This window comes from Neoarius graeffei, chromosome 14, assembly GCF_027579695.1.
Source record: "Neoarius graeffei isolate fNeoGra1 chromosome 14, fNeoGra1.pri, whole genome shotgun sequence".
NCBI classification, from domain to species: domain Eukaryota; kingdom Metazoa; phylum Chordata; class Actinopteri; order Siluriformes; family Ariidae; genus Neoarius; species Neoarius graeffei.
This window is the reverse complement of record NC_083582.1, coordinates 11,270,878-11,410,034: the sequence shown is the minus strand read 5'-3', so window position 1 is coordinate 11,410,034 and position 139,157 is coordinate 11,270,878. Positions and strand designations below refer to the sequence as shown.

At 44.8% G+C, this 139,157-nt stretch overlaps 3 protein-coding genes across 5 annotated transcripts; all 3 read right to left on the bottom strand.

Moving 5' to 3' along the window:
* Positions 1-6,977: 6,977 nt before the first annotated feature.
* Positions 6,978-56,667, bottom strand: htra1b (HtrA serine peptidase 1b). Its single transcript, XM_060939264.1, has 9 exons — positions 56,127-56,667; positions 43,551-43,653; positions 41,093-41,297; positions 16,070-16,264; positions 15,790-15,822; positions 13,219-13,333; positions 12,963-13,020; positions 12,030-12,125; positions 6,978-8,506 (listed from the first exon to the last, which is right to left on the bottom strand). The coding sequence occupies exons 1-9, from the start codon at positions 56,572-56,574 to the stop codon at positions 8,338-8,340; spliced, it is 1,422 nt and encodes a 473-aa protein (XP_060795247.1). The 5' UTR covers positions 56,575-56,667; the 3' UTR covers positions 6,978-8,337.
* A 13,728-nt stretch (positions 56,668-70,395) lies between these two features.
* Positions 70,396-72,039, bottom strand: LOC132898669 (uncharacterized). The gene has a single exon (XM_060940384.1). It carries the CDS (start codon positions 72,037-72,039, stop codon positions 70,396-70,398), a length of 1,644 nt encoding a protein of 547 aa, XP_060796367.1.
* Positions 72,040-72,195: 156 nt separating this feature from the next.
* Positions 72,196-137,210, bottom strand: plekha1b (pleckstrin homology domain containing, family A (phosphoinositide binding specific) member 1b). Of its 3 annotated transcripts, none has more exons than XM_060939262.1 (13): positions 137,067-137,210; positions 124,537-124,697; positions 123,242-123,298; positions 120,859-120,904; positions 118,712-118,809; positions 106,753-106,881; positions 106,215-106,352; positions 102,721-102,789; positions 92,215-92,279; positions 92,061-92,124; positions 89,342-89,431; positions 85,439-85,509; positions 74,202-74,501 (listed from the first exon to the last, which is right to left on the bottom strand). In XM_060939262.1, exons 2-13 carry the CDS (start codon positions 124,675-124,677, stop codon positions 74,285-74,287), a joined length of 1,185 nt encoding a protein of 394 aa, XP_060795245.1. In that variant the 5' UTR covers positions 124,678-124,697; positions 137,067-137,210; the 3' UTR covers positions 74,202-74,284. The 3 variants fall into 3 exon arrangements, with proteins under 3 accessions (XP_060795244.1, XP_060795245.1, XP_060795246.1); XM_060939263.1 differs by having other exon boundaries at positions 85,469-85,509; XM_060939261.1 differs by lacking the exon at positions 85,439-85,509 and having other exon boundaries at positions 72,196-74,501.
* Positions 137,211-139,157: the final 1,947 nt, after the last annotated feature.

The following is a 139,157-nucleotide window of genomic DNA, read 5'->3' as shown; positions in this document are numbered from 1 at the left end:
CCAGAGCCACCTTCATCAGAAATGTCAACTAAAGTGTTCACATGGCGTAATAGGTGTTCGAGCAACGTTCCTGCTGCATCACTGCTGCGTAGCTTTCGTTTTTACGGCGTACACATGACATAAACGTGACATATTAAAGGTGCTACAGATTTTTAAGTGCGGACTTAAAAATACGCCGCACCCTGGCATACAAGGAGATCGTGTTAGGCACCCTAGAGTATTAGCTATGGAAGCTGGCGATGCTGTGACGTTCCTTTCTTCCTGCCACGTATCCTGATAAGCAAGGCTGAAACGCCAATGTGTGACACAAGCATTAGTCAGCATTCACGCTATCATCAGGAGATCGTGAGTTCAAATCCTGACGACACCATGGCAGAGACGGCAAAATTGCCTGTAATATGTGGATGGGAGGGGCATTCTCTTCCTCTCCCCGTCAATCAGAGAAACACTAGCCAATCAGGGCCATCTGTGAGCTTGTGTGTGGAAGAGGGTAGATAGCGCTTTTCTCTGACTGTGTTCTGCAGCAGTTTGACTTCACGTGTCTCGGAGGAAGCACACCCTCTCCAGTTGGTAGCCATGATATGATGGGCGGGACTTGGCAACTAATAGCTTGGTCAAAGAGTGGAGGTCAAACACTAAGCTATTTCTGGGCGTTTGCTTCAAGGTCAAAGCTTTTTAAGTTATGTGGGTAAAGGGTGGAGATGTACAGAACTCTGCAGCAGAAGGTTTTTCTTATTGAAACACCCACACATCTCTAAGGACCAGCCAGAACGCAGCAGAGGAAGTCCAACTGTGTTAACAATAACTGAAGACCTGGCTGCCCTCTTTACACAATATACAAGTTTCTTTATGGAGCGGGAAAAGCCATAACCATACATGTAGGACTTTAGGGATGTGTAAGTCAAGGTAAAACTGAAGGAGTAGTCCAAAAAGTCAAAAACAGTGAATTGAGTCACATTTATCTAGTAATCCCAATGATAAGATTACAATAAACCTGTTTCTAAACATATATCGACACGTTTCAAGCTTTGAAATCCTATTGGATGATTTTGGGTCGTTTTAGAAATAAATGCTAAGAATTAGCAGAATGATCTGTGAATAGAACAACTGAAAAATATTTGTACTTGTCCATTTTTTTTTTTTTGCAGTGAAACACTAGGATAAAGCTTATTACAGTGGTGCTTGAAAGTTTGTGAGCCCTTTAGAATTTTCTATATTTCTGCATAAATATGACCCAAAACATCAGATTTTCACATTCATTTTAAAATATTATACTTGGTCATTTATTTATTGAGGAAAATGATCCAATGTTACATATCTGTGAGTGGCAAAAGTATGTGAACCTCTAGGATTATCAGTTAATTTGAAGGTGAAATTAGAGTCAGGTGTTTTCAATCAATGGGATGACAATCAGGTGTGAGTGGGCACCCTGTTTTATTTAAAGAACAGGGATCTATCAAAGTCTGATCTTCACAACACATGTTTGTGGAAGTGTATCATGGCACGAACAAAGGAGATTTCTGAGGACCTCAGAAAAAGCGTTGTTGATGCTCATCAGGCTGGAAAAGGTTACAAAACCATCTCTAAAGAGTTTGGACTCCACCAATCCACAGTCAGACAGATTGTGTACAAATGGAGGAAATTCAAGACCATTGTTACCCTCCCCAGGAGTGGTCGACCAACAAAGATCACTCCAAGAGCAAGGCGTGTAATAGTCGGTGAGGTCACAAAGGACCCCAGGGTAACTTCTAAGCAACTGAAGGCTTCTCTCACATTAGCCAATGCTAATGTTCATGAGTCCACCATCAGGAGAACACTGAACAACAATGGTGTGCATGGCAGGGTTGCAAGAAGAAAAGAACAAAAAGAACATTGCTGCTCATCTGCAGTTTGCTAAAGATCATGTGGACAAGCCAGAAGGCTATTGGAAAAATGTTTTGTGGACAGATGAGACCAAAATAGAACTTTTTGGTTTAAATGAGGAGTGTTATGTTTGGAGAAAAGAAAGCACTGCATTCCAGCATAAGAACCTTATCCCATCTGTGAAACATGGTGGTGGTAGTATCATGGTTTGGGCCTGTTTTATTGCATCTGGACCAGGACGGCTTGCCATCATTGATGGAACAATGAATTCTGAATTATACCAGCGAATTCCAAAGGAAAATGTCGGGACATCTGTCCATGAACTGAATCTCAAGAGAAGGTGGGTCATGCAGCAAGACAATGACCCTAAACACACAAGTCGTTCTACCAAAGAATGGTTAAAGAAGAATAAAGTTAATGTTTTGGAATGGCCAAGTCAAAGTCCTGACCTTAATCCAATCGAAATGTTGTGGAAGGACCTGAAGCGAGCAGTTCATATGAGGAAACCCACCAACATCCCAGAGTCGAAGCTGTTCTGTACGGAAGAATGGGCTAAAATTCCTCCAAGCCGGTGTGCAGGACTGATCAACAGTTACCGGAAATGTTTAGTTGCAGTTATTGCTGCACAAGGGCATCACACCAGATATTGAAAGCAAAGGTTCACATACTTTTGCCACTCACAGATATGTAATATTGGATCATTTTCCTCAATAAATAAATGACCAAGTATAATATTTTTGTCTGATTTGTTTAACTGGGTTCTCTTTATCTACTTTTAGGACTTGTGTGAAAATCTGATGATGTTTTAGGTCATATTTATGCAGAAATATAGAACATTCTAAAGGTTTCACAAACTTTCAAGCACCACTGAAAATAAAAACCCAGAGCAGTATGTAAGAAATGAAGTATAACATCAGGACTATTAGCCGTTGGTGTCGTTGGTGTTGTACACATTGTGGAACGTTAACTGTAACGTGAAGCTCAGTGAAATGTTGATCCTGGTTATGGGCCTGATCGTTCTGAAAACCCACTAAATTATACTAATGCTTTGCGACTTCTATAATCACATCATTGCCCATAAAAATAATCATTTGCAAAAAAAAATTAGCTTGAGAGAAAATTCTCGGTTCTGACAGTTGGAGAAGTGCAGATGTTCAGTGCAGTTAAGGGTCACCATGTGTGTGTTAAGGTTGGAGTGTGTGAGAAGAAAACCAGGCGAGTCTCAGGGGCAGAGAAAGAGTTTAACTCCCGCTGTGCTGAACACACACAACACCATAACACACTCAAATACACTGGAATCTTTGCTGCGAAGCTCATCATCTCGGAGCAAATAAAAATATCTTGAATAAAGGCAAATTCAACTAATTCACTGTCCTCCATGATTACTGTCAGGAAGTCATGGATTACAGCATGAAAGTTCCTTCACACTCCAGTCAGCTCACACATGTACAGTACAATTTAAATGGGAAACATGCTTCACGTACATTGAGTTCATGATCACTTCCAGGGGGGCCAATAATAGTGGCACATGTGTTTTTGTTGAAAATCATTATTTATTGATGAGGGATTTGTTTTTCTCTGCATAATTGTTTGCAATTAAAAGTTGGATTTTTCTCATTTTTTCAGTGTGAGATGACGCTTCATAATGCACAACACATTTTCAATGGGAGGCAGGCAGGCCAGTTTAGCACCTGCACTCTTTTACTCTGAAGCCACGCTGTTGCAACACATGTAGAATATAGCTTGGCGTTGTCTTATTGGAATAAACAGGGACGTCCCTGAGAAAAATGTCCAGAAAGTTCTACAACTTTTCCAGTCTTTTGTTGCCCCTGGACAACCTTTATTGGAACGTGCTGTAGGCATCAAATTCAGAATGAGTGTACGTTTAGACAACAACAACAACAAAGTTGATCAGTTTGAACATTAAATATGTCTCATCTTTGTATTGTATTTAATTGATGATCGGTTGAAAAGGATTTGCATTCTGTTTTTATTTACGTTTTACACAGCGTCCCGACTTTTTTGGAATCGGGGTTGTAGTTTTTAAACAAATATCAGATTTCAAAACTTATTTCTAGATATTTTGTTTCACTCATTTTAAGCTCAAAGTCGTCATTTTTTGTGTTTCTTTTTCAGAAAGAACTGAAAGGATCTGCCAAGAGAATTTAAGCTTGAAGTCAGGAAATATGTCTAGAAATACTGCAGCCTTCACAATCTTATATTTTTATGTAATCATCTCACAGCGAGAAATATTAGAAAGTTTTTTTCCTTAATTCAAGATATCTTCATGTGCAAAGAATAATGCAGTACTTGTAATAATGATTTTCACGTAATAACGATGCTTTTCAATCGCTTTTTTCATAATACAGTGATACTTGCGTTAACAAGATGTTTTCTGGTTATAACATGATGCTTAAAATCTGTGAACACTTTCCCATGTGAGTGCATGAGACATCTGGACTAGGATTCCTCTTACCCCTGATTTTTTGGAGGTTAAAAAAAAAAAAAAAGACAAAAACACTGAGCACTGAGGAGTGGGAAAAAAACAACCCACAGGCAAGAGGCAAAACCAGAAGAAAGCCACATGCATTCAAGTAAATTAAAGACAATGCACTGGAGAACTTCGCTACAGCAGGATAAAGTGGATAGAGGGGTGATGAGTAAGAGAGTAGAGTAATTACATTTCCTGAGGACTTCATGATGAGCACGAACAGCACGGCCTACACAGCCTCAGCATCCTACAGCACAGCCAAACTGGAAATCGGTTCAGAAATGACATCATACTGCACGTTCAGCTCTGCATCTGTGATTCTTCCATCATGAGGAAATGAAGCTGAAAACATTTGTTAGGATCAAACTGGACAATCATACACAGAGAAAATGGCATTTGACGTTGTGTTGAACTCCTCGTCCTATACACACACACGTACACCAAGGCTGGGCCGAGCCAAAAGAACATTTGATTTGAAGGAGTGAAGTCCTTTCCTGTCAGGACAAATGAAAGAGAAAGCTCTTTACATCCTTCCCTGTGAAACGACCAAACAGGTGAGGGACATGCAGAGTTTCTGGATATTGTCCTTTTGCTGCAATTACAGCTGCAAGTCTCTTGGGGTATGTCTTTATTAGCTTAGCACATCTAGCCACTGGGATTTTTGCCCATTCCTCAAGGCAAAACTGCTCCAACTCCTTCAATTTAGATGGGTGGCGCTGGTGGACAGCAATCTTCAAGTTATGCCACAGATTCTCAATTGGATTGAGATCTGGGCTTTGACTAGGCCATTCCAATACATTTAAATGTCTCCCTTTAAACCACTCCAGTGTAGCTTTACCAGTATGTTTTGGGTCATTGTCCTGCTGGACCGTGAACCTTCATCCCGGTCTCAAACCTCTGGCCGACTCAAACAGGTTTTCCTTCAGAATTGCCCTGTATTTAGTGCCATCCATCTTTTTTCAGTCCTGACCAGCTTTCCTGTCCCTGCAGATGAAAAACATCCCCACAGCATGATGCTGCCACCACCATGCTTCACTATAGGAATGGTGTTCTCAGGTTGTTGGGGTTTGTGCCACACAGGGTATTTCCCATGATGACCAAAAAGATCAATTTTAGTCTCATTTGACCACAGAATCTTCTTCCATGTGGTTGGGGAGTCTGCCACATGCTGTTGGGCAAACTCATCTCATCTCATTATCTCTAGCCGCTTTATCCTGTTCTACAGGGTCGCAGGCAAGCTGGAGCCTATCCCAGCTGACTACGGGGAAAGGCGGGGTACACCCTGGACAAGTCGCCAGGTCATCACAGGGCTGACACATAGACACAGACAACCATTCACACTCACATTCACACCTACGCTCAATTTAGAGTCACCAGTTAACCTAACCTGCATGTCTTTGGACTGTGGGGGAAACCGGAGCACCCGGAGGAAACCCACGCGGACACGGGGAGAACATGCAAACTCCACACAGAAAGGCCCTCGCCGGCCACGGGGCTCGAACCCGGACCTTCTTGCTGTGAGGCGACAGCGCTAACCACTACACCACCGTGCCGTTGGGCAAACTCCAAACGTGTTTTCTTAAGTAATGGCTTTTTTTCTGGCCACTCTTCCATAAAGCCCCACTCGGTGGAGTGTACAGCTTAAAGTGGTCCTGTGGACAGATACCGTACTCCCATCTCCACTGTGGATCTTTGCAGCTCCTTCAGTGTTATCTTTGGTGTCTTTGTTCCATCTCTGATTAATGCCCTCCTTTCCCGGTCTGAGAGTTTTGGTGGGCGGGGCCTTCTCTTGTCAGGTTTGTAGTGGTGCCATATTCTTTCCATTTTGCTATAACGGATTTAATGGTGCTCTGTGGGATATTCAATGTTTGGGATATTTTTTATAACCCGACCCTGATCTATACTTCTCCACAACTTTGTCTCTGACCTGTTTGGAGGCTCCTTGGTTTTCATGTTGCTTGTTTAGTAGTGTTGCAGAGTCAGGGTCCTTCCAGAACGGGGTGATTTATACAGACATCATGTGACAGATCATGTGACACTTTGATTGCACACAGGTGGATCTTAATCAACTAATTATGTGACTTGTGAAGTGAATTGTTTGGAGCAGCTCTTATGAAAGTGGTGAATACTTATGCACACTCCAGATTTCTGTTTTCTCATCTTAATTATTGTTTGTGTCACAATAAAAAAAATAATAATTCACCTTTAAATTTGTAGACATGTTGTGTCAATCAAATGGTGCTAACCCTCCCAAAATCCATTTTAATTCCAGCTTGTAATGCGACGAAACAGGACAAACACCAACGGGGATGAATACTGTATGTGCTTATTGATTGTTCTCGGTGTAACTGCTGCTTTCAGGTCGTCCTGCAAGTCTTTTCAAGTGACCACTGACTTCTCTCTTACTTTCATTATTATTCGCCTGAGACTGTGGTGTAAAATCTTGGTTCGGAGCCGAGGAGTTGTGGCTCCATGAACTTTCCACCTGCATTTTATGAAACCAGTTTGAACTGACGGCGATGTTGAAGGTCTTTTCTATGGATTTGTACCTTTCTTCACCATGCGTTCTACTTGTGTGAAATCTTACCAACCAATGTGCAGTGAGAATATGAATAACAACAAGTCCAAGACCCAGACAGTTTTATTGTTCATATTTCCTGTTAGTCTGCTGAGAGATCAACTCTGCAGCTTTGTACAAGTTCACACATACATTAACACCCTGTTGTCACCCTGATGAATTCTGTTTATAAAGCCTGAATTAACATGAATATCGAATCAATAACATCACGAGTGTGCGTTTCTGATGGATCGACACCAAACTCCACCAACAGTTTGTGCTGGCTTACTCGGAGACGCTCCGTGTGAGAGTTCGGTTAATTCGTTGAATGTTTAAATACTCAGAAATGAAGCAGCTTTACATATTGTGATACAAGTGCGATATACACTACCGTTCAAAAGTTTGGGGTCACTTTGAAATGTCCTTATTTTTGAAAGAAAAGCACTGTTCTTTTCAATGAAGATCGCTTTAAACTAATCAGAAATCCACTCTATACATTGCTAATGTGGTAAATGACTATTCTAGCTGCAAATGTGTGGTTTTTGGTGCAATATCTCCATAGGTGTATAGAGGCCCATTTCCAGCAACTCTCACTCCAGTGTTCTAATGGTACAATGTGTTTGCTCATTGCCTCAGAAGGCTAATGGATGATTAGAAAACCCTTGTACAAGCATGTTAGCACAGCTGAAAACAGTTGAGCTCTTTAGAGAAGCTATAAAACTGACCTTCCTTTGAGCAGATTGAGTTTCTGGAGCATCACATTTGTGGGGTCGATTAAATGCTCAAAATGGCCAGAAAAATGTCTCGACTATATTTTCTATTCATTTTACAACTTATGGTGGTAAATAAAAGTGTGACTTTTCATGGAAAACACAAAATTGTCTGGGTGACCCCAAACTTTTGAACGGTAGTGTAAGACTCCCAGCATCATCCTGTTATTATTATTATTACTATTATTCTGTTTCTCACATGTGAAAATGTAATACAGGAGTATGAACACACACAAAAATAATAATAATAATAATAATAATAATAATAATAAATGAAACAATTCCGCTGATGTACACAAAAATAACCCACAGCCAAGAGTTTATCGCTTTAAAAAACAGACTTTCTTTAAATTGATACGATTTTTTTTTTATAATCATAAGAAAAACTGAGAAATAGCAGACTGCAGATTTGATGATTTTGAAGCAAGACACACACACAAAAAAAAGAGTAAACATGTCAGCGTACTGATGTCAGAAGTTTAAATACCGTGGGATTTACACAGAAAAAAAGATTTTAAAAAAATGACTAAAACAAAATGAGCATGGCTCCAGATACACACTCCATGAAATGTCTGTGTTCTTTCGTTTTATAGCTAAGAACCAGCTCAAAGTAGAGCGGGGAGTCGTGACGTGACGTGACGTGACGTGAGGAGAGGTCAAGGTACAATCTCTTCAGGCACGATGGTGAGGATGACATCCTCGTTTCCTCGCCGAACCACCAAGCGGAGGGTGTTGTCTTTTTTGATGGTGGCGCTGACGTCACTGGCTGACGTGATTCGCTGGCCGTTAATGCTGATGATGACGTCGTTTTCCTTCAGACCTCCGCTACAAGATGACAAATGAACATGTTAGCAATATTCCTTAGGTTTAGCTAAATTACACCAGTTTAGCTAGCGTCATTTATACAGGAGATGTAATTTATTACAATTGAGCTAAGCTAGTGGGCGGCACGGTGGTGTAGTGGTTAGCGCTGTCGCCTCACAGCAAGAAGGTCCGGGTTCAAGCCCCGGGGCCGGCGAGGGCCTTTCTGTGCGGAGTTTGCATGTTCTCCCCGTGTCCGCGTGGGTTTCCTCCGGGTGCTCCGGTTTCCCCCACAGTCCAAAGACATGCAGGTTAGGTTAACTGGTGACTCTAAATTGACCGTAGGTGTGAATGTGAGTGTGAATGGTTGTCTGTGTCTATGTGTCAGCCCTGCGATGACCTGGCGACTTGTCCAGGGTGTACCCCGCCTCTCGCCCATAGTCAGCTGGGATAGGCTCCAGCTTGCCTGCGACCCTGTAGAAGGATAAAGCGGCTAGAGATAATGAGATGAGATGAGATGAGCTAAGCTAGCAAACGTTACGCAGGCTATAGAAGTTTAGCTAATAGCATTATTTAGCCGTGATCAGTTCATTTTTTTCTTTCAAATGCACATTTGTTCGTCGGATCACAAACTTTGTACGTTTTAGAGAAAAATGACAACGAGACATTTAGGCCAAGTTTACATTAGACCGTATCTGTCTCGTTTTCTTCGCGGATGCACTGTCCGTTCACATTAAAACGCCGGGAAACGGGAATCCGCCAGAGCCCACGTATTCAATCCAGTTCGTGTCTGGTCCGGTGCTGTGTAAACATTGAGGATACGCGGATACGCTGTGCTGAGCTCTAGCTGGCGTCGTCATTGGACAACGTCACTGTGACATCCACCTTCCTGATTCGCTGGCGTTGGGATCTCACACACAGCGGCTCAGTCCCGAATCACTGCTCGTGCGCTTCACTCGCGCGCTCTGTGAGCTGCGCAGGGCCGGAGTGCGCACCCTCCAGAGGGCACTCGCCGTTCAGGGCGGAGTGATTTGGAGCGCAGGAGGAAGCGCTGAGCTGCACTGAGGTTTATTTACACATTTCAACCACCTTCAGGCGCTTAAACTCAGTGAGAACATGAACATCACAGCCAGGTGTGTTTATCTGCTGGAGAAGGTGTTCGCTTGCCATCCTTCCACTTGCAAGTGGTGAGTGACTTGCGCATGCCCGATATGCACTGGGATCATGTGACGTGCCGTCTAATTAGTCATGTGATTAGCGTATCCGTGTATTGGCGTTGCTGTGTGTACGCGAATCGTTTTAAAAACGTTAATCTGATGATCCGCTGATTCGAAATAATGTAAACAGGGCCTTAGGAGTCTGAATCGGAGCTGAAATGATCCGAGTCACTGAGGAGAGCCGGAATTCCCATCACTAAGGCACGCCTGCTGCGATCTGCACACAGCTAACATCCCACATCACCCTCCCTCGCTTTCTTACTTCCTTTTGTCCGAAAACATCAAATTTCTGGTTTTTTGGGCCTCAAAACATTTTCATTCACACAGTCATGCCACTAACCACGAGAGGAGACGCTTTCCTTCAGTATGTGGTAACCTCAGTTTTAAACAGGAAGTGGCATTCAGGCTCGCTCACACACACCCTGCTGTTTCCACTCCAATGTGTCATTACCACGTACCGTAGGACTTCATTACGGAGATGAGCCAATCCTGCACACAATGATGTGACTGAACGGCGCTTAGCTTTAATCCTGGGAACTCTACGTTCGCACTCGCAGGCAGCAAAGCAACCGATGATCATGGAGCCCTGATTTCAGGAACAAGCATCACTCAAGTTCAGACTGAAGTGACGAATCCAAGCTCGAACGATTCCTCATAATAATTCTGTAGCGCGTGCGGTCCGACATTTCCTCAGTTCCCCACTCACAACTTTAGTCCCGATGTGCAGTTAGTTCCCATTTACTGCTTACTACAAAAATAAAGAAAGAAAACCTCACAGTCGGGTCCATAAGTACGGAAGCCGAGAGAGGCCCTTCATATAATCCTTTTTTATTCACCTTGTTATCCCGAGATAACGACATAATTAATTCAGGATCTCGAGAAAACAACACAACTAATTCGAGATCTTGAGAAAACAAAACAATTATTTCATGATCTCAGCTGGATCACTGTATCTCCGTCGGTAGAGACGAAGCCGGGCCAGTCTTCTGCGGAGGTGCCGCGGACTAATTTTGAAATTATCCTTTATTAAAAGACTTAATGCAATCTCTCCCTGTGTCAACCCCTGATCAAAATATTGCCTTATTAGGTGATCGATTATTCCAGACATTCTAATGACCAAAGTTGCGTCTGTACAGAATGAGAAATAGCCCCAAAGTCAGTATCACAAGTCTCTTGGCGCACCTGAATGAACCATTTCTCAGCTGTTTACTCGAGATCATGAAATAACGGTTTTGTTTTCTCGAGATCTCGAATTAGTTGTGTTGTTTTCTCGAGATCCTGAATTAATTATGTCGTTATCTCGGGATAACAAGGTGAATAAAAAAAAGGTTTATATGAAGGGCCTCTCTCGGCTTCCGTACATAAGTATTTGGACACAGTTTTCGCAATTCTGCTTCCGTACTCCGAAACGGTGGATATGAAACAAAGCCATCAAGACGACACTGAAGTGTTGAATTTCAGCTTTAACTCAAGGCGTTTAAAAAAATATATCGCATCGTGGTGGTGTACAGAGGCAGAATGTATGAAAATGTGCATCGCTGTCCAAATACTTATGGGCTGGACTGTGTGTGTGTGTGTGTGTGTATACATATGACATCTGATTAAATGTATATAGAAACATCTCATCTCATCTCTCATCTCATTATCTGTAGCCGCTTTATCCTGTTCTACAGGGTCGCAGGCAAGCTGGAGCCTATCCCAGCTGACTACGGGCGAAAGGCGGGGTACACCCTGGACAAGTCGCCAGGTCATCACAGGCCTGACACATAGACACAGACAACCATTCACACTCACATTCACACCTACGGTCAATTTAGAGTCACCAGTTAACCTAACCTGCATGTCTTTGGACTGTGGGGGAAACCGGAGCACCCGGAGGAAACCCACGCGGACACGGGGAGAACATGCAAACTCCGCACAGAAAGGCCCTCGCCGGCCACGGGGCTCGAACCCAGGACCTTCTTGCTGTGAGGCGACAGCGCTAACCACTACACCACCATGCCGCCCTGAATCCAAGCATGTACCGTGTAAATCACACAACTGATTTTCAAAATCAGTAAATTAGGGTTTAACTAGTTTTAGCTACGACTGTTTCTCAGTATAATATAAAAAACAAACAAAAAAACCCATGCTGGACAGGCCACACCGACAGGCGACATGACAGACTTGACACATGGCAGTAATAGCTGTCCCACTGACATCTTTTCTGAGCAATACAGCAATAATATTCACTTTAAATTATCCCATATATCGAATATTTCATTTCAACAGTGTCTGTGGAAATACTGTCCACTGTCCCGTCTGCTTTTATTTGGTAAAATGCTACTCACGCTTCTGCTGGGGTTCTGGGAATGACCTCAATGACGTAGGCTCCAGAGGTGATGTCTGGGAAATCGGCTATCCTTCCTTTCAGCTCCTTAGCAAGACTACGAGACAATCACGACATCCATACTTGAATAATAATCATGTCTACGTGTTAGTTTTGGAAGAATACAGAATACTGTATGAAAAGTTCAGAGTTAGAGGTTTGAAGACGTTAGTTCCTGATTTTCTCCCTCAACAACAGGAGCAGAATCTCACACAGCTTAACGATCACAGCAACAACGAGGGATGAGTTTATTTATGAACAAAGAAAATCAATATGTATGGAATAAAATGCTTCGGGGCAGACTGCTACGAGAAAATAAATCAACGATAGGGTTGGTGTGGTTGATCATTTTCCTCTAACTGCACATCTGAAAAGTGTTCATTCCTTTTATACCACAGCAATTTGCAAACATTCTTTTTTTTTTAAATTATTTCTTAAAGAACGCCATACTTTACAGCATTATAGCAGCTATAAACAGTCTTTCCCTCACCAGACACTTTTGCTCTCTTGTGATGTTAATAAGACAAAAACACACACAAAACAAAAACCCCCACAGCTTGTCATGTTACCAAGAAACCCCAGAGTGTAAACGCCTCGGTCCTGAAGATGTCGGAAATCTTACAGCTTTACCTCCGACACTGGAGACTCCTTCCATAAAAGTTAGAGAAAAATTCACCATATTAACATTTATCCGTTTATCAGAGCTGCTGTTACAGCAAACTTAATCAACACCTTCTGACCAATCAGAGTCCAGAACTCAACAGCGCCGTGGGATAAACAGCCTATAGGACTCGTAATTATTTTTCTAGGCAATCAGGATGTCATGCTGTACAAGTGTTAGCACGTTAAACTCAGTACTGCCGCTCAGGACAGGAGTTACAGAGGGTCCACTCACGTTGGGGTGAGGCTCATCATTCTCACGCCAATATACTTCTTTTTCGTGTTGGTTTTTCCTGTTGAAAGAAATGAACACATCAGGAGGGTGTGTTTCAGCGAAACTAGAAATTGTTCATTTGAAATGGCGATGTGTAGCTAATCCATGACTAGCACTTCCACTGTTGGAAAGAGGGAAGCGATGTATAGATAGCAATAATGGAAAAAAAGATCCCAGATTTGCATGTGATCTCTCGGATCTCGTCCTCGTCACTAACCTTTGGCCTGTCGAGTATGAGATTCGGTAAGGAACTGGCGGATCTTGTCAGAAGGAATGGCGAAGGAGATCCCGGCAGTCACCTTCAGAGTATTAATCCCTATGACCTCTCCATCCTAGACAGGCACACACAAAATCATAAACACATACAACAACAACAAACACGACACCAACCATCCGGCTGAAAAGTGTCCATTTGTCTGTTGGTAAAAGCCATGTGTGATGAAAATCACCTTTCAACCGAGTGATATATGATCAGTGTTGGTAACTAATACCTCTGTCATACTGCCATCTTTCCCGTTCTTCCTGCCTTGTACACATGGCAGACTTTATGTTCGCCATACAGGCTTATCTACCTGAACAGCAAGCGATAGCTACTTCCCATCGGTTCTCCCACCGTGAGCGTACTGTATTTGTTCCGTATTAGCACTTTTCTAGTGAGAAGCTACAGCACTCTGAGATACCTGCTAGCTTTGCGTTGGCTTTCTCTCATTAGCATTACTCTACCAATGTGCTGCTTATTTACCATTCTCCCCATTGGGCCAGGTTCTCCTCGGATTATTTCATATCCCCCTGCCTTTAGATGACCATATGACCTGTAACCACATGCTGGTTGTGAGACTTTTCATTGCTGTTCTACAGGCAACTCGCACCGTGAGTTGGCATAGTGGTTAGTGTGTCCGCCTCTCAATCGGGAGATCACGAGTTCTACTCGCGGTCGGGTCATACCAAAGACCATCATAAAAACGGTACCTACTGCTGTCTGGCAAGGCACGCTGCAATACAGAAGTGAGTGGGGAGTCAAACTCTTGTGGTTACCAGAGGACCAGCCCCCCACTGTAACCCTGGCTATGTAAGGCGAGAGGCCGAGGGCTACGGAAACGGAGATCGAAGGACTTTAGACTACAAGCTATGTTTACTCCTGGGTATGACTTTAAACTGCAACCGGTGGTGAGTCTCAGGTCCGGGAGGACTTGAGTATTGGGGAAAGTGGAGTTACCCCTTAATCACTGCTCCCAGGTCTGCTCTGACCTGCCTGGGTTCCAGCTATGGGTTAAATAGCTGGAAAAAAATCACCAATAAGGCACTGGCAGCAGGGCGCTTTTCGGTGCAATGTGGCAAATGAACTCAACAGGGTCAATGGCACACCGCTAGATGGCATGTGGAAGAGCCACTCAAATGGCCAATGGATGGCATCACTCGGCAAGTCAGTTGTCACTGTGGGGCAACTTCCATACCCGTCAGGTCTGTGGCAGTTTTGTGCACCACTTGGAATTAGAGAGGCAACGCGATGGGGGCACAACATCGTTTGTCTTACCTTACTGTGAAAGGCGCTTTATTAAGAGAGGAGAATAGTATGCAAGAGCTCACAAGGCCAGATATCCCGTGGCGGCTTGGCCAAGCTATTCATGCCGCCACTGCAGGCGACTCTGTCGCTCTGGTGTGGGCCTCGTGGCCCAGCTGCGTTTCTGTGCATTCTAACGAAGCAGTCATCATCGCTAGCGATGGACAGCTGCCACCGCCGCCGACAGGCTATGTTAACTGGAGTTGGACGTCCCCTCACTCTCCCCTGCTAGGAGCAAGTCTACATCTGTGCTATCCACGCTGAGAACTCCACATCCACCCCACCTCACCAACCAGCAGGCCTGTGGCTACATACCACTTGCATGGCTTGGTGGTTTTCTATCACCATACCACAGTGTTCTCACACTAGCATGCTAAAATAACCGGATAGCCTGTAATATATAGTTCTGAGACTGGAGTTGGTTTTCTGTCCACATAACAACCCTCTCAATCCTTCATGATACATCAGGTGGTTAACCAAGTGTGTCTTAATCTTTAATTTGCTTGCTGGAGACAGAAGGCTTTTCTAACAAAAAGTTGGCAGCTTGGGAGTGGTGCCTCATCAGAGAAAGATGGTCACCTTCCATTACTGGCTGGGAAGCAATATCACTGGCCACATGTTGGTCCACTTAAACAAAGTCTTGGCACTCAGATATATCAATCATCAGGGTTCCCGCCACCTCAAGTGAGGGATCTTGCATTCATGGTTGGCCTCACTGAGAGTAACTCATCTACTGGTACAGTGAAAAAATAACATTACCCAGAAGTTATTATTGTACTGTGTTATGGCCAACAAGTGAGCTGGACATCCAGTTTCTTTTTTAAAACATGCAGAACATCCATGAGGAACATCTCCTCTCGCTGGAGCTGCAGGAAGTTAGTGGTGCATCTTCTACAGGTTCTACAAAATGAATATCGCCACTGGCATGAGTGAGGAGGCCATCTCCAAAAATCTCAGCAAGACGGCTCCAGGGAAAGATGGTTTCATAACAGAGTTATTCATTACTGTTTCATACATGCTATCACTTCGGGGCTTTGTTGGAAGCTCTTGGCATTCATGTACACACATACACACAAGAAATACTATATATCCAGGTGATTTGCACTGACCTTAGCAGTTATCTGGGGTTCACTGAACAACAGTTACACAAGTAGCATTTACCCCACCCACTTCCTGTCTATTATAATCCTGACAGGGAAATCAAGAAAGGATGAAATACTGACTTACCAGGTTCACAAGCGGTCCTCCTGAATTTCCATACTGGTGGGGGGGAAAAAAAAAAAGTATTTTAGTACAGTAACATGTCTAAACAATAAGAAAACAGAATCAGTCCTGTTATTTGGGGGAACAGATGCGTCTGGAAAAAGAGGAAGAAAAGGGACGTTTGGAACAAATCATCCCAGTGTGCAGTATAATATTGGTTTGAAACATATCATCCTTTGATATGTGGTCTAACACAAGTAGCTCAGTGAGTAACTGTTTTATGAAGAGTAAAATTGGAGCTTACATTAATGATAGCATCAGTCTGGATGTAGTCCATGTCTGAGTCGCGAAGGCCAAGCTCCTTGCCGCCGCGCTGGGCGGTGCTCACGATTCCCGTTGTCACAGTGTTCTGGAGGGAGAAGGGGCTGCCGATGGCGACCACAAACTCGCCAGGCCTCAGATCAGCCGAGCTGCCCAGCAACAGTACTGGAAGCTTCACCTGTAATGCAAAATGTTTTAAACCTACACTAGACTCAAGCTTAATAATAAAAACGCAAGTTAAAGTGTAAGGTGTGACATGCAAGCAGGCTTTAACGCTGCGACCGTGTTATCCTTGACTTGCAAGCGACGTCAAAACAAAATAGAAACCCGGATGTCGGCCATGTTGGCGGATATACAAATGCGGGGTCAAGCGTCATTCCATACAAAACATAGTCACGCGTGCACGACTCTCTTTGTTTTTCCACCGCCTTAAGCATTCGTTTAGCTCTGCCATATCTTTGTGCTGTATATGGTTGTGGTCATAACAATGCTCGTGATCGTGGCATGTTCCAATTTTTTTAGAATTCCGTCCGTGATTCGGAAAGAGAGCGAGGAAACTCTGAGGCTTAGTACGGAGAGGAGAAGAGACGAGCACGGCTGAACAACATCGCTGATCTAACAGAGGCGAAAACCAAAACAGCTCGTGTTTGCGGTAATCATTTTACCTCAAGTCAGATTCAAAAGCTCGCTCAATAATATCATGGAAGAATTTTATTTCATGTTGCTAGAATTTTGCTATAAAATGAGCGTTCTCTTGTCATGGTTCACTCGGTCGTTGTTATAATTTTAACACGTGTATTATGGTACCATTTCGCTTCTAGGAACGACAGCGAAGTTATACGATAGAAACAATCCAGCCTGGGCACTCGCTCAGAAAATGGGCTATATTTCGTCCAAGGTCGACTTGATTCTTCGGTAGCCGAACCAGATAGAACGTGATATCTGGGTACTCGATGGTAGGTAGAAGCGTCTTATCTTCAGAAAAGTCTGACTTTTTAAAATAATATGGGTCAAAACCACACATATCTATCTTCTCTTTGTATCGAATCTTCACTCGATCGCTCAGATCGTGGTAATCGTGAGAAAATTCAGCATTGTTTACAGACACGCTTTCAGCGGCTGCCAGCCTAGTTGCTTTGTATATCCACCATCGTGGCGGACGCTCATGACGTAGCACATTTTGATCACGTGATTGCAAGTCATCTATAGATGACTTTAGATCTATAGAAAAGAATGCTCAAAATTCTAGCAACAAGAAAAAAAATTCTTCCATGATATTATTGAGAAAGCTTTTGAGTCTCACCTGAGATAAAATGATTACTGCAAATACGATATATATATATATATATATATATATATATATATATCTTGAGATGACTTGCAACCACACAATCAAAATGTGCTACGTCATGATCGTCTGCCATGATGGCGGATATACAAAGCAACCAGGACGGCAGCCGCTGAAAGCGTGTCTGTAAACAATGCGAAGATTGATGTGTGGTTTTGACCCATATTATTTTAAAAAGTCAGATTTTTCTGAAGATAAGACGTTTCTATCGCCCATCAAGTACCCGGATATCGTGTTCTATCTGGTTCGGCTGCCGAAGAATCAAGTCCGACCTTGGATGAAACATAGCCCATTTTCTGAGCGAGTGCCCAGTCTGGATTGTTTCTATTGTATAATTTCGCTGGCGCTCCTAGAAGCGAAATGGTAATACACGTGTTAAAATTATAACAACGACCGAGTGAACCACGACAAGAGAACGCTAATTCATCTCATCTCATTCTCTCTAGCCGCTTTATCCTGTTCTACAGGGTCGCAGGCAAGCTAGAGCCTATCCCAGCTGACTACGGGCGAAAGGCGGGGTACACCCTGGACAAGTCGCCAGGTCATCACAGGGCTGACACATAGACACAGACAACCATTCACACTCACATTCACACCTACCGTCAATTTAGAGTCACCAGTTAACCTAACCTGCATGTCTTTGGACTGTGGGGGAAACCGGAGCACCCGGAGGAAACCCACGCGGACACGGGGAGAACATGCAAACTCTGCACAGAAAGGCCCTCGCCGGCCACGGGGCTCGAACCCGGACCTTCTTGCTGTGAGGCGACAGCGCTAACCACTACACCACCGTGCCGCCCAGAACGCTAATTTTATAGCAAAATTCTAGCAAGATGAAATAAAATTCTTCCATATTATCGAGAAAGCTTTTAAATCTCACCTGAGATAAAATGATCACTGCAAACACGAGCTGTTTTGGTTTTAGCCTCTGTTAGATGCTGTTCAGCCGTGCTCGTCTCCTCTCTGTACTAAGCCTCAGAGTTTCCTCACCCTCTTTCCGAATCACGGACGGAATTTTAAAAAAATCGGAACGTGCCACTGTTGTGATCGCAACCATATACAGCACAAAGATATGGCAGAGCTAAAAGAATGCTTAAAGCAGTGGAGAAACAAAGAGAGTTGCGCACGCGTGACTATGTTTTGTATGGAATGTCGCTTGACCCCGCATTTATATTTATATCCACCAACATGGCCGACATCCGGGTTTCTATTTCGCTTTGACGTCAATTGCAAGTCAAGGATACCACTGTATGGCATTTTTTAGTTCCAAAACAGTAGCTATGTCTAGCTTCTAAAGGTAAATTTTTTCCGAGTTGAAATGTTTAAATATCTAATATAATGTGAATTTACATACTCATAACTGGTAATATAATGCTGGAGTTGACAAAACAGATTCAAATCCAAGTAGGCGTTGTTCTTTCTCTTTCGAGTAGCTTGTATGGAAATGTGGCCGAGATGCATCCAGTGTGAATTTGGTGTAATGTTTAATGCATTACCAGATGTAGCTATGGCAAAAAAAACAAACAAACAAAAAAAACCTTGTATGGAAATCCTTTAGTTAGTGACCGAACTGCTCCAATGACAAAAACATGTCCCTATAGAGATCTTGCAGTCGCGTGACCGGAAAGTACACAACCGCCATCTTGTCGGTCAAAAACACCGCTGAATACTGCTGCACTCGTGTACAGAATGGATCAATTTCAACCGACGGACTACACGGCTCATTTTTCTAATGAACAGATAACTAGATATATGTCTAAAATAAACGATCTACAGATTAGTGACCCTTATGGCTTACCGGACGGAGTTTTCACGACCGGATTTTGAACTGCCAGCGGAATACCCGGACGTGTATAATTACCTCATTAACTTTCCCTCGCTGTTCAGTGGTGAAGCACTGCGTGCTTATAAATCTCTGGACAGTTATCTCTACAGAAATTCAGGATTTGTCAGCGACTCAGATGTGGCATCTTGTAAACAAGAATCCTCATTGGACGGGTAAGTCACTTAAGTATTGAGTATAGCACTGACCAGCCGATTATAGAATGGAATAAGGTAATTCCAGCTGTAATTCCAAATCGTCCGTCTTGTTTACATGGATCTGGCGTTGGAGAGGTAGAGGCTTAGCAGTGGAGATTTGAGTGGCTGTTTTCTGAGCTTAGTCAACAGGCCGGCTCTGCAGCCTCGCTTTTGCTTCCGCTCCCGACACCGCCTCCTTCGCTTTGCTTCCGATAACAATCCACGGAGACCCCGCTGGTCTCGCTATCTCGTCCGGAATGTTTTTTTTTTTTTCTCGTCCGGGATGTTGTGCATGCGATGGAAATTGCTACAAACCGTCATTTTCTGCTGGAAACCAATGTCCAGTAAGTCCATACGGTTGTAGTGGATATTGAAGTCCAGTACAGACGAACAACACATAAAAAACGTGCACAGGTAGGGAGAGCTTGTAGCCGCAGCCGTTGTAGTAGAATTGTATATAGTAGGGTTTTCCAGAAGAAAAGGTAGAAGTAAAAGCAGAAGTAGAACCAGAAGTAGAAGGCGGAATATGGCGTTTGACGACAAGATGGCGTCTGTCACAATCTGGATCGGCTGTGACGTCACATGCAAGTGCTCCATTGGCTTACATGAGCATAGCAGATGGCCAATCAAACACTAACGCTTTAAAAGACATTTTGTTATCAATCCATTTCAAACATGTTTTTGTGATCAATGTTTTTATGTGGGGCGGCGGTGGTGTAGTGGTTAGCCCAGTCTCCTCACAGCAAGAAGGTCCGGGTTCGAGCCCCGTGGCCGGCGAGGGCCTTTCTGTGCGGAGTTTGCATGTTCTCCCCGTGTCCGCGTGGGTTTCCTCCGGGTGCTCCGGTTTCCCTCACAGTCCAAAGACATGCAGGTTAGGTTAACTGGTGACTCTAAATTGACCGTAGGTGTGAATGTGAGTGTGAATGGTTGTCTGTGTCTATGTGTCAGCCCTGTGATGACCTGGCGACTTGTCCAGGGTGTACCCCGCCTTTCGCCCGTAGTCAGCTGGGATAGGCTCCAGCTTGCCTGCGACCCTGTAGAACAGGATAAAGCAGCTAGAGATGATGAGATGAGATTTTTTTATGTCTCTATTTTTAAGAGACAGTCTTTTTTTTAAAAGACCAACCCATCTTACCCCATACTGTCGACTGATCTACACAATAAAAGATGTTCAACACAGTAAAAACCCCAGAAAAGCTGCATGTCCTCCTCCTCCTGAAAATACACTAAAAGGTAGCGACTCTTTCCAAAAATACCATTCAATATCGCCTCTGAATCTTCTACCCCCAGCAACCTACAATCATGTTCCTTCACTCCCAAGGGCATTTGGACTACCAAATTGGGACTTTTCTAAATGTAGCCACCAAATTACATGCCATTTTCAATGCAGTACAACACACCATCTTATCCAGATGCTGTACTTGAGGCCACATCTGTGTGTTCAACAGCGTGATGACAATGAGACTGCAATTTTATTCTCACATGTAACCTTTTGCTGTATTTTGTGGGAGAGCTAATTTAAGGACATGCTGAGCTTGTGCTGGTGTCGAATGACTGTCTGTTTGCAACGAAGCATAACTATACACCAGTCTGAACTCCAAATCAATTAAAAAAGTGTGAGCACAGCATCAGAGCCCTACTTTAACCTTATTATCTAACAAAATTCTTTGGAGGGTTTGCTTATTTGCCTCCTGTGACATTGGGTACAGTGGTAAGGGAACCTTACTTAGCATTGTTCAGCAGAGGTTCTTTATTGGTCATCAAGTTCCCCTGTCTCTCTTGAACCTTTTGTAGATCATTTTATTGGATTCATTTTCCTTCTTCTTGTCCTGGTGGCAACAGGCTGAGAAGGTCACCAAGGGCTTCTCCATGTCCAGCCAGGGATTCCAGCTGGGGCATTCCCAGATGTTGCCAAGTGAAATGTAAGATATAATCTGTCCAGTGGGCCGTCAGTCTGCTCCAGGGTCTCCGTCCAGTGGGATTTGCCTGATACGGCTCTACCATCCAGCAGGCATCCTTGTGAGGTACCTCCAGACCACCTCTCAATTTGGAAGATTTCTAATCTGAGGCTCTCCTGGATTTCCAGACTCCTCTTCCTATCACATAAGCCAAAGCCATGGACAGTGGTGCTTGAAAGTTTGTGAACCCTTTAGAATTTTCTATATTTCTGCATAAATATGACCTAAAACACCATCAGATTTTCACACAAGTCCTAAAAGTAGATAAAGAGAACCCAGTTAAACAAATGAGACAAAAATATTATACTTGGTCATTTATTTATTGAGGGAAATGATCCAACGTTACATATCTGTGAGTGGCAAAAGTATGTGAACCTTTGCTTTCAGTATCTGGTGTGACCCCCTTGTGCAGCAATAACTGCAGCTAAACATTTCCGGTAACTGTTGATCAGTCCTGCACACCGGCTTGGAGGAATTTTAGCCCATTGGTCTGTACAGAACAGCTTCAACTCTGGGATGTTGGTGGGTTTCCTCACATGAACTGCTCGCTTCAGGTCCTTCCACAACATTTCCATTGGATTAAGGTCAGGACTTTGACTTGGCCATTCCAAAACATTAACTTTATTCTTCTTTAACCATTCTTTGGTAGAATGACTTGTGTGCTTAGGGTCGTTGTCTTGCTGCATGACCCACCTTCTCTTGAGATTCAGTTCATGGACAGATGTCCTGACATTTTCCTTTTGAATTCACTGGTATAATTCAGAATTCATTGTTCCATCAATGATGGCAAGCTGTCCTGGCCCAGATGCAGCAAAACAGGCCCAAACCATGATACTACCACCACCATGTTTCACAGATGGGATAAGGTTCTTATGTTGGAATGCAGTGTTTTCCTTTCTCCAAACATAACGCTTCTAATTTAAACCAAAAAGTTCTATTTTGGTCTCATCCGTCCACAAAACATTTTTCCAATAGCCTTCTGGCTTGTCCACATGATCTTTAGCAAACTGCAGACGAGCAGCAATCTTCTTTTTGGAGAGCAGTGGCTTTCTCCTTGCAATCCTGCCATGCACACCATTGTTGTTCGGTGTTCTCCTGATGGTGGACTCATGAACATTAACATTAGCCAATGTGAGAGAGGCCTTCAGCTGCTTAGAAGTTACCCTGGGCTCTTTTGTGACCTCACCGACTATTACACGCCTTGCTCTTGGAGTGATCTTTGTTGGTCGATCACTCCTGGGGAGGGTAACAATAGTCTTGAATTTCCTCCATTTGTACACAATCTGTCTGACTGTGGATTGGTGGAGTCCAAACTCTTTAGAGATGGTTTTGTAACCTTTTCCAGCCTGATGAGCATCAACAACACTTTTTCTGGGGTCCTCAGAAATCTCCTTTGTTCGTGCCATGATCCACTTCCACAAACATGTGTTGTGAAGATCAGACTTCGATAGATCCCTGTTCTTTAAATAAAACAGGGTGCCCACTCACACCTGATTGTCATCCCATTGATTGAAAACACCTGACTCTAATTTCACCTTTAAATTAACTGCTAATCCTAGAGGTTCACATACTTTTGCCACTCACAGATATGTAATATTGGATCATTTTCTGCAATAAATAAATGACCAAGTATAATATTTTTGTCTCATTTGTTTAACTGGGTTCTCTTTATCTACTTTTAGGACTTGCGTGAAAATCTGATGATGTTTTAGGTCATATTTCTGCAGAAATATAGAAAATTCTAAAGGGTTCACAAACTTTCAAGCACCACTGTAAACCAAGAAACCCTGTTGAGGAATCTTGTTCCTCCAACTTAACTTTTTTATTCAGTCAGTATCCTCTGTGAGGGAAGGCAAACCAGTAACCTTGAGCCAGTGGGTAGGTAGCTGTAGTGAGTAAGACCCTTGTATTTTCAGATTTGTTCTTGTTATTTGGACCAAGAATGTCTGCACATGTTCACACTCTTTCAGGGAGGTCAGAGGACGGTTTGGTTTGGCTGTACGAGATCCCATTTAGCTACAGTCAGATCAGCGGCACATGCTGTCATAAAGAGACCGACCCAGACTCGATTTTGGACGCTATACACAATGCATCGTCCATCCATCATTAAGCTGTAAGGAGATTCTGAGCCACGCTCTGCACTGTCAGGATCAAAATCAGCTCTTTCAGCTGAGTCATCAGCTCATCTTCCTGAGTGCAGTTTAAGAAGTGATACGTCATTAAATGTGCAACAAGGCACTGATTTATTTGTCGATAACAGTGTAACCCTCCCCCCCCCCAAAAAAAAGTAACCCGTTAAAGAAATTCTGCTGTAACTATGGAAAAGGCTGACTTTTGGATTTACTAATCAACGAGTAAAAATTAGTAGGAAAGTGATGGAGTTTCTCTGCGACACTGCAGCATTCATGGAAACCTTCATGAATCAAATTAGCATTATATTTGTGCATCCACTAACTGAAACATGAAAGCACCAAAACAGTGTGAAAATTATGAGAAAAAGCTGTCTGTTCCAGAGGCTTCCAATAAACGTTAAACAGCTTCTTCCTGCCAACATTATGTCTGGATTTGTTGGTGTTTGCTGGAGAACGTTGGGTTGCGGTACCCTGCAGTTAACTCAGCAGGAACCCAGTCATCATGGTCGTCATGGAAGTATGTGTCACTGGCTAGACACCTTGTGCACTTTTTTTGTTTTTGCTAGGATGGTATTCACCAAAAAGCTGGACATAGTCAGACTAGGGTACAATTTAAAATCTAAAACAGCTTGTAGAGTTGTGAAGAATGGACACGCTTTGGTTATTCAAAAATCCATTTCCCATTACCTCACTGTTACAACTGGCTGTCGCAATGTTGCTTGTGGTTGTACACTGGATTGTGTTTTCTCTCCATTTTTTCCCCCCAACAGTACTACATGGAGCGTCATCAAGAGTCATATGGGGGCACTGTGCCAATCAAAACTGAGAGAGAAGTCCTCATGAAAGAGAAAAAGAAAGAGGAGACGGACTGTCCCCGAGTTGCTTTGCTTGGGGTAAACGCTTGTTGCAGTAGCTTTAGTCTCTTGTAATACTGCTGAAGTACAGTACTTGTGGTTAATAATATTCTGTTATATTCTGGGTATGTCATAAATTCTGTTTATGTTTAAGAACCTGTAATAAATCTGTATATCAATTAACCCCACATGGGGTCGTGATCTCTAGTATAGGAACTAGAGGAAATGCTGTCATAAACCTCATTCAGAAAGCAACCCAAACATTCAGCATGGTGACTCAGTTCCACTTGCACGAAACAAATAACTTCTGGCATAAATATTAACCAATTCCAGTTTAAATTAATATCGTGACCCACTTGGTCTCGTGAACCTTGAACAACTTGTGTGTGACTCACTGAAGCCTGATCCATCATGTTTACATCTGGAATATTTCCACGGATGACTTTACTGTGCCAAAAAGGGATGGAAATCTGTTTACTGAGACCAAACAACTGCTGAATCATCACAAAGCTGTGTGCAGAAGGAGCATATGGTCATCATTAAAGCTTCAGAATTGGTGTTTCAGAGCTTTTTGGACCTGTCCTTTGTTAGATACCTTGGGAGATATTCCTGTTTTAATTTTATTGCTTGTCACTTCCAGGAAAATTATTTAAAATTTCTTGAGATCTCCAAACTAATTTTGTGTTCATCCAATTAAAATGCTCTCTAGAATGTAGATGTCCCACCCCTGGAGGCCTGTCTTGCTGTAGAAGAAGAAGCCTTTATTTAAATCACATGTACACTGAAAATCACAGTGAAAAACTAACCCATCTGAAGCAGTGAACACACACATGCACGCACAATGTAATGCAATGAGCACACACATACCCAGAGCAGTGGGCAGCTATGCTATAGTGCCCAGGGAGAAGTTGGGGGTTAGGTGCCTTGCTCAAGGGCACTTCAGCCCAAGGCCACCCCATGTTAACCTAACCGCGTGTCTTTGAACTGTGGGGGAAACCGGAGCACCCAGAGGAAACCCATGCAGACATGGGGAGAACATGCAAACTCCATACAGAAAAGCCCCTGTCAGCTGCTGGGCTCAAACCCAGAACCTTCTTGCTGTGAGGCAACAGTGCTAACCACTACACCACCGTACCACCCATGTACATGCCAGCATGTTAGCAATAGACATGCATGGTTCATCGGGGTGTGTCCTTGTCCGTGCATCTTGCATACTAGTCCCTTTTCCAAGCATGACTTGGTGGAGAATAATTTCTCTTCACGGTTCTCCATATTCAGCTAGGTCGCTAAGCTATTCTACTAACTGTTCTGTTAATCAGTCAAGCGTTTGAAGACGCCGTCACTCTGACTTCCTATTTCAAAGGGTAATATGTCTACATAATTAATTTTTGAGGACTTTAATTCCTATTCACATACAGTACATTCTCCCAAGTATATATAAGCAAAGAGGAAGTCTGGGAGGGTGTGTGGCAAATCTTGAGAAAAAGAAGAACACTAGTGTTGCCTGTCCAATCCATGGTGGTGTTTTATACCAACTCCCAAGTGAGTTAAAGGTGGGCAGGCAAGAACCAAGTGGCTGCAGATGCACACCTTCAGTCTCTAGAGCTTCATACCTACCGGACTGATGCAATGGAACAGCAGTAGTCCTGCACACAGGATTGAAATGGTCACAAAATTAATTTTGAACCCCTAAAGCAAAGCAGAAGTTGATTTGACCAGAAGAGCCGTTTTGGGTCAGGATGCTCCGCCACTGAATTGGCCACATCTGTTTCTGAACAGTAGAGAGTGTGGGAAAACAAAGAGCTGACAGAACATGCTAAGAGCCAAATCTATCAGGCCTGTGTTCTGAGTAATTTACTCTATGGCAGCGAAGCCTGGACCACCTACATGAGGCAAGAATGTCAGCTCAATGTATTCCACATGCGGTGCCTTAATCACATCCTACGAATCAGCTGGCAGGACCGCATCCCACACAGTGACATCCTGTAGCGCGCCAAGATCCCTAGCATGTACTCCCTGCTGAGCCAATGCCGCCTACGATGGCTGGGACACATCCAATGCATGGAGGATGGGAGGATGCAAAAAGACGTCTTGTATGGTCAGTTAGCCCAGGGTACCAGAAGAATTGTCTGCCCCTCACTCAGATTTAAGGATGCCTGCAAGAGAGACATAAAGGCCTGCAACATCTCCTTAGATAACTGGGAAACAGGTTATGGATAGTTCTGTCTGGGGTCAAACTGTCTGCAAAGGCATCACAGATGTAGACACGAGAAAAGGTCATCTCGCAGCGGAGAAGAGAGACCAGAAGAAACGTGCTGCAGCAACCCAGGCCTCTCAGTTCATCTGCACTGACTGCAGCAGGGACTGCCATGCATGCATCGGCCTGCACAGCCACAGCAGACGATGCCACAACCCATCCAACAGACGACACCCCAGGGGTGCATCAAGCATGGTCTCCTGAGACTGAGATACCGATAATAATGATGATGATGATGATATCTTTTTCTGGGGTCTGGGTTACTGATCAGAAGGTCATGAGTTCAAACCTCAGCCCCCTGCCAGTGTTAGGCCCTTGAGCAAGGCCCAAGGTCTCTCTGTTCCATCAAGTCTGACCTGCACCCTGACCCCAACAACATTTTAACAAACCAGAATATGTGAAGAAATTAATTTCAGTGTACTGTACGTACATATGTGACAAAGTCTTACTTTTTATTCTTTTTTTTTTTACACTGTGCTCCACATACAGTCCTGATTGTATGCTTCTCACTATGGTGTGCAAGGTCTTGCAAAAACCGTCTCTTTCTGGTTCAACCCTGAAGGTGTACGTGGCAGCATTTTCTCTGCACCAGGGGCCAGTTGACAGTTTGCCTCCAAGAGAGTGCATAAATTAGTCAAAACTTTTTTCCATCTCTGACTTCCATGCTGATGGCCCTGTACTGAGATCTTTCCTTAGTGTTAAACTGTATATGCAACTTGCCATTTTTCCAACGTATCTGTGCAACATCATTTACTCCGCAGTTACATCATGTTTGTGCAAGCCTTTTGGTCATATTGGTTTTGGACAACTTTTTTGCTGGGCATCGCTGCAGCCAGAGAACTTGATGACTTGCATGCATTATCAGTAGAACTTTCAGAATGGTGCTCAAACGTAACGCCAAAGCTATTTCCACTGTCGAGTCCTGATAACCCTATCGATCTATCGGTTCTTGCAGATGAGTGTTCCCAGGCCAGTCCTGTGTCCAGTGAGGGATCTCAAGCTCCATATTGAAGTGTGACAATACTGGAATAAGGTGGAAAAATAAGTGTGTGTGAAAAATTTCACAGCTGCCAAGATCTTCTTAATTTTTTTTTTTTTTAGCAAGCACGGCTATGGCAAAGGAAGTGCAGACGGAGCATCTACAATGTACAGGGCGATTTCTGTTGTAGAATATACTCCAAAAACTGGGAAAGGAACATGGAGTGGATAATATCCGTACCAAGTGATGATTAAAAATAGGTATTTTCCAGATACTGTGAATCAGAAATGCGTGCACACCATGGTGACCTTGATTTCTGGGCAAACACGGAGAAAAAGAGGACGAGTATCTTCAGTGCCTAAATCTATTGGGCTAGTTTCAGTTCATTTTTCCATATAGGCTGAAATTTTGCAACCCTGAAGAAAGTAACCTTCCAATTTCAGGCAGCGATACTCAAGATTTTGAACTGGTTCTGTGCTTGAGGAGAAAAACACTATCTCAAAGCTACCTCAGGCTAAAATCAATTGTGTGTGCCTTGTATTGATGTTTGTCCAAATTAGAGTCGTGAAAGCAGTTTTGCACACATGCAGTATGGTGACGTTCTGCAGACTTACAGTAACAGGCGTGTTGCTGTTATTACAGGTGGTGGAGAAACTGTCCAAGGCTTTGTCATGACGTGACATGATACGATACAGCAAACATGTGTTCATCTTATTCCACTGTGGATTATAACAATCATCCCCTTTCATCGAGGCTTAGATGGTCCAGCTCTTGATGGGTCAATGCAAGACTATAGAAGATATACACTACATATTCATTTCAGACCATCTACAGAGGTTCCTCTCCAGCAGAGATCTCAGAACATGTGGCTGTAGTGTACGGTTCGGTGCGTAAAATCTCAATGAAATTAAAATGAATCCCAGATTATCTTTTGCAATCAAGACCTACTAGAAGGAAAAGACCATGGCAAAAACCACAAAACACTAAAGCAGGTCTGAGTTTGAAATTATGAACTTTCAAAGTTGCAGTTCCAAGGCTACGCCAGAGCTGACTTAAAACATACAAGTGTAGAGATACAGTGTCTTGCAAAAATATTCATCCCCCTTGGTGTTTGTCCTGTTTTGTCGCATTACAAGCTGGAATTAAAATGGATTTTTGGAGGGTTAGCACCGATTTACACAACATGCCTACAACTTTAAAGGTGCAAATTGTTGTTTTATTGTGACACAAACAATAATTAAGATGAAAAAACAGAAATCTGGAGTGTGCATAGATAAGTATTGATCCCCTTTCATATGAAACCCCTTAATAAGAGCTGCTCCAAACAATTCACTTTATAATTCACATAATTAGTTGATTAAGATCCACCTGAGTGTAAAGTGTCACATGATCTGTCACATGATGTCTGTATAAATCAACCTGTTCTGGAAGGATCCTGACTCTGCAACACTACTAAGCAAGCAACATGAAAACCAAGGAGCCTCCAAACAGGTCAGAGACAAAGTTGCGGAGAAGTATAGATCAGGGTTGGGTTAGAAAAAAATATCCCAAACTTTGAATATCCCACAGAGCACCATTAAATCCATTATAGCAAAATGGAAAGAATATGGCACCACTACAAACCTGACAAGAGAAGGCCCCGCCCACCAAAACTCACAGACCGGGCAAGGAGGGCATTAATCAGAGATGCGACAAAGACACCAAAGATAACAGTGAAGGAGCTGCAAAGATCCATAGCGGAGATGGGAGTATCTGTCCATAGGCCCACTTTAATCCATACAGTCCACAGAGCGGGGCTTTCTGGAAGAGTGGCCAGAAAAAAAAGGCCATTGCTTAAAGAAAAGATGTTTGGAGTTTGCCCAACAGCATGTGGCAGACTCCCCAAACACATGGAAGAAGATTCTCTGGTCAAATGAGACTAAAATTGATCTTTTTGGCCATCATGGGAAATGCCACGTGTGGCGCAAACCCAACACCCTGAGAACGCCAATTCTACAGTGAAGCATGGTGGTGGCAGCATCATGCTGTGGGAATGTTTTCCATCTGCAGGGACAGGAAAGCTGGTCAGGACTGAAGGAAAGATGGACGGCACTAAATACAGGGCAATTCTGGAGGAAAACCTGTTTGAGTCTGGGACGAAGGTTCATGGTCTAGCAGGACAATGATCCTAAACATACTCTAAAGCTACACTGGAGTGGTTTAAAGGGAGACATTTAAATGTCTTGGAATGGCCTAGTCAAAGCCTAGACCTCAATACAAATGAGAATCTGTGGCATACCTTGAAGATTGCTGTCCACCAACGCAACCCATCTAACTTGAAGGAGTTGGAGCAGTTTTGCCTTGAGGAATGGGCAAAAATCCCAGTGGCTAGATGTGCTAAGCTAATAGAGACATACCCCAAGAGACTTGCAGCTGTAATTGCAGCAAAAGGTGGCTCTACAAAGTATTGACTTTGGGAGTTGAATACCTATCTATGCACACCCCAGATTTCTGTTTCTTCATCTTAATTATTGTTTGCGTAACAATAAAACAGCATTTTGCAGCTGTAGGCATGTTGCATGAATCAAATGGTGCTAACCCTCCAAAAAAATCCATTTTAATTCCAGCTTATAATGCGACAAAACAGGACAAACACTAAGGGGGATGAATAATTTTGCACGACACTATACAATCACTTTATCTATAAACACAACAGTCAGTGAACAGGATGAATGAATGGGTTATTTTTCTTCTCATCCTTTGAACAGATCTATCAGACGACTGACGCATCACAGTGAAAGATTAAAAAAAAACAAAAAAACTCCACACAACTCTATTATGGGGAACAAGAAGGGACTAGCAAACTTGTTTTGAGACTCCTCAAACTCTGATTATGTGATGATTATTTTCCTGCCAAGCCCCGGAACTCTCCATTCTTCTTCTGTTTGGCACCAATCAGCTACCGAGAAAAAGCCACAGGTACGATGCATTCTAGGTGTTCTCATTAGTCATTACTCATCCAGGAAATATTTATCACATAACAGGAGTTCGGGCCTTACATGCTGCTTTTTACTTTGTGACTATTTACCTCTGCGAGCGTGTGGAAGAGCAATCCAGCCTCTCTCAGGAATAGAAAAGCTCACCGTTTCGACTTGCACGGCACTAAGTCACAGTCAGTCAGTCATGGGTCTGAATCACAACAAACCACTACAGACACCTCTGTATCGGAATCAGCGCTTCTTCACACTCTCTGAGTTAAAAAGGGGATACACAACCACACCGTAATGCTCCAGGAGCAATCAAACAAGATCACAGAAAGATCTTTTCATTGTGGACTGAAGAATGACATTGTGGTCTTTATACTTCACACACACACACCAAACTTCTGAACAGGACTTGAATCTGTAGTTAGTTGAGTTGGAGTTGGGTCTGAACACTGATCTGTGAGTTTGAAGGCAGTTTATGTGGTTAGAAGGTGAAGCCACTTTCGAGACGTTTGCTTCGGTCCCCTATCAGCTGTTGATTTTCAGCACTGAGGCATCTGGATGAAGGTCCAAATGTTATTCTCCATTCAGAGGCCACACGTGACTGGTGAGATCCAGGAATATTCCAGATAAAGAGGCTTTGTAAGAAATGACTGGGCTTTTGTACTGGACAACAAGGGTTTGTCATGAGCACATGCTGATCTACAAAAAAAAAAATCCAGTCTTTGACAAGCTTATTCATCTTTGGGAAGCGCTTTATCCTGGTCCGGGTCGCCGTGGATCTGGAGCCTATTCCCAGGAACAAGCTGGGAATACATCCTGGATGGCACACCAGTCCACCTTCCTTCACACCAAGCAGCAATTTAATGCTGAGAGTCCACTCGGGGTGTACTGCAATATCTATATCTGTACAGTGATCAGAGTTAAACCTGAAGTTCAAAATGCAGCAGCAAGAGTCCTTACTAGAACTAGAAAATATGACCCCATCACCCCTGTCTTATCCACACTGCATTGGCTCCCAATCAAATTTCGTATTGATTATAAAATACTACTATTGACCTTTAAAGCACTGAATGGTCTCGCACCACAGTACCTGAGTGAACTTCTGCTCCTCTATGACCCGCCACGCCTACTTAGATCAAAAGGTGCAGGCTATCTGCTGGTACCTCGTATAGTGAAGGCTACATCAGGGGGCGGAGCCTTTTCTTACAAAGCCCCACAGTTATGGAACAGCCTTCCAAGTAGTGTTCGGGAATCAGACACAGTCTCAGTGTTTAAATCTAGGCTGAAAACATATCTGTTTAGTCAAGCCTTTTGTTAATGGTGTTTATGAGGTAAAGGTGTAGATCTGGAGGGTCCTCAGACATAGTGTTTTTGTAAGGCCCCGGTCACACCACCCAAACTTTGCTGGAGCGTTCCTTGAACGGTAGGGGGGGCGAATTTCGACAACGCTCGTCACCGCGCACAAAATGGGAAAAAATCGAAAACACGGGCGTTGGCTTAGCGGTGCACCGCTGAAGCCGGCGTTGCTTTAGCATTGGTTTAGCGGTAGCGAGCATTGGTTTAGCGGTGACGCGAGCGTTGGTATAGCGGTGTTCTGCGCATGCGGGCTTTGGCTCGGCGGGGGTATAAAGTTGGTTTAGCACCAATCATAGCAAGTCTCTCAGCATCCATGGTGATACAGTTTTACTGTAACTTTGAGCAAATTCGATATAGATGAGGTCTGAACTCAACGGCAGCTCGATTCCAAATGAGCTCCTGGTCCATTTCTCCCCATATTTATAGCCAAATTCTGGTCCCGCTCCGACACCTCTATACCAACGCCAAACCAAAGTTCATCGCCGCCATGGATAGCTGCTTCAACGCCCAACACCGTTCCAGCAACCCCGTGTCTGCTCGTAAAATGCTTACAACCGCTCCACCGAAGTTCGTGCAACGTTTAATCGCCGCCCGGGCAACGCTGGCGAAGCAGCAGTGGTCCAGCGTTCAAGATTTCTGCGTTGGCCTAGCGGACCCAAGCGTCCACGAACTTGCGTCTAGCGGTGCCAAACTTTGACTGGGCGTTGGTGGAGCGGGGGTGAACTTTGCCGGGGCGGAAAATTGCCCCCTCCTCACCGCTCGCAATATTTTGTGCAGCTCAAAACTTTCGGAGTGGTAGGAGGGCCCCTCGAGAAACATCAGCGGTGGCCGAGCGTATACGGCGTTGCTTTAACGGGGGCCAACTTTTGTTAAACGGTGGTGAACGGTTACGAGCGGTGATGAATTTTTTTTCACCGCTCCAGGAACGCTCCAGCAAAGTTCGGGCGGTGTGACCGGGGCCTAAACTGGAATGTATGGATGCTGTCAGTCCCCACTTGCTTGCTCACTCAAGTTTGTTGACAGTGTAGTGGCTGCTGCTTTATGTCCCGGGGCTCCCTCATGCCTGTGTTACCTTCTGGCTCTCCCCTTTTAGTTATGCTGTCATAGTTAGTTGCCGGAGTCCCTGCTTGTACTCAGTGCAATATGTATACTGTTCCTACTTATTCAGGTGACACTGGGCATACCCAACAACCTGTGTTTTCTCCCTACCCACCCCTCCAAATCTGTCCCTCTGAGTTACATGTCGGTCCTGGGATCGAGATGCTGACCTCTTCTGCTCCTTGGACCTGCTTGATCCATCCTGGTGCCCTGTGTCTGGTTGGAGTCTCATCACATCGCTCCTGTGGAGGATGGCCCCATGTGGACAGTTGGGGGTCGCGCCTGGAGGACGCTCTGGACTCTTGCAGTGGTGCTTTTGTGGCTGGGGACTGCAGTTGACTTGCTGACTTTGGGACTACGGTTGTCGTGAATGGTTTTGCGCTCGGGTTTCCGTCGGTGGGGGGTTTATAGCATCAACGAAGCTGACTTTATGTTAGGACTGTTAATGTTATAGTCATGTTGTCTGTTGTTGCCCAGATGGGGATGGGTTCCCTTTTGAGTCTGGTTCCTCTCGAGGTTTCTTCCTCATGTCGTCTGAGGGAGTTTTTCCTTGCCACCGTCGCCACAGGCTTGCTCATTGGGGATAGATTAGGGATAAAATTAGCTCATATTTTAAGTCGTTCAAATTCTGTAAAGCTGCTTTGCTACAATATTTATTGTTAAACGCGCTATACAAATAAACTTGACTTGAAGTGGGTGTGGCCTAAACCAAAGTTTATTTGTTTTGTTTTAATTAAAAAAACGAACCCTACCGCTACACACCGGAAAACACTTGGTGGGGGAGGGGGAACCCCAACATTAGAAATGTGTTAATTCTGGCTCTGACAGTTCCTCAACCTCAGCAACATCAGTTCCGTTCACAGTGGGTCTCAAATTAACCCATTCAGTTGGTTCTGCTTCTTAAAATATAAACAAAATTGGAGCTTCATTTAAACCAGTGTGACCCTGACCAGGCAGTTACGAAGGAATGAGTGCTGCAAGTATGTCACACAGTGCAACGGGTTCATGGAAAGCTTTCAGAGAACATTTCTGTTTAGAACACATTATCTGTTCATTCTGCATCCATGAAACCCACTTGGACAGCAGGAGAACATGTGAAACTCCACACAGACAGGAACCCGAGCTCAGGACCGAACCAAGATTCAATACCTAAACCCTGTAATGTCTTTGTGCCTTTTCTTGTATTTGGATTTACACATGCAGATGGATGACAAATGTAAACATGATGTCTGTCTGTCTCTCTCTCTCTCTGTGTGTGTCTGTGTGTCTGTCTATCTGTCTGTCTGTCCCTCTCTCTCTTTTTGTCTCACTGTCTCTCTCTGTCTTTGTCTCTGTGTGTGTATGTGTGTGTCTCTGTCTCTGTCTGTGTGCCTGTCTGTCTGTCTCTCCCTGTCTGTGTGTGTCTGTCTGTGTCTCTCTCTCTCTGTCCCTGTCTCTCTCTCTCTCTCTGTCTTTGTGTGTGTGTCTGTCTGTCTGTGTCTCTGTCTCTCTGTGTCTCTGTCTGTCTCTCGCTCTCTGTGTGTCTGTCTGTCTCTCTCTCCCCATCTGTGTGTGTGTGTCTGTCTGTCTCTCTCTCTCTTTATGTATGTGTGTCTCTCTCTTTCTCTCTCGCTCTGTGTGTCTCTGTCTGTCTGTCTCTCTCTCACTCTCTCTCAGTCTTTGTGTGTGTGTGTGTGTGTGTCTGTGTCTCTCTCTGTCTCTCTTGCTCTCTGTGTCTCTGTCTGTCTCTCGCTCTCTGTGTGTCTCTGTCTGTCTGTCTGTCTCTCTCTCTCCCCATCTGTGTGTGTGTGTCTGTCTGTCTCTCTCTCAGTCTTTGTGTGTGTGTCTCTCTCTTTCTCTGTGTGTCTCTGTCTGTCTGTCTCTCTCTCTCCCCCATCTGTGTGTGTGTCTGTCTGTCTCTCTCTCTCGCTTTGTGTGTGTGTGTCTCTCTCTCTCTCTCGCTCTCTGTGTGTCTGTCTGTCTGTCTCTCTCTCTCCCCATCTGTGTGTGTGTGTCTGTCTGTCTCTCTCTCAGTCTGTGTGTGTGTCTCTCTCTTTCTCTGTGTGTCTCTGTCTGTCTGTCTCTCTCTCTCCCCCATCTGTGTGTGTGTCTGTCTGTCTCTCTCTCTCGCTTTGTGTGTGTGTCTCTCTCTCTCTCTCGCTCTCTGTGTGTCTGTCTGTCTGTCTCTCTCTCTCCCCAGCTGTGTATGTGTGTGTGTGTGTCTGTCTGTCTGTTTCTGTCTCTCTCTCTCTCTCTCTGTCTGTCTGTCCCTCTCTCTCTCTGTCTGTCTGTCTCTCTCTCTCGCGCGCTCCCCCAATTCTAACGGCTGACATGCGACTCCATTCATCTCCTCAGCTTCTCAGTGAGGAATATGATGAAGTGTTGAATCCTCAGCAGTGACTCAGTCCTGCTGGAATTCACTTGTGTTCTGGCAGAACGGAGGCTCGGGTTCCTGTGGTGCTGATCAGTAATGCACTCTCGGTAGAAGAGAGCAGAATTCAGACTGCATTCTATTCAGCTGGAGAAAGGCTTTGGAAACAAACAAACAAACAAACAAACAAACAAACACCACACCTGATACTATAAATCAGATAAACTACAGATTACGGTTTCGAATGAAGATCAGTGTGTGTTTACATGCGCGCTTTCTTCCTTCCTATTCTACAGTAAAGGACGTCTTATTTAACGCAAACAGATGAGCTGCAGCTTTTTCCCCCACTCAAGCACTTTTTACAGTGGTTACTGTCAACCCCCTTCCACCTCCACCACCCCACCCCTCTCCGGCTGTTTTTGAATATTTTTCATTGGAATCCCTAATAAATAAATAAATAGATAGACAGATAGACAGACAGACAGATAGATAGATGCAATGATGTTAGGTATATATTGAAGTCAAGACGAGAGAACCGGCAAAAACATGACTAATGGGAAGTGGGCAGGGCTTCCAGGGGATCAATTAATCTCGGACATGATCATTCCCGGGTTCATATGTCGAGCTGCTCATCTGCTGCTTTGCTGTGGGAGAAACAAATCTCTTTTGTTGCATTTTTGAGAGATGACCCGTAGCGCTGTACTCTGATATTAAAACGCGGCGCTCCGACACAGCGTCATTTTCAACTCCTTGCGCACAAATTTAAAGTGGGCATAAAGCAGGTGTCTGGAAACCACAGTGCATGTCTCATCAGTTTTCTGAATGACAGCAGGGGCCTGCTGAGACTCGGTGTGAGCACGATATGAAAAAAACAGACCGGGCCCTGGCAGAACGTGTTTCAGCACGCTCTCATTCTATCCGCGTTTCCAAGACAAGTCTGTGCACCCCTGCTCTCAGGTCTAAACAACACAGAGTTCAGCTGCTCTGCAGGGTGCTTCTGGAGAGACTGTACCATTATTACAGACTTTACTGTGAATTAAAAGGCCAGAGGGTCAGAGTAAAATCCGTGGGCCTTGACAACGAGCCTTGTTTCTCAATCTTTTAGTGCTGTTGTGCGTACGTGCTTTTGTGGCCAAACTGAAATAAAACTTCCTGCCAGGTTTATTAAAGTTGCAGATTTTTGGTGTGTAATTAAACTTGACAGCGTAATCTGTATATCAAATCAGAGCAATTGTTCAGAGCATACAGTGCCTGGAAAAAGTATTCATACCCCTTGAACTTTTTCACATTTTTCCACCTTACAACCACGAACTTAAGTTTTTTTTTATTGAGATGTTATGTGATAGACCAACACAGAGTAGCACATAATTGTGAAGTGAAACGAAAATGATAAATGGTCTTCAAAATTTTAAACAAATAAAAATCTGAAAAATGTGGTGTGCATTAGTATTCAGCCCCCTGTACTCTGATACCTCTAAATACGATCCAGTGCAATCAATTGCCTTCAGAAGTCATCTAATTAGTTAATAGAGTCCTACTGTGTGTAATTTACTCTCAGCGTCAATACACTTGCTCTGTGAAGGCGTCAGTGGTTTGTTAGAGAACACTGAAGAACAAACAGCATCATGAAGACCAAAGAACTCACCAGACAGGTCAGGGATAAAGTTCTGGAGAAGTTTAAAGCAGGGTTAGGTTATAAACAAATATCCCAAGCTCTGAACATCTCAAGAAGCACTGTTCAATCCATCATTCAAAAATGGAAAAAGTATGGCACAACTGCAAATCTACCAAGACATGGCCGTCCACCTAAACTGACAGAGCGAGCGAGGAGAGCACTGGTCAGAGAAGCAGCCAAGAGGCCCGTGATCACTCTGGAGGAGCTACAGAAATCCACAGCTCAGGTGGGAGAATCTGTGCACAGGACAACTATAAGTCGTACACTCCACAAATCTGGCCTTTTTGGAAGAGTGGCAAGAAGAAAGCCATTGTTGAAAGACAGGCATAAGAAGCCATGTAGGGGACACAGCAAACATGTGGAAGAAGGTGCTTTGGTCAGATGAGACCAAAGTTGAACTTTTTGGCCTAAATGCAAAGCGCTATGTGTGGCAGAAAACTAACACTGCTCATCACTCTGCACACACCATCCCCACTGTGAAACATGGTGGTGGCAGCATCATGCTATGGGGATGCTTTTCTTCAGCAGGGACAGGGAAGCTGGTCAGAGTTGATGGGAAGATGGATGGAGCTAAATACAGGGCAATCCTGGAAGAAAACTTGTCGGAGGCTGCAAAAGACTTGAGACTGGGAAGGAGATTCACCTTCCAGCAAGACAATGACCCTAAACATACAGCCAGAGCTACAATGGAATGGTTTAGATCAAAGAATATTCATGTGTTAGAATGGCCCAGTCAAAGTCCAGACCTAAATCCCACTGAGCATCTGTGGCAAGACTTGAAAATTGCTGTTCACAGACGCTCTCCATCCAATCTGGCTGAGCTTGAGCTATTTTGCAAAGAAGAATGGGCAAAAATTTCAATGTCTAGATGTGCAAAGCTGGTAGAGACATACCACAAAAGACTTGCAGCTGTAATTGCAGCAAAAGGTGGCTCTACAAAGTATTGACGCAGGGGGGCTGAATACTAATGCACACCACATTTTTCAGATTTTTATTTGTTTAAAATTTTGAAGACCATTTATCATTTTCGTTTCACTTCACAATTATGTGCTACTCTGTGTTGGTCTATCACATAAAATCTCAACAAAAAACTTTTAAGTTCGTGGTTGTAAGGTGGAAACATGTGAAAAAGTTCAAGAACCCTAACCTGTTTATGATCAGTTCATAAATGCTATGTTTCTTGCGTAGAACTGTGACCGATTTACGAATTAATTTGTTCAGGTTCCATGGCGGATGCTTTCAAGTGCCATCCTTAAGGAGTTTGGAAAGTCGTTTGGAAAAAGTTAGTGATAATCCACAGCCTTGGAAAGCAACTCAGTCTTCAGTCTGCCCTTCTGTCATGCAGTGTTCAGAGAGAGAGGGAGAAAAAAAAACCACTCCAGGGCAGGAAAAACAAAGCCATCGATAAAGATGATTAAGCTCGAGCTGCAGCAGAGCAGAATATGAGATGCGAGTGCAGCATTAATTATTCAATGTGCAGCAGTGACTAAGCACAGAAACATGGCACGGACGCTCTGCAACTTCACACAAGTCAGTGGAACACAAGTCTTGCCCATGCAAGACATTTAGGAGACGTGGCGAAAGTTGTGTAACAGAACTGGAATCGTTTTTGAAGGATCGAGGCAGCGCTTGTTTAAAATGCATATTTTGTACAAAGCCCATTTCCAGAAAAGAAGTTGCGATATTTTCCAAAATGCGCTAAAACCAAAAAGCTGTCATTTGTTAATTCACGTGAACTTTTATTTAACTGACGAAATGACGCATGTAACACACTCGAAAAAAGTTGGGACAGAGGCAAAATCAGACTCAAGAGTTTATCGGATATTCAAGGAACGCCATTTTGGAAGATTCCACAATATGCAGGTTAATTGAGAACATGATTGAGTATAAAAGGAGCACCACCAAAGACTCAGTCTTTGTAAGCAAGGATGGGGCGTGGCTCACTGCGTTGTGCCAAAATTCGCAAAAGAACTGTTAGTCAATTCAAAACGAACATCTCAACGCAAGATTTTACCGTAGGTCTTTCAAAATCTACAGTCCATAATATTGTGAAAAGGTTCAGGGAATTTGGAGACACACTCTATCAGTGCGTAAAGGGTGAGGTCGGAAATTACTGTTCAATGTGTGTGACCTTCGAGTCCTCAGGCAGCCCTGCCTGAAAAACCATCATGCTAACGTGACAAATATAGCCACATGGGTTTGGGAGTACTTCGGAAAACTGCTGTCACTTAACGCAATCCGCCGCCGCATCCAGAAATGCAACCTGAAGCTGTATTACACAAGGAGGAAGCCATTCATCAATTCTATACAGAAACGCTGCTGATTTCTCTGGGCCTGAACTCATCTCAGATGGACCGAAAGAGAGTGGAAATGTATGCTGTGGTCAGATGAGTCCAGCTTGTTTTTGGGAAAACCGGACATCGAGTTCTCAGTACCAAAGATGAACACGACCATCCAGTTTGTTATAAGAGAAAGGTGTAAAAGCAGCATCTGTGATGGTATAAGAGGCATCAGTGTCCACGGAATGGGGGAGCTGCATGTGTCTGAATGTACCATTGATGCAGAGACGTACGTATATTGGGATTTTAGAGACATTCATCAAGGCGACGTCTCTTCCCAGGAAGTCCATGTTTATTTGAGCAGGACAATACCAGGCCTCATTCTGTACGGGGCTACAACAGCGTGGCTTTGTAGACACAGAGTGCTTGTGCTCGACTGGCCTGCTGCCAGTCCAGATCTGTGTCCTATTGAGAATGTATGGTGCATCGTGAAGAGGAGAATCAGACAACGGACTGTTGGGTGGCTAAAACCTTGTATCAAGCAAGAATGGACAAAAATTTCATTTGCAAAAATTTGTATCCTCAGCTCCCATACGATTAAAAAGTGTTATTAAGGAAATACGATGGTAATAATGCCTCCGTCCCAACTTTTATTGAGTGTGTTGCAGGCATCAAATTCTCATCTCATCTCATTATCTCTAGCCGCTTTATCCTTCTACAGGGTCGCAGGCAAGCTGGAGCCTATCCCAGCTGACTACGGGCGAAAGGCGGGGTACACCCTGGACAAGTCGCCAGGTCATCACAGGGCTGACACATAGACACACAACCATTCACACTCACATTCACACCTACGGTCAATTTAGAGTCACCAGTTAACCTAACCTGCATGTCTTTGGACTGTGGGGGAAACCGGAGCACCCGGAGGAAACCCACGCGGACACGGGGAGAACATGCAAACTCCACACAGAAAGGCCCTTGCCGGCCACGGGGCTCGAACCCGGACCTTCTTGCTGTGAGGCGACAGCGCTAACCACTACACCACCATGCCGCCCCAGGCATCAAATTCTAACTTCGTTTATATTTACAAAATCCAATTAAGTTGGTCAGTAAAACTATTGAACATTTTTTCTTTGAACTTTTGTCAGTTAAATAAAAGTGAATGTGAATTCACAAATCAAATATTTTTTGTTTTGATTGCATTTTGGAAAATATCCCAAATTTTCTGGGAATGAGGTTTGTGTTATTAAACACTAAAGTCGTGAGCCTTTTTACAATTAAAAAAAAAATAAAATCAGAAACCTATCCAGGCACTGAACTATATTTAATCTTCCATACAGTTATCAGAAATCTCGACGCCTCACGGTTATGCATGGCCAAGCAAAGCATTCCTCAGCTCTTATGCTCTGAGGAGGACAAAAAAGGGAAAAATACCACAGAGGAATCTTAAAACAGATCAAACCCTACAGTGTAGGGACAGCGATATGAAGAAATCAAGGCAATGTTAGAAAAGTCCGAAAGAAAAACATTCCCATGTCATTTTCCAGGACAATCTATTGATGGTTTTGTAAAGCGAAGGCATCAAAGTAAAAACAAACTTTTCTTTTTTTCTGGCTGCTCGTCAGAATTCAGCCTCAGCTACAGTGGATGAGGGAAAAGTCAGCACTTCATTTTTATTCTTCCTGTTCACATCAGAGCGACTAATCAGAGCTAACGTGCTGAAGGTGATGGGACTCACTGGAGTGTCGATCTTGATGAGGGCGATGTCAGCTTTCTCGTCCACGTCTTTGATTTTAGCGTCGTATGTGGCTCCTGACTTGAGCTCCACTTTGACTCGGTGTTTGTTGGCCACGACGTGAGCGTTGGTGACGATCAGACCGTCTTCGGATACGACGAAGCCTGAGCCGCTAGCCACTGCCATCTCCCGCTTAGTGAACACCATCCTGCAAGATAAGCAAAACTTACTCAATAGCAAAAGGAGACTGTGACGTGGGAGACTCAAAGCATCTCAGATCATAGTGCTGTGGAATTCTGCATTCTGATTGGTCATGGATGTTGATTCATGGTCTATAAGAGCAATTCAAATATACAGTGTCTTGCAAAAAGTATTCATCCCCCTTGGTGTTTGTCTTGTTTCGTCGCGTTACAAGCTGGAACCAAAATGGATTTTTGGAGGGTTGGCACCATTTGATTTACACAAAATGCCGACCACTTTAAAGGTGCAAATTGTTTTATTGTGACACAAATAATAATTAAGATGACAAAACAGAAATCTGGAGTGTGCATAGGTATTCACCCCCTCCCCAAAGTCGATACTTTGTAGAACCACCTTTTGCTGCAATTACAGCTGCAAGTCTCTTGGGTTATGTCTTTATTAGCTTAACACATCTAGCCACTGGGATTTTTGCCCATTCCTCAAGGCAAAACTGCTCCAACTCCTTCAAGTTAGCTGGGTTGCGCTGGTGGACAGCAATCTTCAAGTTATGCCACAGATTCTCAATTGGACTGAGGTCTGGGCTTTGATTAGGCCATTCCAAGACATTTAAATGTTTCCCTTTAAACCACTCCAGTGTAGCTTTAGCAGCATGTTTAGGGTCATTGTCCTGCTGGAACATGAACCTTCGTCCCGGTCTCAAACCTCTGGCCGACTCAAACAGGTTTTCCTCCAGAATTGCCCTGTACTTAGTGCCATCCATCTTTTTTCAGTCCTGACCAGCTTTCCTGTCCCTGCAGATGAAAAACATCCCCACAGCATGATGCTGCCACCACCATGCTTCACTGTAGGAATGGTGTTCTCAGGGTGTTGGGTTTGCGCCACACATGGCGTTTCCCATGATGGCCAAAAAGATCAATTTTTGTCTCATTTGACCAGAGAATCTTCTTCCATGTGTTTGGGGAGTCTGCCACATGCTGTTGGGCAAACTCCAAACGGCTTTTCTTAAGTAATGGCTTTTTTCTGGCCACTCTTCCATAAAGCCCTGCCCACTCTGTGGAGTGTACAGCTTAAAGCGGTCCTATGGACGGATACTCCCATCTCCGCTGTGGATCTTTGCAGCTCCTTCAGTGTTATCTTTGGTGTCTTTGTTGCATCTCTGATTAATGCCCTCCTTGCCCGGTCTGTGAGTTTTGGTGGGCGGGGCCTTCTCTTGTCAGGTCTGTAGTGGTGCTATATTATTTCCATTTTGCTAGAATGGATTTAATGGTGCTCCGTGGGATATTCAAAGTTTGGGATATTTTTTTCTAACCCAACCCTGATCTATACTTCTCCGCAACTTTGTCTCTGACCTGTTTGGAGGCTCCTTGGTTTTCATGTTGCTTGCTTAGTAGTGTTGCAGAATCAAGGTCCTTCCAGAACAGGGTGATTTATACAGACATCACGTGACAGATCATGTGACACATTGATTGCACACAGGTGGATCTTAATCATCTAATTATGTGACTTATGAAGTGAATTGGTTGGAGCAGCTCTTATTTAGGGGTTTCATACGAAAGGGGTGAAAACCTATGGACACTCCAGATTTTTGTTTTTTTTTTCATCTTAATTATTGTTTGTGTCACAATAAAACAACAATTTGCACCTTTAAAGTGTTAGGCATGTTGTATCAATCAATCAAATTGCAAGACACTGTAGGTACATTAAATGTAACTACAAATGGATAATCGAATAATAAACAGCTGTTCTGCTTCATCCCAACGCACTGCCCTGGATCATCATGCAGAGGAGTGCGAAGGAGCTCTTAGTGAGTTAAAAGGACATGAGAGAGCAGTTCTGCTGAGACACAGCTCATTTTAAGCATGAAAAATGCTCCGAGGGCCAACATTCCCTACTTAAAGCCTTCCTGTTGGAGCGAAGAGCTGAGGAACTTCCTCTGATGAATGACTTGCAGAAATGCGTCCCTCCACTCTGCGCTGAAGTGCAATCCTGATGTTTCTACTCTGTACAGCACACGGATAATAAACCGGAGCTATCAGGTATCGGAACATGGCACGAAATCCAAAGTCCTCTGCTGGATTGTACAAAAAAAAAAAAAACGTGCATATTTTTAAATAAAATACAAGTATAAACAGAGCGATCTTTTTGGCTCGGAACGGTCACAGAAATGCTACAAACGAAGGTTTATAGATCCACGTGTTCTTGTTCGTGTATTTCAGTGAGTCACTGCTACTCTGACGGGTGCGTGAGTCAGAAGTCATACTTGCGGTAGAGTTCAATATGGACCACAGCTGGTGCGATCTTCTCCACCACGTCGGCGATGAAGTTGTATCTGTGACGCGGGCTGTCAGGATTCCCATCGTGACCTGAGAAACCAGGAGAAAACGTACAACGTTACACAGAGTTTATACAGTGGTGCTTGAAAGTCTGTGAACCCTTTAGAATTTTCTATATTTCTGCATAAATGACCTAAAACATCATCGGATTTTCACACAAGTCCTAAAAGTAGAGAAAGAGAACCCAGTTAAACAAATGAGACATAAATATTATACTTGCTCATTTATTTATTGAAGAAAATGATCCAATATTACATATCTGTGAGTGGCAAAAGTATGTGAACCTTTGCTTTCAGTATCTGGTGTGACCCCCTTGTGCAGCGATAACTGCAACTAAATGTTTGCGGTAACTGTTGATCAATCCTGCACACCGGCTTGGAGGAATTTTAGCCCATTCCTCCGTACAGAACAGCTTCAACTCTGGGATATTGGTGGGTTTCCTCACATGAACTACTCACTTCAGGTCCTTGTCCAATAGCCTTCTGGCTTGTCCACATGATCTTTAGCAGACTGTAGACAAGCAGCAATGTTCTTTTTGGAGAGCAGTGGCTTTCTCCTTGCAGCCCTGCCATGCACACCATTGTTGTTCAGTGTTTTCCTGATGGTGGACTCATGAACATTAACATTAGCCAATGTGAGAGAGGCCTTCAGTTGCTTAGAAGTTACCCTGGGATCCTTTGTGACCTCGCCGACTATTACACGCCTTGCTCTTGGAGTCATCTTTGTTGGTCACCCACTCCTGGGGAGGGTAACAATGGTCTTGAGTTTCCTCCATTTGTACACAGTCTGTCTGACTGTGGATTGGTGGAGTCCAAACTCTTTAGAGATGGCTTTGTAATGTTTTCCAGCCTGATGAGCATCAGCAACACTTTTTCTGAGGTCCTCAGAAATCTCCTTTGTTCGTGCCATGATACACTTCCACAAACATGTGTTGTGAAGATCAGACTTTGATAGATCCCTGTTCTTTAAATAAAACAGGGTGCCCACTCACACCTGATTGTCATCCCATTGATTGAAAACACCGGACTCTAATTTCACCTTCAAATTAACTGCTAATCCTAGAGGTTCACATACTTTTGCCACTCACAGATATGTAATATTGGATCATTTTCCTCAATAAATAAATGACCAAGTATAATATTTTTGTCGTATTTGTTTAACTGGGTTCTCTTTATCTACTTTTAGGACTTGTGTGAAAATCCGATGATGTTTTAGGTCATATTTATGCAGAAATATAGAAAATTCTAAAGGGTTCACAAACTTTCAAGCACCACTGTATATCGTGGATTGTGATATTGTGACATCAATGCGCTCGTTCTAGCACTAATAACGGTCGCTTGTATAGTAACAGTGTGCGTAATGTGTAGAAATGATTTTTTTTTTTTTAGGTGAAGCTCTGACTTTACGTTTTCTTTACGAGGAGTTTACGCTTCTTTGCGGTTTCTTGGTTTTCAATGGCACAAGCTGCGTTTTTGTTGTTGTTTTTTTTTGTCTTGAGGAGAGAATAAATAGAGGCTGCCGAAGGAGCGACTGCTTACAGCTGCTGTACTGGAAGCGACGACACTCCCACAAGCCTTAACGTGACGATTAAAAATGACACGTCCTTCGTTAAGAAGTTAAAAAACTGGAATTGTTGACGAATTGCTGTCGAAACACAAATCCGACGTCTCCGTGCTCAGATAATCAGACTTTATTTCACCAAACATGGTGTGCTTTCAGGTTGAAGAAAACAGGTAACATCAACAAAAACGAATGAGATCACTGTCATTTTCTCTTGTTTTTATGGTCCCTGATGATTTTTACAGGCGAAGTCTTTCCAAATCAACTCTACATGCCCTGACAATAAAGTTCAAGAAAACCTTTTTTTTTTTTTTTTGGCCAACAATCCATAACCAGTGGATACATAACACATTACATACACGCCTTATAAAACTGGGTTTAAAAAACATCTGCAACTTTTTCTTTTCTTCCCCATGGCACTTTCCGGTTGTTTGGTTCTTTCCCCAGTCTGGAAATATGTATGACACAGTAATCCCCATGATTAACTGAACCCTAACCCTTTATGTTTTTACCATTTTGCTGAAAGTACGGTACGGTACAGACTGGACAACACAATAACGATTCATCACACACACACACAGATGGGTAACGCATACACGCACTACACCGCATGCGAACCACAACATGCATGCCATGGTACTCGCAAGTCACTAACGCTTAGTTATTTTCCATTCCGAATGCCTGCGCTCATAAATTCCAATTCCTTCTCCTGACGTGTGTCAGATGACTGAGACACGGAAAAGAAAAGAATGCAAGAATAAAAAAAAAAAAAAAAAAAAGTGTCATTCGTTTGACTGGAATCTCGATTATGAAATAAATAGAACTATAAAATTCTGCATCTCTTTGTGGAGTCGGAGCAGGTCTGGACATGCAGTCACGGCTTTATGATAAAAATGATTCCATCCACGACAGAGAGAAAAACAGGATGGATTTCAATCTGAATATTTCAACTCTTGAATTAATGAGAGATGAAGAAACATTTTTCAGCATTGATACAATTTTTATCTCCACATGTAAATCAATAAGAGAGTGAACGAAAGGAAATTATTTAGAGCTCGCTCAATGCCACACCTCCTTCACTTAGACTGGCACTGAAGTCAAGCATGTACAAAGGCCACGCCTCCTTCATCTCCTTCACTAGGACTGTGAGGAGCATTAGCCACGCCTCCTCCATCTCCTTCACTCGGACAGTGAGGAGCATTAGCCACACCTCCTCCATCTTCACTCGGACAGTGAGGAGCATTAGGCACGCCTCTTCCATCTCCTTCACTCGGACAGTGAGGAGCATTAGCCACGCCTCCTCCATCTCCACTCGGACAGAGAGGAGCATTAGCCACGCCTCCTCCATCTCCTTCACTAGGACTATGAGGAGCATTAGCCACGCCTCCATCTCCTTTACTAGGACTGTGAGGAGCATTAGCCACGCCTCCTTCATTAGGACCGTGAGAAACATTAGCCACGTCTCCTCCATCTCCTTCACTAGGACTATGAGGAGCATTAGCCACGCCTCCATCTCCTTTACTAGGACTGTGAGGAGCATTAGCCACGCCTCCTCCATCTCCTTGACTAGGACTGTGAGGAACATTAGCCACGCCTCCATCATCTCCTTCACTAGGACTTTGAGGAACATTAGCCACGCCCACTTCATCTCCTTCACTAGGACTGTGAGGAACATTAGCCACACCTCCTTCATTAGGACCGTGAGAAACATTAGCCACACCTACATTATCTATACTAGGACTGTGAGGAGCATTAGCCACGCCTCCTTCATCTCCTTCACTAGGACTGTGAGGAACATTAGCTACGCCTCCTTCATCTCCTTCACTAGGACTGTGAAGAACATTAGCCACGCCTCCTTCATCTCCTTCACTAGGACTGTGAGGACCATTAGCCACGCCTCCTCCATCTCCTTCACTAGGACTATGAGGAGCATTAGCCACGCCTCCATCTCCTTCACTAGGACTGTGAGGAGCATTAGCCACGCCTCCTTCATTAGGACCGTGAGAAACATTAGCCACGTCTCCAACATCTCCTACACTAGGACTGTGAGGAGCATTAGCCACACCTCCTCCATCTCCTTGACTAGGACTGTGAGGAACATTAGCCACGCCTCCATCTCCTTCATGAGTACCATGAGGAGCTTTAGCCACGCCTCCATCATCTCCTTCACTAGGACTTTGAGGAACATTAGCCACGCCCACTTCATCTCCTTCACTAGGACTGTGAGGAACATTAGCCACACCTCCTTCATCTCTTTCATTAGGACCATGAGAAACATTAGCCACACCTACATTATCTATACTAGGACTGTGAGGAGCATTAGCCACGCCTCCTTCATCTCCTTCACTAGGACTGTGAGGAACATTAGCTACGCCTCCTTCATCTCCTTCACTAGGACTGTGAAAAACATTAGCCACGCCTCCTTCATCTCCTTCACTAGGACTGTGAGGACCATTAGCCACGCCTCTTTCATCTCCTTCACTAGGACCGTGAGGAGCATTAGCCACACCTTCATCTTCACTAGGACTGTGAGGAGCACTAGCCATGCCTCCTTCATCTCCTATACTAGGACCATAAGGATCATTAGCCACGCCTACATTATCTTCACTAGGACTGTGAAGAACATTAGCCATGCCTCCTTCATCTCCTTCACTAAGACTCTAAGGAACATTAGCCATGCCTGCTTCATCTCCTTCATTAGGACCGTGAGAAACATTAGTCACGCCTACATGATCTCCTATATGAGGACTGTGAGGAGCATTAGCCACGCCTTCTTCATCTCCTTCACTAGGATTGTGAGGAACATTAGCCGTGCCTCCTTCATTAGGACTGTGAGAAATATTAGCTACGCCTACACAGTCCTATACTAGGACTGTGAGGAACATTCGCCACGCCTTCATTGTCTCCTTCACTCGGACTGTGAAGAACATTAGCCACGCCTCCTTCATCTCCTTCATTAGGACTGTGAGAAATATTACCCACGCCGACATTATCTCCTATACTAGGACTGTGAGGAATATTAGCCACGCCTCCTTCATCTCCTTCATTAGGACTGTGAGAAATATTAGCCACGCCTACATCATCTCCTATACTAGGACTGTGAGCAACATTAGCCACACCTACATCATCTATACTAGGACTGTGAGGAGCATTAGCCACGCCTCCTCCATCTCCTTGACTAGGACTATGAGGAACATTAGCCACACCTCCATCTCCTTCACTAAGACTGTGAGAAACATTGACCACACCTCTTTCATCTCCTTCATGAGTCCCATGAGGAGCTTTAGCCACGCCTCCATCGTCTCCTTCACTAGGACTTAGAGGAACATTAGCCACGCGTACTTCATCTCCACTAAGACTGTGAGGAACATTAGCCACGCCTCTTTCATCTCCTATACTAGGACTGTGAGGAGCATTAGCCATGCCTCCTTCATCTCCTTCACTAGGACTGTGAAGAACATGAGCTACGCCTCCTTCATCTCCTTCACTAGGACTGTGAAGAACGTTAGCCACGCCTTCTTCATCTCCTTCACTAGGACTGTGAGGAACATTAGCTACGCCTCCTTCATCTCCTTCACTAGGACTGTGAAGAACGTTAACCACGCCTCTTTCATCTCCTTCACTAGGACCATGAGGAGCATTAGCCACGCCTACCTCTTCACTAGGACTGTGAGGAACATTAGCTACGCCTCCTTCATCTCCTTCACTAGGACTGTGAAGAACGTTAACCACGCCTCTTTCATCTCCTTCACTAGGACCATGAGGAGCATTAGCCACGCCTACCTCTTCACTAGGACTGTGAGGAACATTAGCCACGCCTCCATCTCCTATACTAGGACCATGAGGATCATTAGCCACGCCTACATGATCTTCACTAGGACTGTGAGGAACATTAGCTACGCCTCCTTCATCTCCTTCACTAAGACTCTGAGGAACATTAGCCATGCCTGCTTCATCTCCTTCATTAGGACCGTGAGAAACATTAGCCACGCCTACATGATCTCCTATATGAGGACTGTGAGGAGCATTAGCCACGCCTTCTTCATCTCCTTCACTAGGACTGTGAGGAACATTAGCCATGCCTCCTTCATCTCCTTCATTAGGACTGTGAGAAATATTAGCCACGCCTACATCTCCTATACTAAGACTGTGAGGAACATTCGCCACGCCTTCATTGTCTCCTTCACTCGGACTGTGAAGAACATTAGCCACGCCTCCTTCATCTCCTTCATTAGGACTGTGAGAAATATTACCCACGCCGACATCATCTCCTATACTAGGACTGTGAGGAATATTAGCCACGCCTCCTTCATCTCCTTCATTAGGACTGTGAGAAATATTAGCCACGCCTACATCATCTCCTATACTAGGACTGTGAGGAGCATTAGCCATGCCTCCTCCATCTCCTTGACTAGGACTATGAGGAACATTGACCACACCTCCTTCATCTCCTTCACGAGTCCCATGAGGAGCTTTAGCGACGCCTCCATCGTCTCCTTCACTAGGACTTAGAGGAACATTAGCCATGCCTCCTTCATCTCCTTCATTAGGACTGTGAGAAATATTAGCTACGCCTACATCATCTCCTATACTAGGACTGTGAGGATCATTAGCCACGCCTACATCATCTTCACTAGGACTGTGAAGAACATTAGCCATGCCTTCTTCATCTCCTTCACTAAGACTCTGAGGAACATTAGCCATGCCTGCTTCATCTCCTTCATTAGGACCATGAGAAACATTAGCCACGCCTACATGATCTCCTATATGAGGACTGTGAGGAACATTAGCCATGCCTCCTTCATTAGGACTGTGAGAAATAATAGCCACGCCTACATCTCCTAAACTAAGACTGTGAGGAACATTAGCCACACCTACATCATCTACACTAGGACTGTGAGGAGCATTAGCCACGCCTCCTTCATCTCCTTCATTAGGACTGTGAGAAATAATAGCCACGCCTACATCTCCTAAACTAAGACTGTGAGGAACATTCGCCACGCCTTCATCGTCTCCTTCACTCGGACTGTGAAGAACATTAGCCACGCCTCCTTCATCTCCTTCATTAGGACTGTGAGAAATAATAGCCACGCCTACATCTCCTAAACTAAGACTGTGAGGAACATTCGCCACGCCTTCATTGTCTCCTTCACTCGGACTGTTTAGAACATTAGCCACACCTCCTTCATTAGGACTGTGAGAAATATTAGCCACGCCTACATCATCTCCTATACTAGGACTGTGAGGAACATTAGCCACACCTACATCATCTACACTAGGACTGTGAGGAGCATTAGCCACGCCTCCTTCATCTCCTTCATTAGGACTGTGAGAAATAATAGCCACGCCTACATCTCCTAAACTAAGACTGTGAGGAACATTCGCCACGCCTTCATCGTCTCCTTCACTCGGACTGTGAAGAACATTAGCCACGCCTCCTTCATATCCTTCATTAGGACTGTGAGAAATATTAGCCACGCCTACATCTCCTATACTAGGACTGTGAGGAACATTAGCCACACCTACATCATCTACACTAGGACTGTGAGGAGCATTAGCCACGCCTCCTTCATTTCCTTCATTAAGACTGTGAGAAATATTAGCCACGCCTACATCTCCTAAACTAAGACTGTGAGGAACATTCGCCACGCCTTCATCGTCTCCTTCACTCGGACTGTGAAGAACATTAGCCACGCCTCCTTCATTAGGACTGTGAGAAATATTAGCCACGCCTACATCATCTCCTATACTAGGACTGTGAGGAGCATTAGCCACACCTACATCATCTATACTAGGACCGTGAGGAGCATTAGCCACGCCTCCATCTCCTTCACTAGGACTGTGAGGAACATTAGCCACGCCTCCTTCATCTCCACTAGGACTGTGACAAACATTAGCCACGCCTCCTTCATATCCTAAACTAAGACTGTGAGGAACATTTGCCACGCCTCCATAACTAACTCGCTGTAGTTATGCTCTCTCTATACATTAAATGCATATCTAATGTAGCATTAATAGTACAGTGAAGTCACATGACCTCGCTCATTAGCACGACATGACTATAGCTCGATTTCCAGGAAAAGTGTGCTCTTCACAGCAGGTCTGCTGAATGTTCTGGCACGTGTGCTGTAACACTGACATGAATGAAAAGTGCTTCAGTATACTTCCTCATGCTGTCGTGCACCATGCCGACGTTCACGCCGGTGAAACAGACGAACGCCGAGAAAGCAGCTCATATCTTAAACATCACCATCAGCATCGCGAGCGCCGTCATCATGGCACCGAGAAAAAACACAGCCTCGGATTTCTGCTCAACCTTTTCACAGAGGGCTTCAGTAAATCACTGGTTTAGTGAGGGGAAAGTAGAACTCGTTTGGACTCGTAGCCGGACGTCAAAACGCTTTTTCCTCATTTTGACCGCTGAACGAATACAGGAGGTCCCTGATTTTAAAAATCTCACAATTACCTAACCTTTATGCCGGAAAATCAGTGTGGCGAGATGTAACAGAGATACAGTTCCCACGACGGAGCCATCAAACTGCTAGACAACATAAACCCGTCTGTCCTGAAGAGATCAGAGTGCTGACACTGGAGACTCCTTCCACAAACATTAACGTAAATAAACAGCTTCCTGCCACATATCAACAATTATTCACTTTTGATCATCCGTTTTTGTTTTTAAATCAACTGCTACTCGAGAAACCATGAGAACGAGCGCACGACTGTCAGAGTTGCTGTTACAGGAAACATTTGTTTCTCATGAAGGGTGCCAATAGTTTTGATAGCTGATATAAGAACACACTTTGAGGTTTTCCGTGTGCAGCGATGACTCAGACCACCATCTGCCACGAAGCTGAAGAGTGCGCTTGCTTTTCCGATGCTAACTCAGCACTCACTAATCCAACACTGTGTGTGTGTGTGTGTGTGTGTGTGTGTGTGTTGGCTGCGACACCACATTGCCCACTCACCATTTAAACTAATGTTTATGACCATAAAAACACGTTCAACCTCTGGAATGTTGTTTTAGCCCAAAATGCTGAAAGCTCACATTGTGGAAGCACGAACATGAACTCAAACTCCTCCTTGAAAGCCTTAATGCAGCCCGTTATCGCCGTGGAGATGGGGGGAGGGGAGGGGTTAATCACAGATTGACCTCGTTCACACCACCTCGGTCATCTACGCAACGACACCGCTGTTCATGGTGTCTCACCTGGCGAAATAAACGGAGCGACCAATAAGGTTCGAGGGTTTAAAACGACTTGCGATTTGATCCCATACGCAGATGTGCACTGGATGGGAAAGCAAAAAATTTACACACCCCTGTTCAAAAGGTTTCCGTGATGTAAAAAACGAAACCGAGATAAGTCGCGTCAGATCTTTACCCGCCCCTTCACTGTGGAACAGTGGCCGACAACATTCGAGTGAAAACCAAACGCAAACACGAACGCTCCAGATCTATCAGATAGCGAGCGACTGTCCTGTGCTCAGGATCTCTTCACGTCATCCCACAGGTTTTAGATCAGATTGAGATCTGGGCTCTGATTGCGCCATTCCAACATGTCTATCTTCTTCTCCTGAGAGTGGTTGCTTTGTTGACTTGGAAGAAGTAAATATTTTTCTTCGTCTTCAGCTCTGGAACAGACGCCTGCAGCTTTTGTTGTAAAATGGATTGAAATTTGGAGCTCTTCAGGGTTCCCGCTATCCTGACTACAGCTGAAGAGAAGTAGCTCCAGTGTGTGATGCTGCCACCGCCATGCTGCACTCTGCATACAGCATTCTTTGGCCGATAATGTGTCTTATTTATGCGCTGAACAGATCTTGGAGAATTATGCCCAGAAAGTTCTACCTTGGTCACGCAGACATGTGAAGAATGAGAGACTGTTCTTGTAATGTTGCTGGAAGTCCCTCAGTAGCCTCCCTGATAACTTTTCTTCTTGTCCGTTTGTCAGTTTTGGAAGGACGTCCTGTCCTTGATGAGGTCACTCACTAGGGTTCTCCATTTTCTCCACTCATGGATGGCCTTCACGGTGTTCCATGCTACATCTGAATGTTCTGGAAATTCTTTCGTCCCCCCCTCTCCTGTCCACACTGATAGCCCTTTTCCACCAAAGCAGTTCCAGGGCTGGTTCGGGGCCAGTGCTTAGTTTGGAACCGGGTTTTCTGTTTCCACTGACAAAGAACTGGCTCTGGGCCAGAAAAACCAGTTCCAGGGTAGCATCAGCTCTTTGCTGGGCTAGAGGAACGAACTGCTTACGTCAGCGGGGGGGGGGCAGAGTTGTTAAGACCAACAACAATAGCAAGACCACGAGAGGGCGCCATTTTTAAATAAGTGACGAGATATCATGGATGCAGTAAAGCAGCAGTCATCCATTATTATTGTTGCTGTTTCTTCTTCTTCTCCGTTACCCCTTTTTCCACCAAATCAGTTCCAGGGCTGGTTTGGGGCCAGTGCTGGTTCACAACTCGTTCAACTTGCGAGCCAGCTGAGAACCAGTTTGCTTTTCCATAGCTCGCTGTGCTAAGCGGAGCCACGTCATTACGTCGCTGTATACGTCAGTTACGTTGCTGCATTTGTATAAACCTTGGTGCGAACATCGTAGCAACAACAACACAGAGAAGAAGAAACAGCAATAACAACAACAATAATGGATGACTTCGTGTTTGTACAGCTGCTGCTTCTCGCCGCTTAAAAACGGCGACCTTTCACGATCTTGCTATTGTTGTTGGTCTTAACAACTCCGCCCCCCCCCGCTGACGTATGCGGTTTTTTCCTCTGGCCCAGCAGAGAGTTGGTGCTAGCCTGGAACCGGTTTTTCTGGCCCCAGAGCCAGTTCTTTGTCAGTGGAAACAGAAAACCCGGTTCCAAACTAAGCATTGGCCCCGAACCAGCCCTGGAACTGCTTTGGTGGAAAAGGAGCATGTGTTGTTGTTGCTTCGATGTTCGCGCCAAGGTTTATGCAAACACAGTGACGTAACTGACGTATACAGTGACCTAATGACGTGGCTCCTCTTAGCACCCCGAGCTATGGAAAAGCAAACTGGTTCTCAGCTGGTTCGCAAGTTGAACGAGTTGTGAACCAGCACCAGCACTGGCCCCGAACCAGCCCTGGAACTGATTTGGTGGAAAAGGGGTATGAGATCCTGGACGTGCTTGATCAGCTCTTTGAGGAACCTGGCTTCAGCAAAAAGTCAAAGTCTCTTCCACACCAGGATCTGGTCTTCCCAGGCAGTCTCCTGTCCCAGTACTACCCAACTCTTTAAGATGCATGGGTGCGGCACCAATCTCCGTTTCAGTAGCCCTCAGCCTCTCACCTATATAGTTAGTGTTACAGTGGGGGGTGGGTTCTCTGGTAACCGCGAGAGTTTGACTTCCCTACTCGCATCTGTATTGCAGCGTGCCTTGCCAGACGAAACCAAGAAGATGTGAAGAAACTCGTACAGAAACAGCTGATCTTATTTGGGGTTCATCAAAATCGCATACTTACGCAGCCTAGAATTTTCACTTGAAATGTTATCGGTGCGCGTTTCACAAAAGACCTGACATCGCTTCATGCCACTGTAACAGAGAAATGATCAACGCGTGATGTTGACTGCATGAGGAAATCACATGTAGCTAGTGAGGGTTCATCGTTTCAGAAGACGCCAGGGCAAATCAAAATTAGCCCACGTGAAAAGGAACTCTCAGTAGCGGAAGGTGTTGAGTTCAAATCCCAGGACTGCCGCTTTTAGCCCTGAACTGTGCTTGCGTTGCGTTCTGCACATCTTAATTCGATAGTTTTGCCAAAGAAATAATTCCATAATGGTTTAGTGGCCCGCAGAGTTTGAGCTGGCGTTAGATCCGCTCAGGGCTGTTATCCTGAAGTCCAGCTGGAGATTACATCACGTGATGTATCGGAAGGTCGATTGTAACAGCTTTGGCTCGGAGTCTCAGAACAGCTCAGGCACACGTGGGTTATTTTTGGACAGGTGAGCTGTGACAAGGATGAAAGTCACTTATGGCGACTTTAGAACAAAGTGAGACAGAATTAAAGATTGATAAAAGGCCCGAGTCACAAATTGTGCTACTCCAAATTTGATTCATCAAGAACAAATCACAGAATATTTCGATTTAGGTTAAAACGTACACAAAGGAATTTAAAAAAAATCATTTTCAGGAATATCTGTATGTTTGGGCGGGGCCTCGGACAGCAGTTTGTTGGTTTTTTCTTTAGATGAATTTCATGAAGAAGCTGAAGCCCTGACTGTGGTAGAGGAAGCGTGTCTGCTCGGCTGGCTTTAACTCAGGAGCCCCAAACACTCGGAAGCTGTCTGGAAAGTTACTGCTAGGCCACGATACACCTTAACACACACACACACACACACTTAAAAAGCAGCAAAGCATGTGAGAGATGGATTTTATAACCCCGACTGTGGCTGTCTGGCTCACACCACCAGCTGCTGGAAGATGGCCAGGAGGTTTTTTTTTTTTCTTCAGGAAAGCACCAAAGAAAAAACACTCAATATCGGCGATTTTCAAGACCCACGGAAGGGTTTGACATTTTTTTTTTGGGGGGGAGAACCCAAAATCTTTCGTTTAGTGAGTTCAAAACATCAGAGAGAATCCTTTGATCATAAGCTTCTGCTGGCTGCATGGAATATTTCATCCCTCTCTCTCTCTCTCTCTCTCTCTCTCTGATTATTTTAACCTCCAGCACACTTTCTCTGGACTCAGGCTGGGGGAAGCTGTTAGGAAAGATGGAGTTTATTTGGTCCTAAGAGTCCAAACAAACAAACAAACAAACAAACAAACAAAGTTCAACTTTAATTAAAAGGAAAAAAAAAAGTAAATATTAGCAGTGTTGTGCTGTTCTAGGAAAATAATCAACAGTGAGAGAGATTGAGAGAGAGAGAGAGTGGCTTTAGCATCAGTGTTGTAATTACAGATGTGGATGAGTTTGGCGCACCTCTGCCGCACGCGCCCCGCTGCACGACGATCACCGGCGGTTGGTCGAGACCCTGCGCGCTCCCGCTCGCCCTGCGCAGCTCGCACACGTTGCGGTACGTCACTCCGTCGCTGCCGCACACCGGCTCGGTGCTCTCGCACGTGCACACGCCGCTCTTCGCGCGCCTTCGCACGGTGGCGCTGTAGGCCACGCCGTCGGTCACGGAGCAGCGCAGGCCCTCGGCGCAGTCGCTCTGGGTGCTACACTGCGCGCCCTCGCCCGACGCGCACACGGGACAGCAGTTGCAGCGGTCGAGCGCGTTCCCAGCCTGGCAGTCGGCAGGAATCGGTGGACACACCGACTTGTCGCAGCTTTCGGGGCAGCCGGGAACGCGCGCAAAGCACGACAACGGCGTGCCGAGCAAGACCAGCAGGCACAGGCACGCGCACGCCACGACCTGAACGCGCATCTTCGGATTTTCTTTTCTTTCCTTTTTCTTCAACGAAAGCCGGAGAGTCTCAGAGCTGCTCGGTGTCCTCTCTCAGATCCCTCAGTGCACTTTTAAAGCCCGCATGCCTTGCACGCAACAACAAAAACAAGCACGGGGATTGGACAAAACGCAGTGACGTCACAAGCAAGGGTGGGGCTCGGACCAGTGACTCCCCGCCCTCTATCCTGTGGCGCTGGCATTATTTTGTCTGCAAACAGATCGATCCGACTGTTAATCAGTGAGATGGATCAGACAACCTCCTGTCACTAAAACCCAAACGCTTCACACACCGAAGCGCCTTTCTTCTGATGTCTGATCCAGACCAACTTGCGACTCGCTGGTCACAGTCCTGCTGAGTCCTGCATCCTGAAGGCAGAGGCTCCAACTTGGGAAACTGCAAAGAGGGAGATAATCCCTCTCTGCGAGTAGCTCAGAGGGAGACAAGTTTATATATATATATATATATATATATATATATATATATATATATAAACTTGTGTATATATATATATATATATATATATATATATATATATATATATATATATACACACTCTAAAAAATAAAGGTGCTTCAGTGGTTCTTCAAATCTCTGGATGGTTCCATGGAGAATCAAAACTCTGTGATGAACCATTACATTATGCGAAAGGTTCTTCACATTGGAAATGGTTCTTCAGAGCCTGGCATTCTCTTACCATTTGCTGGTCAATGCACATAGGCTATGTTTACACAAATCTGTCTTCACTGCTCAAACAAATGGTTTAAATGGTTCTTTAAAGAACTGTTGCATGAACGGTTCTTTGGAGCCCTGAAAAAGGTTCTTCTATGGCATCGCCCTGAAGAACCGGTACTGGCCCCATTATTTTGTAGAGTGTATATGGGGCGTCACAGTGGTGTAGTGGTTAGCGCTGTCGCCTCACAGCAAGAAGGTCCGGGTTCGAGCCCTGTGGCCGGCAAGGGCCTTTCTGTGTGGAGTTTGCATGTTCTCCCCGTGTCCTCGTGGGTTTCCTCCGGGTGCTCCGGTTTCCCCCACAGTTCAAAGACATGCAGGTTAGGTTAACTGGTGACTCTAAATTGACCGTAGGTGTGAATGGTTGTCTGTGTCTATGTGTCAGCCTGGCAACTTGTCCAGGGTGTACCCCGCCTTTCGCCCGTAGTCAGCTGGGATAGGCTCCAGCTTGCCTGCGACCCTGTAGAACAGGATAAAGCAACTAGAGATAATGAGATGAGGTGTGTCTAATGTCAATAATGACTATTATAAATCGCCAGTGGTAGACCCTCTGATGATAATGTTCTTCTAATAATATTCTAAGTTAGTAAAAGTCAGACAAGTTGGTTCGAATCTAACGTCTGGTCTGGTGATCTAACCCTGTCAGATATAGGGTCGTCTTGCTGCCGTCCAAAATAGTCCGCCATTCGTCCCTGGCGACCATCGCGCCGGGCTTGGTGATTTTCTGATATTTTTTTTCTTCGTAGTTTGGCTTTCGCCATTTCCGCCAGTGGAACTTCGTTTCATTGTCTCATTCAAGAGAACATAAAGTTAAAGACGAGCAGGCGATAAATGCAGACGCAAAAAAACAAACAAAATGGTTGAGTGTCGCGGGTTTTCTCGTTCTCTCACGCGTATCATTAATAGCGCCATCTGTATGCTTTATCGGTAACTGCTAAGACATTGGGTGGCTCAAGTGTGTACGCATGCCTCCGGCATTCACTCTAATCCCCCCGTTACGCCGATCGGTGCACCGACCAGGGAATCGGCGTATACCGCGGGGTACACACTTGAGTCCACCCATACAATGTCAGACACACGAAAAGCGGAAACTATTAATTTTTATCAACATAAACGTATCAAGTTATATATTTTTTTAACTAATCATGGCGGGCAGGCGGGAGATTTTTATGCTGTCAGCGGGAGGATTTTCTAAATGTTCGCTAAAGCGGGAGAGTTGGAGCCTCTGTGAAGGTGTTGATTAATTTTCTCTAACAGTACCGAAGGTTTAAAGTGCATATCACGGGTAAATTCAGGAGCAAAATCAATGTAATTCTCTTATTTTATATTTTATATCTGTTGCATTTTGTGCAATTTTTTTACCTTGCGCAATACCAGAAAAATTCAGTTGAAATCAAGCCATTTGAGGCGAATTGGTCCGCCTCTGAAAAAACTTGGCATTTGGATTTCCCGGCAAACATTGATTTTCGTGACGTCGCGTGCGGGACGCCTCCTTCTGAATCCTACGCCAGCGCTGGTTTGTTTATGAGAAAACGACCTGGTGGTTTTCTGCAAATTTCTTCAACGTTATCGCATAATTATTAAAATGGTTAACAGATGTATCGTCGGAGGGTGTAGCAACACCAATCATGATGGGATTAGTACTCATCGTTTCCCACATTGCGTTCAGGCGACAAGTCCATATTTCAATTCAAAATCGCTAGCTGCTGTCTACACAGGCTGTGCACTGAAACCGTGCAAGCTCTCGCAGCCTGCTGGCGCTTCCGCAGGTGACGTCACGAATCTGGCTCCAGACTCCCTTGGGATTTTTCCAGACGCGTTTTGTTATTTTATTTTTTTCTGCTGTAGACAGATGGCCTTGTGCAAAATTACCCTTCTGGATGAGTGTGTAAAGGGACATTCTTTCATATAAAAAAAAAAAGGAATTTGGTCCAGGATCTGCATTTGAAGCATTACGGTTTCTATAGTAACAGTTCGCTCACAGGGACGTGGAGGGGTGTAAGATGTTTGTGTTGTTTCATAATGCTGTTGGATCTCATGAGCTCATAGCACGTGTTCTGCGTTCAGCGGTTTATGGACTGAAACGTCCGTTGTCGTCCCTTCAGGGCGGAGGCTGGAGTCACGAGTGCACAGCGGGTGGAGAAAGGAAAGACGTATCGAACAACAAACGATGCCGATGGTCATTTCTGTGTACGTCATAGTGCTGGAAGGTTATGGCGAAGTGATCAGATCCATGTGTCGTGTGCAGGCCATCACGCCCTCACTCACATTTCTTACTCGTGTTTCTTACTCTGTTGCACTGTGGAGGAATTTATTTATTTTTGTGCATGCTCTGATGCGTTGATATCCCAACGGGTGTGGTCTCCTCCAGGATGACGCCTCCCCGGCCACAAGGGATCACTGAATGGCTGAGACAGACACACACACACACACACACACACACACACACACAACACAACTGAAGCCCTGAGTGGAGATCTTTTAGAAGGCCTTTTTCTCCATCACTCCAGTACACTCCCAGAGCCATATGGACTCGGTGCCAAGGCTGTTCCTTACTCCTCAACACCTTACTAAACACACTATAGTTTGGGTTTTCAGTGGATAGATGGGATTGGAAGGTTCTGATGGCTGGATAGATGGATGGGATTGGAAGGATGGATGTTTAGATAGGACTGGAATGTTCTGATGGATAGATAGATGGATGGGATTGGATTTATTAGATGGGTAGATACATGGATGGATGAGATTGGAAGGATGGATGTTTAGATAGGACTGGAATGTTCTGATGGATAGATAGATGGATGGGATTGGATTTATTAGATGGGTAGATACATGGATGGATGAGATTGGAAGGATGGATGTTTAGATAGGATTGGAATGTTCTGATGGATAGATAGATGGATGGGGGAGATTGGACTTATTAGATAGGTAGATACATGGATGGATGAGATTGGAAGGATGGATGTTTAGATAGGACTGGAATGTTCTGATGGATAGATAGATGGATGGGATTGGATTTATTAGATGGGTAGATACATGGATGGAGGAGATTGGAAGGATGGATGTTTAGATAGGACTGGAATGTTCAGATGGATGGATGGGATTGGATTTATTAGATGGGTAGATACATGAATGGAGGAGATTGGACTTATTAGATAGGTAGATACATGGATGGATGAGATTGGAAGGATGGATGTTTAGATAGGACTGGAATGTTCTGATGGATAGATTGATGGATGGGATTGGATTTATTAGATGGGTAGATACATGGATGGAGGAGATTGGACTTATTAGATAGGTAGATACATGGATGGATGAGATTGGAAGGATGGATGTTTAGATAGGACTGGAATGTTCAGATGGATGGATGGGATTGGATTTATTAGATGGGTAGATACATGAATGGAGGAGATTGGACTTATTAGATAGGTAGATACATGGATGGATGAGATTGGAAGGATGGATGTTTAGATAGGACTGGAATGTTCTGATGGATAGATAGATGGATGGGATTGGATTTATTAGATGGGTAGATACATGGATGGAGGAGATTGGACTTATTAGATAGGTAGATACATGGATGGATGAGATTGGAAGGATGGATGTTTAGATAGGACTGGAATGTTCTGATGGATAGATTGATGGATGGGATTGGATTTATTAGATGGGTAGATACATGGATGGAGGAGATTGGACTTATTAGATAGGTAGATACATGGATGGATGAGATTGGAAGGATGGATGTTTAGATAGGATTGGAATGTTCTGATGGATAGATAGACGGATGGGATTGGATTTATTAGATGGGTAGATACATGGATGGAGGAGATTGGACTTATTAGATAGGTAGATACATGGATGGATGAGATTGGAAGGATGGATGTTTAGATAGGATTGGAATGTTCTGATGGATAGATAGATGGATGGGATTGGATTTATTAGATGGGTAGATACATGGAGGAGATTGGACTTATTAGATAGGTAGATACATGGATGGATGAGATTGGAAGGATGGATGTTTAGATAGGACTGGAATGTTCTGATGGATAGATAGATGGATGGGATTGGATTTATTAGATGGGTAGATACATGGATGGAGGAGATTGGACTTATTAGATAGGTAGATACATGGATGGATGAGATTGGAAGGATGGATGTTTAGATAGGACTGGAATGTTCTGATGGATAGATAGATGGATGGGATTGGATTTATTAGATGGGTAGATACATGGATGGATGAGATTGGAAGGATGGATGTTTAGATAGGACTGGAATGTTCAGATGGATGGATGGGATTGGATTTATTAGATGGGTAGATACATGAATGGAGGAGATTGGACTTATTAGATAGGTAGATACATGGATGGATGAGATTGGAAGGATGGATGTTTAGATAGGATTGGAATGTTCTGATGGATAGATAGATGGATGGGATTGGATTTATTAGATGGGTAGATACATGGAGGAGATTGGACTTATTAGATAGGTAGATACATGGATGGATGAGATTGGAAGGATGGATGTTTAGATAGGACTGGAATGTTCTGATGGATAGATAGATGGATGGGATTGGATTTATTAGATGGGTAGATACATGGATGAAGGAGATTGGACTTATTAGATAGGTAGATACATGGATGGATGAGATTGGAAGGATGGATGTTTAGATAGGACTGGAATGTTCTGATGGATAGATAGATGGATGGGATTGGATTTATTAGATGGGTAGATACATGGATGGATGAGATTGGAAGGATGGATGTTTAGATAGGATTGGAATGTTCTGATGGATAGATAGATGGATGGGGGAGATTGGACTTATTAGATAGGTAGATACATGGATGGATGAGATTGGAAGGATGGATGTTTAGATAGGACTGGAATGTTCTGATGGATAGATAGATGGATGGGATTGGATTTATTAGATGGGTAGATACATGGATGGATGAGATTGGAAGGATGGATGTTTAGATAGGACTGGAATGTTCAGATGGATGGATGGGATTGGATTTATTAGATGGGTAGATACATGAATGGAGGAGATTGGACTTATTAGATAGGTAGATACATGGATGGATGAGATTGGAAGGATGGATGTTTAGATAGGACTGGAATGTTCTGATGGATAGATTGATGGATGGGATTGGATTTATTAGATGGGTAGATACATGGATGGAGGAGATTGGACTTATTAGATAGGTAGATACATGGATGGATGAGATTGGAAGGATGGATGTTTAGATAGGACTGGAATGTTCTGATGGATAGATTGATGGATGGGATTGGATTTATTAGATGGGTAGATACATGGATGGAGGAGATTGGACTTATTAGATAGGTAGATACATGGATGGATGAGATTGGAAGGATGGATGTTTAGATAGGATTGGAATGTTCTGATGGATAGATAGATGGATGGGATTGGATTTATTAGATGGGTAGATACATGGAGGAGATTGGACTTATTAGATAGGTAGATACATGGATGGATAAGATTGGAAGGATGGATGTTTAGATAGGACTGGAATGTTCTGATGGATAGATAGATGGATGGGATTGGATTTATTAGATGGGTAGATACATGGATGGAGGAGATTGGACTTATTAGATAGGTAGATACATGGATGGATGTTTAGATAGGAGTGGAAAGTTTTGATGGATGGTTGGATGGATGGATGGATGGATGTTCTTGAGCTCCACTGCCAATCTGACCAGGATAAAGCTCTTCCTAAGATGAACGAATAAAACAAAAAAGAAATCTCCCTTTGCGTTTGCTTAATGAAAACACGACTCTGGAGGAGGACACGTATGATAGAACAGTCAGTAAAATATTTATTGTAGCAATAAAAGTAATAAGAGAAGCCTCACAGGCATCATTCAATCAGGCAAACAGTATGTGAAGAGGATTAAAACGTGTAGCACAGTCTAAAACACACACCCAGGCTTGTTTATTCCTACAAGTGGTCGAGGTTTCAGATTATTTGATGCTGAAGAACTTTTTCTTTGTCCCTTTTCTGCATCTCGGTTTATGATGTGAATGAGAAGCTGGACCCGGCTCAAACACAGAGCAGCTTTCCCAGAAACCACCACCCCCAGCTTTCTGAACGAGTGGCCAGGACATCTGAGTCACCGCCCTCCCTCACGTCCTCTTCTGCCAAATCAAAGGGCTTTGAATCAAAACAACTGTAGCAGACAGAAATAACATGGAGTATTCTTCTACAAATACATACTGGTGGTGTACAGCTGGGGATACAAACATAAAACGTAGGCGGCACCGATACCGCCCTGGAGTTCCTCAAACTCCGAGGCACCTTATGACAGGTTCGGAATCCAGTGATGGAACCAAAGGAGCTGCGACTACAGTTACTGCATTCCTGTCACTCTTTTCCACATGGCCCACAGAGCAAAAAACACTTTGGTCACTAAAACATAGATATATGTTTCGAATGAAGACCGTAAGGACGTCCGCTAAATGCCGTCCCTGTAAAACACTTCACTACAGGAGGGAATTAACTCTACTGGTCTCTGCCTTGCTGTGCAGACTAAAGCAAGCGAAGTTCTGATGTCATGTTTGTCGCGTACGCCTCTAGAGTGAAGTGCCAGGTCACTTGGGGAGCAGCTGTTCTCTGGCATCTGCAACTCTTCCAGCAATCAAGGGGCTGCTCTTCGAGAACAACAACTCGGTCCACACCCACATGCGGTTAATTAAACAAAACAATTAACTCTGCCTCCTGGCTCGTCAGTGGTGGAAGCGTCATTCTACTGGCCACCACCAGGACGCACCAAAACTCCAGGAAAGACGCAGGGTCCAGAAAGCCATTTGGACAAATCATATATCATATCATCTGCGCTTTTGCATTGTTAAGCACGCTCAAGCAGGAGTGGGTTTCGCCAAAAGCACCGTAGCACAAAGATCATCGTTAAATGGTAGAACGAGCATCACAATGAACACTCACTCTCCGAGTTAAGATGCTTTTGGGAAACCCACCCCAGTTTACCAGCACTAATGCTTCAGTCATTTATTTATTTCTAGTGTTGGATTTCTGAATCTTTTCACCGAGTCATACAATTTGATTCACCAATAGGACTTGATTCTTTTGGCTTAACACTTTTCTTATAGTTAAATCACATCCTACCTTTTGATAAACAAATTAACGATTTAAATAGATTACATTTTTAAAAACAGCTCACATATGTGAGCCGACTCATTTGGGAAGAACACGTAGATATACCGGTCTCTATATACAATCAGATATTGATCCCTACTATATACGGACTTGTTTGATTTGACAATCCTTTGGTCGACGGTGAAATCCGTCAATGGGTCTGTCTCAGAAACTGGGTACTGTGGGGGTCCCCTACTAAATATACTCACAGTCAATAAACTATACGGTTTTGAATGGTGATGGTTTTAATTTGAAATAAAATGAAAGAAATAGTACAGATAAAACTAAATCTTTGATGTGAATACTCAGAATTTGGCAAAAATTCTGCAAATTTGTGGAAAATTGGCGGCTTGATCTGGGACATGATAAATGGTCGACGACATCGCAGTCTCTTAAAAAGGTTGTAGTCCACTGAAAAGTCTACAGTTATCACTAATTGTATTTGAAGTTGTAACTTTATACACCTAAGGATCACAGAATAATCATAACCGTAATAAAACATCATGCAGAATATTTGATCATCGTTGTAACTCCATTTTCCGCAAACCCAAACCAATACGATCGTGTGTTTTGATCTAAACGGAAAGCCTCAGGGTCGAGGTCACGACCTCACCAAAAGTAGGAACTTAAAATCACTACGCCATATAAAAATTTAGTTATAAATCTGCGATTTTGTTTTTTAAAACGAAAGCTGAAAGTTAGGTAGAGAACATGTTTCTTACAGAATATGTTACGATGGTAGCTGGTCTTGTATGAATTTCTGAGCTATAAAATGAGTTGTGGTCTATTTTTTACCGTAGCGTGTTATTTGTGTGCGGGGAAGGACACGCAGTAACAATTTGCATGTGTAGAATGGAATTTTCCACTCTAACAGTTAGAAGTTGATCGTGCTTCCATTTGCGGTCTTTCTGTTACGCGGGTGATCTGTTCGGACGTTATCACTGAAAAGGTGAGTTTTGACAGTTTTATTTTGTTTTAGTCTTGCAGTATAAGGAAATAGAATGTTTCTTTTTCATCTTACTTTCATATTTCGTAGTGTTTGCGTATTTTTGGCCAATATTTTGCAACCATGGTCAATTTAGATCGAACTTTTGATAGAATCTACGGCCAGTCATTTTGCCCTGCCCCCGCTCCATCCGGTGCAGTAGCGATGTCCCGTTGCTCGCGCGCCGCAGCAGAGACCCGCGCGACCTTCAGCTGGTACAGTCGCTGTTCTTTTACCACCGCCGTTATTCTCATCTTTCCGGTGTGTTCTTGATTTTTCCATTGTGTCCTATTTCGCCATATCAAATACCCAAAATGTATCATCATATTCATATTTAAGTGAATAATCAATTCAGTCATCATAACTTGGCATTTTTAACCCAAGCAATCAAAAAGAGGAAATTTATTCAGTATTTTCACTCATCTGTGAAGGAGGGGCTTTAATTCTTCATGATGGAGTTATTTTATATGGAAATCAATTTTACAAAACCATTTCAATTGTAATAAATTTTTTATTCTTATTAAACATGACAAAAGAAACATTGAGTGTTCGGTAAACGCAAAAAAAAAAAAAGTAAAATTACAACCCCGATTCCAAAAAAGTTGGGGCAAAGTACAAATTGTAAATAAAAACGGAATGCAATGATGTGGAAGTTTCAAAATTCCATATTTTATTCAGAGTAGAACATAGATGACGTATCAAATGTTTAAACTGAGAAAATGTATCATTTAAAGAGAAAAATTAGGTGATTTTAAATTTCATGACAACAACATCTCAAAAAAGTTGGGACAAGGCCATGTTTACCACTGTGAGACATCCCCTTTTCTCTTTACAACAGTCTGTAAACGTCTGGGGACTGAGGAGACAAGTTGCTCAAGTTTAGGGATAGGAATGTTAACCCATTCTTGTCTAATGTAGGATTCTAGTTGCTCAACTGTCTTAGGTCTTTTTTGTCGTATCTTCCGTTTTATGATGCGCCAAATGTTTTCTATGGGTGAAAGATCTGGACTGCAGGCTGGCCAGTTCAGTACCCGGACCCTTCTTCTACGCAGCCATGATGCTGTAATTGATGCAGTATGTGGTTTGGCATTGTCATGTTGGAAAATGCAAGGTTTTCCCTGAAAGAGACGTCGTCTGGATGGGAGCATATGTTGCTGTAGAACCTGGATATACCTTTCAGCATTGATGGTGTCTTTCCAGATGTGTAAGCTGCCCATGCCACACGCACTAATGCAACCCCATACCATCAGAGATGCAGGCTTCTGAACTGAGCGCTGATAACAACTTGGGTCGTCCTTCTCCTCTTTAGTCCGAATGACACGGCGTCCCTGATTTCCATAAAGAACTTCAAATTTTGATTCGTCTGACCACAGAACAGTTTTCCACTTTGCCACAGTCCATTTTAAATGAGCCTTGGCCCAGAGAAGACGTCTGAGCTTCTGGATCGTGTTTAGATACGGCTTCTTCTTTGAACTATAGAGTTTTAGCTGGCAACGGTGGATGGCACGGTGAATTGTGTTCACAGATAATGTTCTCTGGAAATATTCCTGAGCCCATTTTGTGATTTCCAATACAGAAGCATGCCTGTATGTGATGCAGTGCCGTCTAAGGGCCCGAAGATCACGGGCACCCAGTATGGTTTTCCGGCCTTGACCCTTACGCATAGAGATTCTTCCAGATTCTTTGAATCTTTTGATGATATTATGCACTGTAGATGATATGTTCAAACTCTTTGCAGTTTTACACTGTCGAACTCCTTTCTGATATTGCTCCACTATTTGTCAGCGCAGAATTAGGGGGATTGGTGATCCTCTTCCCATCTTTACTTCTGAGAGCCGCTGCCACTCCAAGATGCTCTTTTTATACCCAGTCATGTTAATGACCTATTGCCAATTGACCTAATGAGTTGCAATTTGGTCCTCCAGCTGTTCCTTTTTTGTACCTTTAACTTTTCCAGCCTCTTATTGCCCCTGTCCCAACTTTTTTGAGATGTGTTGCGGTCATGAAATTTCAAATGAGCCAATATTTGGCATGAAATTTCAAAAAGTCTCACTTTCGACATTTGATATGTTGTCTATGTTCTATTATGAATACAATATCAGCTTTTGAGATTTGTAAATTATTGCATTCCGTTTTTATTTACAATTTGTACTTTGTCCCAACTTTTTTGGAATCGGGATTGTAGAAAATTTATTTTTTGACCATAATGTCCCAAATGAGAGACCAGTTTCTGAGACGGACCCAAATTCTTTGTACGTTGAAATACATTGTTCTTAAAAGTAGTGAACATCTGAGCCTTTTTGAGGACCCTTTCATACCCAAGCATGATACTGTCCCCTGTGACCAATGAACCTGTTTACCTGTAGAAAAGTTCCAAACAGGTGTTTTATGAACTTTCCACAACTTTCGCAGGCTATTGTTGCCCCTGCCCCAACTTTTTTGGAATGTGTTGCAGACATCAAATTCAGAATGAGTGTATATTTACAAAAACTAATAAAAAAAAGTTGATCAGCTTGAACATTAAATAAATCTTGTCTTTGTATTGTATTCAACTGAATAACCGGTTGAAAAGGATTTACAAGTCATTGCATTCTGTTTTTAATTTAGGTTTTACACAGTGTCCTGACTTCTTTGGAATTAGGGTTGTAGATAGTTTTTTTTTTTTTAAGGATTGTTCATATAATCCTGGCTTATCCGGTTAGCTTGCTGCACGTAATACGGAACTAGTTTATTACATCACTGTGACCAAGTATGGTGATGGCGGTATCACGCTGTGGGGATGTTTATTTTCAGAGAAACTGTTACTTGAGTGAAATTCTTATGGTTCGCAGATGACCGACGATGCATCTTTGGCACTAACTGAACCAGCACACGTCACTGCTGAGCATAAATAAAAAACTCAACACTTCCAAGTTCCGGTGAGAGGAAAGCCCTTACTCCTGGTGAAGATCCGTATCAGGTCAGCAGCAGCAATGTTACAGTCACTGTACCAGTCTGTGGTATGTTGTATCTAGTCCTGGTCATGACTTTAAACTGCAATCCGTGGTGAGTCTGAGGTCCAGGAGGACTTGAGTACTGGGGAAAGTGGAGCTACCCCTTAATCACCATTGCTCCCAGGTCTGCTCTGACCCGGAGTGGTAGCACCTGCCTGGGTTCCAGCTATGGGTTAAATAGTACATCACCAATAAGGTGCTGGCAGCAGGGCGCTTTGTGGTGCAATGTGGCAGGTGACCCCAACAGGGTCAATGGCACACCACCAGATGGCATGCGGAAGAGCCACTCAAATGGCCAACGGATGGCATCACTCGGCAAGTCAGTTGTCACTGCGGGGCAACTTCCATACCCGTCAGGTCTGTGACACTTTTGTGCACCACTTGGCAACAGGTCTGGCGGTCCAGAGAGACAACATGATGAGGGCACGACATCGTTTGTCTTACCTTACTGTGCAAGGCGCTTTGTAAGGAGAGGAGAATAGTCTGCAAGAGCTCACAAGGCCAGACATTTCCATGGTGGCTCAGCCAGGCCGTTGGTGCCGCCACTGCGGGCGACTCGGTCGCTCTCGTGTAGGCCTCATGGCCCATCTGCGAAGCAGTCATCACCGCTAGCGATGGACAGCCGACAACCAGTCTGTGGAGGTAAAGCAGGAGCTCAGGTTTCAGACAAAACCTGTCCTGAAATCACCCGTGGTTGGTGGAAATTAAGTTCCTTTGCAGGGTTGCTGGATTATTCCTCTCTGATCAGGTGAGGAGAGCCACTCCTCCAAACAGAGAAGAAGCAGGTGTGGTGGTTTAGACATCTTACAAGGACTGAGAAGAACACTGATCATCTACTGGTGGAGCTTCATCAGGCTTCCAATGGTCGAATTAAAATGTACCTATACAGGGGGTATAGGGACCCAGAACTGGGTCATAACAAACCAGATTTTAGGTAGCTGAAACAACCCATCACTCAAACAGGTGTCTCTGCTGTATACTGACCCAGCACTGGGTTACACAAACTCACTTAAAACCTAACTGGCTGTAAAAGCAAACACCGAGTCCTTGAAAAGGGAAAAATTATTTCCTCTTTATTTGCACTTGGTAGAAAAGAGGACAAATGAGTGGTTAGCAGAAAGTGATGAGGTCAACCTTTTCTTTTTGTATTCAGTGCTAGAAATCTTTTGAGGAGTTCTGTTCGATTAAAGGTCACAGTTCTGCAGGACACGTCCAACCTGACGTTAAGTCTCGGCTGTGCTCAACAACAGATGAAGGCCTTGCGATCCCTTTTACCCAAAATCCATGCAGATTGAAGGGAAGTTCAAGATTTTCAGATATAGACCGATCTGAAGTTCAGCAGTTGAAGCTCTACGGGTCAGTGTTCTGAGCCCAAGAACAATGCTCACTTAGGAAAAACAATGCTCCCTGGTCAAGTGAGATCGTCCTCGCTGCAGAACCAAAAGCCCAGGGGTGGAGCTAGAGCCGATTCAACTTCTCCTAAAAGCTGAAACCTCTAACGCACAAGACGCTGTACAACATGCAATAAACATTTGTCCAGTTCTCGGTTCAACTCCACCCAGGACTGCAGCTGGTTCTACAGTGAAGGGTACTTGAGTCTTGTTGATCGAGTGCGCGTATTGTAAAATAGAACCAGTGATCAGCAGAGGGCAGCATGTGTACATCATAACATGCTCGGACAGTAAACTAGCCCTGAGGACTGGCTTCATACACGAATCCCAAGGACAGTAAAACATAAGCACACAAGATGGGCACAATGTGAGCATGGGTCAGCTTTAATGTTTTTGAAACTAAAACAAAGCTAAAATTAAATGTGCTTTAGAGCTCAAATGACAAAATTAGTGTGTGTGTGTGTGTGTGTGTGTGTGTGTGTGTGTGAGAGAGAGAGAGAGAGAGAGAGAGAGAGAGAGAAAATCACTCGAAGTTTTATGGAGCAGCATCTTCAGTGGCAGGAGCAGCCTTAAGAGCGGCATCTTCAGTGGCAATAGAAATTTTGGGAGTGGCATCTTCAGTGGCAGGAGCAGCCTTAAGAGTGGCATCTTCAGTGGCAATAGAAATTTTGGGAGCGGCATCTTCAGTGGCAATAGAAATTTTGGGAGTGGCATCTTCAGTGGCAGGAGCAGCCTTAAGAGTGGCATCTTCAGTGGCAATAGAAATTTTGGGAGCGGCATCTTCAGTGGCAATAGAAATTTTGGGAGTGGCATCTTCAGTGGCAGGAGCAGCCTTAAGAGTGGCATCTTCAGTGGCAATAGAAATTTTGGGAGCGGCATCTTCAGTGGCAATAGAAATTTTGGGAGTGGCATCTTCAGTGGCAGGAGCAGCCTTAAGAGTGGCATCTTCAGTGGCAATAGAAATTTTGGGAGCGGCATCTTCAGTGGCAATAGAAATTTTGGGAGTGGCACCTTCAGTGGCAGGAGCGGCCTTAAGAGCGGCATCTTCAGTGGCAATAGAAATTCTGGGAGTGGCATCTTCAGTGGCAGGAGCAGCCTTAAGAGCGGCATCTTCAGTGGCAATAGAAATTTTGGGAGTGGCATCTTCAGTGGCAGGAGCGGCCTTAAGAGTGGCATCTTCAGTGGCAATAGAAATTTTGGGAGTGGCACCTTCAGTGGCAGGAGCGGCCTTAAGAGCGGCATCTTCAGTGGCAATAGAAATTTTGGGAGTGGCACCTTCAGTGGCAGGAGCGGCCTTAAGAGCGGCATCTTCAGTGGCAATAGAAATTTTGGGAGTGGCACCTTCAGTGGCAGGAGCGGCCTTAAGAGTGGCATCTTCAGTGGCAATAGAAATTTTGGGAGTGGCATCTTCAGTGGCAATAGAAATTTTGGGAGTGGCATCTTCAGTGGCAATAGAAATTTTGGGAGTGGCACCTTCAGTGGCAGGAGCGGCCTTAAGAGCGGCATCTTCAGTGGCAATAGAAATTTTGGGAGTGGCATCTTCAGTGGCAATAGAAATTTTGGGAGTGGCATCTTCAGTGGCAATAGAAATTTTGGGAGTGGCACCTTCAGTGGCAGGAGCGGCCTTAAGAGCGGCATCTTCAGTGGCAATAGAAATTTTGGGAGTGGCATCTTCAGTGGCAGGAGCGGCCTTAAGAGCGGCATCTTCAGTGGCAATAGAAATTTTGGGAGTGGCATCTTCAGTGGCAGGAGCAGCCTTAAGAGCGGCATCTTCAGTGGCAATAGAAATTTTGGGAGTGGCATCTTCAGTGGCAGGAGCGGCCTTAAGAGCGGCATCTTCAGTGGCAATAGAAATTTTGGGAGTGGCATCTTCAGTGGCAGGAGCGGCCTTAAGAGCAGCATCTTCAGTGGCAGGAGCAGCCTTAAGAGCGGCATCTTCAGTGGCAATAGAAATTTTGGGAGTGGCATCTTCAGTGGCAGGAGCAGCCTTAAGAGCGGCATCTTCAGTGGCAATAGAAATTTTGGGAGTGGCATCTTTAGTGGCAGGAGCGGCCTTAAGAGCGGCATCTTCAGTGGCAATAGAAATTTTGGGAGTGGCATCTTCAGTGGCAGGAGCGGCCTTAAGAGCAGCATCTTCAGTGGCAGGAGCAGCCTTAAGAGCGGCATCTTCAGTGGTCATCGCAGTAAAATTTTGGGAATGGCATTTTCAGTGGCAGTAGCAGCTTTATGAATGGCAGCTTCAGTGGTTTTAAACACCGAGTGGCAGCTTCAGTGCTTAAAGGAATGGTCTTATAAACTACTAGAGGCAGACAAAACAAAAAGCTCAGTACGGCACTTAAAATTGGTCAGTTTAATCTTCAAACTTTCACATAATAAATAAATGCACACGATTTACAAATGTCAGGTACACAACAAGAAACCAAAATTAGCTTGTCATAAGGAAAGTATGCAGGCACTTAAGACGGCATGTAACAGCGGACTTGTGCAACGCAGTTTACGGGTGAACAAGTTGACACATAACCATGACGCTGAGTGACAGAAGTGTTGGCCCCCGAGTCGCGTTTCCACGATACATCAGGGAAAATTTTTTTTTAACAAGAATAATCTTCACAGAACAACAACAACAAAAAAAAGTTAGAATATTGGTACTGGGCAGGTTGGGGGAGATAATTAAACGAGTATGCCGTCAAAACAATGACTAACATTAGTGTGGCGTTAGTGTGGTTTCATTCACAATATGCTAAGCAGAATAATCATAGCTTTCATTCACTGCTAGCATAACGTTTTCAGGGGAAGCGGTTCGTTTCTGAACATCGGGCGCACCGTGTTTAGCATGAAGTCCGTCATCAGAAGGAAAACGTGCTTCTGTACAGTTTGCTCTCCAACGTTCTTTCATATCCCAGACCTGCCAACCCTCATGTCCTTTAACAGATCACTTGTGTTAGCTAGAAACTGGATTTCGTGGTGCTTTTTACTCCACGCTGGTTATCGGATTTAACTGATGTTAATTATATACGTCTTTTAGCCAATTAATTTAAAAAAAAAAGCGCACATCTTTCAGGTTGGAAAATTGCGTTGAGCCGAGAAAACCAGACGAAACATTACTTAACGCGAGATGGGGACGGGAGGTCAGTAGGTCATCATTCCAGATGAATGTGTCAATTAGTTCATCATCTTAGCTGTTCTGTAGTGGAGGAAGATAAGAGAAGATAAGAGAAGATAAGATTGGTGCATGTCTGAGTTGAGCGATGACTCCTAGCAGCGTATTCGGATGTTCTAATGCAGTGCTCCTGTGCAGAACGTCTGAAGGTCGGCAGCTCGGAGATTCCTTAAAATCTCTAATAACCCCTGCGGAAGGTCCTCATGTTCAGAACTTTACATTTTCACAATAAGCACTGCGATTCTATACAGTGACGACAAGATGATGTTTCCCCAGCACCCTAAACAAGTGTACAAGTCTGTTGCCAAGTTAACCGTCCTGTCGTTTTTGGTCAACTCCCAACAAAAATGTCTTTGCCTTTTAAAATGTCTGACAAGTTCTGCTCTTGAATAAACTCTATCATTCGTTAAAGTCAGTATGTATCTCTGTCTAATATATATATAGATCTTCAAATATAATATTGATCACGTCTTCTCCAAAATAATTCTCTCTTGTAGGTAGTGGTATTATCTTGGTTAAGCTTTGGTTTGCTCAGAAATGAAAAGCCCTCACCCAGAAACCTTCTAAAATGTTTAAAAAAAAAAAAAAGACCAGGATAAAATTTTAAGCTCAGGAGAAAACAGTGCTCCATTCAGTTCGACAGAGGAAACCGCAATACGCTGATTTACGAAGGATAAAACAAAACTGTACCCCATGAGAAACAAGGTGAAGAGGAAAAAGGGGAAAAAAAATATATAGAGAGATATAATAATTGAATTAATTCCAAGTGAATCAGGTTAAGACTTGTTCTTCAGTCCTGAAACGGTTTCATTCGGACTGGTAACCAGTTTGTGCTTCAAAGGAAATCCGGAAGTTCTCAACTCTCGGTTTAAATCGGCGTTTCGCCACCGTCTTCACATGGAGGCTTATCTTTCAGGTCTGGAAACGGAACCAAAAATCGCAGAACCTCATAATCCTCAGGGCAAACCCAGCGTGTTGGGCTCGGTCCTCTCAAGTCTACTGCAGTTCTGATTGCCTTACTTTATCCACTTTGGTCAATTTTGGCGACACTGATCAGTCTGTGCTGTGTCTCGTCTCAACGTGGAGGGGCATGTGTGTGTGTGTGTGTGTGTGTGTGTGTATGTGTGTGTTTATTTTAGCTGCTGTTTTACCACCGCAGGTCGTTACACCTCTGTAATTTGCATATCATCAGAGTCATCAACAGCAGATGGGCAGATCTCCGGACTGCTCCTCCGCTCCCAGGGCGAGTCCGTGTCGTTACTGCTTACTTGAAGAAAAGGCGGGGAGCCTCCTGGAGTGACAGACGGGAGCGTGGGCTGCTCCGCAGAAGGCCGCTGAGGTCCGGCTCGTCCCACGCCATGCTGATGGCCCGCGGGGAAGTGGTATTCTGGGAAATGGAGGCGTTCGGTGGCGATGGGCGAGCGAGGGACTGGGGGGCCTTGTTCACTGCAGTAAAAGCTGGAGGGGGGTTCCCGGCGTTCCTGTGGAAAGGTGAGAGCAGAAGGAGAAGAAATTCACACACACACACAAAAAAGAGTCAGTGAGGGAGACAACAACAACAACAAACATTTCTATAGTGTGCTCAAGCATGGTAGTACAGGCTAGTTTCAGAGTAAAAGCAGCAGAAGCTTTGGGACGAGCAGCCTCGATGGCAGTAGCAGCAGAAACTTAAAAGGTCTCGAGTAGTAGCTTTAAGAGTGGCAGCTTCAGTAGCAGAACCACCAGGAGTGGCAGCGTAGCTTGAGGACAGGATGCTCTAGTGGTAGTTAAAGCTGTGCGAGTGGCAGCTCTAATGATAGTTGAAGGACTGGGAGTGGCAGCAGAAATGTTAAGGAGTGGCATCTTCAGCTACGACAGCAGTAAATCTTAGAAGAATAAACACTCAGACTAGTAGCAGCATGAAGAACAGTGGTAGTGGCTGCAGTCCTAAAAAGTACCAGCATGAAATTTGCTCCCTCAGAGACGTATCCACCAGAAATCACAGATAGAGAGGAGACATTCGCTAAAATCAGCCTTTCAGACATGTGCTGGGAGTGAGCGATGAGGCGCAAAGAAGAAGAAAAAGGAAAGAAAAAAAAAAGCATGCAGTATTTAGAACAAAGCTGTGAAGACGTGAAAGGATTAGCACTGCTGGAACTGGATTAAGAACAATATGAATCATATATACGGTTCTGAAACCCGAACCGCAGACTGTTCAGTATGCAGCGTGAGCAGGATTGTTTGCTTGGGATGAATGATGACAAAAGCTGAGGATCACATGGAGAGAAATGAAGATGATTATTCAAGACTCGGGGGCTCACTCGTTTGGCCGGGATGCTTCTTAACATTTATGCACAATGCTGTTTTCCACGATTTAAAAAAAAAACAAAAAACTTCACGCAGCAGAACGATTTCGGATTAAGACGTGCCTCGGGTTACCAGGCAGACTCTCGCATCTGGGCGAGCGAAAGGAAAAATGTCTGGACGTGCTATCGGACATGCCTCCGCACGTCCTGGCGACAAGGAACGACTCGCAAGCCAACACGTACACCTAGGAGGAGTGCGTGTGCAAATCGCTACACTGCGTAGCACAGGGTGCAGAGCAAGGGTTCGTGTGACTCAGTGACCACGTCACGTTTGGATTCGTCAAGTACTGATCGTGTCGTTTTTCTATGAAGATCCGGCGACCAAAAACAGACGACGAGGAGATAAGCACAACCTTAAATAAGCAAAAACAAACAAACGGATACGAGCAAAGCAACTGGTAATCTTCCAAAAGTGTTCCAAATGACATGAAGTGGATAACAAATGCTGAATAAAAGAAAAGAAACGCACTACGCCATTCAGGCAGTACAATTTTTTCCAAGCGGAGTTCGTAAACGATCACGCGTCCGCCTTACGACTGAAACGTGCTGTATTCAGCCTCGGGTTGAGCCAAACGTAAAATCAGTCAGTGTCTGGGGAAATCTTTTCCTTTCTGGAATCGAGAGAACAAAACGTCAACCCTCAGCTGCAGCTATAACCATCTGTAAATCCAGTATTTATGAAAATCCACTGCACTTTATAGCAATGCCTACTGTGTAGTATGAAGGGTTCATATACAGTGGTGCTTGAAAGTTTGTGAACCCTTAAGAATTTTCTATATTTCTGCATAAATATGACCTAAAACATCATCAGATTTCCACACAAGTCCTAAAAGTAGATAAAGAGAACCCAGTTAAACAAATGAGACAAAAATATTATACTTGGTCATTTATTTATTGAGGAAAGTGATCCAGTATTACATATCTGTGAGTGGCAAAAGTATGTGAACCTTTGCTTTCAGTACCTGGTGTGAACCCCTTGTGCAGCAATAACTGCAACTAAACGTTTCTGGTAACTGTTGATCAGTCCTGCACACCGGCTTGGAGGAATTTTAGCCCATTCCTCCGTACAGAACAGCTTCAACTCTGGGATGTTGGTGGGTTTCCTCACATGAACTGCTCGCTTCAGGTCCTTCCACAACATTTCGATTGGATTAAGGTCAGGACTTTGACTTGGCCATTCCAAAACATTAACTTTATTCTTCTTTAACCATTCTTTGGTAGAACGACTTGTGTGCTTAGGGTCGTTGTCTTGCTGCATGACCCACCTTCTCTTGAGATTCAGTTCATGTACAGATGTCCTGACATTTTCCTTTAGAATTCGCTGGTATAATTCAGAATTCATTGTTCCATCAATAATGGCAAGTCGTCCTGGCCCAGATGCAGCAAAACAGGCCCAAACCATGATACTACCACCACCATGTTTCACAGATGGGATAAGGTTCTTATGCTGGAATGCAGTGTTTTCCTTTCTCCAAACATAACACTTCTCATTTAAACCAAAAAGTTCTATTCTGGTCTCATCTGTCCACAAAACATTTTTCCAATAACCTTCTGGCTTGTCCACGTGATCTTTCACAAACTGCAGACGAGCAGCAAATGTTTTTTTTGGAGAGCAGTGGATTTCTCCTTGCAACCCTGCCATGCACACCATTGTTGTTGTGTTCCTCTGATGGTGGACTCATGAACATTAACATTAGCCAATGTGAGAGAGGCCTTCAGTTGCTTAGAAGTTACCCTGGGATCCTTTGTGACCTCGCTGACTATTACACACCTTGCTCTTGGAGTGATCTTTGTTGGTCGACCACTCCTGGGGAGGGTAACAATGGTCTTGAATTTCCTCCATTTGTACACAATCTGTCTGACTGTGGATTGGTGGAGTCCAAACTCTTTAGAGATGGTTTTGTAGCCTTTTCCAGCCTGATGAGCATCAAGAACGCTTTTTCTGAGGTCCTCAGAAATCTCCTTTGTTCGTGCCATGATACACTTCCACAAACATGTGTTGTGAAGATCAGACTTTGATAGATCCCTGTTCTTTAAATAAAACAGGGTGCCCACTCACACCTGATTGTCATCCCATTGATTAAAATCACCTGACTCTAATTTCACCTTCAAATTAACTGCTAATCCTAGAGGTTCACATACTTTTGCCACTCACAGATACGTAATATTGGATCATTTTCCTCAATAAATAAATGACCAAGTATAATATTTTTGTCTCATTTGTTTAACTAGGTTCTCTTTATCTACTTTTAGGACTTGTGGGAAAATCTGCTGATGCTTTAGGTCATATTTATGCAGAAATATAGAAAATTCTAAAGGGTTCACGAACTTTCAAGCACCACTGTATGCTGCATTATAGTGTACGTAACATTACCAAGGTCAGTGAAACTTGTGCGTGCATGCATGCAGAGCGCTCATTTGTTCATCTTTAGTCACTGCCTCGTCACGGTGGTTTAAATGAGCCTACTCATCTCTTTACATTTTGGAAAACGGAACCAAATAAGTTTGTTAGAAAATACAACAGGCAGCTACAAACATACAACGATGAATAAACACGATAATCAGACTGGAACGTCTCTTTCTTTTGTATTCGTGTTGTGACGTGTTGCATATATATATATATATATATATATATATATATATATATATATATATATATATATTTTTTTTTTTTTTTCATAAATACGGATGCCTTATAAATGCATTCACACTAGCCTGGGCCCGCCCATCCTAAGTGTGACGCAACACGGGGGCCTGTTGCGAACTTAGTCTGGCAAGGCAACCTATCTCCAGCTCTTCCAAGCTCCCGAAAAATCGGGAGCCAATCAACTTTGAGCATCTCCAACGGCCCTGGGTAGAGGCGTGTTCAAGGCAGTGACGTAGTAGAACTGCGACCGGAAGCCATAGATTGTTTACAGAATCTATGCCGGAAGCGCTTCGTTCACTAGAAACATTACGAACATGGAGCAGCGGCAAGCCTTTGACACAGCGGTAGATGCTGTATTGAAAGCATTCAACGGGACGTTCTCATTGAAAACGGAGCAAAGAGCAGCCCTGGAGGTATTTATCTTCTTCCTGTTACTCAAGCAGTTTCCGTCGCGTCACATACGTCAGAGGAAAGAGTGATGTGATTGGTTTAAGCTTCGTCACAGCCTTTTCTGGCTTCGACCAGTAGCAAACTGAGGCATTTCAGGGAGGCGGGTCAACCACGCGCTTTGGGAAACGGTTGGGCTTAATATCTTTGCCAGACCAAATGCTTGCAGAGCTTTGAAGTTGCGTTAGCCAGACTACATTCACACAGTCCTGTGCAGAAGTCTTAGGCACATGTAAAGAAATGCTGTCGACCAAAAATGGCTTAAAAATAATAAAATGAAATGTTTCAACATTAAAAAAAAAAACCTCTATAAACCATAATAAGTAAGTGATAATAAATCAAAGTCAATATTTGGTGTGAGACGACCCTTTGCTTTAAAAAAAAAAAAAAAAGTCTCCGGTCCAGTGAAAGCAGTTTGATAAGGAAATGAGCTGGAGGTTTTACTGAGCATCTTACAGAACCAGCCACAGTTCTTCTGGACACTTTGACTGACGCTCGCGTCTTCATTTTGCACCAAAACTCAGCAGCCTTCATTATATTTTCTGCTTTAATCTGAAAAGTGCTCGCTTATGGAACATGCTGCTCAAACTTCCCCCCGTAACGTTTAATTTTCTGCTGACTCGATAATGTAGTTCTCAGAAAACAGAAATCGAGAACAAAAAATTTGTATGGAGGAAAAACAAAAGAAAAAAACACCACCCCAGCACGTCAAGGACGTAGTAGCTCATGTGGCCTGCCATCAAAACCACCATCACAACCAAAACATCAAACGGGACTCAAATGTGACGATGTGAGAGAGAACCAACCTCTACGAGTTGTTTACAATGGGAAAATCAACAAAGGAGTACATTTTGTTCCCTGATGGAAGATCGACCCAAAACAGAAGTCGCATGGTAAATGAGATACAATTCTAGTCGGAATAAAACGTGTTAAGTTGACCTAATGACTAATTTGTTCGCAAAAAACTGACAATAATGACCGAGGTTGGGTTCTTTCAAATAAAACAATCAGAACTGAAATCCATTGAGAACTGAGGGAGGAGATACGATTGAACTGAAAAGTTGTAAACACTGCTTACAACAAGAAAATCAACAATCAAGTTTCGTTCCTCAAGGGAAGATCGGCCCAAAACATCGATCAGAACTGGAATCGGATGAGAAACGAGAGAGGAGATACAATTCTAATGAGAGGCCTGGAAAAGTAACTCGTTAGCAAAAAATTTGACAAAACAACCACCATCACGTTTTGTGCGGAGTGATGCGTTCTTTCAAACAAATCGGAACATTGCCGCGCCATGGCAACAGTTCTTCGGCCTTAAGCCGGTATCTCACTGGGCTGCGACAGCTTGCGAACGTCATTCGCGAGAGTGTTTCAAAAAAAAGTGTCTTGAAACATTCGCGGGGCTTCTCAATTTCCTCGCGTGAGTCGCAAAGTGTCGCGCCTTCGTGGCTGAAATTTTGAACATGTTCAAAAAATTTGTGCGACAAAATTTCTCTCAAAATAGCCGCAAACGCGTCGCAAAGCCGTCGCGAACCCTTCTCGAGTCAGTTTCCGTGAGACAGGAAGTGCGAGTGCATCTCACTGGGCTGCAACAGCCTGCGACTAGTTGGAGACACAACAATCGCGATAAAATATGTGAATATCAATTCAGTGTGATCCCAAGTGAAAATTGTCGCTAATTCGCATATTTTATCGCAATTGTTGTGTCTCCAACTAGTCGCAGCCCAGTGAGATACAACCCCGATTCCAAAAAAGTTGGCACAAAGTACAAATTGTAAATAAAAACGGAATGCAATAATTTACAAATCTCAAAAACTGATATTGTATTCACAATAGAACATAGACAACATATCAAATGTCGAAAGTGAGACATTTTGAAATTTCATGACAGCAACACATCTCAAAAAAGTTGGGACAGGGGCAATAAGAGGCTGGAAAAGTTAAAGGTACAAAAAAGGAACAGCTGGAGGACCAAATTGCAACTCATTAGGTCAATCGGCAATAGGTCATTAACATGACTGGGTATAAAAAGAGCATCTTGGAGTGGCAGCAGCTCTCAGAAGTAAAGATGGGAAGAGGATCACCAATCCCCCTAATTCTGCGCCGACAAATAGTGGAGCAATATCAGAAAGGAGTTCGACAGTGTAAAACTGCAAAGAGTTTGAACATATCATCATCTACAGTGCATAATATCATCAAAAGATTCAGAGAATCTGGAAGAATCTCTGTGCGTAAGGGTCAAGGCCGGAAAACCATACTGGGTGCCCGTGATCTTCGGGCCCTTAGACGGCACTGCATCACATACAGGCATGCTTCTGTATTGGAAATCACAAAATGGGCTCAGGAATATTTCCAGAGAACATTATCTGTGAACACAATTCACCGTGCCATCCGCCGTTGCCAGCTAAAACTCTATAGTTCAAAGAAGAAGCCATATCTAAACATGATCCAGAAGCGCAGACGTCTTCTCTGGGCCAAGGCTCATTTAAAATGGACTGTGGCAAAGTGGAAAACTGCTCTGTGGTCAGACGAATCAAAATGTGAAGTTCTTTATGGAAATCAGGGACGCCGTGTCATTCGGACTAAAGAGGAGAAGGACGACCCAAGTTGTTATCAGCGCTCAGTTCAGAAGCCTGCATCTCTGATGGTATGGGGTTGCATTAGTGCGTGTGGCATGGGCAGCTTACACATCTGGAAAGACACCATCAATGCTGAAAGGTATATCCAGGTTCTAGAGCAACATATGCTCCCATCCAGACGACGTCTCTTTCAGGGAAGACCTTGCATTTTCCAACATGACAATGCCAAACCACATACTGCATCAATTACAGCATCATGGCTGCGTAGAAGAAGGGTCCGGGTACTGAACTGGCCAGCCTGCAGTCCAGATCTTTCACCCATAGAAAACATTTGGCGCATCATAAAACGGAAGATACGACAAAAAAGACCTAAGACAGTTGAGCAACTAGAATCCTACATTAGACAAGAATGGGTTAGCATTCCTATCCCTAAACTTGAGCAACTTGTCTCCTCAGTCCCCAGACGTTTACAGACTGTTGTAAAGAGAAAAGGGGATGTCTCACAGTGGGAAACATGGCCTTGTCCCAACTTTGAGATGTGGTGTTGTCATGAAATTTAAAATCACCTAATTTTTTTCTTTAAATGATACATTTTCTCAGTTTAAACATTTGATATGTCATCTATGTTCTATTCTGAATAAAATATGGAATTTTGAAACTTCCACATCATTGCATTCTGTTTTTATTTACAATTTGTACTTTGTCCCAACTTTTTTGGAATCGGGGTTGTACTACCCTTATGCACAGAGGAGCTTAAAAAAATAAAGGGGGGGGGAGGGGGGGGGGGCTAAGACTTTTGCACAGTATAAAGTGATAAACATTCTTTTCATACATACAAGGCTGTTATGGGTACAAATTGTGCTCCGTTATCGAGTCCAGTGAAACACTTGGGTCTGTGTGCATTGTGTTCATTCACAGAGCTTTTCATTTGGAAATAAAAATGGGAAAACGAGGGAGGCCAGCATTTTTAATTACGGGGCCAATCACCAAAAGGTCTGTAGTCACCCTGTTAGAATTGCATGCTTTCTTCTTCTCCTCCTCACACATATTTAGCAACATGACCTCAACTTAAAGATGATTTGACTTCATTTGAGGCTTAGGAATGCTACAGAAAACAGGAAGTGAGCTGATATTCCGAGCAACAGCTTAAAGTTTTGCCTTTCGTACAGATAGTAAGTGCTGATGGTCCTGATGGCTTCTCATCTCCTTCTATCAATAAAGGGTGGGGACAAAAAAAAAGAGCCTGGCCCCCTTAAAAGCTAGACTGCCTTTCAGATTTTTCAAGTGTAGGTCATAAAAAGAATTTTCCCAACACCCAGTTATTTTTGTTTACTGGACCAAAGGCTACTGAATTCGAATCAGACTTCCTTTTTTTTTTTAATTGAATAATGAATTAATCTAGAGCCATGTGGCCTGAAATTCTCCGCTATTTTTTCCTGCTTCACCATGACCCAATACAAGATACTACGTCATGCATCACGTACGTGGTGGGCTTTCCCTGTTCGCACAAGGCATTGTGGGATACAAATTTGAAGCAGGAGAGAAAAATGGAGGGCGCGAGTGTGTGAATGAAATGTGAAAGACCGACTACAGTAATGGAAAGAACGCGAGAAGAAAAGACGTTATGTTCAGTGGCGGCTGCTGGTTTTTAAAACAGGGGAAGCCCATTTTACGCATTCATCGTAAAACCTGTAGGCCGGATATCAAAGCATAGAAAGGTGTGCCCCATTAGCATAGTGAACTAGACAACCCTACCTAGTAGCAGAAAGTATTTTTGCTTGTACATTTCATGTTATAGTCTGGCTTGCCAGGCTAGTGCCTCATATCCTTAATCAAAAATATCAAACATCCAAAAATTACTGGCTATTCAACGAAGAGCCTTGAACATCATACCCTGATATGCAACACACAGTCTTTAACACAACACCCAGCTGCGCAACACATCCTTGAACACAGTCTGGAAATTGATAACCAGGTAGGCTATGCAACACACAGAACCTTGAATATTATACCCAGGTATAACCTATAACACAGAGCCCACCATTCTCTTAACATTACTGAACAATATACACACTTCAGATTCATGAACATGAACACTATTTATACACAAATTCTGCCCTCCGCTCCTTTTCCAGAAAATGGTCTGTGACCCTGTCATACCAGCTGGTTGTGCTTTCCAGAGACTTCACCAATTTCTGTTAGCAGCTAGCACTGCAGATCCCAATAAGGCTCAAGCTAGCCTACAACCAGATTGAACTCCAAATGAAATAAACGAGTGAATTCACGAATGATCAAACTGATAGAATGGATGAAAGTTAACGGAGCACAACGAGTAATATTTACATTTATTTACAGAGTAATGTACAGAGACATCAACGAGAAGAACCGCTTATATGAAAAGAAATTCGGACAGCACTTTGGCACACGACTGCACTTTCTCGACATACGCTAGGGACTGACTGATCATGCTTCCGTGTTCCTCGCCGAAGTACCGCCCTCCTCATGTCTTTCAAACACTACCTCCAATAATCCTTTATCAGCCCGGCTTCTTGTCCCTCCCACTGTCTCGTTTAGTCCCAGAGAAGCCCGGCTTCCCTGGAAGTGACGATTTTGTTGATTTTAACCAATAACAACTAGCCGAAATTGGCTGTTCAGACCCGTCTCGTAGACTGCAACGGATACCCGGCTGCCAGTCAGTGTTGCCAGATACTGCTGACGTTCTCCATCCTAAAATATGTTCAAAACCCGCCAAAATGCACTTAAAACCGCCCAATCTGGCAACACTACTGCCAGTCCATAGAGCCCATTGAAATAAGAAAGGTTACAGCTTGGCAGCAAAGGTGATTCTCGTAGCGAACTGCAAGTTCGTCAGACATCACTCAAATAAGTTACAGGATAGTTATGAACATAAATACAATCTTGGGCATATATTATGTTATGCAAGTTATTGTTTTAATGAGAATTCAATGTCGTAGACGCCGCAGTTTGGGGAGAGAATTTTAGGGGAAGCTCGGCTTCCCTTGTTGTCTCTGAGAAATCGCCCCTGGTTATGTTATATACGAAGGAAAGGAAACGCAGGACCAAACTAAAAAATATCGGCGCTCAGCGAGCATCTCAGTGTGATCAGCTGTTCGTTTAGCGACAGTTTCATCATTCTGTCAGTGCACGCTCAAAGGTAAACCTGCACATGCGCGCGCACACAGACTTTCCTCTGTTTGCGTGGAGCGAGTGAGCAATTTCATGCACATTATTTGCTTTAATCCCCTCAAATTCAATAACTTCCCAGCCACAGAATAGCCTGGTTTTTTTTTGTTTTGTTGAGATATTACAGAAATAAACATGCATCACAATGACCAAATTTCAGAGGGAACTAAATTTCGCCGATTTTCTGAAATCGAAAGGCCGTCTAGCTTTAATCGCTGCTGCTAGCTATTGCTGCACTAATATAGGAGGTTAATTCTTTTAAAGAAATATTAGTACAAATATTGACTCATTTTTAATTACTTCTACTTAAATCACAATACAAAAAGTCGAGATATCAAATATTCCTCAATCCAAATATGAAAAAACAAACAAAAGCTCTTCTACAGACTGTTAAGATGTGTCACACTGGAATTCTGTTTTCAAAAAAAAAAAAAAGATTTGATAAAAATGGGACCAAAATACACTAAAATTCATTTGGGGTGACTAAAACATTCCGAGACTGCGGCAACGGCTCATTTTTCCCCAGTCATCGCGTGGTCCTCCTGTACCGTCACACACTCGTTCTGACTTTAATCCATCTGAGCGGAACATCAGGAACCACTGCTGAGTGTGTTACAGATCAGCGATCACTCGCACATCCAGCACCCTGCCTTACTTTTAGCTCCAAAATCAGTCTCATGATGAAAACAAGCAGAACTTTCTGGAATATTTACTATTTTAAATCCAAAAATGGGTTTGAACAAGTGTGTGCACATAATATTTTATTTAGAAATAAAAAAAACCCCACATGAACACAAACCCATGTGCTGCTTCTTCAGAAATCCAAATCCACCTTTAATCCAAAAGGGAAGGAGTTTCCCCCCCGAATATGAGCCGTGTTGAAGAAAAGCAGGTGGAGAAATGAGATCGATGAGATGATGGACAGATGGATGAATGAAAGTGACAGTGTAAAAGAGTGGCGCGCTCGCAGCGCAGGACGCGGCGTCATGGATCAAAATGACATGAGAGCTGATTTTAGTCAGTTTGTTTGCTTTCGATGTTTTTTGTGGGTTAAAAAAAAAGCAGGGAAGTGAAAAATAAAACTAAAAATCTAATAAATCTATGGAAGCTCTACTGCGTTACACTCTCAGGCTGGGATGCAAACAAACAGAGGAAGGGAAGGCCGGGGGAAGATGGGCTGCGATCTCAACACATACGTGCTGCGTTCGCCACTTCGGGATGTATACCTCTGAATACAAGGGTTTGAGAACCTTCTGGCCTGACGCATCTGCAACAACATAGCGCACAGCTTGATTAGGAGAAAAAAAAAAGACAAACGGAAAGGGGGGGGAGACAGACGGACGGACGGAAAGGGGGGGAGACAGACGGACGGAAAGGGGGGGGAGACAGACGGACGGAAGGAGAGAGCAAGGGGGAGACAGACGGACGGAAGGAGAGAGCAAGGGGGAGACAGACGGACGGAAGGAGAGAGCAAGGGGGAGACAGACGGACGGAAGGAGAGAGCAAGGGGGAGACAGACGGACGGAAGGAGAGAGCAAGGGGGAGACAGACGGACGGAAAGAGAGCGGGGGAGACAGACGGACTGAGAGAGCGCGAGGGGCAGAGACAGACGGACGGAGAGAGCGCGAGGGGCAGAGACAGACGGACGGAGAGAGCGCGAGGGGCAGAGACAGACGGACGGAGAGAGCGCGAGGGGGAGAGACAGACGGACGGAGAGCGCGCGAGGGGGAGAGACAGACGGACGGAGAGCGCGCGAGGGGGAGAGACAGACGGACGGAGAGCGCGCGAGGGGGAGAGACAGACGGACGGAGAGCGCGCGAGGGGGAGAGACAGACGGACGGAAGGAGAGAGCAAGGGGGAGACAGACGGACGGAAGGAGAGAGCAAGGGGGAGACAGACGGACGGAAAGAGAGTGGGGGAGACAGACGGACTGAGAGAGCGCGAGGGGCAGAGACAGACGGACGGAGAGAGCGCGAGGGGGAGAGACAGACGGACGGAGAGCGCGCGAGGGGGAGAGACAGACGGACGGAGAGCGCGCGAGGGGGAGAGACAGACGGACGGAGAGAGCGCGAGGGGGAGAGAGACGGACGGAGAGAGCGCGAGGGGGAGAGACAGACGGACGGAAGGGGGGGGAGACAGACGGACGGAAAGGGGGGGAGACAGACGGACGGAAAGGGGGGGAGACAGACGGACGGAAAGGGGGGGAGACAGACGGACGGAAAGGGGGGGAGACAGACGGACGGAAGGAGAGAGCAAGGGGGAGACAGACGGACGGAAGGAGAGAGCAAGGGGGAGACACACGGACGGAAGGAGAGAGCAAGGGGGAGACAGACGGACGGAAAGAGAGCGGGGGAGACAGACGGACTGAGAGAGCGCGAGGGGCAGAGACAGACGGACGGAAGGAGAGAGCAAGGGGGAGACAGACGGACGGAAAGAGAGCGGGGGAGACAGACGGACTGAGAGAGCGCGAGGGGCAGAGACAGACGGACGGAGAGAGCGCGAGGGGCAGAGACAGACGGACGGAGAGCGCGCGAGGGGGAGAGACAGACGGACGGAGAGCGCGCGAGGGGGAGAGACAGACGGACGGAGAGCGCGCGAGGGGGAGAGACAGACGGACGGAGAGAGCGCGAGGGGGAGAGAGACGGACGGAGAGAGCGCGAGGGGGAGAGAGACGGACGGAGAGAGCGCGAGGGGGAGAGAGACGGACGGAGAGCGCGCGAGGGGGAGAGACAGACGGACGGAGAGAGCGCGAGGGGGAGAGACAGACGGACGGAGAGAGCGCGAGGGGGAGAGACAGACGGACGGAGAGAGCGCGAGGGGGAGAGACAGACGGACGGAGAGAGCGCGAGGGGGAGAGACAGACGGACGGAGAGAGCGCGAGGGGGAGAGACAGACGGACGGACAGAGCGCGAGGGGGGAGAGACAGACGGACGGACAGAGCGCGAGGGGGAGAGAGACAGACGGACGGACGGACAGAGCGCGAGGGGGAGAGAGACAGACGGACGGACGGACAGAGCGCGAGGGGGGGAGAGACAGACGGACGGACGGACAGAGCGCGAGGGGGGGGAGAGACAGACGGACGGACGGACAGAGCGCGAGGGGGGGAGAGACAGACGGACGGACGGAGCGCGAGGGGGGGGAGAGACAGACGGACGGACGGAGCGCGAGGGGGGGGAGAGACAGACGGACGGACGGAGCGCGAGGGGGGGGAGAGACAGACGGACGGACAGAGCGCGAGGGGGGGAGAGACAGACGGACGGACAGAGCGCGAGGGGGGGAGAGACAGACGGACGGACAGAGCGCGAGGGGGGGAGAGACAGACGGACGGACAGAGCGCGAGGGGGGAGAGACAGACGGACGGAGAGAGCGCGAGGGGGGGGAGAGACAGACGGACGGAGAGAGCGCGAGGGGGGGAGAGACAGACGGACGGAGAGAGCGCGAGGGGGGGAGAGACAGATGGACGGAGAGAGTGTGAGGGGGGAGAGACAGACGGACGGAGAGAGCGCGAGGGGGGAGAGACAGAAGGACGGAGATAGCGCGAGGGGGGGAGACAGACGGACGGAGAGCGCGTGAGGGGGAGAGACAGACAGATGGAGATCGCGCGCGAGGGGGAGAGACAGACAGACGGAGAGAGAGAGGCGGAGAGACAGACAGACGGAGGGTGGGAGAGAGAATGAAAGCAGGAAACAATACACAAGGGGACAAACAGGGAGAGACAAAGCAGGAGAGAAACACAAAGGGAGGGACAGACAGAGAGAGTGGAGAGACACAGAGGGGGAGAGAGAGACAGAGAAAGAAAGCAGGAGAGAAATACAGAGAGAGAGTAGGAGGGAGGGGGTAGAGACAGAGAGAGAGGGAGAGAGAGGGAGAGAGGGGGTAGAGAGAGAGGGGGGAGAGAGAGAGAGAGAGGGGGGTAGAGAGAGAGGGGGGGAGAGAGAGAGAGAGAGAAAGAGGCTAAAGCATCAATTCAAATATAAGGCCACTGTTTGTGAAAAGTCTGGTTTATTCCAGGGAGACTGTATCAAGTATCAGTTTTTTTTGGTAACAAACACCGGGATGAGTAACCGACTCGGTATGAAGCGATCACAGCACGTTTTACTGAGCTCTGTTCATGTTTAAATAGTGGTGTGTGTTGAAAGAGTTTGATTATAAATGAAGTGTGTTAGCGAGCCACATTAGCTCAGTAGTCTGCAGAAGAGCAAGTTTTAATCCACTGTGGAAAAGCTCTCCGGGACGTCAGTAAAGCCGGTCTTTATTTTATTGCGTCCGAATCCGCTCGCTGTTGATGAGCGACAGCGGCTGATGGCCAACACCACCACAGTGGAACAGAAGAGCTGCTGTTGTCATTCTGCTGGCTATCAGCTGCTGAGGTTTACTTGGGAGATGTTGGTACTGTAGGCAGACGCTGTTGTCCCTCAGGGGAACATACACGAGCATCACGACACCATCACGTGGAACCGGAGGTCGGTACCTGAGCACCCGTACGAGTAAGGGACAACTTCCACACGTGTTAAATCGACACTTGCGCACCATTTTGAACCCCCTGTGAACGAGCCGTTTCTGTAGTAACGATAACGTATCGGAACGAGCGCTTTAATATAAACCAGCACTACGGTCAGAGCTGCTGCTATAGAGAATTAACCAGCACCTTCTGACCAATCAGCAGCAGCATGGTGTAAATATTCATAATCTGTGAAAGTGACTCAGGGAGTAAGTAGTAACTCCCTGCGTTATTACATCCTGTTCTTTACTTCTTTTAACGTTTTATTCCGTTTTTTCATTTTCTGGCCGGTGGACGCACTCAAAACATGGAGACATGCGCCGAAGTGCAAACCGCATGCTCACAGATTTCTACTCATCAGTAGTTTTTTGGCCTGCTGGTTCGTTTGTGTGTTCCTTTAACGGGCTAAAGCGAGTCGGACCCCAGTAATTTATTCACATCACAGGCACGAAGCGTTCGCTGTTAACTGGAGGTGGCTTTTTTTTTTTTTAAATCCGTCGATCTCAGATCGTGACGTCATGATGGATGCTGACGGTCGGAGATGCTGTGTGTTGTTTATAAGCGAGCGAGGTGTGGCTGTGAGGATGCAGGTACGTACTGAAGCAGCGGAGCGGCCGGGGCCTCGCTGGGCTACAATCGCTCCGGAAATAGCCTTGATCCAGTTGTGCATCTCCTCTGGACTGTCCGTCTGTGAGGGGAGGGGCAGCGAGAGAGAGAAAGATAGAAACCATGTGTAAGAGAGACAGCAAAATCCTCTTAAGGTGAACTTCCTCATTAGAAAAGGGTTTATGTGGTGCAAGCCTCAATGCCAGGCATTGCCCGAATGCCCGACCAAGATGCTCGGGCAGAAACATTTTAGCAAGTTAGGCCCGTTTGGGCACACCTATGGTCGGCTTCTTTAAGCACAAAAATTATTTTCGGGTGAGTACATTACAAAAAACAAGACGTATTAACCAGCATCCTCGCCTCTGCTGTGATCACCATTTTTCTTCCTGATTTGTAACAGCGATTCTGCTTGGCTCGATTCAGGCACATGTGCGCATTTGTCCTTTCATATATATCCCTCATTCTCATTATCTCTAGCCGCTTTATCCTTCTACAGGGTCGCAGGCAAGCTGGAGTCTATCCCAGCTGACTACGGGCGAAAGGCGGGGTACACCCTGGACAAGTCGCCAGGTCATCACAGGGCTGACGCATAGACACAGACAACCATTCACACTCACATTCACACCTACGCTCAATTTAGAGTCACCAGTTAACCTAACCTGCATGTCTTTGGACTGTGGGGGAAACCGGAGCACCCGGAGGAAACCCACGCGGACACGGGGAGAACATGCAAACTCCGCACAGAAAGGCCCTCGCCGGCCACGGGGCTTGAACCCGGACCTTCTTGCTGTGAGGCGACAGCGCTAACCACTACACCACCGTGCCGCCCCATATTATTTTATATATTACACACACACACTTTGAAAACATTTTAAACAATATCTCAATGAACACAAACAATTTCCAAAATGTTGACAAGTTTAATAGAACATCTGTTTAACTTATAACGTGAAAGTAAGGTTAATAATATAACTTAGATTACACATTTTTCAGTTTTACTCAAATTAGGGTGCTGCAAAAATGAGTACACCCCACAACAAAAGCTACTCCATCTAGTACTTTGTATGGCCGCCATGATTTTTAATGACAGCACCAAGTCTTCTAGGCATGGAATGAACAAGTTGGCGACATTTTGCAACATCAATCTTTTTCCATTCTTCAACAACGACCTCTTTTAGTGACTGGATGCTGGATGGAGAGCGATGCTCAACTCGTCTCTTCAGAATTCCCCATAGGTGTTCGATTGGGTTCAGATCAGGAGACGTACTTGGCCACTGAATCACTTTCACCCTGTTCTTCTTCAGAAATCCAACAGTGGCCTTAAGGCCAATTTATGCTGACAACCCAGTCCTCGCAGATAGCGTTGCAGACAGTGTCTGCGTAGCCCCCCTACCTTCGCAGACGCTCTGCGCGCACCTCCCAAAAATTGTGACCACCGCAGAAGCCTCGCAGACAAGAGGGCTCTGATTGGTCCACTCTACATCCGCTGTACACGCACTTCCGCTTCCCTACTTTCCCGGTTTGTTTTGTTTTCACGACCGCCATTTTTAAAAACACGAGCGAAGATGGAGCAGCACGAAGAGCGGACGATCGAGGAAGTGAGGAAGTACGGACATCTATACGACTCCAGTTCTAGTCATTATAAGTAACCGGAGGATAAACACTCCACTAACCACACCCACCAACTACTCCTAGCGATTTCGCGACTTCGCGCCCCCTTGCGTTGTTGCGGTGAATAACATCGGACACGCCTATTACTCCCCGCTCAACGATAAATTACAACTGTCTGCGAAAGCCTTGTCGCAAGAGCATGCAGAGGCCTTTAGATGTGTGTTTAGTCATGTTGGAAAAGTGCACGACGACCAAGGGCACGGAGTGATGGTAGCATCTTCTCTTTCAGTACAGAGCGATACGTCTGTGAATTCATGATGCCATCAATGAAATGCAGCTCCCCGACACCAGCAGCACTCACGCAGCCCCACATAAGGACACTGCCACCACCATGTTTCACTGTAGGCACCAGGCAGTTTTCTTTGTATTCCTCACCTTTGCGACGCCATACAGTTCCAAAAACATTTCTCTTGGTCTCATCACTCCAGAGTATAGAGTCCCAGTAGTCTTCATCTTTGTCAGCATGGGCCCTGGCAAACTCTAGGCGGGCTTTTTTGTGCCTGGGCTTTAGGAGAGGCTTCTTTCGTGGACGGCATCCATGCATGCCATTCCTCTGCAGCGTACGCCGTATTGTGTCACGGGAAATAGTCACCCCAGTTTGGCTTTCTGCTTCTTTAGATAACTGCAGTGAACTTGGATGCCGATTTTCTTCAACCCTTCTCATCAGAAGACGCTCCTGTCGAAGTGTTAACTTTCGTGGACGACCTGGACGTCTCTGTGAGATGGTTGCAGTTCCATCTTTCTTAAATTTTTGTGCCACTTTTGCTCCAGTATTCTGACTGATAAGTAAAGCTTTGCTGATCTTCTTGTAGCCTTCACCTTTGTGGTGTAAAGAAATTATTTTCTTTGGGGAATTCTGAAGAGACGAGCTGAGCATCTCTCTCCATCCAGTCACTATTGCCTTGAACCGTGGACTTGAAAACTTGCCATGAAATTTTAGAGTAAAAGGAAATTCAAGGGGGGGCAAAAATTGAGACCATTTAAGGTGTCAAAAGTTAACGCTGAGGCCTGTGGTGATGTGCAGTGAAAAACATCCTCACCTGAATATAAAACGTTCTTGAGGTAGTGACAAGCTCAAAGAGGTTATCCCTCATCAGCAAATCACTGAAAACGAGAGAGAGAACGCTTATATGAGCTTTCTAAAACATACGCTCATACACACACACACACACTTTCCTCACATCGGACACTGACCTTTGCTTACACTCCTGGACTTTAGTAACCTCCTTCAGGGGAATGACACGGAGGGGCTCTCTCTCCTTTAAAAAAAAAAAAAAGGAAGTTATATGAGGAACATGAGTTTGTGAACTCTGGAGAATCTTCTAAATTTCTGCAAAAATTTGACCCAAAACATGCTCAGATTTTCTCACAAGTTCTAAAAATAGATAAAAGAGAAACCAACTAAATAAACTAGACAAAATTATACGTCGCCATTTATTTATTAAGGAAAACGATCCAAATGTTACAGATCGGTGAGTGGCAAAAGCATGTTGAGGCTAGCAGTCAATTTGAGGTGAAATTAGAGTCGGATGTTTTCGTTCAGTAAGAGGACAATCGGGTCCGAGCGTTCGCCCTGTTGTATTGAAAGAAAGAACAGAGATCTATCAAAGCCTGATCTTCAAAGCACATATTTGCATCATGACACAAACAAATGAGATTTCTGAGGACCAGAGAGAGAGAGAGAGAGACAGAGAGAATGTTGATGCTCATCAGGCTGGAAAAGGTTACAGAACCAGAGTTTGGACTCCACCAAGCCACAGTTAGACAGACGGAGGAAATTCAGGATCACTGTTCCCCAAACATCACTCTAATGCCGCTTTTCCACTACAAACGCGGCTGAGCCGTGCCGTGCTGAGTCGAGCTGAGTCGGGCTGAGCGGGGCTGTTGGAGTTGCATTTCGACTACAACCGCGCTGAACCGTGCTGGCTGGAAGTGGGTGGACACATTGGGTGGAGTTAGCGAAAGTGGGTGGACGTCACGTGATGTCGTTAAGCAGCGCAAACAGTGACATCAGTGACAGTGGCGGAACAAGTCAGAGCCGGGCCGGGGGCGGGGCAAATGACCGGGCCCTTTATTAAAGCTTATCATAACATCATTTTAGGCTACAAAATGTCCGCAACTGCGGTGTTTACCAATTTCAACACTACCGGGTGCAACTATGTTATTTAGTAGTACATCAAGTCCTTCAAACGAACATGTAACTCAGAAACAAAAAACATTAGGATACTGTACATGGCTCATAATAAAACATCAATAGCCTATACTGCGCACATTATTTGAAGGGCATACGAATGAGCGCTCAGAGGTTGCAACGGTGACAGGAAGAGTCAGAAATAAAAGGAGGGCGGTGCAAACCTCACTGAATGCACTGTGTTTACCAATTTCAACACTACGGGGTGCAACTATGTTATTTTGTACATTAAGTCCTTCAAACGAACATGTAACTCAAACAAAAAAACATTCGGCGACATACTGTACATGGCTCATAATAAAACATCAATAGCCTACTGCGCGCATTATTTGAAGGGCATACGACGAGCCTTGCGCTCCGCGAACTCGTCCACGATGCTCTGTATGTCACTGATTCAGTGAGCTTTTAAGCGGTAGTCTCACGACCCGGATAGTAAACAATAAACACGGAGGACATGGAGTCGTTAGTGTTGCTGGTCTTGGTGCTGAGGCTTGTTGTCACCGACAACGCCAACAGATACTGGCAAGAGCGTATAGATGAGGCGAGGCGCATAAGGCTTCAGAAATTCTCGTAATTCATAATTATTCTTCTTCCGGGTTTGCGGTGTTTACAGATCCCAGCGCGCTCGCGGGGGCGTGTGTGGGCATGTGAGGACACTCCTCCTCACCAATCAGTGCACAGGGGAGTGTCTGCTCACGCCCCCAGCCTCATTCGGCACGGTTTGGCTCGCTTCAGCCCCACTCCAAAACGGTGCGAGTTTTAGGGGCTAAGCAGGGCTGAAGCGAGCTGAGTCGTGCTGGTTTTTGGTAGTCGAAACGCGAGCCGTGTTGGGCTGAAGTGAGCTGAAGCGAGCTGAAGTGAGCTGAAAAAGGGTAGTGGAAAAGGGCCATAAGACAGACCTGGGCATTTTACGGCCCGCGGGCCGCATCCGGCCCTTTGGTTCATTCTGACCGGCCCGCGTAAGGTTAATTAGTAATTACAAAATAAACGTATTTTCTAATTTGACCTCATGCATGGACTGAACGTGCATTGCTTTTATTTTGAAGTTGTGTTCGCCAAAAACGCAATGCGCGTGACATGAAATCCCACGAAACCTAATCCCGCGATAACTACTTCCGTAATTTGTCCAGACCAACCACAAACTTGCACGTCATCCTTCAAACGGTCCAGCCAATCACATAGTGCGACGCCACCAGCAGGCGCCGGAGCCCGAGCCGATCTGTAGATCTGATTCCTACACCGAATCGACTGATGATCATCTGTCAGCTGTGCTTCGCATCTCCACCTCAGACATTCAACCTGACTCTGATGCACTCGTTAAAGACCAACAGAGACTAGAGTTCTCTCACTGAACAAATAAAAAACAACAAATGAGGTGATTAGACTACAAATGTGGGCATCATTATTATAATATGATGTATTTTGCTTGATATTTGGAGTAGAAAGACAATATTGTGATGTCTTTATTGTGTTTTGGGGTGAATGTGACTGAAAAAAAAAAAAAAAGGTACAAACGTTCACATTTTGTTAACCATTGTTTTGGGAAATTTGATTGAATAAATGACATTGTTTGTAAGGCAACCTCGTTTTTTCCATACTCTTACCAGTCTTAGCAGCTTGTAAAAACAATGTTATTTATTGCTTTATATAAAGAAATACAATTAATATTATGCAGAATTTAGTTCAGCCTTTTGGTCCAGCCCTCCACAAAATTCTGTTTCTCATGTGGCCCCATGGAAAAAATAATTGCCCACCCCTGCTCTAAGAGCAAGGCGTGCCAGAGTCCCCGAGCTCACACAGGAACCCAGGGTAACTTTGAAACAACTAAGGTGGGGTTTACATTAGACCGTATCAGCGGATCATCAGATTAACGTTTTTAAAACGATTAGTGTGCACACAGCAACACCAATACACGATTCGCGTGCACACAGCAACGCCAATACACGGATACGCTCGGCTCCGCAGGCATCCTGCGCTCCAAATCACTCCGCCCTGAACAGCGAGTGCCCTCTGGAGGGTGCGCACTCCGGCCCTGCGCAGCTCACAGAGTGAAGCGCACGAGCAGTGATTCGGGACTGAGCCGCTGTGTGTGTGATCCCAGCGCATATCACTTACCACTTGCAAGTGGAAGGATGGCAAGCCTAAAGACAATCATAACTACACAATGGGCAGTATTTGCATCAGTATTTGCAGTATTTTCATACTTTTATACTCTTTAATGAAAGGTGATACAAGGCGGAAGTCCGCGCCGTTTTTCAGCAGTCGTGTCACATGACCAACGCCAGCGAATCAGGAAGGTGGATGTCACAGTGACGTTGTCCAATGACGACGCCAGCTAGAGCTCAGCACAGCGTATCCGCGTATTCTCAATGTTTACACAGCACCGGACCAGACACGATCTGGATTGAATACGTGGACGCTGGCGGATTCCCGTTTCCCGGTGTTTCCAGGCGTTTTAATGTAAACGGACAGTGCATCCGCGAAGAAAACGAGACAGATACGGTCTAATGTAAAGTTGGCCTAAAGGCCTCTCTCACATTGGCTGATGTTCATGAGTCCACCATCAGGAGAACACTCAACAACAATGATGTGTGTGTGGCAGGACTGTAGGAGAAAGATACTGCTCTCCAAAAGGAACATTGCTGCTCATCTACAGTTTGGTAAAGATCACATGGACAAACCAGAAGGCTACCGGAAAAATTCTGCAAAACAGACGAGACCAAAATAAAACATTTTGGTTTCATTGAGAAGAAGCGTCATGTTTGGAGAAAGAAAGACACTGCATAAGACCAGCATAAGAACTTTATCCTATCTGTGAAACATGGTGGTGGTAGTATCACAGTTTGGGCCTGTTTTGCTGCATCTGGACCAAAGATACTGAAAGCAAAAAGGTTCACACACAAAAACAATGATAGCTTTTAGAACGCTGTTTGGACGGACCTTTTTTTTTTTAAGAAAAAGTTATCTCCCAGCACAAGAGGAACCATGAGTGTGGGGGGGGGGGGGGGGGGGGGGGGTTTGTTATTTTAAGAATTTTGACTTTTCCATGTTTTACCCCCCTAGAAATATGGAGATGGTCCATCTATGTGGGAAAATCTCATCTCATCTCATCTCATTATCTCTAGCCGCTTTATCCTGTTCTACAGGGTCGCAGGCGAGCTGGAGCCTATCCCAGCTGACTACGGGCGAAAGGCGGGGTACACCCTGGACAAGTCGCCAGGTCATCACAGGGCTGACACATAGACACAGACAACCATTCACACTCACATTCACACCAGCTGTGGAGAGACGCTGCAAAGTTTCGATTTCATGTCGGCAGCTGCCAACTTCAACACTGCCAAACAGCGTAAAAAGTAGGAGTTCAATTATACAAGGCAGTGTTATGAATAATTTGATAGTTAGCCTACTATTTGACAATTTAAAGGAACAGTCCACCGTATTTCCATAATGAAATACGCTCTTATCTGAATTGAGACGAGCTGCTCCGTACCTCTCCGAGCTTTGCGCGACCTCCCAGTCAGTCAGACGCAGTCAGACGCGCTGTCACTCCTGTTAGCAATGTAGCTAGGCTCAGTATGGCCAATGGTATTTTTTGGGGCTGTAGTTAGATGCGACCAAACTCTTCCGCGTTTTTCCTGTTTACATAGGTTTATATGACCAGTGATATGAAACAAGTTCAGTTACACAAATTGAAACGTAGCGATTTTCTATGCTATGGAAAGCCCGCACTATAATGACAGGCGTACTAACACCTTCGGCAGCGCACTGATACGGAGCTCAGATATCAATGCGCTGCCGAAGCGCGCAGAAGGTGTTAGTACGCCTGTCATTATAGTGCGGACTTTCCATAGGATAGAAAATCGCTACGTTTCAATTTGTGTAACTGAACTTGTTTCATGTCACTGGTCATATAAACCTCTCATTCTCATCATCTCTAGCCGCTTTATCCTGTTCTACAGGGTCGCAGGCGAGCTGGAGTCTATCCCAGCTGACTACGGGCGAAAGGCGGGGTACACCCTGGACAAGTCGCCAGGTCATCACAGGGCGACACATAGACACAGACAACCATTCACACTCACATTCACACCTACGGTCAATTTAGAGCCACCAGTTAACCTAACCTGCATGTCTTTGGACTGTGGGGGAAACTGGAGCACCCGGAGGAAACCCACGCGGACACGGGGAGAACATGCAAACTCCACACAGAAAGGCCCTCGCCGGCCACGGGGCTCGAACCCGGACCTTCTTGCTGTGAGGCGACAGCGCCAACCACTACACCACCGTGCCGCCCATATGGGAAAATGTCAAATTTTATTAAACTGAACCTTGCTAACCCCCCCTGTACATGCCCTCTGAAAGTTTCCATTCTTACAATATGACAAAATACATTACAGTGCTGTTTGATGTTAGAATGCTGCTTTTTTTAATGTGTTTTAAAAGTTATCGATGAACGCGAACCTCTTCAGGTATGCCACTAGGTACGACTACAACATTTTCAGTGCAGATGATCATTATTTTAAGGCAATAAGCTTAGTGGTAAGTAGCCTTACATTCAAGTAAATTAAACATATGGTAATTCTGCTCTTTTTCAGCAAGTTTTAAAGTTATTGATGAATGTCACACTCTTCAGTAATACCTCAAATATGAACTATTTTTAAGTACAGAGGATCATTACTTAAGGTTACTAATGTAGTTTTAAGAACCAGTATGCACAAATGATTCATATCTGAATTATATCTCCCAATGTATTAAATAGTCATTATTTGTATTCTTGCAGGTAAATAATGGCTTCTGTTGCAACACGGTCAAAAGCTAAGAAGATACTAGGTGTAGTAGAGTACATGGAGCAGGCCGAGTTCCCTTCTGGGATGCTTCCAACAGGGAAGGACATCATTCCGAATATGCTCCATCTGCTGCGGCCGAAGCGTGCTGGTCAAGCACGGAGATCCAGGGATGCTGCTGCTCAGTTGCTGGCAGAACTTGTTCAAGAGCACTGGTTATTTTGTCACTTATACACCATCCACACCAGACATATAAAGAAGCATGTCTTTGAAACTTTATGGAGAATTTGTTAGTCTGATTCAAACCCGTAAACAGAGACAAAATGAGGGTTTCTAAGGGCGTATTCACACCTACGTTGTTTGGTCCGGACCAAACGAACCAAATTTCCCTTGGTCCGGACCTTTTGGGTTGGTCTGAATACAAACCACCGAACTCTGGTCCGGACCAAACAAGCGGACCGAGACCGAGCTGCAAGGTCGGACTCGGTCCGGACCAAAGGAACCCTGGTGCGGATCTTTTGGAGGTGTGAAAGCAGACCGGACCTAATCCGACAGTTTTGCTTTTTTGTACCTCGGGAGCTTCCGTCGTTTGTCGAGCATTATGGGAAACAGAGTCTTGACACTCCACCGCAAAGTGCAAACACTGTTTCGGTTGTCAAGGGAACCTTACAACAGTCATTCAGACCAGTGGTAGGCTAGACTACAGAGTACAAAAAACGAGTAGGGGGCAAACGTGGGCCGAGGAAGAAACGCGCACCCTTGTGGATATATGGGCAGATGTCCACATACCGTAAATCCTCTAATATAGGCCGGGGCCTTTATTTCACTCAAGTGCATCTTGGTCCAGGCCATTATTGGAAGGAGGCCAGAATTAGAGGCAGGCCTCCATTTCTATTTGAGCAAAACAGACTACCAGTGGAATGAATAAAAACAAGATTTTGTGTCTATTTGAACCTATAAAATAGGTTCATTTATTAGCCTTCCATGAACACAGGCTGATATTTGAACAACATATGTGAACTACCGTAAATCCTCTAATATAGGCCGGGGACACACGACAATAAACAAACTCTTTATAGCCTCGATTAGAATCTAGTGAACTTGCTCAGCACTACCGCACGCACGACTCTGACACACACTGTAGCGCAACGTGGGGTACAGAGACTCGTTGAAAAACTCCTCGGGTATTTTTCTGAGTTTACCGAAAATCAGAGTAGAAGGAGCCACCCACCCTCTGTCTGGTTTGAAGCGGTTCTGTAGGACATTGAGCTTTACAGAGTCCGGTGCACATTTTAAGGCATCTGGTTGAAGTTTACCTATGTCTGATAAATCTGATGTCAGTGATAGCGGGCTGACTCGTGGCTCATTAGTAAAGCTATCTGATGGCTCATTTGTCAGCAAGGTGGAGCAACCATCTACTTCTGATCGTAAGGGACATGGGGAGATGTAGGTGTTCTTATATGAAATTCACTGGATGTATGGCTAGTTTCAAACTCAGAGGTAGATGAAGGCAATTCCCTCAAAGGAACTGAGCTCGCATCCAGCTGCAGCGTACTGCTGCTCGGTTGCGGAGGAGTGGAAGCTGCCGGTGCCGTGTTACTAGCTGATACTGGAGAGGACTGGCAAGCAGATGACACCCCTGGATCACTGCTTTTGGACTTTTTCGTAAAAGTCTGAAACAAGCTCGTTTGTTTCAGGGTTCGTTTACTCATTTTTGACTCGCTTCTCAATAAATTCTCGCACAAGCTCTGACTACTGACGATTGTCTGTCTCCGTTTCTCAAAACTGGAAAGAATCTCAGTGGTGCAAGAAAACTATATCTGCATTGACCAATGAGCTTTCTTGGTCACGCACACCCCGCCCACTCCTGAAGCACACAAATGCGCCGGCACACACACGTCTCTCTCTCTCTCTCTCTTTCTCAAATTATGTTGCATTGCCAAAGCATTCAGGTAACAATTATAATTAAAAAAAAATATCTCTCTCCCCAAGGTACGCCTAGTGCGTACGGCCATATGCCTGGCGGCGCCACTGATCACAATTGTCTTTCAGATCGGAACGATTGTGTAAGGCCACTATGATCTCAGAAACATCGTTGGTTATAGCCCCGGCCTGTATTAGAGTCCGGCCATTATTTACCTCCTCCGACAGCGAGACCGGCCAATATTAGAGTCCCGGCCAGTAATGGAATACAGGCCAGTATTAGAGGATTTACTGTATCTGAGCTTTTGGAGAGAACACACAAAAATGCCAACGTGTTTGCTGTATTCAGTGAGAAAATGAAGGAGAAGGGGTTCACGCGCTCCCCAGAACAATGTCGGCTAAAAGTGAAGAAACTCCGTCAGACCGACATTAAAATCAGGGACATTCTTTCAAAAAGTGGCGGTACTAGCGATGCAAAAAACATATAGCTTTGATGACATTAAAAAGAATAACAGCACGGAAAGCCTCCGTGACTACTTTTGAACTTGACGCTTTGTGCGCGTGTCGTCTCTGACCAATAGCTGAACGACCTCAGGGCGCGTGGCTTTGTTGACAGATTTTGGTCCGCTTACTAAAATGTACAGTGTGAAAGCGAACCGCACCAAAATGAAAAAATAACATTTGGTTCGGACCAAAGCAAGTGAACTATCGAACTATCCTGGTCTGAATACACCCGAACAACTCTTTTTGTGAGAAATAAATGTTTTTACTGTGATTTTTGATGTCATATTTAAGAGTTATTTCCATTAAGGTGGTTATATTAGTGAAAAAGGCAGTTTTGGACTATTTGGAGGGGTTATTAACTTCGGGGGGGGGTAGCATTTTTCAGTTGGCCAAATATTGGTATTTCCATACTTAGATAGATCATCTCCATATTTTGGAGGGGGTAGAAAAAAATGTTTTGGTCTAACCCCCCCACGAGTGACGCAAGTGCGCGGGCCAATGCAGGCTGCACCAGCAATCACCAGTTTTAAAAATCCGTGGAAAACGTTAGCCACCAGAACGTAACATTAGCATAAAAAAAAAAAAAAAAAAAAAACAACTATGAGCCAAGAGTAGCCTGGCAAGCCAGACTAAATGTGAATATTTAGTCTGGCCTCGATCCGTGGACATTTCTGAAGCGGGTGGGAGGAACAACCCGCTGTCTTTCAAACTGTCTCTGTGCGTATCGGCCAACGCTCTGACCAATCAGCGCAACAGTGACTGTGACGTAGTCAGAGCGACAGAAAGCAGTGGGGGAGACCTTGAAATAAAGAATTTTTCAAAATGCGTATTAATTAATAAACAGGTTCTAGATATTAAGAAGTTTGGAGATAATGACCACAAGTTTGGAGTCTGTACCACATACACATTTTTTTCCCAAGGGTTTGCTTAAACTGTTTTTGAGAGTTTTTATTTAGTGGTGTTTGGTGAAATAATTTCCCTTAAATTTAAAATCACGGGAAAATAAGAAACAATCAAAAAGTAATGTTTCAAAGCTGTTTATTAATTCTTCATACTGCACAAACGAGCCCCATCCTTTTGGCTACGAGCGGAGCCAGCTGGTAGATCAGACTTTTGCCATAGCCGGTCGGCAAAACAGCGAAAACGTCCTTCTTGAAAAGGAATGAGCGGAGAGCCTCTTCCTGCTCATGTTTCAACGAAAACTCCAAGTCTAATTCTTCTAAAACTGATTCCAAAGCGGAGTCAAACGAGCGCTGTTCACTAGCCGTAGCCATCTTTCCTGTTGCGCTTTCTCCAGCGTTGCGCAGCTTTGTCGTCACTCCTGCAAAAGCCCGCCCAAAGAATCCAAACAAAAACCTTGCGTTGTGATTGGCGGGCACGATTTGATGCCCGGGGTGTTTCTGTTTATATGGTGCGAGGCTAGACCCACTCGCAGGCAAAAAATATTTTTGGCCGCTAGGCAGTTGGGTCTAGTTTACTAGGCTAAGCCAAGAGTGAAGTCCAGGCTTTCCTGAGTGCATATGCAACAGCGCGATTTGGACGCATCTAGGTGAAAAAAAAAAATAAAAAAATCTTAATTCAACTGAATGTTCTTGTCACGAGAAAACCCTGAACCTGTCCGCACTAACGTGCTCGGGAAGTGTACTTTAAGCGATCACGAACTATTTTCCTTCACAAATTCGCTCGTTAGAATGCGAAATAAAAGTCGGCACGCAACACTTCCTGGTCTCGCCCATTCGCAGTGGAACGATCCGTTTCTCCAGAAACACGACACATCAAAGTCAGCTCGGTTGATGTTTTCGCAGCAAAACGACAAGATGCACATTCGTATAAAAACAACAAAACGGAGACGCCGCTATAGCAACCACCGGCCGTGTGCATCACTTCTGCGTTCTGATCAGTGGCGCGAATGGAAACAAAAACACAAAAGCCTCGAAGGTGTCTAGTTCTAGGGGGAGCTTCCCAGGAGGTAGTCCTGCTCAGGGAGTTCCTCGAAATTTGTGGACTGAAAGCACCTATGAGCTCGACGCTGAGTAAATGATGTCAGCACCCACAAGCTGTGGCCTGTCTCTCTCACACACCTGGAGGAACGGAATTCACAACACATACTCCAACATGCTGGAACAGCAGACTGACTACAACCACACACACACACTCCTTCAGATCAGCTCCAGTGACACAACAAGTATAAACATCTGTTAGTTCAGTTCTGGGGAAACGGTGCGTCTTTCAGAGAGAGAGAGAGAGAGAGAGAGAGAGAGAGAGAGAGAGAGAGAGAGAGAGAGATGAAAACCCTCTCACCAGGTCTGACTTAAAATAACTGATGGTGTTGTCGTCCAGCATGAAGTATCGCCTCTTCCAGTTTTTCATCTGTGGAAATGCAGAGAAGAAACACATCCATGAAAAGGTTTTTTTTTTCCCCTTACACAGAGGACATGCGACTTAATCAGACACGTCACTTATCTGTAGGAGGAAATCGTTTATCGACAAAATTATGAATAAACTCGTCTCACAGTTTCATCACCTCGTGCTCGAGTAACTGTCAGAACACGATGTACAATAATAAAACGGAGAATTACGTTCTGCGGTGGGTCAAACGCTAGTCTCCGAGCCGCTTAATCACGAGTCTGGAAGCCATTTTGTTAAATTAACCCATAGGGCTGTGCGATATATCGAATATACTCGATATATCCCCGAAAATTCTGTGTGAGATACATAAAATTATTATATCGTAACTATCGAGTATTTTATGGTCATCTTCCGACTTGTGTTCGTTTCGTGTTTGTTGCGTTCATTTAAAACACTTTCCGGTGGTTTTCTCCCTGTCCCTCGGGCAGTAACGCGAGAGGCTGCCTAAGGGCCTCTGCATGCTCTTGCGACAAGGCTTTCGCAGATAGCTTTTCGCAGACAGTTGTAATGTATCGTTGAGCGGGGAGTAATAGGCGTGCGCGATGTTATTCACCGCCACAACGCAAGGGGGCACGAAGTCACGAAATCGCTAGGAGTAGTTGGTGGGTGTGGTTAGTGGAGTGTTTATCCTCCGGTTACTTATAATGACTAGAACTGGAGTCGTATAGACGTCCGTACTTCCTCACGTCCTTGATCAACCGCTCTTCGTGCTGCTCCATCTTCGCTCGTGTTTTTAAAAATGCCGGTCGTGAAAACAAAACAAACCGGGAAAGTAGGGAAGCGGAAGTGCGTGTACAGCGGATGTAGAGTGGACCAATCAGAGCCCTCTTGTCTGCGAGGCTTCTGCAGTGGTCACAATGTTTGGGAGGTGCGCACAGAGCGTCTGCGAAGGTGGGGGGGCTACGCAGACACCATCTGCGAGGACTGGGTTGTCAGCATAAATTGGCCTTAAGGGTAAAGCAAACAATAACGTCACGCGCTCGCCAACCAATCCCGGGTGACATCTCGGTGCTGAAAGGAACTTCCGGGAAGATTTTCTAGTTTCGGTTGTGTTGCCAGATTGGGCGGTTTTTAAGTGCGTTTTGGCGGGTTTTGAACATAATTTATTTTGGGCTGGAAAACATCAGCACTATCTGGCAACACTGCCGGCGGGAAGATTTCCTCGTTCCGGTTTACAGCGCTGACTCAGTTTGTGCAATCGCTGGTGTTGCACAGACTACCGTGTAACTCTGTCAATTTCAGCGACAAATTAAAAATGGAAGCGGATTAATTGGTTCCTAAAAGAACTAGTAAGGGGTCAGTCATCTGGCATTTTTTGGCTATCGCGAGGAGGACGTGGAACAGCAAATGCCAGTTTGTAAAGTGTGCAAAAAAACCCGTCATCACGAAAGGCAGCAGCACGACAAATATATTCCATCACCTGAAAGCTCACCCGGTACAGTATGAAGAGTCTCTTAAACTCCAAACTACTTGCCCACGAGCTAAACCCCCCCACACACAAGCTAAACAAATGACCATAGCGGCCTCGTTCTCCAAAACCCCCCCATATGAGAAACCGAGTCAGAGATGGAGAGCTATAACGGATGCAATCACTAACGTCATTGCTGAAGACATGATCCCAGTTAGTATAGTGGAAAAACCAGGCTTCCAAAAATTACCAAACACACTCGATCCCAAATATGAGTTGCCTGGTCGCAGACATTTTACAGAGAAGGCAATACCGGAATTATACACATCTGAGAGGCAGAGCCAGAAAACATTCAGTTCAGAAGTGTGCAAAGAGAAAAGTTATGTTTTGCAGATCTCTCTCTTCTCTCCCTCAATCTCTCTCTCTCTCTCTCTCTCTATTGTGAATGTTCCAGTGGTTCTCAGTAGTCAGGTTAATTAGCCTGGCAAGCCAGAGTAAATATGAATATTCAGTCTGGCCTCGATCCGTAGACATTTCCGAAGGGTGTGGGAGGAACAAACCGCTGTCTTTCAAACTGTCTCTGTGCGTATAGGCCAACGCTCTGACCAATCAGCGCAACTGTGACTGTGACGTAGTCAGAGGGACAGAAAGCAGTGGGGGAGGCCTTGAAATAAAGAATTTTTCAAAATGCGTATTAATTAATAAACAGGTTCTAGATATTAAGAAGTTTGGAGATAATGACCACAAGTTTGGAGTCTGTACCACATACACATTTTTTTCCCAAGGGTTTGCTTAAACTGTTTTTGAGAGTTTTTATTTAGTGGTGTTTGGTGAAATAATTTCCCTTAAATTTAAAATAATGGGAAAATAAGAAACAATCAAAAAGTAATGTTTCAAAGCTGTTTATTAATTCTTCGTACTGCACAAACTAGCCCCATCCTTTTGGCTACGAGCGGAGCCAGCTGGTAGATCAGACTATTGCCATAGCCGGTCGGCAAAACAGCGAAAACGCCCTTCTTGAAAAGGAATGAGCGGAGAGCCTCTTCCTGCTCATGTTTCAACGAAAACTCCAAGTCTAATTCTTCTAAAACTGATTCCAAAGCGGAGTCAAACGCGCACTGTTCACTAACCGTAGCCATCTTTCCTGTTGCGCTTTCTCCAGCGTCGCGCAGCTTTGTCGTCACTCCTGCAAAAGCCCGCCCAAAGAATCCAAACAAAAACCTTGCGTTGTGATTGGCGGGCACGATTTGATGCCCGGGGTGTTTTTGTTTATATGGTGCGAGGCTAGACCCACTCGCAGGCAAAAAATATTTTTGGCCGCTAGGCGGGTGGGTTTAGTTTACTAGGCGACAGGTTAATAGCTTGGAGATCTTTTTTTTTTTTTAATAATTTAATGAATGAGCACTTTTCTTATTTAGGCTAAATGTCTTTCTGTGTTGAGCTTGCACTTTATTGGTTTGAGCTCTGAGCAGCTCTGTATTGTGTCGCCCCTTTGTTGCAATTTTCAAGACTGTTTTTGCAGTTTGTGCCACATCTTTGTTGAATAAAAATAGTCTTATTTCAATTCAATTGTGATTAAATCACTAACATGAAAATGTAAAATGTGTTGTTGAAAACCACCTGTAAAGTTAACCAAGAATGTTATTTCATCTGCAGGGATTGTAGTGAAAACAGTAAAGAGTAAAAGTTAGATTTCATGGGGTCCTTTAGAGGAGATTTAAATATATCGAGATACATATCGTATATCGCGAAATGGAGAAAATGTATCGGGATATTCATTTTTTCCTCATATCGCACAGCCCTATTAACCCATCATTGTTTCCCTGTTCAGTGTGTATTGTCCACCTCGGATTATTTTTCAGGTGTCAGGGTCAGTGTTGTGCTGTGTTTAAAGCGCCGTCTCAGACGCGTCTACTGAGGAAAAACCCGGAACCCTCAGACGCAAACGAGACATGTTTTGAACACCGTGTAGACTCACCACGGCCCCCTGTTTAACACAGTAGCCAACCTTCACCACCGACTGGTCCTGGGTGGCTCGGCTCAGGTAGTAGGGCACCTGTCCCGGAGGCTTCCTCAGCGCCCCTCTCTCTGCCCCGTTCTGCCCTTCGCCCTTCTCCTACAGAAAAACACAAAATCCAAATCAATAAGCTGGAGCTTCTTCAGCATAATAATTTCTCTTTTTGTCAGAAGTGCTTCTGAGGCATGGAAAGTTTTGAAAGATAAAATAAAAACATGAATAAATAATAACATCTAAATATTCATGCTCCACTGACGCAGAAGAACAGGTCTGTCTGTACGCATGCCATCTGCTTCAGCAAACACGGAGAAAACGCCTCAAACGGTTCCCAAGGCCATTATTTAAACACAGTGGCTGCTTTGTGGAAAGACAGTAAACTTTAACCCATCAGTGGCCCTTTATAACATGTCACAGCTCTGCTATAGGCACGGTGTGGCGTAGCGTTAACGCGACCCGACTCTCTTACTCGACTTTAACGGAAGTCCTGGTGATGTCTGACCTGTGTGGGGGTGATGATGGGAACTCCTCCGATGATCTCCGTCTTGTAGGAGACCTGCTTCATGGCGCCCAGGACCTCCACGCAAGCCTCTGCCGGGTTCTGCCCGCTCTGATCTCCCGACTTCGGCACCTGAAAACAACCCCACAGGCTTAGCGCCCACCTGAAGCAAAAAGGTTCACCGGACCTGGCACGTAGGGGTTAAAGTTCAGCAGGCTGTGCGTTTTTTTTTTTTTTGATTTGATTTGAATAACTACTGAGCATCAGGTTATCGTTTCCATAGTGACAGCTCATCCGCAGGGTGTTATTAAACGACTGATTAACGACACCGTGATGTTTTGAGATTGCGTTATCGTCATACTGTGAAAACTCACCATCGCGCCTCCGTGGCGTTCTTAGCATTCACAGAGATGCCTACCCCAAATTTTGAATTTCAGTATTCTTGAAAACATTTTTCAGTATTTTGGAATGACTTTCAGTAACATTAATTTATGCGCATTTCAATTATAAAGAAGTATATATACCAATATGTTTAACATTTAAGTTATTAAAAAGAACTGTTCTGTGTGAATTGAATAAACAAAACACGAGCAGCCATCTCAGCTGAATTTCTACTCAACAAATTTCTAGAGCATACAATACATCACATTTTTATAAATACAATAGTGTTCCCTGTTTGCAGACATTACGGTTGACTACCAATCATTGGTATTGAATGTAACTCCTCAAAAGTATTATATTACCGTAAAATACCAAATAATAGCCCGGGCGATTATTTGTCTCAATCACGTAAGAGACCCGGCGCGTATTAGAGACTAGGCGGCTATTTGGAACAGGCGATTAATTCCTTCTTCACAAACACCTTCCCCAAAATCTACCTCAAAACGGGGAAAAAAAAAAAATCATTCTCAGATAGGCCTACTTTTAACCAGTATAACTTACAGTTTGTTTAGAGTTAGATTACAGATAGCACGGTGCCGACTTCGGGGAATTTTGAAGACGCAGAATTTATCTTCGCATGGCACAGTCGGGGTGGATAAAGGATAAATCACACACCTTTTCCTGTTAATGACTAGTTAAGCGCATGCTTTACAAAATAATCAAGAAACCACACCATTGTCTGTGCGCAGCACTGTGATTTAATTACTCTGCAAAGTTATGGTCACTTGCTATCACCCTCACCCATGCAGCCTCCCTCCACCCTTTGCGCTAAGCGATGTCTGTCAATCTGAAATTGCATGGAGGGCGCGACGTTGAAGCAACATAATTAGGGTGCGAAGTGTCAAACCAAAGGGTTTTTTCTTATGCTGAAAAATAAGTGACCTGCAGTGGCTACATACTGTCATCTTGCATTCTCACGTTTCTCTCCAAGACGTCTCCCTATTTGGCCGATATGAGCCTATTCCCCGAGTGAGTTGGTACGGTGGCTCGACCCCGTAGAAAACTTAAAGTTCGGATGAAAGTTAGTTGAATAGGTTACTGACTTGTAGGCCTACATGCTGCCTGCCTGACGCGTGCTTCTGCCCAACTTGCACGACAGATTACTTGTTGAAAAGGCCCCTTGGATTAGATTGGCCGCGAGCAGACTGAAATGCATGTTAGAACGCTCTCACCTTTTTTGTAAAGCGTCTTCCAGATCCGAACGGGTAAGGGCAAGTGAAATGGTATAAGGTCTTTAATAAAACTCAGTGTGTGCTTTGACGCATGCATTCGGCAATTTAGGTCGTTTAACAGAAGCAGCAGTCCAACCTTGGAAACCCGCAGTCCTCAATGTCACCACACACGCTGGCTTTCGTTGGGTATACCCAAAGGGGTGGCTAAGACATCTGTCAAAAGTTACGGAGTTGCATTCCTCAAGAAATATTACGGTAGACCAAGATTATAACATTGAAATGGCATGTTTATTATCACGTAACAAAATGTTGTAAACAGTATTATAGAAATAATTTCATTCATTCATTCATTCATATTGTTTCGGTAGAAAACTATGCAATGCAAAATCGTTTAAACACCAGAAAACCAGAAAAGTGCTGGGCCTCAAGATTCTAGATAGAACGTTCGGACGCTTTTTTTTTTTAGACCCCGGCGAGTATTCGGAACTGGCCTTTATTTGTCACAACACACGCGTACACCCGGCCGTTAAAGGGAACTCGGCGGTTAATTGGAACTCGGCTATTATTTGGTATTTTACGGTATATTGCCTGGCAAAATGTTCTACCTGTTAACCGATTCTAATAAAATTAAAAAAAAAAATTTCTTATTTCATGCCAAAGAGAGTCCGACATTGTTATCTTAATGTCCCAATATATAAATACTCCAGCATAATGCTTCAGAAGAGACATTGAATAAAATGGCATTTATAATTGTATTTAAAACAGTGGAACGATCAATTTTTTGCCACAATCCCAACAGCACTAATCATAAAATTCTGTTTTTGATCATACTACATGTACATTTGTACTTGCAACACTGAAAAAAGACTTTGAATTAAAGAAGTACAGCCAGTGTTTGATATTTCAGTGAATAAAAATCAGACATGTAAAAAGAAACTGAATAAGTTTAACTCACATTTCATGGCACTAATCGGCAAGTTCAACTCCAAGCATCGGTCAACCATCACCGCTTCAGCACGGGTCACGTTCCGTGTCTTTTCATCCACAGATTTCGTAAAAAAATGCTGGATACCCCCAGATTTACTTTCCGCCTGACTCGCCATTTCAGCATACTCCATATCACACTCCGAGTGATGTTAATGCCAGTTCTACACAGTTTGCAGTGCGCGTATCCATTGCCCTTTTGACTGGGTGTAATGCACGGCCGTTCTACCGTATCGAAAATAGCGCGAACAAATGTGCGGAATCTGCGCAGGTCACACACAGCATGTGTGGTTGTCGTAAAAATAAATAGCCTAGCCGTGAATCGCGCATGGATTGAAAAAGTCGCTTGGACATTTAAAAAACAACTCACTGGAATTTTTTAAGACTTTATAACAATTCCGTACAGAATAACACTGTTTGCCGTAACATCGTATTTACGTAACTTTTCCGTACAAAATACGGCCAATCCGTACTAGTAGGCATCTCTGCATTCAGCATCTGAGCTGTTAGCATTAGTGACTAACGGCAAGGCGACGCCCTCCGGAACAGTGGAGGAGAATTATAGACCCGTGACCAGCTCGTTTACGAACTGTGTTTATGAGCCTGCGTTCCTCTGGAGCCTGAGGGACAGAGTGGAAGTTTACAAGAGCCTCTGTGTGTGTGTGTAGGCTCTCCCCCCGAATAAATTCAGAAGAATGGTTACAGTGTGAAAGCACAGACAATGAGAGAGAGCGCGCACGAGAGAGAGAGAGAGAGAGGAGAAAAAAAAAAAGGTCAGTGACTCAAAAGAGGAAATAAAGAGCAACGAGAAATCAGAGCAGGAAAAACGTCTGCGTTGTTTTCTTTTCATACCGAAGGCAATGGGCTTTTTCCTGCCTGTGGTGAACAACTGTGTACACACACACACACACACACACACACACACACACACACACGTACGTGTGTGTATGTGCGTGTGTGGAGGGCGTGGAGACACACATCTGTTGCCCAGCCTGCCTCCGGGCGGGGGGAACAAGACTAGAGGGCGACTGGAGAAATTCCCTCTCTGTTCTGGAAGCTTCTGACCTTCACTGAAGACAACATTATACGTTTCATTTCTACTATAAACGTTACGTTAAAAACCAGGACATGTCGCTCTTTATTAAAGAAAAAAAGAAAACCGTATTCCATTCCCAAACTGCTGTGGTCTAAGAGGAGTAAAAGTTTGCGTCAGGCTGCATGACCACCACACTGGATGCACTGTTGATTATTTTCCTCGAACAGCACCTCCCCCGCCCGTACGTAGCGTCCGCTTGCGTACAGAGACGTCTAACGGGACGGAAACGGACAGTTCGTGACTGGAACAGGAGGTTAAAGGGCTCGGCACGGTGCTGATCGATGACACACACGGCGGTATGGAGGATCGATGATGAGCTTTTACCAAGCTGGAATGAAACCATCAGTCACATTAACCCACTTCTACTACGCTCTGAAACACGGCAAATACTCCTACAGCACATAACCGTGGCTGTACTCCCCCCTCCCCCTCACCTCACTGCGCCCCTTTTATTCTCTTAGCACTGTTTTAGGCTACACCCACACGACAACGGCAACGAGATTTTTTTTTTTAAATATTGCGTCCACAGTAAAATATCAGGTACATATGGCAACGCAACGCTTGCTGAAAATGATGCAATACACATGCCACACCTCTGAAGTAGAACTGAACTGAAGTAGACGCATGCGCATAAACCCCTTCTTCTGTAGCATCAGCCACATAAAGTTTTGATTATTAATCAGTAGCGTAAAATAATATCTATTGTCCAAGACACTTATTTATATTTCATATTAAAACGTCTATGTAAATTAATACATAGAAAGCCTGGCCAGGCGCTGAACGTTCTTCTGCCTTCACTTTAAGAGAAATTCAGGGCGAGCATGAGCCTAGGTTCTTCCCTGTCACACGCGCACACCTTCTCACTCCCTGTCCTATGGCTATAGTCCCTTTAAATCACGTGCTCGTTTTTTGAATGGAGACGCGGAAAGAGGAATGAATGGGGGTAGATGGAAGCCGGTACGCCAACATTCTGATATCCTCCAGAATTCTTTAATGGTCTGGAATAAATTGAATGCTACACGTTGATGGATTACTTTGTTCTTCTACGCCCTTTTTGAGGAATGTATTGTCGGACTTAAACCAACATCTGAAGAGGTGAGATCGCTCCTTTTTTTCCCCCCATTTTTGCTGGCGGGATTGCCATGTGGTTGTGACATCATCGTAAACAAATCCGTTCTACTCATCCAGACGACTTCGCAATGGCACCGTTGCCAGATTTTTCCACTCTGGAACCCGTTCTCAAAAGATTTCGTTTTGGGCACCCAAAACGCCGGTGCTGTGTGGATGCCAGGCCGAAACGATAAACAATTTTATCAGATTCACCTGAATCCGTTGCCGTGTAGACAGGGCCTTAGGCTACATCCACACGACAATGGCAACGAGATGTTATTTAAAAATATATCGCGTCCAAATGGGCAACGATCAGTAAAATATCAGGTCCATGTGGCAACGCAACGCTTGCTGAAAACGATGCAATACACATGCCACACCTCTAGGGGCGCTGTAAGACGGTCCCTTCGGAGACACCAGAACAATAGAAGAAGTAAGGACGCATGCGCATAGCCACAAAGTCAGGAAAATCTGTTCGTAAAATTACGTTATAATGACCAAATACAATGAAAAGTATTTTTCCAGTCTCACCTGTGAAAGGTAATCCCATGTGATCTCGTTTGGACGGTAAACCTGTTGGTACAGTTAAACGCAGCTAATCTTTATTCTCCGCTTTGACCTTTCCAATATGGCGGCGAGGATGACGTACGCGGAAGGCGGCGTCTTTAATGGTCCGGAATAAATTGAATACTACACGTTGATGGATTAATTTGCTGTTTCTCACCTGTGAAAGGTAATCCCATGTGATCTCGTTTGGATGGTAAACCTGTTGGTACAGTTAAACGCAGCTAATCTTTATTCTCCGCTTTGACCTTTCCAATATGGCGGCGAGGATGACGTACGCGGAAGGCGGCGTCTTTAATGGTCCGGAATAAATTGAATGCTACACGTTGATGGATTAATTTGTTGTTTCTCACCTGTGAAAGGTAATCCCATGTGATCTCGTTTGGACGGCAAACCTGTTGGTACAGTTAAACACAGCTAATCTTTATTCTCCGCTTTGACCTATCCAATATGGCGGCGAGGATGACGTATGATTCTACGCGGAAGGCGGCGTCTTTAATGGTCCGGAATAAATTGAATGCTACACGTTGATGGATTAATTTGCTCTTCTACGCCCTTTTTGAGGAATGTATTGTCGGACTTAAACCAACATCTGAAGAGGTGAGATCGCTCCTTTTTTCCCCTATTTTTGCTGGCGGGATTGACTCTGCCCTAAGGGCAGAGTCTCTCTCTCTCTCTCTCACTTTGCACCATTACACAATAAATATTCACAGTGAAAATATTTTGTAAGCGCGTTTCATGAACCAAGTTATAGGATTTGTTGACAACTCGCATCGAGTTCGTTACACTTCTACCCGGCGTGAACCGTTCATGTGGTTGTGACGTCATCGTAAACAAATCCGTTCTACTCATCCAGACGACTTCACAACGGCAACGTTGCCAGATCTTTCCACTCTGGAACCCGTTCTCAAAAAGATTGCGTTTTGGGCACCCAAAACGCCGGTGCCGTGTGGACGCCAGGCCTAAACGATAAGCAATTGTATCGGAGTCACCTGAATCCGTTGCCGTGTGGACAGGGCCTCAGTCACAGCAGCTCGATCGTTCCATACGTGCTGCCCGTCACAACACAAAAAGTCACCCAGACCCTACACTTGCCCATTTTTCCTGCTTTTAACACAGCGACTTTGAGAACGGACTGCTCGCTTGCTGTATAAAATCCCGCCGTGTTGTGATAACCGAGGCTGTTCACGTCACCCGTCAGTGGTTTTAATGTTATATGAAAATTTTTTTTTTTAATTACAGTACTACTCACGCATATTAAAATATGCATTTATTTGTAAACGCATATTTAAATGGAATAAAAACATGCGCTCCAGGGTTTCTCAACCTTTTCTGCTTTACGGCCCAGCTATTCATACTTGTAACGAGTCAGGGCCTGTTTAAAAAAAAGATCCCCGATTATTTTGGCTTATCTATTCTATTAGAACCGAATAACCTATTAACGGGATGCGACGTCACTCCGTTACAGACGGGAGTCCAGGAATTAAATAAACTCAAAAACAAACTGTTTTTAATTGAAGGTGTATTGTATTTTAAACTGTATGGATGTACCAGAAGCCAAACCCTTGCATGCAGGACGTTCTCGGCCAAAACGGATGAATGATCCAAAAGTGGAGTCTGGTCCATTAACACAAGAACTCATTGCCGTGTTTGTGTTCAGCAAACAAGCAAGTTATTAAAACCAAGAAGTGGATATAGAAACCACGCGATGGGATTAGATCCTTACATGCTAACAAAAAAGGATTTTTCCTATGAAAGAAAAATTTACTCGATAAATCTGAGATTAGTAGAATAAAATTTTGATCTTACTGTAGCTGTAACTAAATACAAAGATAATACTTACACTACCGTTCAAAAGTTTGGGGTCACCCAGACGATTTTGTGTTTTCCATGAAAAGTCACACTTTTATTCACCACCATAAGTTGTAAAATGAATAGAAAATATAGTCGAGACATTTTTCTGGCCATTTTGAGCATTTAATCGACCCCACAAATGTGATGCTCCAGAAACTCAATCTGCTCAAAGGAAGGTCAGTTTTATAGCTTCTCTAAAGAGCTCAACTGTTTTCAGCTGTGCTAACATGATTGTACAAGGGTTTTCTAATCATCCATTAGCCTTCTGAGGCAATGAGCAAACACATTGTACCATTAGAACACTGGAGTGAGAGTTGCTGGAAATGGGCCTCTATATACCTATGGAGATATTAGGGATGGCAAAAACTAAAAAAAATCTTGACCGACCACCGAGCCTCAGTAGCCAGTTAAAGTCGGTTAACCTACGAGTTTAAACAGGGATGCAAACGGCGCGCCTTTTGACGGATGCCGCCTTTTTCACGACTGAATCGTGCAGATCCGTTGTTTTTTTTTTGGGGGGGGGGGGGGGGGGGGGGCGTTGGAGTGTCTGAATAATTGAATCAGAGGAAACTCTGTATTAAAATGACTAAATAAGCAAATGCCGTTACAGTCCATGAAACATAGGAAGTATGAGAAGAAAACAGTAAATCAGAAAGCTGCGCACGTTTTCACAGAAGCTGCGCAAATGTGCGCAGCTTTCTGATTTACTGTTTTCTTCTCATACTTCCTATGTTTCATGGACTGTAACGGCATTTGCTTATTTAGTTATTTTAATACAGAGTTTACTCTGATGAAATTATTCAGGACACTCCAACGCCCCCCCCCCAAAAAAAAAATTGGATCTGCACGATTCAGCTGTGAAAAAGTCGGCATCTGCGCCTTTAGTTTGTGTGGAGAGATATGATCTGCAATAACATGCATTGCTGGCTACAGACCGAAACATACTTTCAGAATGCACTGGCCAAGGCGGGACTAAACTTGATGTGCCTTCTAATAATAATTAAAAAAAAAAAACAGAATAGTAATTTGTAAGCTAAAAAGCCTGTGTCTACACTTCTCTCTCGCCGAGTGGCAGCTGTTTTCAACTGGGGCGGGAGGGCGGGACATGACTGATTGGGTGTTTCTGATTTGCCAGCTGTCGTCCTTACACCGCATGGCACGCCCCAAGCATTTACAACACAGAATTCCAGGTTCTCCGCTCCAAAATCGGCAACTTCAAAACGAGTGATTTTTTTTTTTTAACCGACAACTAAAAAAAAAAAATTAACCGGTTGACGCTGATTCGGTCAACCATCGGACAAACGGTCATCGGTTAACATCCCTAGTAGATACTGCACCAAAAACCAGACATTTGCAGCTAGAATAGTCATTTACCACATTAGCAATGTATAGAGTGTATTTCTGATTAGTTTAAAGTAGTGCTGTCAAAAATGTCGCGTTATTAACGCGTTAACTTGACTCAATTTTAACGCCGATAATTTTTTTATCGCGAGATTAACGCTCTGTGACATGATGTAGGTTTTTCATAAGCTTTTGAAACTGCCAGGAACTTGGAACAGAGACTTTGCTTAGAAAAACGATAACAGCTAGACTGTAATGCCACGCCCCGCACAGCCAGAGTCCTCTGCCCTCCTCCCCCAAAGAACCAGCGCGGGCAGGGCGCGCTAGTAGAGCTGGGATTTATGGCTCTTTGATGGGATCCGCATCTTTGTGATCCGTTCTTTGAAAAGAGCCGTTCAGAAGACTGGCTCATTTGGCTCTTTTTAAATATTTATTCAGTTTTAAGAAGACAGCGTCTAAAGAAGCCAGATCCCTCTGAACTGTAAACTCAATGCTATCCCAGAAATCCTTCCTGTAATATGCAAATTTGGCCGCCTCCGATTGGACAGCGCGACGCATCAACAGGCAGAAAGTGTAAAAGTACAAAATGTGTTAAGTGAGCTGAAACAGTAAAGATCAGATTCAATGCAATATTTATCAATGAACAACTTAAACTTAATATAATAGTGTACTTTATATTATAATCAAGCATGTCAAGCCTACTGTCACTGTGTAACCTGTCTCTCTGATTAGAGTTGTAGACTAACTCAAGCAGTAGATCACTTCACTCATGGTTCTTTTGCTAGCCCCGCGCCAGTGCTCGGCTTAGGTTTCACTTTGCAGTGGCTGTGTCAAGACTTATGCTTTGCAATAAAAAAAAAAAAAAAACATTGGTACAAAGCAAGCCCATCCACTTTTTTATGCTGATAAGAGAATTACAATGGTTTTTCATGTGACAAAAATGTGCGATTAAATTGCGATTAATCGCGAGTTAACTATGACAGTTGCGACATTAATCGCGATTAAATATTTTAATCGCTTGACAGCACTAGTTTAAAGTGATCTTCATTGAAAAGAACAGTGCTTTTCTTTCAAAAATAAGGACATTTCAAAGTGACCCCAAACTTTTGAACGGTAGTGTATGCATACTATTAATTAACTTAATGTGAAGATAATCAACCGATTTTTTTTTTTACAGATTGTTTATTTTTAGTCTTCTGTATTCGGAATTATGTGCATCTGTGCACGACCCCACCAGCTCTGCTGATCAACTTATCGTGTTTAAATAAAGTCATTCATTCCTTCATTAGGAGTTGGAAAAATGATCCATCCGTTGAGTTCCCCGACATCTCAAACTACCTGGTGCTGCAGATGTTCTACACGGACACACAGATGAAAACCTGGAAGAGCATGCAGGCGAGCAGCTTTTTACACATGGTTGGGTTAAAGATCTGGGCATCAGGACACTACAAGATAAACCCTGTATCGTTTTTGCCCAGGTAAATAGGAGCTTCTGGGCTTTTCGTCTGCAAGGATGCTACGAGTTTTTGTATCGGGTGTAAACCAACCACAGCCGCTCGATTCTCAATCCTCCCTGCTCTTCTCTTCCAGCAGGCATCACAGACCCAGATAATTTACCCACAGACGTATTTATTTATTTATTCAGCGCGCTGCACCCTCTCTCTCTGCATGTGTGCACAGCTCAAACGCGACAAAGACTTGTTGTTCTTAGTTTACCCAAAACGTATTTGCTCCACTTGAAAAGCATACGGCAAAGCAGCTACCGGATTTGGGACGCGACGACACCCTGAGCCATTTAGTATTTAAGAAGAAACCTTTATTTGTCACATGCACACTTCAAGCACAGTGAGATTCATCCTCTGCATTTAACCCATCTGAAGCAGTGAACACACGCCCAGAGCAGTGGGCAGCCACACTACAGCGCGCGGGGAGCAGTCACAGGTTCGGTACCTTGCTCAAAAGCACTTCAGCCCAAGGCCGCCCCTCGTTAACCTAACCGCATGTCTTTGGACTGTGAGGGAAACCGGTTAGCACCCGGAGGAAACCCACGCAGACACGGGGAGAACATGCAAACTCCACACAGAAAGGCCCTCGGCGGCCGCTGGGCTCGAACCTAGAACCTTCTTGCTGTGAGGCGACAGCGCTAACCACTATAAGTTTGGCTTCAAACTTGAAAAAAATGGTTCAGAAACACCTTCTAGCGGGTTTATTAAGAGCATGCAGTCCGTATTGTTAGCATATCGCTTATCCGACGTTTATTACGTCACTCTACCCAATGAAGAATGAGCGCTGAATTTGGTTTAAGATATCGCATGGTTGTCAAGAAAACACGACGCCACACGTCGGGGATGTAAAACTTCTATGCTAGCAAGTAGTAATAATTATTATTGGCTGGCTTTTTTTTCATGGTATATCAGATTTATTCCGTTCAGCTACTCATCTTCGACTCGTTCGATATCATGCTAGCTGAATGGAATATATCGGATATACCGCTCAACACCAGACGATATTATTTAAATCTTTAATGACCAGGGTTTTTTCTAGAAAAATTTAGTACGAGGGCGCTGACCATGGCGAGGGAGCGAAGCGGGGGGGGGTTGGTGCTCCCTCCGCAGCCTTTGAAAAACTGAGGCTACAATGGGACATTCTGAGGCTATCTGACAGGGAAATTGTAACAAATTGTCAACATTGAAAAAGAAAAGTAATCTTCTGTCCCGGACAGTCTTTGGCTTTCTTCCGCTTCGTGCCGCGGGATGACATCTTTAAATGCCCAAGTGTCAACAAAAACAACTCCCGAACTACTTCTGTCAAAAGCTCCCGCGCCGGTGGGTGAAAGGTCATTCAGTCTCGAGAAATCTCGCTCTACAAGTCAGCTGACCTTGTACGTAACCCAAGTCAAATCTCGCGAGAGCAGCCGCGACAAGCAAACAACATGGCGCCTCAGTCTGGAAAACGCCAATTCGGATTGTTTTTGCGCCGTCTGGTGGTGTATCTGCTATGATTGGAATATTTTTGGAGTGATTATAACGTATTTGATGATCAGACACATTGTCACGTGGTGTTGCTGGGATGTTTTCACGGAGAAAAGATCGTTTTGAGAAAGATTGCATGTTGTGCAGTAGCATATAAGTGCATGGCCTAAGTGTGACTTGGGGTTCAATCGGCGTTTCGGTAAGAGGGCGCACTCCGAGAGTAAGAGGGCGCAGCACCCCTGTTCCCCGGTTTAGACGAAAGCCTGATGACACATTGGCTTACAGGCCAATTCCTGTGTGTTTTAAATACTATTTAAAATAAAAACATGCTTCATATTCATCTCATAATTTTGAACAAATTTTTTTCGATACGATTTAATTGAATGTCAATGTAAGTAAAGAAGAAAACAGTGATTTGAATCCCTCACCGTGATTTTAGTGGCGTTGTTGAGCACCGCCACCCATTCCACCAGATCCTGCTTGTCATTGGCCTGCAGGTAGAACTTCCTCATTCCAGCGTTGATAACTGGGAGAGAGAGAACACTACTTCAACTATACACTAAAAGTGTAATCAGAGAGGGTTTTTAATTAATTAGACTACGTTCAGACTGCACCCTGAAACGACCCAGATCCAATTTTTTTGCCCATATGCGACCTGTATCTGATTTGTTATTGACAATCTGAACGACACAGATCCGATTTTTTCACATGTCACCCAGGCCGCTTGGATATGTGGTCCTAATTCCGATGCATATCTGCTATTTTCACATGCGACTGCAGTCTGACCAGACAGGTCGCATTCATGCGACCTACACGTCATCAACAAGAGGCAAACGTCACTATTCTGGGTTGGCTAATCCCACCTCTTTGGTGGAAAACAACATTTGTACAGTTTTCAGAATTTAAATAGACTTTTATAGACTTGATCAAGCTAATGGTGGATTTGGTAGGGACCTGGATGTTGATCTGTTAGCCTGATTAAATAAAACAGTTTCTATAACTGATTTATAACTTAAACCATCCTGTATTACAAGATTGTTCTGGAAATTTCCAGTAATTTGACACCTTCGGTCTCATTAGTCTGCTGCCCACATTAATCAGATTATTGTGTGAGTTCCGCCGCCGCCACAAAAACCACATCGCCAGGTCTCGCCTCATCTCCATGCTTTACTTGCAAACTTGAAGAGTGCGCTTTTTTTTTTGTTTACGTATTACGTAGATGTGCTTATTACGTGTCAATTTGCACATGCGGGACACTTTTGGGTTGTTTTCCGTTCATATTGGAGATCGCATACAAGTCTCATATAATTGGTAATGTGAACGGCCTAACAAAAAAATCGGATTTCACAACAAATCGGATATGGGTCGTTTCAGGTTGCAGTCTGAACGTAGTGTTAGACTTACACAGCTAATGCCAAACTAGAGGCACAGTAATCATATGACTCTTTTCACACGCAGAGCAGGACAAAAACATACGTGCACAAACACCAGCACGAAGCGGTGAAGTCCTTGGGACGACCAAGTACGTGTCCAGGGTAGTATTTGAAATACAAGTTTTCGTGTGCGTGTTTAAACCTAACATGACTCCTACCACCTGCTGCACTACAGACATCAGCCGACATGCTCACAGCACGAACGTGGGCCGAGGACGCAAACGCACGACGCTGTTAGAACAGGATACCGGTTTTTAACTCGTTCCTTTGTTAGTCTGAATGATCGTGCTTAACTAGCTAACCGGCTCGCTCCCTGTTACTATACTCGGCTAATTCGAAACAGGAAGCTGCTTGGCTGAGAATCAATTTCAAGAGCGAGTCACTTCAGCCGACATGAATGGCTGCGGGCACGTGCGCGCATCCTTGAAGAGCTGGGTCACACCGTTGACAAACAGGAATGGTTCGTCCCATTAAACCATCATCACCTGCATTCCATCTCTTCCTTCTGACTGAACACGATCAAATAGATGTGAGCATTACAAAAATATATATTTTATATTATATATAACCACTCTGGAGGAGTGAACTTCAGCATCCTGTGTGGAAGTCACAAGCTCCAGGGAAAGGTCAGTGGGAGGTCACGTAACTGCTTCCTGCCATTGAGAGCAGGACGTTCCCTCTGGAGCGCTTGCGGTAAACCACAGGGAAGAGACGATACGGGCGATAAAATCACGCCTGTCCCTGAAAACACCACGAGGTCACTGCGCTGCTTTAAAACCCACCACGCTGTTTGACATTCCACGTTACACTGGGACAATTTTACAAACGTCTCCCCCCCGCCCCCAGAACCATCCAGTGTAGTCCCATCTCACACTCGGTATTCCCGGGATAGACTACGGATTCACGGCCTCCCTGACCAGGATGAAACGCTTACTGAAGATAAAGGAGTTTTAGTTTAATCCTGTTCCAGATCAGACTTTTATATTTGTGCTCTGTTACAATAAATACTACAAAGAACAGTGTGGAGGATAAAGGTGTGTGTGTGTGTGTGTACGCACGCATGCATGCATGCCTTTCTTTATCTGTCTCTGTCAGACAGAAAGAGAGACAGAGATAGAAAGATAAGTAATAAACTGCCTTACCGAAGCAGAACTCTGCCTTGGGTCGCAGTTTGGTCGCATCACTAACCTAAAACAGGAACAACAACATCCACTAAAGGCACATTTCAATCAACGGTCAGAAATCACAAGGAGGAAGAGAGGAAGAAAGGAGCAGGGATGAGAGTGGGTCCTGATGGAAAAAAAAAAGCAGAAAATCTGTAATAAGAGGGGTCCGGGGGGACACCCTCCGTGAATTTTTCTTCAAAATGAGACCTTACACACCCTATTTCCTGCAATCTGAGCTGTCGTTAATTAAAACACCTGATGCCTATTTTAATACTTATTGAAATAAAAACACTATTATACAGAACAATATGCATCAAAATGGGCGGCACGGTGGTGGAGTGGTTAGCGCTGTCGCCTCACAGCAAGAAGGTCCGGGTTCGAGCCCCTTTCTGTGCGGAATTTGCATGTTCTCCCCGTGTCCGCGTGGGTTTCCTCCGGGTGCTCCGGTTTCCCCCACAGTCCAAAGACATGCAGGTTAGGTTAACTGGTGACTCTAAATTGAGCGTAGGTGTGAATGTGAGTGTGAATGGTTGTCTGTGTCTATGTGTCAGCCCTGTGATGACCTGGCGACTTGTCCAGGGTGTACCCCGCCTTTCGCCCGTAGTCAGCTGGGATAGGCTCCAGCTCGCCTGCGACCCTGTAGAACAGGATAAAGCGGCTACAGATAATGAGATGAGATGTATCAAAATCAATATGTGTATTGCATTAATCCAAAATAATATCTACATTTTATGGGGACTGGTTATTACTTGTTGTCACCATCACTTGTTTTTCTAAAAAATGTCCATTAAAATTCATAGTTATTTACAGTTCCATTAATAATTCAAACTTTCATATATTCACTATACTGAATTAAATAAAAACAATTTATATATGTTATGGAAACTGACCTTTTCCTAATGTCCACATTACTTGCATATGATTTCTTCACAATGTCTATTTAAACTTGAAAGTTATACAGTTATCAACACTGTCAGCTATAATTCAAATGATCATATATTCAACGTATTGAATCAAACAAATGCATATTTTATGGGGACTGTCTTTATCTTACTGTCCGCATCACTTGCATGTTTTCTTCAAAAGGAAAATGTCTATTTACACTTTTTACAGTTATTTACGGTTCCCAGTTATTTTTGAAACAAATTTTCATTTGATCATTTAGACTTCAGCTTCTTGGCCAAAGCCAACAGCTCATCAGCTTTTTTTCCTTTTTCTTTCATTAGCCAGCGCCTCCTGTGTTTTTACACGCTCTAACCTGGCTCTCTTCTGCTCTCTCTCGCTTTCCTTTTGCTTTGCTAAACTTGTTTTTATACCAGCATCAATTTCACGTACCTTCGCTTCATCTCGCTTGTCAATAGTATTCGGCATCTTGAGAAAAAAAACGCCGATTACAGGAGCGTATTTTTGATATGCAGCTCACGACCGTCTGCAAGTTTTAATAAAAGAAAGCGGATGTCGGTGTCTTTGTAAAAACTGTTCTGATTGGCTATTATGGTCTCGACATCGATGTTTTGACCAATAACAATGCAGATAACACGAATTTTACATCACATTCAACGAGATTAAACGAGACTAAAGATGGCGACTTACAAATAACGTGTAAACATCGTTGGAGTGAATAAAGTTTGAACAGCATGAAGGAACATACCCCAACCCCCCGAAATTAATATAAAAAAAAAAAAAAAATCTCAACGGATTTGGCATAATATAAAAAGCTCGTTTTTTACTCAGAAAAAGCGGAAAACTCATCCCTGAAGGAGGGAGGAGGAGGACAAGAGAAAGGAGAAGAAAGGAGAGAGTAGGACAAGAGAAAAAGAGAGGAGGAGAGATGAGAAGAGGAGGGAAAAGAGGAGGGAAAGGGTGGAGAAGACAGGAGAAGGAGGGAAGAGGAAGAGAGGAATAGAGAAAAGAGAGGAGAACAGAGGAGGAGAGAAGAAGAAAGGAGGGAGGAGGAGGACCAGAGGATGACAGAAAGGAGGAGAGGAGGAGGAGAGAGAGAAGAGGATAAGAGAAAAAGAGAGGAGCAGAGGGGAGATGAGAGAAAGGAGGAGGAGAGAAAGGGTGGAGAAGACAGGAGAAGGACGGAAGAGGAAGAGATGAATAGAGAAAAGAGAGAAGAAAGGAGGGAGGAGGAGGAGAACCAGAGAACGAGAGAAAGGAGGAGAGAAAAGACAGGAGGGAAGAAGAGAAAGAGAAGAAAGAAGAGAGGAGGGAGAAGAGACGTGGAGAAAACAGGAGAAGAAAGTAGTAGAGAAGAAGAGAGGAGGAGGAGAGAGAAGAGGACAAGAGAAAGAGGAAAAGAGAGGAGGAGGAGACAGGACAAGAGGAGGAGAGAGGAAAAGGAGAGAACGCTCACCTTGGAGATGTACGTGAGCTTCAGAGAGCCGACACACTGGGTTCCTTCTGGAAGGTTCTGCGGAGAGACCGAGGAAAATCTCCGATTAGTTTTGAAATCAGTTTATCGTCAGTGGAACGTCTGCTGCACGCATCCCTGTGAACGAGCCGTTACTATAGAAACCGCAACGTCTCAGAACCAGCGCACCGATATGAAGCTGCTGCTGTTACGGAACATTAAATCAACACCTGACGACCAATCAGCACGCAGCTCTGCGGTGTAAACACGTAACGCACTCATGACAGGAAGCAACACTGCAACGAGAGAGTCACGATTCAGCACACGTCTGCGGAGGGGGAGGGGCTGAGCTTGGGGGAGGGAGTTATCCAGCAAAGCATCGATACATGAAGGGGTTTTTTTTGGAGGAACGGAACTCAAACTAAAAAAAAAATTAAAAAAAAAGAGCGAAACAGAAGCAAGCGTGGACGTGATGTGAAGTTACACACCGCCGCTTTAACACGTTAGTGTGATCGTTAAGACAGCTCACTGTCACGCTGTCTGTGTTACAGCTGTGAGATAACCACTGGATAAACCCGACACCAGCACGCACGCACACACGCTCACCCTCAGTAATGGTTTCTTTGCAGCAGTTGGATGGTGATGGTCTGATTCTAATCCCTAGAAAGAAGAGGAAGCATGAGCACAGCGGAACACTCAGAGCAGAACTAAATCACTATGGCCGCAAACACAACTCCTCCCTCAATTAATTAACTGCACTTCCACCCTGACTTCCTGTCACATGACTCCTTTTATACTTGGCTTCCACACTTAATTCCAGCGAGACTCACTTCCTTCCCTTCCACACGCGATTCCCGTCTTAATGAACTCGTTCCACAGAGGTATAATTCCGTCCTGATTTCCCTGATTACTTTGACGCTTCCTTCCGTATTTCCATACTTCCTTTCATACTTCGTTACTTCCACTGGTCCTTCCTTCCTTTCTTAGATCCGTATGCGATTCCTTTTGTCCCTGATTACTTCCTTGTTTCTTTTCTTACTACTTTCCTTCCTCCCTTCCTGAAAAAAAAAAAAAATTCCAGGGAATGAATGCAGATGTGCGGTGGCTGGCCTACAGACGGGATGACTCCGCCCTCGCTGTAGAGGAAGGGCAGTAAAAGGTGAACTTGCTGTTAAATGTCTGAGTGACAGAGCTTCACCATGAGGAGATCTGAGGAGCTGTGGGATCGCGACAGACTGAAAACGGGACGGAGACGAGCGACTCTGACCGGCCGTGTGTGCGCGCGCGCGTGTGTGTACCTGTGGGTTGTCCATGTACCACACCAGACTGCCCTCCATTGTGTCCAGGATGAAGTAGCGGCGCAGGAACTTGCCGCTGTTCTCATTTTCTTCTATGTCCAGGAAGCCACAGATGCGGTTCTGCCGATCCACGTAAGGCATAGCTGGGTCTGAGCATCACACTGACCACACACACACACACACACACACACACACTAAAGAACAAGGAAAGTACAGAAAAGTCGTGGCATTTCAGCATCAGCAAGTTCCTTCTTTCTCTCTCACACACAACAGCCTCTTCACATCAGGAACACACACTGCTTTTACACTCGCTCTCCATTACAATACCAGGAACCAGAACCACCCGCCTCTTTATATAGTGTACACACACACACACACACACCACTCCATTCACAATTCATGTCCTGCCTCTTCGGTTTAGAACACCACCAGCCCTATACAATCTCCTCCTAATGGGAATTCCGTTATCCGGGAATTAGGGAAGAAACATGGAAGCAACTCTCCGGCCCTCTTACAAGCAGACTATACGCTTAGTTTAAATCAGGGTTTCCCAAAGTGTGGTGCGCGCACCCCCGGGGGTGCGCAAGATAAAAAATGTAATGGCGATTTTTAACTCTTCTTCTACGCTGTAACGGTTCTGCAGTACCGTATTTTCTGGACTATAGAGCGCACCTGTATATAAGCCGCATCCGCTCTATTTTTTTAAAAAAATTTAAAAAAAAGATATACAAGCCGCACCGGGCTATAAGCCGCAGATATCTATGTTGAAAAATTAGATACCGGTATTTACTGCATGTACAGAACGATTTTGTACTGTAAATGTACATGTATGTACCTGAACAGATTCTTTCCGAACAGTGCCTTTTAACACGGCAGCAACTCTGCTGATTAAAACGGAACAGAACCAAGAGAAAATAACCGGTATTTATTTACCTTCATTTCTCCTGTGTTTGAAACCACAAGTCACTTTAATCATCTTCGCTGGATTTGAAAATAATTACCAGTTAGTAATTTGTCGTGCGTGTTCTATCTGCTAAAGATCTGCTAATTCTTCTTTGCATTGATTTTTCGTCTATCTTATTTTTGATTCTACTTCCGGTTAGAGCGCCCCTAGCGGTGGAAGAAAAATCCACAGAATAGCCGCACCTTTGTATAAGCCGCATGGTTCAAAACCTAGGAAAAAAGTAGCGGCTTATAGTCCAGAAAACACGGTAGTTTGTGGCTTTTAAAACTAAACATCAGCAATTAAAACTAAACATCGGCAAAGACTGGGAGATGTTGAGAAAGATTTGAGGCTGAGGTGGGGTTTACATTAGACCGTATCAGCGGATCATCAGATTAACGTTTTTAAAACGATTAGCGTGCACACAGCAACACCAATACACGGATACGCTCGGCTCCGCAGGCATCCTGCGCTCCAAATCACTCCGCCCTGAACAGCGAGTGCCCTCTGGAGGGTGCGCACTCCGGCCCGGCGCAGCTCACAGAGCGCGCGAGTGAAGTGCACGAGCAGTGATTCGGGACTGAGCCGCTGTGTGTGAGATCCCAGCGCATATCACTTACCACTTGCAAGTGGAAGGATGGCAAGCCTAAAGACAATCATAACTACACAATGGGCAGTATTTGCATCAGTATTTGCAGTATTTTCATACTTTTATACTCTTTAATGAAAGGTGATACACGGCGGAAGTCCGCGCCGTTTTTCAGCAGTCGCGTCACATGACCAACGCCAGCGAATCAGGAAGGTGGATGTCACAGTGACGTTGTCCAATGACGACGCCAGCTAGAGCTCAGCACAGCGTATCCGCGTATTCTCAATGTTTACACAGCACCGGACCAGACACGATCTGGATTGAATACGTGGACCCTGGCGGATTCCCGTTTCCCTGCGTTTTAATGTGCATCCGCGAAGAAAACGAGACAGATACGGTCTAATGTAAACTTGGCCTGAGACTGTCTTCAATTACCCCAAACATCGGAGAGCTCTGTGCCAAGATACAGGCCCATCCGTTGCATTAATATTGGTATGTATTTGGCCAAATGGCATTGATCTTGCTAAAAATATATACTGCTACTGAAAATAAGACCTTTATAGCCAACTGACCCACCCACCGTCTGTCTGTCTGTCTGTCTCTCTCTCGCTGCAGACTGAGCCGCCAGCGCTGCACTTCACAATCAGACGGATCCTCTTCTTTATCTGTTCCTGATGTGCTCCTTAATTGCTGTATCTCTTTAAAATGCATATGTTCATAATTATCATTGCTATTTTTACTGTTATTATATGTTAACTTTTTTGCAAATTAAATTCATTTTCATAACCTTGTAATGACAGGGTTGTGTTGCTCGTGTTTTAAACACGGATGAAAATCATATATTTTCCCCATATCTGGCTGGTAGACTCCATGCCTCGATGTGATCTCCCTTTGTAATGAATTTGCGCATTTACCGTGTTGCAACGTTTTAAAACTGTTACATTTCAATCAAGTTCTATCTAATTCAAATACGAGAGCGCATAATATGTTAATATGATTCGATGTTCTCGTTCGAGCACGACGTGCTGCCTTTGTAAGAAAGCTTTGGTGTGTGTTTTTTTTTCACTTTTGTGGTTTCCTGCAGGTGTGGCAAACGATGTTTGTTATTTTAGCACGATTAAAGATGCTGCCTTTATAAGAAAGCGTGTGTTTTTTGAAACTGGGGGACTGGGGGTGCGTCAACCTGGTTGGAGTATAGAAAGGGGTGCGCGGCCAAAAAAGTTTGGGAACCGCTGAAATACATTCAGTTTATCTTTCGGCTATTTCAGACTTCATCTAGAAATTCCGTCTATGAGCAGGACAAAGGGGAGGTTCGGCCCTGTGGGGCATCTGGGAGGAGCGCTCGACACCACTACGTTGAAAATGCATGGAATTTCTCAGCAGCACGTCAGAGATGACTGCAGATTCCTCCGGAGCCGATGGGAACGTGTGATAACTAACCCAATGATATGAAACAGAAACTGAAAGTCGGACTCTTCTGCTGGGGGTTTATTGCCCCCCGTCCCCCACCTGTAGGGAATTGGCTCCACTGTATATAAAAAAAAAGTGCCGTGTTGGAAAACTGCTGCACTTTCATCAGATTTGACGCCAGTTAATTTGTAATTACGTGTTTGTTCTACTACGCTGCTAATAAAATCACACGCTTTATAACATTTTTTTTCAATAAAAATCACGGGGCCGAATGCCCCCCTTTGCCCGAGTGCGTTCATTCTGCACTAGCTACGGTTTCTATAGCAACGGGGTGTCCAGCAGACGCTCCGCTGAAGATAAATCACTGATATTTGGCGAGATGTTTACTGATGACATCGTACCGAACTACGTGTTCTGTCCTTACAGTACTCAGGAGTGTGATGATGATGATGATGAAGCTGTGAGGAAGGAGCAAGTGCTGGACTTCACCTAAAGATATTATCACGGCTGAAATCTGAGCTGCGCACATTCTTAAACACATTTCTCAGATGTTAATGCACATCATGCATGCCGGGGTTGAGCTGCACGTCCGGGAAACCGTCTCGCACCTCGCCGACGCACTCCACTGCATCTGGAGGAGTTACACAGCAGCAGGCTGAAGTTCTGACCCTGAACTTCCTGCTGTAGCCTGATTAAAAGAGCATTAAAAGGAAAGTTCCACTCTGAATGACGAGTGAATTAACGGGGGTTTTTTTTCGCGGTCCGGTTTCCATCAAATCGTGCACTCTGATTGGCTCACGAGCGGTCCAGAACCCTACGATCTGGACCCCGGTTACGGACCTTTGGCGACTTGGTCGTTCACAAAAAAAAAAAAAAAAAAAAATAGTAGCAGTGTTTTGTCAACATTTATTTTCGCATTTCTCAGGAGAACAGCATTAATTTTACAGCATGGAGAGTGATAACGACAGTGTTCACAGCGAAAGCGAGTTTTACTACCCTGATGAAAACGAAATAAAAGAAAACATTTCAGGAGAAAGCTGAAAATGAGCTTGTAGCAGGTTTGTTCGAAATATGGTTTCCCTTTCAGGTGCTCTCATTTTCTGTTAGAATTTGGTAAAGAAAAAAATACATACATATTATTTACCAGCTTAAGGTCGGACCGTATCGTGAAATACCGTGACCTCGGCCCAGAGGCCTCGGTCAGTATTTTCAAGACCTCGGTCACGGTATTTCACGATACGGACCTCCCAGGTGGTAAATAACATCTCATCTCATTATCTCTAGCCACTTTTTATCCTGTTCTACAGGGTCGCAGGCAAGCTGGAGCCTATCCCAGTTGACTACGGGCGAAAGGCGGGGTACACCCTGGACAAGTCGCCAGGTCATCACAGGGCTGACACATAGACACAGACAACCATTCACACTCACATTCACACCTACGGTCAATTTAGAGTCACCAGTTAACCTAACCTGCATGTCTTTGGACTGTGGGGGAAACCGGAGCACCCGGAGGAAACCCACGCGGACACGGGGAAAACATGCAAACTCCACACAGAAAGGCCCTCGCCGGCCACGGGGCTCGAACCCAGGACCTTCTTGCTGTGAGGCGACAGCGCTAACCACTACACCACCGTGCCGCCGGTAAATAATATATCATTTTTTTTCGCGGCCCGGTTTCCATCAAATCGTGCGCTCTGATTGGCTCGAGACCTTTAGCGACTCGGTCGTTCACAGCAACAAACATTGTAGAAATTTTTTGTCAACATTTATTTTTGCATTTCTCAGGATAACAACAGCATTAACTTTACAGCATGGATAGCGATAACGACAGTGCTCACAGCGAAAGTGAGTTTTACTACCCTGATGAAGACGAGATAAAAGAAAACACATTTCAGGAGAAAGCCGAGTAGCAGGTTTGTTCTAAATATGGTTTCCCTTTTGGGCGCTCTCATTTTCTGTTAGAATTTGGTAAAGAAAGAAAAAAATAAAGACATTATTTACCAGCTTAAGGTCGGTCTGTATCGTGAAATACCGTGATCCGGACCTCCCAGCTGGTAAATAATATATATTTATTTTTTTCGCGGTCAGGCTTCCATCAAATCCTGCGCTCCGATTGCCTCGTGAGCTGTCCGGAATCCTACGATCCGGACCCCGGTTACGGACCTTTGTCGACTCAGTTGTTCACAGCAACAACAAACATCGTAGCAATTTGTGTCAACATTTATTTATTTTCGCATTTCTCAGGAGAACAGCATGAATTTTACAGCATGGATAGAGATAACGACAGTGTTCACAGTAGAGATGGCGAAAACTAAAAAAAATCTTGGCCGACCACCGAGCCTCATTAGCCGGTTAAAGTCGGTTAACCTATGAGTTTAAAATTCTAGAATTGGAATTATTACAGGGATGCAAACGGCGCGCCTTTTGGCGGATGCCGCCCTCTCCACGGCTGAATCGCGCAGATCCGAACTTCCTTTCCCAAGGGGGGGGGGTGTTGGAGTGTCCGACCACAACTTCATCAAAGCAAATTCTGCATATAAGCAAATGCCGCCACAGTCCACGAAACACAGGAAGTACAAGCACGAGAAGAAAACAGCAAATCAGAAAGCCGCCCGTGCTGAAGCCGCGCAAAATTTAATGTGCGCATTCTGATCTACTGATTGCGCAGCTTCCGCGCAAACGCGCGCAGCCCCCCGATCCACTGCCCTCCTTTCACCCCCCACGCCTCATGGACTGCAACGGCACCCGCCTATTTAGTAATTTTAATACAGAATCCACCTTGAAATTACAATCAGACACTCCAACGCCCCCCCCAAAAACAACAAACGGATCTGCGCGATTAAAAAAAAAAAAGTCGGCATCTGCGCCTTTAGTTTGTGTGGAGAGATATGATCTGCAATAACATGCATTGTTGGCTACAGACCGAAACATACTTTCAGAATGCACTGGCCAAGGCAGGACTAAACTGCCTTCTAATAATTTAAAAAAAAAAAAGTAATTTGTAAGCTAAAAAGCAGGTGTCTACACTTTTCTTTCACCGAGTGGCAGCTGGGCGGGACATGACTGAATGGGTGTTTCTGATTTGTCAGCTGTCCGCTCCAAAATCGGCAGCTTCAAAACGATTGATTTTTTTTTAACCAACAACCAAAAAAAATTAACCGGTTGACGTTGATTCGGTCCACCACCGGTCAAACGGTCATCGGTTAACATCCCTAGTTCACAGCGAAAGCGAGTTTTACTACTCTGACGAAATAAAAGAAAACATTTCAGGAGAAAGCTAAAAACCTGTAACTGTTGCTAACGCCGAGCAAAAACATGGCTGAATCCTGAATCACTCAATTTTGTAGAAATAGGGGACTACATAGGCGGCAAAATGTAGCGTTTTTTTCCCTGCCATGGAAGTGCACTTGTATACCGGGGAGGAAGCCATTTGCATTACAGCCGTGAATAAGGATTCAAAATGGCAGCTTGGCTCGGTTTTCCCTTTCGGGCGCTCTTGTTTTCTGTTAGAATTTGGTAAAGAAAAAAATAAATATATTACTTACCAGCTTAAGGTCGGTCCGTATGGTGAAATACCGTGACCTCGGCCCTCACTTTCAAGACCTCGGTCACGGTATTTCACCATACGCAGGGGTCAAAATTAACTTTTGAATGTACTTGCCCTCAGGGCAACCAACCCCAAAAATGTACTTTCCCGCATGCATGTATCAGTTGCCCTACTTTTTTGCAGGTTGACTGGGTAAGTAATTTGCATAAAAAGCAATCTGGATGTATATTATAGAGTATGCAATCAAATATTTCAACTTGTTTGCCATTGTTTGATTACTGATTGATAGAAATAAAGTTATAACACTCTCGTATGTGTTTGGTGTTTATTTCATCATGATGAACAGTAAAACAACTCGGTATAACTACTAGTATCTTCTATTAAACATGTTAAACAGTCAGAAAACATCATGTCATCATGGTCAAGTGTAACTGATCAAATCAGAATTAAAAATCAGCCCAAAAAAGACGCTTCGTTCGTTCTAGCCTACGTGACGGTAGCGCCTCGTGTGAATAATCATATCATCATGTAGCGCCACCTCGCGAATGGAAGCATCAACTACCGCAAAGAACCAAAGTCAAGGACAAACGAAAGAGAAGACGGGAAAAATAAAGCTTTCGTTCTGTTTCTGTTAGGAATCACAACAACTTAATTTTTCTTGGTAAAATAGACATTCAAACACAGCTGTCCGACGGACAACTCGTGATAATTTTATTGCTGCCCGAGTATGAGAATGACTTGCCTACGGAAGCCGAGAGAGGCCCTTCATATAATCTTTTTTTATTCACCTTGTTATCCCAAGATAACGACGTAATTAATTCAGGATGTCGAGAAAACAACACAACTAATTCGAGATCTCGAGAAAACAAAAATTATTTCATGATCTCGAGAAAACAGCTGAGATTTCTAGCAGAGCTGCGCCCCCTGTGGGTCAGACAACGAAGACTTAGAAATTGGCGGACATGTAACAGAGCAGAAATGGCTTTTTACGATGCCTTGAGAGACAACGGAGCCAGTCTTCTGCGGAGGTGCCGTGGACTAATTTTGAAATGATCCCTTATTAAAAGACTTAATGCAATCTCTCCCTGTGTCAACCCCTGATCAAAATATCGCCTTATTAGGTGATCGATTATTCCAGACATTCTAATGACCAAAGTTGCGTCTATACAGAATGAGAAATAGCCGCAAAGTCAGCATATCAAGTCTCTTGGCGCACCTGAATGAACCATTTCTCAGCTGTTTACTCAAGATCATGAAATAATTGTTTTGTTTTCTCGAGATCTCGGAATAACGGTTTTTGTTTTCTCGAGATCTCGAATTAGTTGTGTTGTTTTCTCGAGATCCTGAATTAATTATGCCGTTATCTCGGGATAACAAGGTGAATAAAAAAAGGATTATATGAAGGGCCTCTCTCGGCTTCCGTACTTGCCCATGTCCGTCGGTACATGCTTAATTTCGACCCCTGGATACGGACCTCCCAGCTGGTAAATAACATATATTTAAGAACACACCAGGTTGTCCGACCTTACCCACAACGCCGTGCTGGTTCACATGACGCAGCGGCGCTTTAGTCTGTCCAACCTCACCATTGCCCCTTTTCCACCAAAGCAGTTCCAGGGCCAGTGCTTAGTTTGGAACCGGGTTTTCTGTTTCCACTGACAAAGAACTGGCTCTGGGGCCAGAAAAACCGGCTCCAGACTAGCACCAAGTCTCTGCTGGGCCAGAGGAAAGCACCGCTTACGTCAGCGGGGGGCGGAGTTGTTAAGACCAACAACAATAACAAGACCGCGAAAGATCACCATTTTTAAGCGACGAGAAGCAGCAGCTGTACAAACGCGAAGTCATCCATTATTATTATTGTTGTTGCTGCTGCTTCTTCCGTGTTGTTTTTGCTTCGATATTCACGCCAAGGTTTATGCAAACGTAGCGATGTAACTGACGTATACAGCGACGTAATGACGTGGCACCGCGAGCTATGGAAAAGCAAACTGGTTCTCAGTTGAACGAGTTGTGAACCAGCACCGGCCCCGAACCAGCCCTGGAACTGATTTGGTGGAAAAGGGGTACATCTGTACGTTCTGCTCAAACACTAACGCGTACCGTCCAGCTGCGGTGCATTCTGGGACTTTCTGTTCTTGCCTGGCATGAGAGAGGAGATTTGAAAAAAGGTTCTCGGATTAAGCTGGGCATACACTGTGCGATTTTTTCAATCGCGGTATTCAGCTGCTGCTCACACTGTACGAGTGAATCGCAGGGGTAAACAGCACGCGGCTTACGATTCCTGTTCTCGCACTATACGATCCGATGCTCGGATGCGATCTGACTGCTCACACTGTACTTCCACACACGACTCGTCGGATTCTTGTATCCGGAACTGCAACGTGAAAAAGAAGAGGAGACCGGAAGTGCTGCTCAGTGTTTGTTTTCTCTTCCGTATCTGTGTTCGCGCATGTGTAGTGTAACAGGTTGAGGTAAATCGGCTCGTGACGCTGCTTCAACAGTGCGATAGCCTCACGATGGGCGACCAGGATTTCAAACAGGTTTGATTTTCATCCGATCGATCGGGAGGAAGTCGTGAGGTGTTAAATCGCTTGTCGTTACCCCATGTATACTACACGATCCGAGACGCACGATTGAGCCAAAACTCGGCCCGATCTCCAAAACAGTCGCACGAGTGAACATCGTGTAAAAATCGGGCCAACAATCGCACAGTGTATGCCCAGCTTTAAGCCCACTTTACACGGGGACGGTCTGAAACAAAAACGCAAAAGTCCGTTTTCGTTCTCACTTTTTTCCGCGTCTACACGACCGTTTTCAAGGAGGAAATCTGCGTCTATACGGTGACGCATAAATGTGTGGAATTCAATTGGATGTGCATGCCAGGCGGCTAGGTGGTGCTGTGAAAGACCTCCGCTATGTCTGCACGCTTGCGCAACGTCTTCCGTCTTGTCTGATCTGCACATCTGCGCCGCGAAAACTTGGCTATGGTAAGTAAGAAAGTAAGTAAAAAAGTAAGAGCATACTATACCCGCCTCTGTTCATTAACGGTGTATGTGCAGATTCGGTATAGATGTTCGAAGGACTCGTGGACGTTTATTAAAGCTGCCAGAGCAGCTTGAAGGTCCGTTGGATCGATGTAATCAGACATGCTCTTACTTTTTTACTTACTTTCTTACTTCCCGGGCTGGCATGGACAGTATATGACATATGTATGACGTAAACGCGTACCCGACGTGAGCAGATCCGAGCAGAGTTTCGCGTATTGGGTAGTTTAGATGGATATGCAACGGGGGCTGTTTTTAACTTATCCACTCTGGAAGGCGTTTTCAATTTTTTCCGTTTTTCAGCCTCGGAAACGCCGTCCCCGTGTAGACGAAAGGCACTTCCGATAAAATATTTACAGTAAGCCCTCAGTATTCGCGGGGGTTAGGGACCGAACATGGCCGCGAATAAGCCAAAATCGCGAATACTTGTAAACCCCTCCCATAAAACTGCTCACAAATGCTTATTTTGATGTCGACTGAGAAGCATATCGACAAGTCCTACCTTCTCCTGCAGCGTCATTACCTTCTTCTGGCGCTTAGGTTCCTTGGCAGGAGCCTTAGAAGACGCAGAGCGTTTAGGAGCCATTGTAGGGCGTAAAAATTATTCAAAAATACCAAGAACGTACAACACGTGAACAAGTCTGAACTACGGGAACCAAGAGACTGTACTGAACAATGCGCTCATTCGTATCAGCCACTGAGCAGCAGCCCGCCATTCAAACTTCAGCCAATAGTGAGCGAGCATTCGGCTCCGAGAATGTAGCAGTGCGTAAACCAGGGTTTTTTCTAGAAAAATTTAGTATGAGGGCGCTCACCATGGCGAAGGAGCGAAGCGGGGGGGGTGCCAGTTGCCCCCCCCCGCCGCCGTGCGAAGCCTTTGAAAAATTGAGGCTCCAATGGGACATTCTGAGGCTATCTGAGAGGGAAATTGTAACAAATTGTCTGTCAGCATTGAAAAAGAAAGAAGTAATCTTCTTCTGCCCCGGACAGTCTTCGGCTTTCTTCCGTTTGGTGCCGCGGGATGACATCTTTAAATGCCCAAGTGTCAACAAAAACAACTCGCGAACTACTTCTGTCAAAAGCTCCCACGCCGGTGGGTGAAAGGTCATTCAGTCTCGAGTAATCTCACTCTACAAGTCAGCTGACCTTGTATGTAACCCATGTCAAATCTCGCGAGAGCAGCCGCGACAAGTAAACAACTAAACAACATGGCGCCTCAGTCTGGAAAACGCCAATTCGGATTGTTTTTGCACCGTCTGGCGGTGTATCTGCTATGATTGGAATATTTTTGGAGCAATTATAGCGTATTTGATGATCAGACACATTGTCACGTAGTAGGGCTGTAACGATACACCCAACTCACGATTCGATTCGTATCGCAATTTTTGACCCACGATTCAATACGCCCGTGATTTTTTTTAAAATGTTTTTTTAAAGTAGTAAATTTGACTTATTAACATTTACTTACTTACATTAACTATTTAATAACAAATAATTCAGACCACTGCAGAGAATGAGTAATGTGTATGCAAAAATGAACAAATGTATATCCAAAGATTGTTTTATTTCTCAAAATAATACCGTTGAGCCGGAAGCTCTGGTTTTTTCAGTTCTGAAAAAGTCATTTTTCCAAATCGTGTAAATCCGTTAAGATTTTTTTTTTGGGGGGAGGGCTCTCTCACTGTCTCACTCTCATAGGGCCAACGATTTTCTGTGATCGCGGAAAACAGATGGAAATTACGGAATTTTTATAGTGAAACATTGCTCGCGTGTCAAAATGTAACTACCGCAGAAGGCTTCCGAGCAAGCAGACATGCCTTCAGTGTTGCCAGATATTGCTAACGTTTTCCACCCCAAAATATGTTCAAAACCAGCCAAAAAGCACCTAAACCCGCCCAATCTGGCAACACTGCATGCCTTTCCGGTCAAGTGATTGTGATTGGCTAGTGGCACACCTAGCCAGCCAATGAGCTGCTTGTTTACAGATGTGCTCCCCACGTCGCAACCAGAATAGCGACCGCTTAAAAGAAATGAATGCTCTGCCAGTGGCGAGTGTGGACGTTGTGTGACTCGCACAAGATTGTCGCAGGTCGGCGAAAAAACGACTTACTAACAGACATAAAAAAATAAAAGTAAGTTTAAAATGTAATTAAAATAAAAAGTAAAGTATTCATAAATTGAAGTTTGGAAGCGCCTCTGTTTTTGGGCTGAGGAGAAGTTTGAAAGGGTGTACCGCGATTCCGCCTTCTTGTATCGCGATACGGATCGTGGCTCTGCGTATCGCGATTTCGATACGCATATTGTTACAGCCCTATCACGTAGTGTTGCTGGGATGTTTTCACGGAGTCGGTAAGGGGGCGCACGCCGAGAGTAAGAGGGCGCAGCGCCCCGTTCCCCCGTTTAGACGAAAGCCTGCGTAAACGTCCGATATGTTCGCCGCAAATGACCGCGAATCGCTGAGATTTCCGCGAATGTATACGAGATATGTTCGATGTGAATTCGCGAATAGGCGGGGGTCTACTGTAGTCGTTCTTACCCGACAGCGTCCTCGTGTAAACGGGCCCTTAAGCTCACTCTATTATTCCCCCCACCGTGACGTCACGACAGGCCACCCCGGCTGATTGGCTCCTGAAGAAGGCGCTAAGAGAATGAGGTCAGGACTGAAGGGCGGGGCTTCCCCCTCAGGCTGAGGAGGCTGTGGACTTTCCCCTTAATGTGCGGTCCTGAGGGACACCAGGTGACACACGCACACCACACAGGTTACAGCGCTATTATTATCGCCCTGCATTCAGCCTGACCGCAGTGAAGGGAAGGGAAGGGAAGGGAATGGGGTCGAGTCCCGGCTCGGTGAGGCGGATAACCCCGGGCACACCCAGCAGCTGAGGAAATGTGCGCGCGAGCTTAGCGTTAGCTCTCCTCCGCCTGAGGAGATTCAACTCGGGACAAAACTCAGCGTGACTCAGCAAAACGGACACAAAGCGAGCAGGGAAGACTTACAGAGCTGATAAATCCGGGGGAAAGCCGCTCCGTGTCCACGCCTCGGTGCTTTAATCCCACAGCGACTTTCAGCCCATCTCCAGCACGACTTCCGACTGCGCCCGCCCGAGCGCTCGCTCTCAGCGACAGGCTAGGCTACCTCAGAGAAACACACAGCGAAGGGGGGCGGAGCCACCATGCCGGAAGTGTAGCCGCAAAGCGTCACGGGAAATGTAGTGCTTGCGATTTGAACGCTGAAGGGTTGACACTCACATCGACGGTCAATTTCGAGCCTGTCTTTGGACTGTGGAGGAAACCCACACAGAAAAGCTTCCAGTGTTTGAACCCAGAACCTTCTTGCTGTGTAGTGGTTAGCGCTGTCGCCTCACAGCAAGAAGGTCCGGGTTCGAGCCCTGGAGGCCTTTCTGTGCGGAGTTTGCATGTTCTCCCCGTGTCCACATGGGTTTCCTCCGGGTGCTCCGGTTTCCCCCACAGTCCAAAGACATGCAGGTTAGGTTAACTGGTGACTCTAAATTGACCGTAGGTGTGAATGTGAGTGTGAATGGTTGTCTGTGTCTATGTGTCAGCCCTGTGATGACCTGGCGACTTGTCCAGGGTGTACCCCGCCTTTCGCCCGTAGTCAGCTCCAGCTTGCATGCGACCCTGTAGAACAGGATAAAGCGGCTAGAGATAATGAGATGAGATGAGATGAGAATTAGAAGTTGGTGCAGTGTAAAGGCCTCTGCATGCTCTTGCGACAAGGCTTTCGCAGATAGCTTTTCGCAGACAGTTGTAATTTATCGTTGAGCGGGGAGTAATAGGCGAGCGCGATGTTATTCACCGCCACAACGCAAGGGGGCGCGAAGTCGCTAGGAGTAGTTGGTGGGTGTGGTTAGTGGAGTGTTTATCGTCCGGTTACTTATAATGACTAGAACTGGAGTCGTATAGATGTACGTCCTCGATCAACCGCTCTTCGTGCTGCTCCATCTTCGCTCGTGTTTTTAAAAACGGCGGTCGTGAAAACAAAACAAACCGGGAAAGTAGGGAAGCGGAAGTGCGTGTACAGCGGATGTAGAGTGGACCAATCAGAGCCCTCTTGTCTGCGACGCCGTCTGCGAGGCTGTCTGCGGTGGTCACAATTTTTGGGAGGTGCGCGCAGAGCGTCTGCGAAGGGGGGGGGCTTCGCAGACGCCATCTGCGAGGACTGGGTTGTCAGCATAAATTGGCCTTAACCCAGCTGACCTGGACAAGTCATCACAGGGCTGACACACAGAGACAAACAACCGTTCACACTCACATCGACGGTCAATTTAGAGCCTGTCTTTGGACTGTGGAGGAAACCCACACAGAAAAGCCTCCAGGGCTCGAACCCAGAACCTTCTTGCTGTGTAGTGGTTAGCGCTGTCGCCTCACAGCAAGAAGGTCCGGGTTCGAGCCCCGTGGCCAGCGAGGGCCTTTCTGTGCGGAGTTTGCATGTTCTCCCCGTGTCCGCGTGGGTTTCCTCCGGGTGCTCCGGTTTCCCCCACAGTCCAAAGACATGCAGGTTAGGTTAACTGGTGACTCTATTGCCGCTTTTCCACTACAAACGCAGCTGAGTCGGGCTGAGCCGTGCCGTGCTGAGTCGAGCTGAGTGGGGCTGTTGGAGTTGCATTTCGACTACAACCGCGCTGAACTGTGCTGGCTGGAAGTGGGTGGACACATTGGGTGGAGTTAGCGAAAGTGGGTGGACGTCAGGTGATGTCGTTAAGCAGCGCAAACAGTGACATCAGTGACCTTTTAAGCGGTAGTCTCACGACCCGGATAGTAAACAATAAACATGGAGGACATGGAGTCATTAGTGTTGCTGGTCTTGGTGCTGTGGCTTGTTGTCACCGACAACGCCAACAGATACTGGCAAGAGCGTATAGATGAGGCGAGGCACATAAGGCTTCAGAAATTCTCGTAATTTGTAATTATTCTCCTTCCGGGTTTGTAGTGTTTACAGATCCCAGCGCGCTCGCGGGGCGTGTGTGAGCATGTGAGGACACTCCTCCTCACCAATCAGTGCACAGGGGAGTGTCTGCTCACGCCCCCAGCCTCACTCAGCACGGCTTGGCTCGCTTCAGCCCCACT

Bases quoted from the DNA above. Each gene is read 5' to 3' on its own strand.
- htra1b (XM_060939264.1), bottom strand. From the start codon at position 56,574: ATGCGCGTTCAGGTCGTGGCGTGCGCGTGCCTGTGCCTGCTGGTCTTG. The intron at 43,654-56,126 runs GTGCGCCAAACT...CTGGTTTCTCAG, and splicing joins GCGGGGCGCGTGCGGCAGAG to GTCACGATGGGAATCCTGAC. The intron at 8,507-12,029 runs GTGAGTAGCATT...GTCATCTTGTAG, and splicing joins CCCAGAACCCCAGCAGAAGC to CGGAGGTCTGAAGGAAAACG.
- plekha1b (XM_060939261.1), bottom strand. From the start codon at position 124,677: ATGCCTTACGTGGATCGGCAGAACCGCATCTGTGGCTTCCTGGACATA. The intron at 118,810-120,858 runs GTAAGGCAGTTT...TCTCTCTCCCAG, and splicing joins CAAGGCAGAGTTCTGCTTCG to TTATCAACGCTGGAATGAGG. The intron at 89,432-92,060 runs GTGAGGATGTTT...CTCCCCTCACAG, and splicing joins CAAGAACGTTTTATATTCAG to ACGGACAGTCCAGAGGAGAT.
- LOC132898669 (XM_060940384.1), bottom strand. From the start codon at position 72,039: ATGACCACTGAAGATGCCGCTCTTAAGGCTGCTCCTGCCACTGAAGAT.